The sequence below is a fragment of the Delphinus delphis genome, chromosome 3, assembly GCF_949987515.2.
Source record: "Delphinus delphis chromosome 3, mDelDel1.2, whole genome shotgun sequence".
NCBI classification, from domain to species: domain Eukaryota; kingdom Metazoa; phylum Chordata; class Mammalia; order Artiodactyla; family Delphinidae; genus Delphinus; species Delphinus delphis.
The window spans coordinates 75,554,546-75,698,724 of NC_082685.1; the positions used below are offsets into that span (position 1 = coordinate 75,554,546).

At 36.7% G+C, this 144,179-nt stretch overlaps 1 protein-coding gene across 2 annotated transcripts; it reads left to right on the forward strand.

The window, feature by feature from the left end:
* The first annotated feature begins 2,877 nt into the window (after nt 1–2,877).
* Nucleotides 2,878–93,770, forward strand: DTWD2 (DTW domain containing 2). Of its 2 annotated transcripts, none has more exons than XM_060006974.1 (6): nt 2,878–3,192; nt 30,373–30,463; nt 34,471–34,565; nt 37,332–37,524; nt 87,189–87,317; nt 92,648–93,770. In XM_060006974.1, the coding sequence occupies exons 1-6, from the start codon at nt 2,975–2,977 to the stop codon at nt 92,816–92,818; spliced, it is 897 nt and encodes a 298-aa protein (XP_059862957.1). In that variant the 5' UTR covers nt 2,878–2,974; the 3' UTR covers nt 92,819–93,770. The 2 variants fall into 2 exon arrangements, with proteins under 2 accessions (XP_059862957.1, XP_059862958.1); XM_060006975.1 differs by lacking the exon at nt 92,648–93,770 and adding an exon at nt 91,358–91,685.
* The last annotated feature ends 50,409 nt before the right edge of the window (nt 93,771–144,179 follow it).

Below are 144,179 nucleotides of genomic sequence, written 5' to 3' on the forward strand. Positions count from 1 at the left end.
AGATATCCTCCCTATACCAGAAGGAAGGTACATTCTAATCATCAAGGACAGGAAGTTAAGATCAAGAGAATGCTATCATCCAAACAGACTTTGTTAAAATAATTCCTATCTTCCTTTAGCTTGCCCACATTGTTGAGTCACTTTTCCACGACTGCCTCTTCGTTCAACCTAATATAAAAACAAGTTGGTGTCATAATATCTTTGGATCTTATTCCTTATGAAGGGTCTCGTGTGACAAAAAGCTTGCATTAAAAAAATTTGTATTCTTTTCTCCTTTTGATCTGTCTTATGTCGATTTAAATCTCAGGCCCAGCCAAAAAGAACCAGTTGGGGAGGGGGATATTTCCCCCTCTACCCCTCTTGAATTTTTGTGGCTGGACTAATAATATAATTGACACAGACAGATTAACAGAGAAAAAGAAACAATTTTAATTCATGTGCATGGAGGTCTCAGAGAAATGAGACATGGGAAGTGGCCAAAGCAGGCATTTTTTATACTTGCTAGGTGACTTTGTGAGGAATTGGCAGGACAATGAAGTGTAGGTTTTGAATGCCCTATTAGTGAAGAATCTAAACAGAGTTTTGGCTTGAGGTAGTAAATTAAAGAAGTAACAATGTTTGTTTACACAGGCTTCTAGGCTGGAATTCCTTATCTTTGACAACAAGGGTGTCCTTCTACCTCTAGATGCAGGGGTGCACCTTTCACATGAAACACTGATTTCCTGCCTTCAGGGAGACAGGAAGGTCAGAGTGTCCCTCTTGTGTTGGCTGTTTCTTAAGTAATTTTAATTCAAAATAATCAATATGCCCTTGAGGCACACTTTGCATAACCTACTCTGGGCTCCAACAGTTCCCTCCTCTGAAACTTCCTGGAAGTTTCACATAGTCAAATCTGAGCTGGTGACAGTGGAGAGAGAGAACAGGTTAGCAGAGTCCTCCATTTCATTGAACCAGTTTCTTAGTTCTGAGAACAGGTCATTTAAACAGTTATCTCATTTCAGTAATGCATCTGGGCTCCCAAAGCCAGATCTATGGTGCAAGGAATTGGATATTTAATAAGAGGCACTTCTATGGAAACAAAAGAAAAACATAGGTTAAGAATTGGAGCAGATTATAAACCAGTTTTTTAGCCCAGGGGCAGTCAGTCAAGAGAATTTCTAGATATCAGTGTCCAAGCATCTTTTGCAGTTTGAAACGTCTCTGATGATGTCATTGGGTGTTCAGGTAAACTTTCTGAGTGACATACAGTAACAGGCACAAGGATTATTTAAATATAAGCTGTTGTGGCAACTTCTCTGAAGTTTATATCAAGTCGTTTAGCTTCAGTTTGCAGGGCTTCAGGAAAAGTTTTAGGTCTCAGTGATTCCAAGTCAAATGGATGGGAAGAAATTGGAAAAGTTAGTTTAGAGAGTTGTAGCCAGATATTGGAGAAAACTAAAAAAAAATTCAGTCTAGTTTTTAGGTAAATTACAAAACCTCAAGGAAAGTTAATAGCAAAAAAATCTAATATCTACAAGTATGTATTATAATGTAATTGAAACGTAACTATTCTCTGTAAAATCTCACCCTAATTGTTAACAAAGATAGCCGAATTAAGACTAATTTGTTTGCAAAGTAAGTCTAGATTTAATAAACTTGACCTGATTATTTGTATAAGTCTATCAAGAGTAGTGACTAACCATATAGGATCCTTTAAATCTGTATTGCTTGAACTTTTATAAGGAATCTCTGGTTTGAACTTTTTGTTTTTGTTTGTTTGTTTTTGCGGAACGCGGGCCTCTCACTGTTGTGGCCTCTCCTGTTGTGGAGCACAGGCTCCGGACGCGCAGGCTCAGCGGCCATGGCTCACGGGCTCTATTACTGTTAGTGATAAATCTACTTTGTTTTTTATTTAAACTTTCATAGCTCTAGAATCAAGATAATTATGATTGCAAAACTTAGCTCATATGACTGGTAAAAACTTAATATTTTTGTTTAAAACGATGAATGTTGGTAGAAGTAACAAAGTATTAAATGAAAACAATCAGCACCGATATAGGGCAAGAAGTAGTGCCACTTTCATTCTGACGTAAAGTTCATTCTGGCTTTTAAAAAACTGCGGGCTATATTGCTGTTTTCCAGAGCTGTAAAAAGTTGGGCAAGGTAGTTATCTTTCTGTGGCTTACTTTTCCCCTCATACATGAAATCTCAGCTCTCTTACTTTGATCTTAGTGGCCTCGGACAATTTAAAAACCGCATTTCAACAAATGTTTAGTGTCTAGCGTAAAACAGTATTCTTGATGACGAGTAGAAATACCAAGTACAAGACACAGGACACAGGTCCCTGCCTTCTAGAGCAAGAAAGCCGCTGAAACAGACCAGCCGTGAATTCAACTTTTAATCGGTACAACCTCTCCTTTGTAGGCCTGAAACAAGTACACAAGCTGATCAAGTACATCAGATGCTGAGACTGCTGTGTGCACTCACCCAGCTAATTCTTTTTTAAAATTTTTATTTAAAAAAATTTTACATTAATTAACTAATTAATTTTTGGCTGCATTTGGTCTTTGTTACTGCGCGCGGTCACGGAGCTAATTCTTAAACTGCCATCCTAAGGGGGAAAACGCAGAATTCCATTATATTTTCACTTTTAAAGGGGTGAAAACAAGGAAAGTACATTCAAGTTTGCCACCTGAGGTGTTTTCAGAGGAGATTCCTTTACTTCTCCCCGAGACGCCTTCCTAACCTCGCCTGCTCCCCAGGACGATCCACACTTCCCTTCCGGGTTCTAGGTGAACTAGCCCACGGGGCACAGACCAATGGGTTCATTCCTTGTCCGCTGCGGGGCGGGGTCTCCAGCCTGGGCTTCGGAGACCCGCCCCCCGTACGTGGCGTGCGTGCGTGGCGCCGGGAGGCGGAGGCTGGTTTCTCCAGCTTGTGGCGCCTCCTGGCGGCAGCGGGGCTTCAATGTGACGGTCGGACCTGAGCGCCTGCCATGGAGCTGCAGAAAGAGGCGCGAACACCCAGGGACCCCGTCGCGCGGCTACCCGGGGCCTCTAGGTCTCAGAAACCGGACGAGGAGGAGCGGCGGGAGGGCGGCTCATCCCCGGCGGCGACTGCCTTGGACGCGGAGGCGGACGGGGCTAGTGCGGACGGCCTGTGGGAACTGCCAGTGGAGCCGGCTGAGCGGAGGCCCGAGTGCAGCCGCTGCAGGTGACCGCCGGGCGGGGGCGGGGACTGAGGCCGGCGGCCGACTTGGAGGGGGATGTGTATCGCGGTGGCTGCTGCGCCCTCTGCCGGGGAGGCGGCAGCTGCGGTTCCAGGCCGGGGGAGCGCTAGTTCTGGCCTCTCCGCGCTTGGGGCGGCAGGGTCTACTGGTTGACCTTGGAATCACTGTGAAATACCTGTCACAGCTCTTTCGTAAGAAGCCATTTCTCCAGGTTCAGGATTATTTAGCCTTACTTCTTCCTGCAAGACACTGAGCGGGTCATGGGATGAGCAGACAGAAGTTCCGCTGTCAAGAAGCTTGAGTGTCTGGTAGGGGAAGTAAGGCGTAATGACAGTAATATTTGTAAAAACACGTTTATGCTTATGTGACATAGTCATCTCACAGTAAAAAAAAAGAAAAAATGGATCAGAGGAGACAATCAAGGTGGCTATTCCAGTAGTTGACATTGTATTCAGAATTATGAATTCACTTAGAAATATTTATTGAGCACCTACTGTGTGGCAGGCACTGTTCTAGGTTCCTAGAAACCTAGGCATGGATAAAACATACGTTATCTCTGCGCTCACTGGGTCACTTATAGTCTAATGGGGAGACAATTTATTAAACTAGCAACACCAACAATTAACATTATTTGACCGTTTGAATTATGCTGGTGTACTTTCAGGATTGTGAGGATTGCTTTCCCTGCTTGTTTGAATCTCATGCTATACAGATATACTATTATATTTACCTCCTGGGTGTTCAGGATCATTTCTCTTGGTTACTACCTCTCTGTTGTCCTTCACACTTTTAACAATTAGGTAGTGTCTCTACTTCCTCACCTGGGAATCACTCTGTAATTTGTCCTCAGATCCTAGGTGATCTGAAATGGCTCTCACTAAAGTCACCATTAACCTTAATGAGGTGAAATCTAATGGATCCTTTTCTGTTCACTTTTTACTGGACCTCTTGGCAGAATTCTGCAGTTGAAATACTCACTCCTTGAAACACTGTCTCTTTGGTTTCGCTTTGATTTATCTGACTTCTGTATCCTAGTCTTCTTTGCCTGTTCTATTAAAACTCTAAATGTTGGGCTACCTCAAGGTCTTGGTTCTAGGTTCTCTTCTAACCCGATACACTTCTCACAGGTGATCTTACCAGTTTTCATGGCTAAGTTATCACCTCTACTCCAGTATCTCTAGCTCAGACCTTTCTCCTGAGCACCAGATGTACGCTTTCATTTAATCATTGAGTACTGAGTGCTTTGCTAATTACTGGTAATACGGTGGAGCCTTTGTCCACATAGAGTGTTCAGTTTGTTATTGGATACAGATGATAAACCAGTAAACAAGCAACTAAATATGTAATTACAGATTGGAAAAAAAAGAACAGCAATGAAAGAAGTGGGATTCTGCCATAGAAAATAGCAGGATGGTGTCAGGAAAGATTTGTGAAGAAATAGCGTTTATATTGAGACTTGAAAGATAAGAAGGATTCAGCCAAGAGAGAAGTGTTCCAAGAAGGGGAACAGAAGAACCGGCTGGTTGATTGTCTTTAGCATTTGCATACATGGAGTCTCTTACCAGGGCCATTTTGACCTTTTCCCAGAGCTGAATTCTAAGACCTCAGAGGAAGGATCTTGAGTGTAAGGATCTTTTTATATTTTCTGAATGTACTATGTGCAGTAGATACTCAGTAGACCTTTGACGAGGGTGAATAATTTGTGTCTAAAAGAGACTGTGTGTTGGAACAGACGGGGTGTGTGAATACAATTTATTTAAATAAGTTGTCTAAAGTTGTTAGGAGATAGCACTTAAGAATGCTTCGGGGCTTCCCTGGTGGCGCAGTGGTTGAGAATCTGCCTGCCAATGCAGGGGACACCGGTTCGAGCCCCCGTCCAGGAAGATCCCACATGCTGTGGAGCAACTAAGCCGTGCCCGACAACTACTGAGCCTGCGCTCTAGTGCCCGCGAGCCACAGCTACTGAAGCCCATGCGCCTAGAGCGCGTGCTCCGCAACAAGAGAAGCCACCGCAATGAGAAGCCCGTGCACTGCAATGAAGAGTAGCCCCTGCTCGCGCAACTAGAGAAAGCCTGCGCACAGCGACAAAGACTCAACACAGCCCCCCAAGAAAAAAAAAATGCTTCGAAGGGCTCTCACTAGGAGGTGGAAAGAAAAGTATTTCAAATACAAATCCAGAGCTAAATTATGCTAGCTTTATCATGTAGTTTTTAGTCTACTCAGAACTGCTAGTTATAATAGTTTAAAAATTAGTCTTCTGTGGCTAGCAAAGATTTATAATTTTTCTTATCTCCTCCTCTCTGCCCCATTAATAGACTTTATTTTTTAGAGCACTTTTATTTTATTTTTTAAAAAATTTATTTATTTATTTTTGGCTGCATTGGGTCTTTGTTGCTGTGCCCTACTTTCTCTAGTTGTGGTGTGCAGGCTTCTCATTGTGGTGTCTTCTCTTGTTGCGGAGCATGGGCTCTAGGCGCGCGGGTTTCAGTAGTTGTGGCTCGTGGGCTCTAGAGCGCAGGCTCAGTACTTGTGTCGCACGGGCTTAGTTGCTCCACGGCATGTGGGATCTTCTCGGACCGGGGCTCGAACCCGTGTCCCCTACATTGGCAGGCGGATTCTGAACCACTGTGCCACTAGGGAAGCCCTAGAGCACTTTTAGATTGACAGCAAAATTGAGAGGAAGGTACAGAGATTTCCCATGTACTCTCTGCCCCTACACATACATAGCTTCCCAGTTATCAACATCCCCTACCAGAGTGGTACATTTGTTACAATTGATGGACTCCATTGACACATTATTATCACTTAAAGTCCATGGTTTACATTAGGGTTCACCCTTGGTGTTGTACATATTTTGAGTTTGGACAAATTTGTAATAACATATATCTACTATTATAGTATTGATAGCATACAGAGTGTTTTCACTGCCCTAAAAGTCCTCTTGGCTCTGCCTTTTCATCCCTCTCTACCCTCTAACCTGATCTACTGTTTAAAAAGTAAAAATGACTTGCTGGATTTTAGCTTGTTTTCAGTTTCATTTAGTTAATCCTTTAGCATTATAATTCATTCTGACATTTCTGCACTTTGTTTTTTCTAGTGAAATTTTCTACCTTTTAAAGACTCTTTCCCTTGGCATGCTGTGCATTTTGTTTGTTTTAATTGGTTAGATGCAGTTCTAGAATTATGGAGAATATTTAGGTGTTATCAGTATAATATTTATAGCTCTTTATATTTTATTTTATTAGGCGGTTAGGGTTTTAATTAGTTCCCTGAGTGAACTTGTTTACATTTATGCTTATAATAGTTTTTAAAATTAAAATGCATTCTTAGATTTGAGTGATCAGTAAGTCACAATTATTTGGCCATTTATTTAAAACACTATTCATTTCTCTAAACACATTACTATAATTGTCACAGCCTAAGGAATTCTAGAGATTGGTTTTGTTCAGGAAGTGCAAACTCAATTTAACTTCTCAGCAGCATCTTGCTCGTTAGAAATGCAACATATCTTAAACATTAATGAAATATTCTTTAAAAGATCCCAAACTAATTTGTTATTGCAAGATACAGATTTTATAAAAAGTGTGTCCCTGTTAGAAGGAACAGCATTTACAGGAGTACATTGTATAGAGTACAGTGTATTTGGAGAGCTTGGCAGAAAGGAAGGAGAGACGAGGTTGCAGAGATTAATGGTGGTTGCACTGGGAAGGGCCAAATAAACTGTGTTAGGGAGTTTGAGCCTAAAGCACTAGAACCCAACAAAACAGCCACTGAAGTATTTTTACATTTGAATGGAGGTTACAACTTGACTTCTATAGGTGGCTTTTATCACAATTTGTACTCTGTTTTATATATTAAGAAAAATGCAAACTGAATGGTGATACAATGGTAAAAGGCTTGACTGGGAAGAGTTAGGGCCTTATTCCAGTAAAATGCCAGACATCTTAATTATTTTTTTATATCTTCTGTTTATATTCCTGCCTGAGGACAAGAGTTAGAAACCACTTGAAATTCATTGATCATAAGAATAATGGAATAATGTCTAAATACAGAGTATTTTTTAATTTGTCTGAGGGAGGAAGACAGCAGGGAGAACATGTACACAAACTGACACAGATAGGCCCTGAGACAGAAAATTTTCTCTCTCCAGTGCTTTCTTCTTACAAAAGTACAAAGTTGTAAGGATTATAATAAGCCACATCAACATATTTAGCACCCGTTTATTAAGCACTGGTCATCTGCAGGTTATTCACCAAGCCTAGGTGCTTTATGTATAATATTTTATTTATTTCTCATAACAGCATTCTAGAATTGATGATATCATTAGCTTTTAAATGATAAGAAGGTAGAGGTAACAATCAAGTAGCAGAGTTGGGTCTCCAGCTCCAGTCCACTTGGCTTCTAAGCTCTTGCAAATGCTTGGCTTTGCTCTACGCTCCACGCTTGCTGAAGAAGCCTTATGATTTTGTTTGCCGAGTGGATGTAGTCACTAGTTGAAGTGCAGCCACTAAGGCTGCAGGAGTAGCTCTGATTTTCATACTTTTTAAGCTGAAGTATGTTTACTTCAAGCTTAGTAACAGGATTCCTGAGCTTTGGTATTCTTTAGCTCCTTTTTTTAAAAATAAAAATTAAGATATATTTGTTGTATAATTTGTATAAGTTTAAGGTGTACATCCTGTTGATTTGATACATTTATGTATTGCAGTATGGTTATCATTGGTAGTGGTTAGCTGTTGTCACCTAATTATCATTTCTTTTTTTGTGCTGAGAAGACTTAAGATGTAGCCTCTTAGCAACTTTGAAGTATATTAGACAGTATTGTTGACTATATCACAATGCTGTGCATTAGATCTCCAGCATTTGTTCCCCTTCTAGTTCCAACTTTGTACCCTTTAACAACGTATAGCTTCTTTATTCCGTGTCTTAACCTTTTCCGTATTCTTTAGGCTTGGTTATTCTGGAGAAGAAGGTGCTGGGGATAAAATAATGAGAGAGCGAAGCAGGGAAGGTTGCAGGTGTTTAAGAAGAATACAGGAGCCACAAACTGGCAGCCCCACAGATGTTTTGTTTAAAACTATATTTTTACCAGTTTTAAATTACCAGTTGCTAATAGTTAAAAATGAAGGTGTTTTATATCAAAATCCAGAATTCTGTTTTCTGTGAGAATGGGAAGATCTAGCAGCTTGGAGGCCAACTGCCTGAGCAAAAATAGTTGGCTGAGTGGAGTATTGGTTGTGCCTTTAGATTGGGTGTGATCTGTCCAGGTCATCATTGCTCCCAGTCATTCCTGCTTAATTCAACTATGATTAACTGCCTGCCTCTCATAGGCATTTGCTTTTTGATCTGGGTCTCATGTACGTCATTGTGGGCTGGTCAGCCTGACCAGGAGGGTAAATCAGTCTGCAGGTTTCATAGGTAGAAGTGAAAAATGGTAACTCCCAAAGCAATTAGTTTACAATAATTAAGATTGTTGAACTGGTATCAACACTTAGAATTAGAAAACCAACTGTTTTGGTAAATTTAAAATAAACTAGATTATTGATGGTAATTTTTAGGGTAAAAATTTTGATAGCATGCAAATTTAATTATTTGTGCATTAACTAAGTTAATTTGTTCTTTCTTGTTAATACAGAAAATATGTTTATTCTTTGAACTAGTTCGTTCCTAAGATATGTGGGAAGCTAACTGATTTACAAATTACTGTGCAAGCTAATCATATGTTCAAAGTTGAGCAAAGATGATATATCTCAAGAGGGAATTTTTTTCTTAATTAAGTCTCCAAAGAGGAGTGACCAATTTTAAGAAACCACTTTAGAGCTTTCTAAATGTTTATTTTCCCCAAGAAAAATAAGAACATTATTATTGCCCTCTGACAGATAGAAGTTTTCTTCAAAGAATATCAAAGGACATTAATTTTTTAAGTATGTTTACATTTGCCCCAAATTAATAATTCATAACTCTGTTAATGCTTATGTAGTGAGAGAATATATTCCTTAATAGTCTAGTCTAAAATTTGTCTTTTTCATTTATTTTTAAAATATGTAATATATTTTATTTTTTTCTTCCAGTTTTATTGAGATATAATTGACATACAGCACTGTATAAGATGTACAATATAATGATTTGACTTACATGCACCATGAAATGATTAAGTTTATTGAATATCTATCATCTTATGTAGATAAAAAATAAAAGAAAAAGAAAAAAAAATTTTCCTTGTGATGAGAACTCTTAGGATTTACTTTGTTTATTTATTTAGGCCACTCTGCGTGGCTTGTGGGATCTCAGTTCCCCGACTGGGGATTGAACCTGGGCCACGGCAGTGAAAGTGCTGGATCCTAACCACTAGACTACCAGGGAAGTCCCAAGATTTACTTGATTAACAACTTTCATTTATAATGTACAACAGTGTTAATTATATTATGTTGTACATTATATCCCTGATACTTATTTATCTTACAACTAGAAGTTTGTACCTTTTGACCACCTTCATCCAATTCTCCTGCTCTCACCACTCCTCGCCTCTGGTAACTACAAATCTGATCTTTTTCTTTAAGTTTGTTTCTTGAAGTATAATTGACCTTCAGCACTATGTTAGTTCTTGGTGCACAACATAATGATTCGATACTTCTATACATTAGAAAATGATCACCACGATAAGTCTAGTTACCATTGTCACTATACAAAGATATTACATAATTATCGACTGTATTCCTCACACTGTACATTTCATACAGGTAACATTTATTTTGTAACTGGAAGTGTGTACATCTTGTATTTCCCTCACCTTTTTCACTTATCCTCTCACCCACCTCCCCTCTGGCAACAACCTGTTTGTTCTCTGTATCTAAATAAATTTGGCATTATTTTAAAAGACTTCACAGGTTGCAAAGTGCTTTCTTACATGTATGTTTTTATTTACTATATAAGACAACTTTGTGATTTAAATAGTTATTCTCTTTTATGTATTCTTAAGGTCAGGGGAGTAGCAGAGGCAGAGCTGCTTTAAATTTCATATTTTCATTACTGCATCACGTAATAATGAATTATACTAAAATGAACAGTATGACTTTCTTTCTTTTCCTATTGCATATAATATATACTTCCAGTGAGGTGTTCCTTTGCCTTCTTCTAATCCATAGATTCTTTTCCTTTTCCTTTGTCCATGGCTATTTTTAATTATTTTGGGATGGGCAATTTTAATTATTGTCTTTTTTAAGGTCCACCTTTTACCTCCTGAATCCTTTACCTGCCTATGGTCAGCTCTCATTTCTCTTGGTGGCTCTTCACATTTCAATTAGAAAGGCAAATTTGAAGGTATTATTGATTGATAGGATTTTTTTTTTTTTTTCTCTGCTGAGTTTTTAGTTTGCTTGTTTCTTGTTTTTTGTCTACTGGAAGCCTAGTGGAAAAGTTGTGGGGAAAAAGGGAGCAGTGAAGTGAAGTAAGTAGAAGTGTTCCAGGATTAATCAAGGAAAAAAACAGAAAGGTATGGAATGATTCTCCTGACCTTGCAAAGAGTTAGAGAGATTGACCTGATAGAAATGTGTCTGATCTCACAGGTGTGACCCCTAGGAATAAATAAAAATAAGAATTAAAAAAAGAAAAGAAAACTGAACAGACATACCAGTGACTGCACACTACAAGAGGAGGGAGTCTGCAGGTTAAGTCCAGGCAAGTTTCCAAAGAACAGCATCCAGAAGAATTAAATAGAATCCAGAGTTTCTACACTACCTTGTCTAAAACGTCTAGTTTTTAACCAAAGCTTACTAGACATGCAAAGAAACAGGAAAGTGTGACTCACATACAGGGAAAACAACAGCAAATAGAAACTGTCCTTGAGTGGATCCAGATTTTGGATATAGTAGAAAAATACTTCAAAGCAACGCTTATAATAGGTTCAAAGAATTAAAGGAAAAAAAATGTAATGACCGTGACTCAACAGAGACTCAATAGAGAGTTCAAAATTATTTTTAAAAGTCTATGCAAAATGTCATTGTAGGTTCATCATTTGTAACAAATGTACCACTCTAATGGGAGATATTGATAATGGGGAGGCTATGCATGTCTTTGGGCAGGGGGTATATAGAAAATCTCTGTAGCTTCCCGTCAATTTTGCTGTGAATCTAAAACAGCTGTAAAAAAAAAATCTTAAAAAAAAGAGATATGTATGATCTACTTGTTTATGTAAATCTGTTATTTGGCAGGTCAATTAAAAAAATCAGGTTAATATGTATATAACATATTTATCATTTGAACCATTTATAAGCGTACAATTCAGTGACATTAAATACATTCATAATGTTGTGTAACTATCACTACTATCTATACCCAGAAAATTTTCATCATCCCCAGTATAAACTCTGTACCCATTAAATAATATCTTCTCATCCCCTCCTCCCCCCAGCCCCTGGTAATCTCTATTCTCCTTTCTGTTTCTATGAATTTACCTATTCTAGATACTTTGTATAATCACACAATATTTGTTCTCTGTCTGACATTTCACTAAGAATAATGCTTTCAAGGTCCATCCATGTTATAGCGTATATCAAAATTTCATTTTTATGGCTGAATTGTATGTATATGCCATCTTAATTTATCTGTTATCCATTCTTTTGTTGATGGACACTTGGTTTGTTTCCACTTTTTGGGTATTGTAAATAGTGTTGCCATGAACGTTGGTATACAAATACTTATTCTAGTTCCTGCTTTTAATTCTTTTGGATATATACCTAGGAGTGGAATTGCTGGGTCATATGGTAGTTCTGTGTTTAACTTTTTGAGGAATTGCCAAACTGTTTTCCATAGCAGCTGCAACCATTTTACATTCCCCTCAGCAATGCACAGGAGTTCCAATTTCCACAAAATTGCAGGTACACAGTTATCTGAGTAGTTAACAAAGCATATATATCACCCTTAATGTACTTGAAATTGAATCTTTAATACAACCCTCAAAGAAAGAAATCACTGAAAAAATGCAGCAATTATCATAAGTAAGGATCTTGCTGTGCTATGCGGCTACTTCCCACTAGCTATGTATTTTACGTTTGGTAATGTATATATGTCCATGCCACTCTCTCACTTTGTCACAGCTTACCCTTCCCCCTCCCCATATCCTCAAGTCCATGCTCTAGTAGGTCTGTGACTTTATTCCCGTCTTACCCCTAGGTTCTTCATGACCTTTTTTTTTTTTTTTCTTAGATTCCATTTATATGTGTTAGCATACGGTATTTGTTTTTCTCTTTCTGACTTACTTCACTCTGTATGACAGACTCTAGGTCCATCCACCTCACTTGTAGCGCTCATACATGGCCTTCCTCCTTACTTATGGTCATTCTGTTCAGGTGCCCATCATGACAGCATCAGTGTAGCTGTTTACTGAGGTCGGTTGATGCACACTGGCTGAGTCATTCTGCCTACTTGGTTGAATAGTGCCTCTTCTGTGATAGATACTCTCTGGCATTTACAGGAGATAAAAAGATTTTCAAATATTTTTCTATATATCCATCCACATTGCCTCGACCACAGAACCCTTTCTGCTATCTTAATATTTCTTTCACGCCCCTGATAAATCTAGCATGGCAGCTAAAATTGAACCTACTAATTGAGTTTTTGGTATTGTCATCTCCACTTGGATATACACAGCTCAGACTGATGAGTTAAATATGATGGGCACTGCAAGTAATACATCTCTCTGATCCTCAGGGTAAGTGCACTAACTTTTTCCTTCCATCTCTGACTACAATAATGTTTTTATTATAATAACCTGGGTGACAGCTCCATTTTTCCTTCTCAAGATTGCTTTGGCTATTCGGGGTCTTTTGTGTTTCCATACAAATTGTGAAATTTTTTGTTTTAGTTCTGTGAAAAATGCCAGTGGTAGTTTGATAGGGATTACATTGAATCTGTAGATTGCTTTGGGTAGTAGAGTCATTTTCACAATGTTGATTCTTCCAATCCAAGAACATGGTATATCTCTCCATCTATTTGTATCATCTTTAATTTCTTTCATCAATGTCTTATAATTTTCTGCATACAGGTCTTTTGTCTCCTTAGGTAGGTTTATTCCTAGATATTTTATTCTTTTTGTTGCAGTGGTAAATGGGAGTGTTTTCTTAATTTCGCTTTCAGATTTTTCATCACTACTGTACAAGAATGCCAGAGATTTCTGTGCATTAATTTTGTATCCTGCTACTTTACCAAATTCATTGATTAGCTCTAGTAGTTTTCTCGTAGCATCTTTAGGATTCTCTATGTATAGAATCATATCATGTGCAAACAGTGACAGCTTTACTTCTTCTTTTCTGATTTGGATTCCTTTTATTTCCTTTTCTTCTCTGATTGCTGTGGCTAAACTTCCAAAACTATGTTGAATAAGAGTGGTGAGAGTGGGCAGCCTTGTCTTGTTCCTGATATTAGTGGAAATGCTTTCAGTTTTTCACCATTTAGGACGATGTTGGATGTGGGTTTGTCATATATGGCCTTTATTATGTTGAGGAAAGTTCCCTCTATGCCCACTTTCTGCAGGTTTTTTTTTTATCATAAATGGGTGTTGAACTTTGTCGAAAGCTTTCTCTGCATCTATTGAGATGATCATATGGTTTTTCTCCTTCAATTTGTTAATATGGTGTATCACGTTGATTGATTTGCATATATTGAAGAATCCTTGCATTCCTGGAATAAACCCCACTTGATCATGGTGTATGATCCTTTTAATGTGCTGTTGGATTCTGTTTGCTAGTATTTTGTTGAGGATTTTTGCATCTATGTTCATCAGTGATACTGGCCTGTAGTTTTCTTTCTTTGTGACATCTTTGTCTGGTTTTGGTATCAGTGTAATGGTGGCCTCGTAGAATGAGTTTGGGAGTGTTCCTCCCTCTGCTATATTTTGGAAGAGTTTGAGAAGGATAGGTGTTAGCTCTTCTCTAAATGTTTGATAGAATTTGCCTGTGAAGCCATGTGTTCCTGGGCTTTTGTTTGTTGGAAGATTTTTCATCACAGTCTCAATTTCAGTGCTTGTGATTGGTCTGTTCATATTTTCTATTTCTTCCTGGTTCAGTCTCAGCAGGTTGTGCATTTCTAAGAATTTGTCAATTTCTTCCAGGTTGTCCATTTTATTGGCATAGAGTTGCTTGTAGTAATCTCTCATGATCCTTTGTATTTCTGCAGTATTAGTTGTTACTTCTCCTTTTTCATTTCTAATTCTATTGATTTGAGTCTTCTCCCTTTTTTTCTTGATGAGTCTGGCTAATGGTTTATCAATTTTGTTTATCTTCTCAAAGAAGCAGCTTTTAGTTTTATTGATCTTTGCTGTCGTTTTCCTTCCTTTCTTTTTCATTTATTTCTGATCTGATCTTTATGATTTCTTTCCTTATGCTAACTTTGGGGTTTTTTTGTTCTTCTTTCTCTAATTGCTTTAGGTGCAAGGTTAGGTTGTTTATTTGAGATGTTTCCTGTTTCTTAAGGTAGGATTGTATTGCTATAAACTTCCCTCTTAGAACTGCTTTTGCTGCATCTCATAGGTTTTGGGTCGTGGTGTCTCCATTGCCATTCGTTTCTAGGTATTTTTTGATTTCCCTTTTGATTTCTTCAATGATCACTTCGTTATTAAGTAGTGTATTGTTTAGCCTCCATGTGTTTGTATTTTTTACAGATCTTTTCCTGTAATTGATATCTAGTCTCATAGCGTTGTGGTCTGAAAAGATACTTGATACAATTTCAGTTTTCTTAAATTTACCAAGACTAGATTTGTGACCCCAGATATGATCTATCCTGGAGAATGTTCCATGAGCACTTGAGAAAAATGTGTATTCTTTTGTTTTTGGATAGAATATTCTATAAATATCAATTAAGTCCATCTTGTTTAATGTATCATTTAAAGCTTGTGTTTCGTTATTTATTTTCATTTTGGATGATCTGTCCATGGGTGAAAGTGGGGTGTTAAAGTCCCCTACTATGATTGTGTTACTGTTGATTTCCTCTTTTATGGCTGTTAGTATTTGCCTTATGTATTCAGGTGCTCCTATGTTGGGTGCATAAATATTTACAATTGTTATATCTTCTTCTTGGATTGATTCCTTGATCATTATGTAGTGTCCTTCTTTGTCTCTTGTAATAGTCTTTATTTTAAAGTCTGTTTTGTCTGATATGAGAATTGCTACTCCAGCTTTCTTCTGATTTCCATTTGCGTGGAATATCTTTTGCCATCCCCTCACTTTCAGTCTGTATGTGTCTCTAGGTCTGAAGTGGGTCTCTTGTAGACAGCATATATATGGGTCTTGTTTTTGTATCCATTAAGCCAGTCTGTGTCTTTTGGTGGGAGCATTTAATTCATTTACACTTAAGGTAATTATCGATATGTATGTTCCTATTCCCATTTTCTTAATTGTGTTGGGTTTGTTATTGTAGGTCTTTTCCTCCTCTTGTGTTTCTTGCCTACGGAAGTTCCTTTAGCATTTGTTGTAAAGCTGGTTTGGTGGTGCTGAACTGTCTCAGCTTTTGCTTGTCTGTAAAGGTTTTAATTTCTCCATCAAATCTGAATGAGATCCTTGCTGGGTAGAGTAATCTTGGTTGTAGGTTTTTCTCCTTCATCACTTTAAACATGTCCTGCCACTGGGGACAGATACCAAAAACAACGGGAGCTACGAACCTGCAGCCTGCGAAAAGGAGACCCCAAACACAGTAAGATAAGCAAAATGAAATGCCTCCCTTCTGGCTTGCAGAGTTTCTGCTGAAAGATCAGCCGTTAACCTTATGGGGATTCCCTTGTGTGTTATTTGTTGTTTTTCCCTCGCTGCTTTTAATATGTTTTCTTTGTATTTAAGTTTTGATAGTTTGATTAATATGAGTCTTGGCATGTTTCTCCTTGGATTTATCCTGTATGGGACTCTCTGTGCTTCCTGGACTTGATTAACTATTTCCTTTCCCATATTAGGGAAGTTTTCAACTATAATATCTTCAAATATTTTCTCAGTCCCTTTCTTTTTCTCTTCTTCTTCTGGGACCCTTATAATTCGAATGTTGGTGTGTTTAATGCTGTCCCAGAGGTCTCTGAGACTGTCCTCAGTTCTTTTCATTTTTTTGTCTTTATTCTGCTCTGTGGTAGTTATTTCCACTATTTTATCTTCCAGGTCACTTATCAGTTCTTCTGCCTCAGTTATTCTGCTATTGATCCCTTCTAGAGAATTTTTAATTTCACTTATTGTGTTGTTCATCATTGCTTGTTTCCTCTGTAGTTCTTCTATGTCCTTGTTAAATGTTTCTTGCATTTTCTCTATTCTATTTACAAGATTTTGGATCATCTTTACTATCATTATTCTGAATTTTTTTTCAGGTAGACTGCCTATTTCCTCTTCATTTGTTAGGTCTGGTGGGTTTTTACCTTGCTCCTTCATCTGCTGTGTGTTTTTCTGTCTTTTCATTTTGCTTATCTTACTGTGTTTGGGGTCTCCTTTTCGCAGGCTGCACGTTCGTAGTTCCCATTTTCTTTGGTGTCTGTCCCCAGGGGCTAAGGTTGGTTCAGTGGGTTGTGTAGGTTTCCTGGTGGAGGGGACTAGTGCCTGTGTTCTGGTGGATGAGGCTGGATCTTGTCTTTCTGGTGGGCAGGTCCACGTCTGGTGGTGTGTTTTGGGGTGTCTGGGGCCTTTTTATGGTTTTAGGCAGCCTCTGTGCTAATGGGTGGGGTTGTGTTCCTGTCTTGCTAGTTGTTTGGCATAGGGTGTGCAGCACTGTAGCTTGCTCATCGTTGAGTGAAGCTGGTTGTTGGTGTTGAGATGGAGATCTCTGGGAGATTTTCACCGTTTGATATTACGTGGAGCTGGGAGGTCTCTTGTGGACCAGTGTCCTGAAGCTGGCTGTCCCACCTCATTGGCACAACTCTGATGCCTGGCTGGAGCACCAAGAGACTGTCCTCCACACAGCTCAGGATAAAAGGGAGAATAAATAGAAAGAAAGAAAGAAAGGAAGAAAGGGAGGGAGGGAGGGAGGGAGGGAGATAACAAAATAAAGTAAGATAAAATAAAATAAAGTTATTAAAATAAAAAATAATTATTAAGAAAAAAATTTTGAATAGTGAACAACAAAACAAGCAAAAGAAAACAAAACAAACAAACAAACAAAACGGATGGACAGAACCCTAGGACAAATGGTGAAAGCAAAGCTATACAGGCAAGATCTCACACAGAAGCTTAACCATACACAGTCACAAAAAGAGGAAAAGGGGAAAATATAATCTATCTTGCTCCCAAAGTCCTCCTCCTCAATTTGGGACTATTCGTTGTCTATTCAGGTATTCCACAGATGCAGGGTACATCAAGTTGATTGTGGAGCTTTAATCCGCTGCTTTTGAGGCTTCTGGGAGAAATTTCCCTTTCTCTTCTTTGTTCTCACAGCTCCCAGGGTTCAGCTTTGAATCTGGCCCCGCCTCTATGTGTAGGTCACCAGAGGGCGTCTGTTCTTCGCTCAGACAGAACGGGGTTAAAGGAGCCGCTGATTCGGGGGCTCTGGCTCACTCAGGCCGGGGGGAGGGAGGGGTACGGATGCAGGGCGAGCCTGTGGCAGCAGAGGCCAGCGTGATATTGCAGCAGCCTGAGGTGCACCGTGTGTTCTCCCGGGGAAGTTGTCCCTGGATCCCGGGACCCTGGCAGTGGCGGGCTGCACAGGCTCCCGGGAGAGGAGGTGTGGACAGTGACCTGTGCTTGCACACAGGCTTCTTGGTGGCTGCAGCAGCACCCTTAGTGTCTCATGCCCGTCTCTGGGGTCCGCGCTGATAGCCGCAGCTCGCGCCCATCTCTGGAGCTCCTTTAAGCAGGGCTCTTAATACCCTGTCCTCGCGCACCAGGAAACAAAGAGGCAAGAAAAGGTCTCTTGTCTCTTCGGCAGCTCCAGACTTTTCCCCGGACTCCCTCCCGGCTAGCCGTGGTGCACTAACCCCTTCAGGCTGAGTTCACGCCGCCAACCCCAGTCCTCTCCCTGGGATCTAAACTCCAGAGCCTAAGCCTCAGCTCCCAGCCCCCACCCGTCCTGGCAGGTGAGCAGACAAGCCTCTCGGGCTGGTGAGTGCTGGTCGGCACCGATCCTCTGTGCGGGAATCTCTCAGCTTTGCCCTCTGCACCCCTGTTGCTGTGCTCTCCTCTGTGGCTCTGAAGCTTCCCCCCTCCGCCATCCGCAGTCTTTGCCCGCGAAGGGGCTTCTAGTGTGTGGAAACCTGTCTTCCTTCACACCTCCCTCCCACTAGTGCAGGTCCCGTCCATATTCTTTTGTCTCTGTTTTTTCTTTTCTCTTTTGCCCTACCCAGGTACGTGGGGAGTTTCTTGCGTTTTGGGAGGTCTGAGGTCTTCTGCCAGCATTCAGTGGGTGTTCTGTAGGAGCAGTTCCATGTGTAGATGTATTTCTGATGTATCTGTGGGGAGGAAGGTGATCTCTGCATCCTACTCTTCCACCATCTTCTCCTGAATCTAACTTTGGGTTTTGTTTGTTGTTCTTTTTCTACTTCCTTTAGATGTAAGGCTAGATTGATTTTTTGAGATTTTTCTTATTCCCTGAGGTAGGCTTGTATTGCTATAAACCTTCCTTTTAGAACTGTTTTTACTGTTTCCCATAGATTTTGAATTGTTGAGTTTCCATTTTCATGTCTCCAGATATTTTTGCTTTTCTCTTTGATTTCTTCAGTGACACATTGGTAGCATATTAAGTTTCTATGTGTTTATGTTTTCTGCAATTTTTTTTTTATTGTACTTGATTTTTAGTCTCATACCTTTGTGTTTAGAAAAGATGCTTGATATGGTTTCAGTCATCTTAAATTTGTAGAGACTTGTTTTGTGGCCTAGCATGTGATTTATCCTGGAGGATGTTCCATATGCACTTGAAAAGAATGTGTATTCTCCTGCTTTTGGATGGAATGTTCTTTCTTTGACCTTTCTTTGACTTTGACTTTTTGCTTCTTCCTTGTCTCTTTCAGCCTGTTAGGTTTATTTATCATCAAATATTTTAATTTTAGTGCTAGGCCTTCTGGGACCTAGGGAAGCACTACAGAGTTATGTTAAGACTTTTTATTGACATTAAATGCTTATATGGAATCAATAAAATGTATTGATTAAGGGCATACACTTTGGAATTAGAACTGGGTTCTAGCCCCAGCTCTGTTTTCTCTTGAGACAGTTATTTAACCTTTCATAGCCTTGGTTTCTTCATCTGTAAATTAGGGCAATAATACTACCTTTGTTTGACAGGTTTTGTAAGAATTAAATGAAGGTAAAGTATTTAGCATAGTGCCTATAGCATATGCACATTTGCACAAAATTGTGCAGTTGTTAAATTCTTCCTCTTTCCCTTTCCTCCTTGTTCTCATCTCTTATCTTTTTCTCTTTCCTCCTCTTCCTTCCCCTCTTTTTCTCCCTCCTCCCTCATTCTTTTTCTCCTCCATGAATTATCATTATTATTATTTACGAAATTGGTTTATTTTGTAGTCATCTTCTTCCCTGTTTGGGTAGTTTTTCTAGATTCAGAGATTAAGGGCAAGTAAATAACTTTGCATGTGTTAATGTTGCAGGTCACCATAATTAAATTGCCTCATGATGGAGATTTTATAATCCTAGGGCTTTTAAAATACTCACTTTCCAGCTACAAATAAATATTCCATTGATGAAAAATACTTTTTTTAGGGACATCAAAATCGGTGGCTTATTCATAGCATTCTTGTGTTCTCTTATGTAGTAAAGTAACCCTATCTTAAACCTTATATATTTTTCTCTTATATCAAAGAAAATTCTCAATTCTCTTTTGCTCTTTTGAAGAAATGGACCTTTATATAAATTCAGGAGGAATATTTCCTTAATAAATCAGGTATTCCAAATCTACATTTTAAAATATAGACAGCTTTTAGGCAAGGGAAAGGAGAAGAAAGAATAAAGAAAATGAAGATGTTTTCTAGTAACATGGTCCCTTCATTCTATGCTATTCTTTGTAAAATATCTCTACTGAGGTATAGCTGGTCCTTGGGACAATTTAACCTCTGACTCCTTGCTTGTCAGGATGGCCATTCATGCTGTCCCCTTTAGTTGACCAATGGCTAAGGAGCATAGCATTCTGCTGCACATGGATCTGGAGGCTTAATTTGATGAATCATATGGGTAGTCTTTGTTCATTCAATCATTATTAATTCATTATCCAGTAAAGGCACAGCTTGGGTCATAGAAAAACAATTAAGAAATTGTTTCCTCTAGAATTCATAGTGAATTGAAGGTGAAGGAAAACATGTCTATGTAATAAATATTTAAGACAAATTATGAAAGTATAAAATAAGAGTTTGTAGAGCAGCAAACTTACTTAACTTGCTATTAAGAAAGATGTTTATTTTTTTATATTTGTTTTAGTTCGATATAAGAAGACAAAGTAAATAATAGGATAACTGACTATAGATGATTACTTTATGACAAGATTCTTAGTTGATCTGTCACTTTGTCATTGCAGCTCTAGTAGGGGCTTTATATAGATGCTGTATATAGTCATCTCTCTGGACACAAGGCTTTTGTTTTCCAAGCATCTGGCTCCTCTGAAGGCTTCTTTTTTTTTTTTTTTTTTTTTTTTTGCGGTACGAGGGCCTCTCACTGTTGTGGCCTCTCCCGTTGCGGAGCACAGACTCTGATGCGCAGGCTCAGAGGCCATGGCTCACGGGCCCAGCCGCTCCGGGGCACGTGGGATCTTCCTGGACCGGGGCACGAACCCATGTCCCCTGCGTCGGCAGGCAGACTTCCAACCACTGCGCCACCAGGGAAGCCCTGAAGGCTTCTTTAATATAATAACACTTCCTAAAATTTTTCTTAGTTATAGATCTTATAGTAGGAACAAGCTTATCTCTAGGCCAGTGATCTCTAAATTATTTTGAATACATACCACAGTTGGTTAAAATATTTAGGATGTAATTCTAATAGGTATACATATTTATCTATGATAATATACATTTATCGTATACTAATGTATGACTTGCCTCTTAAACCATAAAAAACATAGATAAAAGGGAAGTGATAATGGTGAAATAAACTATTTAAAAATGTTTTGCTAATTGTGATGGGGTCCTAGTCTTATTATTTAGTATTTTTGAGACATAATATATACTTACAGTAAGGTTTATGATAGTAACTTACTGATAGTAAGATGTGATTTCATAGTTCAAATAATCTTTATAATTTCTACTTTTTAAAGTTATTGTCATCTGATTAGATTTATTAACTCTAATGAAGAGTTTGAAGTAGCAGTAAGAAAGGAACAGCTCTGCCATATACTTATTTATTTGTGATTATGTAATTAGAATTTCTTCAGTATAGACTCTTTGTGGGTATATATAGTTTCTTTGTGGGTGCTGTTGTTAACACTTCATGTTATGAAACTCCTCCTTTTCTATTAGGATACTGCATATCCTGACACATTACCATGTGATATACCATCTCACAGAGGGAGTGTTATTCTATGTACTAAATATTAGTTGTTTAATTATAAATAGAAGTGATAATATTGATACTATCTTTTTGCACCCCATTGGGATATTTTACCTAACTCACTTTGGACACCACTCTTCTAAGCATGCCTAGGTCAATATGTCTCATTTAAAGATATTTATTATCTTTAGAGAGTTACTTCCTCTCCTATAACAGTGATTTTTTTTCTAAGTCTATTGTTCCTCTACTCCTGAAGGCATTTATAAAATAAAATAATGTAGTGATAAAAAACAGATTTAAGGGGTTATGAGAATATCATTTCTTTTACACTTGAAGCAATCAGACATGGTTGAGATTGCTTCTTTTTATGAGATGAAATTTTATTATAATATTATATTAATAACGAAAAGCTGTTTCTTCTTTCATTGATTATATTGGATATAGTTTCAAAAATGTAAAACCTAGAGTTTATTTTACAGATTATTTAAGTTTCTTTAAAGTGACAGTAGAGGGCACTGTGGCATTTCGTTTTTCAAAGTCTGTTTTAAAATTAGAAAGTTGTTGCCATTTTTATGTGTAATGCAGTGTATCTATTCAACTGATCTATTGAAACTCTTTGTTCTTTGCTTTGTCTATGGGACTAAAAATTTTTTGTTGAGTGTTGGAAAACTTGAGGTGCGTTATCTTTCTGGGCTCTACATTTGCTTTTGTTTAGTGAGTAAAAGAAATTCTTTTAAAGATAGTGATTCTTGTAAATCTATTCACTGATCTTTTTTTTTTTTAAGATTTAATTTTATTTATCTTTGGCTATGTTGGGTCTTTGTTGCTGTGTGCGGGCTTTCTCTAGTTGTGGCAAGTGGTGTCTACTCTTTGTTGCATTGTGTGGGTTTATCTTTGCAGTGGCTTCTCTTATTGTGGAGCACGGGCTCTAGACGCGTGGGCTTCAGCAGTTGCAGCACGTGGGCTCAGTAGTTGTGGCATGTGGGCTCTAGAGCACAGGCTCAGTAGTTGTGGCGCATGGGCTTAGTTGCTCCGTGGCATGTGGAATCTTCCCTGACCAGGGATCAAACCCGTGTCTCCTGCATTGGCAGGCGGATTCTTATCTACTGCGCCACCAGGGAAGTCCCGTATTCACTAATCTTTAAAGTATGCCTTATTAGTACTATGAGAAAAATAGCTTTCAGTGAATATTATGTTAGAAATTAATTAAACTTTCAAATATTAATTAAACTTTCGGAAGATGTTTTTGTAGGTTTTAGCATCTCTAGTCATATGTCAGATATAATTTTATTTCCCTACAGGCTGTCAAAGATAGCATACCCAGAGTGACAGATTACCCCTGTTTTACAGCATTCACTTCAGAAGCCAGTCAGTCCTAGTCTGACAGGAAGCCTACGTATTTATTTCTACAACCTTATTGAGAAAAGAAGAAAAAGCTTATTTCATAAAATTTGTTCAGGGAAATTATTTGAAAATTCCATTTATATGTTAAGATATAATGAACATTAATTGGTTGTATAGATTTTAAAGAAGATAAACCCCAGTGATAGAGAACAGTATTTACAATACATTTTCAATGTGTTGTAAGTGTTGAAGAGGGAAAAAAATCTCAGTTAGTTGAAAAATTACATTTTTATTACATTTGCCTGTGATTCAGTAGTTATTCACCAGAACTTTCTTGGTATCTTATTACTAGTTCTATGAAGAAGGAAATTGAAAACCTCTGACACAGTCGGGATCACATAGCAAGACAATGATATTGTCAGTGACATATCTTAATAGTTATTCCCTAAACCTATACCCAATTTACCTGTTGATATTTATTCAGATATTAAATTTTCTTCCTTAGATCTATATAAATTGTAAAAGTAGTTTGATTTTTATTTTAAGATGAATGTTCATTATTTATAAATAATGATAAATAATAAGGTTTGATGTGTAGTTATCTGATCTGTTTTTTTCCTATCATCCATAATAGTTCATAGGAAGCAAGGAACTTTTAAAAAATTTTTTCTGGCACAGTGAAAACATACACATTCAATAAGGGCAGTAATCTTTCTCTCTTTTATTGTCCCAAGTGCTTAATGTCTGGTACATAGTTAAGATGTACAGTAAATGTTTGAATAAAATTTTGTTGAATTTACAAATTATTTAATCCATTATTGACTTGAAATATTTAAGCCTTCAAGGATTAAGTTTGAATGTAGGGAGATTTTTTTTTCTTTGGAAAAATATTTTATTTTTATTTAAAAATTTTACTTACTTTTTTGTTCAATTTTTTTAAACTAAAAAATACAAAAACAGTTCATCCATTTCTCCCCCTTCCATCCCCTGCCTCTGGCAGCCACCAATCTTTTCTCTGTATCTATGAGCTTAGGTTTTTTTGTTTTGTTACGTTTTTTTTTAAAGATTCCATATATAAAGAGAGATCATATGGTATTAATCTTTCTCTGTCTGACTTATTTCACTTAGCATAATGCCCTGGAGGTCCATCCATGTTGTCACAAATGGCAAGATTTCATTCTTTTTTTATGGCTGAATAATATTCCATTGCATATATATCACAATTTCTTTATCCATTCACCTACTGATGGACACTTTGTTTCCATATCTTGGCTATTATAAATAATTCTGCACTCAACATGGTAATGCAGATATCTTTTTGATTTAGTGTTTTCATTTTCTTTAGATAAATATCTAGAAGGGGAATTGCTGGATCATATAGTGGTTCTATTTTTATTTTTTTAAGGAATCTCCATACTGTTTTCCATAGTGGCTGCACCAATTTATATTTGCACCAACAGCGTAGGAGGGTTCCCTTATCTCCACACCTTCTCCAGCATTTATTGCTATTCTCCTTGACAGTAGCCATTCTAACAGATGTGAGGTGATATCTCATTGTGGTTTTGGTTTGCATTTCCCTGATGATTAATGATGTAGAGCATCTTTACATGTACCCGTTGGCCATCTGTATACCTTCTTTAGAAAAATGTCTGTTTAGATTTTATGCCCATTTTTCAATTGGATTGTTTTTTTTTTACTCTTGAGTTGTATGAGTTCTTTATATCCCCTTATGAGATATATGATTTTCAAATATTTTCTCCCAGTGTGTCGGTTGTCGTTTCATTTTGTTGATAGTTTCTGTTTCTGTGCAGAAGCTTTTTAGTTTGATGTAGTCCCACTTGTTTATTTCTGCTTTTGCTTTTGCTTTTGGTGTCAGATTAAAAAAAATCATTACCAAGACCTAAGTCAAGGAGCTTACTGCCTATATTTTCTTCTAGGAGTTCTATGGTTTCCAGCCTTACACTCAAGTCTTTAAACCATTTTGAATTGATTTTTGTGTATGGTATAAGATAGTAGTCCATTTTCATTCATCTGTATGTCCAACCTTCCTAACACCATTTAGAAGAGACTGTCCTTTCCCCATTGTATATTCTTGGCTCCTTTGTTGTTAATTAATTGACCATACATGCATGGGTATATTTCTAGGCTCTGTGTTCTGTCCTGTTGGTCTATGTCTGTTTTTATGTCAGTATAATACTGTTTAAATACTAGGGCTTTGTTAGTATAGTTTGAAATCAAGGCGCACGATGCCTCTAGCTTTATTTGTCTTTCTCAAGATTGCTTTGGCTGTTTGGTTTAATGGTTCCATACAAATTTAAGGAATTTGGGTCCTATTCCTGTGAAAAATGTCATTGGAATTTTGATAGGGTTTGCATTGGATCTGTAGATTGCTTTGGGTAGTATGGACATTTAAAAAATGTTAATTCTTCCAATCCACGAGTACAGAATATCTTTCCATTTATTTGTGTGTTCTGCATTTCCTTTCATTAATGTCTTGTAGTTTTCAATATACAGATCTTTCACCTCCTTAGTTAAGTTTATTCCTAGGTATTTTATTCTTTTGGAAAAAGATTTTAAATTGAGGAGAGCAATTTCTCTGCACTTATTCACTAGTTTGGTAAGAGATGGTTTAACATTTGGATAGCTAGTCACCAGCATAGTACATGCAGACAATTGTGGAGTAGGAAAGTATGAGAAAAATTGCTGTTAATAACAAATAAGCAAAATTCTTAATTAATTAATAAGGGGGTTAATAAAGGGTACATGCTTTAAAATAAATGGATAGTGATATTTTATGAGCATGTTAAAGCATAAACCAAAACAATTAGGTTTAGCTTAAATCACAGTTAACAGTGTTTGTACATAAAGTGCTTAGCTGTTTTTTTTTTAAGTAAATATTTTCTTCAGTAAATATTTTTTCTCCCTATATGGTATTGCTTACCAGAAAGATCACAAATGATAACAAAGGAAGATCTGAGGGAATTCCCTAGTGGTCCAGTGGTTAGGACTTGGAGCTTTCACTGCCAGGGCCCAGGTTTGATCCCTGGTTGGGGGACTAAGGTCCTGCAAGCTGGACGTTGTGGCCAAAAGAAAACAAAACAACAAAAATGTCAAAGGAAGATCTGAGACTCTGAATTTCATTTATAATACAAACTAATTGCTTTAGTACTAGAGAGGAAGTGAAAGAGAGATCAGTATATCATATGTAAGAAAATGAATGGATAGGATAAGAAATTGTGTAGGAGGAGAAAGGAATTTCAAGGTTAAGGTAAGAGGGAATGTAAAGGTATTCCCTCATGTATTCAACAGTATTTATTGATAGCTTACTATGCTAGGTGCTGGAATATAAAAGTGAAGAAAGTAGGTCAAGTCCTTGGCTCTTAGGTAGCTTACATTGTAGAGAAGGAAACCCACCTTAACATAACATGATGTCAAATAGTGGTAAAATGCCTCTTCCTTACTGATTAGGTTGAACGTTCTTTTTTCATTGCATTTTTATATTTTTCAAAAAACCAGCTTTATTAAGATACGATTCACAGACCATGGCATTTATCCTACTAAAGTGTATAATTTAGAGGTTTTCTGTAATATTAGCAAAGTTGTGCAAACACCACCAGTATTACAATGATTTTAGTAGATTATCTTTGAGTATCTCTTTACAACATCTTTCTTTTAAGCTGCCTTCTTCTTTTGGTATTGCATCCTGTCCATTAGGCTCCACTAATTATCAGTTGATCATTTTATCATTTCGATACAGTGCCCTGGAGAATAAATTGCTCAGCAGTCTGATCCAGTTAAATTTGGAGAGGGGTAGTTTTTGAGGCCACTCTGAGTTTTTTTCTGACTGCATGCGTGTTCTTCTTAGCTGTCTCTTTCCATGGTTCTTTCTGATGAACTAGCTGACCTATGATTTAGCTGTTGCTCTTAATTAAGAAGAGTTATTGTTTTTGAGAGCACCCTTAGGCTTGAACTTCTCACACTCCATTTCAAATAAAGTCAGTTACTTTAGGAGAGCTTCAGAGCTCTTTATAGTCTGCCTCTCCTCCAAGGTGGATTCTCTGAGTCACTGTTCTGGGCACAGGGCTAGTCAGTAGCCTCTGACTTGCTGCTTCTGGTGTCGAACTTCTGTCCTACGAGTGAACTGGGGTGAGAACAGTTGGGGTCCCAGCATTTTCAGCCTACTGCACTGTGGTAAAGCTTCTGTTTTTTAAGTGGAGGCCGGGTGGAGGAAGGGAGACTGCTCTGTTGGCCACACTCACCAGGAATTTATTTTCTTCAATTTGGAGTTGGAAGGATGAGAGATGCTGATGGTCTACCTTTCTCTGTGACATATGGTAAGTCTTGATTGAAAGCTGAGAGGAAGCTCTGTTCTCTTGGCCACACTTACCTGGAGTGGAGTTTCTGTCAACCTAAACTGGGGCAAGGTAGTAAATGGGTTATGGCTCAAATGCCACAAACTATCCCAATACCAAGTTTTCATAGATTTTCTTGAATAATGTTTCTTCATTTGAATATGCCCTTAGGACAATTTCCAGAGACTTTATTGTTTTAAGTTTTTTTTAAAAAGATTTATTTATTTGTTTATTTTATTTAGTTTTGGCTGTGTTGGGTCTTAGTTGCAGCACATGGGAACTTCGTTGAGGCACGTGGAATCTTTTGTTTGTGGCGTGCGGGCTCTTTGTCGTGGCGTGCGGGTTTCTCTCTTGTGGTGCGTGGGCTTCTCTCTAGTTGTGGCGTGTGGGTTTACTCTTCTCTAGTTGTGGCACGCGGGTTCCAGAGTGCGTGGGCTCTGTGGTTTGTGGCACACAGGCCCTCTAGTTGAGGCGCATGAGCGCAGTAGTTGTGGCATGTGGGCTTAGTTGCCCCGTGGCATGTGGGATCTTAGTTCCCTGACCAGGGATTGAACCCGCGTCCCCTGCATTGGAAGGCGGCTTCTTTACCACTTGTCCACCAGGGAAGTCCCTCCAGAGACTTTAAATGGTGGTTTTATAAAACAGTATTTGTCAGTTTTGCTTGTTTCACTGGAGTGTGGGTCTCTGAAGCAACTTTCCCTGTTATCCTGGAAGCAGAACTCTCCAAACTATTTAATTCTAAATCTTCCTAAAGATCAAACATGTCCTTCCAGTAAAGAAATTACTACTTAATTCTAAATCTTCCTAAAGATCAAACATGTCCTTCCAGTAAAGAAATTACTATCCCAGGTAACTTTTTTTCCCCCCATGAACAGAGGTTTTGGTCAGACATGAAACCCAGAGCTATCAATAGCTAAAGCAGTTCTTTGCACTATCCTAACTGTCATACTGAGGACCTTTATAATTACTACATATGTCATGAACTAAAGATGTTATTTTAACTGTTTATTTTACCTAGTTTTCTGCTACCCACAGAAATCTACAGCTTTCACTCAGCTTGTTTACTTGTTGGATTTTGCAGTTCTTTGGCCCTGCTGATATATAGATGCTTCCTGCATAAGACATATGACATTTTTGCATTCTTTCATATTCTTAGAATCATATAATTTATAAATATGTAAGTTGATATCCAGTTAAATTCTGATTTTTAAAAAATGGCTTCATCTGATCTTAAATTACATTTTATAAAAGAATTTTACTGACATCTGATCATGCATTGCAGTCATATGCAGAGTTTCATATAAAAATATCAGAAACTTAGGGACTTCCCTGACAGTCCAGTGGTTGAGACTTTGCCTTCCAATGCAGGGGTTGTGGGTTCAATCCCTGGTTGGGGAGCTAAGATCCCACGTGCCTTGGGGCCAAGGGACCAGAACATAAAGCAGAAGCAGTGTTGTAACAAATTCAATAAAGACTTTAAAAAAAATGGTCCACATCAAAAAAATCTTTAAAAAAAATCAGAAACTTAAACTTTTAGAATTCTAATGTATCTCATTCTCTTCCTCCTCCTATTGAATGGGAAATCCTTTCTAATTGCAGCCCTTGATCTGTTTGTCAGTATACGTAGTTCCATCAGTCACTGCTCCGGTGTTTACTTATGTTTAAGTGGTCTTCTTGGGACCGCTGAAAGACTCTCCATTCCTATAAATCTGCTCACATTCCAGAGAAGGAACCCATTGTAGGACTGAGTAGTCACACGGAATCATTTCAGACATCACTGGAAAACAAGTATATTGATTTTCCTTTGGTTAATCATCCACTCTGGGTTCATTGGTGGAGAGGGCAAGTGGGGTCATGTTGTACAATACATTTCTACCTTTGCGTAAGATATTATCTAGATGATTTCTTCAGCAGGAGCAAAGGTTTGACAGTTTCTTGTAGAATGAGGTGGTAGATATAATTGAACCAATTTACTCGCACTGTGTTTTATTAATATAAGTATTTCTTACCTTAGGCTATAACTCAACATAAGTAAAATTGAGGAAACAGTTGATAGTGATCAGTTTTCTAGTAGTAAGTATGCTGTTGGGAATTCCCTTTAATATAACATTCACTTGTGTACTATTGTAATGGCATGTAACATCTGCCTATAATAGTGATCCATTGTGAAAATTTACTTCCATCATATACTGTATCTGGCCATTTGTTGAATTTCATATTATAAACACACATATTAAATATAGGATATAATGGTAAACTATCCATGTATATTCCTTCAATACCTTTGGAAGGACACACAAGAAACTAATCACTGGTTGTCCTTAGGGAAGAGAATGCACCAGGCTGGAGGACTGAGATGGGAAGTATACCCTTTTATTCCATCTGAATTTTGTAATAAGTATTTTTGAAACAATAGTAAAGCACTAAAAAGTAAGTAAAACAAAAACAACAAAGTAAACAATAACAAAAGGGAAAACAAATGGATAGACTGGCGTTCTGTGGATTAATTCTAGCCAAAAATATTTTGGTGGCCCGTTTGGGTTTCTTCTCACAATTGATAAGCTCTCCATGTTGACTGATGGCTAAGTTTGATTAGAACTCTCTTCTAGGTGGTAATTATATTCTAATATTTTATCATCATTTTGTTCTCTCCAACTTCAGATGATTTAGATCAATTGCCAGGTTTCTCTTTGACATGAGATCTGTTCTTGATTTGGAATGCAAATTATTAGAAGTGTTTCTTCATGAATAAAAAGACCATGGTGGTGACTTATGAGTATTCTTCCATTGAAGATAATTAAGGCAAGATTTTTTGAGGTACTTTGATCTATATGGATGGTAAAAAATTTACTTGAGTCTTTTTTCAAATTCTCATATTGAAAATATGATTGATTAAATTCATTCTTGGTATCATTTTAAAGAATGCAGCTTTAGCAAATCTATATAATGAAGTGAGATTATGTTCAAATTTTAGGTTATTGGTATATAATTTTATTTTAAACATACAGGTTTTCATTTTTTTTCTGCCCTTTAGCCGACCTCAGAAAGTGTGTTTGTGTCCGTTTCTACCAGTGCATCCTCTACACATCTCTACCCACTTGTACATAATTCAGCATCCAGCAGAGGTAAGATGTTATAAAATACACAATTTCAGATAGAATATTAGGATACAAGAGGAAGCATACAGATGAACATACTCATCCCTTTCAGCTCTTCAGCATTTTTGAAAATAAATTGATGATAAATGCTCTCTTTGGGAAAAAAATAGTTTCTTTTATATATTATATGATAGTATAATATCATATGCTTTATAGACAGACAAAAAATGTGTTATTTCATAAAATGGTGTTATTTCATAGAAAGTACATTACTGAATTGTATAATGAATATTGAATATATAGAAGTTTAGAACTCCAACAATTTTGTATAGAGGAAAAAAAGATTTTGTGAGTAGAGAGCTAAGAAATTATTGCTTTTTAAATTCTGGTCATAGCTTGTATCCTTTGATGTCTTTTCTTGTTAGGGCAGAGATAATGCTCAGCATTTTAGTGTTATAAAATGAATGCGTAAAATAAATTTTTTACTTCTTTAAGTGACTAGAACAAATATGTATGTTTTACATGTATATATAAAAATAAATATATAAAAATATGTGTACGTGTTGTATAGAAAGACTTTTTAGTTAATAATTTCATATGTTGGTGAGAATTATGCATGTGCTAGTGTGTATGTATGTTAGTAACTCTTGATTAACTGCAGTAATGAAGAGAGGAGTGAAGGAGATCATAGAAAACCAGAAATTATCATCAATACCAAACTAGTTGATGCATGGTACAAAAATGGGTTTACTGTAAACTGAAGTTAAAACTCTTCCAGGCTTTTGAAGGAGGAATAATTTTTTCTTAAATTTCTGAGGTGTATACCACTTGAAGACTTTAACAAAGACATTAAAGTATATTAATCTGTCACTTTCCTTTTCCAAATGATGGAGCAATTATTCTTTTATTGCAAATTGTTAAGTATTTCATTTGTTGGGCAGCCTTTTTTTTTTTCAGTGTTAACAACATGCTTTTGTCAGGATTGTGACACTTTAATCACTAGCATTATTTTACTGCGTTTAAACATACAACACGGTGCAGCTCAAATTTACATAAAATGATAGCTTACTGGCCATAACAGTTGTGGCTAAAACTTGACTTTTGATGTTGAGTGCTGTTTTCATTTTGCCATATGCATAGTATGGGGCCTTTTCATTGTTGTATGGTTCCAGACATAAGATGGCTTTTAAAATGTAGGTGTTTTCATAGATTTGTGGCAGTTTTAATGTTTTCATATCTCTTATTTGTTCCTTTTTTTCTTCATTCCTCTCTTGTCCTCCATACCCCCTCCCCCACTTTCTCCTCCTTCTCTCCCTCCTTCCCTTCCTTCCTTCCTTCATAGTTAATTCACAGTTTAGATGATTCATCCGTAATTGTGTGTGCTATAAATGTATTTTATGTATGTACAAGTACATACATACTGTTTTTCCTTAAAGTTCCAAGGAGCTTTACAATCTTAATCTAAGTCAATCATACTTGGCTGCCTTGTGCTTAATCTCAGCATACTGTTTTCAATAAAAGAATAGGCCAATTTGATGACTTCCCCTAAAAAATGATTGAAAACCATTTGGATAGGCTCTAGGAGGGGGCTTTGAGAAAAGAAGACTTGATGGAGTGGATGAAATGGAGGTGATATGATGGAGCATTTCAAAGAGTAGGTATATGCATATAGAAAATTACTTAAGGATAAAAACAAAACAGTTATCTCAAGAATAACAAAAATACTTTACAAGAAAGAAACGTTGTGTTAAATTGCTTGGCGTTTTGTGAACTACGTATATGTAGGCATTAATGATGTAAATACTGTTTATTGATTTAACTAAAAATATTAGAAGATGTAAGGGTAAGGAGTGTTGTAAGAAAGCTAAATTTTCATTTATTATGAGAGGCTGTAGTTATAGAATGCTGTAGTTAAGAGTAAGGCTCAGGAGTTTAAATCCTTAGCAGCTCTGTAAACTCTGTAACCCTGGGCAAGATAATTAACCTCTCTGTGCTTCAGTTTTGTCATTAGTGAAATGGACATAATAAAAAATATACTTCATTACTTGGTGGTGGTGCGTAGTAAATGAATAATATATAAAATGCACTTAGAATTATATACGTTAAAGTTAGCTATTATGATAATAAATGGTAGTTTTTAGATAATATCTAAAATTGATAAGAAATAGCAAGACATATATAGAAATATGGACATAACTACTGGAAGAAATAGAAGAGTTAAAGTGATTGCCTCTAGGAAGTAGTATTGGGGAGTGTATCTGGGAACATTACAAATCTTTAGGCACCATTTAATTTGACTATTTTACATGTGTTACTTTGACAAAAGTTTGGAAAGTGATTTAATTATGTGTCGAAGTCTCAATAGTGATGGTAAGGAGGGAGGAAAACAGTATGAGACGCTGGAAAATGTCCTGAAACTTCCCTCTCACCTATCTCCTGCTAGTCCCATTCATCATACGAGCTGCTCCAACTTGTTTTCAGGCTTCCTCAGAGTGCCAGCCTGCTACATGTTCTTTTTAGTTAAAATCCCAGCAAATTCTGACTCTTCTGTTTCCTTTTTGAACTTTATATTAGGTAGATCAGTTTAACTACTCTCAGCATCTGCAAATTTACCTTTTACATGCTATTTTAATCAATACTTCCAAGACCCAGGGGTGGAAGAGGTAAACACAAAAATGTCCCTGAGGGTATATCTATGTGTCTGTTTGTGGTTGTTGAATACTGTTACTACAATACTTTTGGTTTCTGTTTAAACGTAAATAATGTAATTATAAATTTATTTTTAATTACTTTTATAAATTCATATATAACTTTATTATTTTGTATATTTACTAAATAACTGATATTCCTAAAGGAAAGTAAGTAATATTTGATATTCCTTTAGTACATTGTCTTTTTTATAGACACAAGTTATTCACTGTGAGGATATGTATATGCAGGATTATATAAACTGGTAAAGCTAACATTGGGCTCTATGTAAGTAAACTGATTAGAGAGGGCCTCTGTCACTTATTTGATCAAGCATGACATTCCGAGATGGGCCAGTGGAGAAGAGCCAGGCAGTGACTGAGCACTATAGACCAAAATAACCAAGAAAAGTATGAGGCTAAAGCAGAATAGCTAAGCACCTGACTTTACTAAGGATTAAGAATGGAATTCTTGTGGCAACCAGAAAGGTGGTTTTTAGTGTTGGAAGTTAGGACGTTGAAAAAAACCCACTGATTTATGGTGAACATTATCTATGATGATAGTTAATGCAATTTACAGAAATGGTCACCAGCTTTTTTCACACTAAAGTTATAATTTTTTTCTTTTTCCATACTTTATTCCTTGGAAGGAAGGCCATAAATCCAGCCCACACTCAAGTAGGAGGGAGAGATTAAACTCCACCTCCTGGAGAGGGGAGAGTTTATGTTTATTACTTGGAATTCTTCTATGAGGAAGATTTGTCACTTCTCTCCCATTTATTTATTCAATCATTTATTTATATCAGTCTAGACTCTGTATTTATTTTATACTTTGGGTTATAATCCAAATACTGTTATTTTGTTGCTCAAGTTGTTCCATTGGGTGCTCTTTAAAATTGGCTTCTGTGTCCCTTTGATATGCCCTATTGTTTTGTTTTTTTTTTGAGCACTTCCTTGCTTTTGGGGCATAAATATCTAGGCAGTTACCTTCAAGTTGACATACTACAAAATGTAATTACTAGTGAAATAAAAAGTTTGTCAGAATAAATGAATTCAATTTAGTTAAACACAAATTTACATTTTTCATAATCTTTATTATTTAGAATAATGTTATCCTTTTTGATCAGTAAACATGTAAATACACCCAAATAGAATAAAAATATACACTTGTATTATATTTAATACTGATAAGTCAGAGAAACTGTACCTCTTTTTATTAAACTGTGGTCTGTAGTAAAAGACTTGTGAAAATTATACATAATGCTGTGAATCAGATGTTCATCAAAAGGTTTTAAAAGCGTGTTTATCTAATTAGAATCTACATTTTAATTAATTATTTAATTACAGGAAAACAAGGTGTTGCGGACAGTTCCTCTGCTAGCAGCATGTCTCCCCCAAGATAAGTGTAAAGTCAAGATTGGTCGTCGCTTCAGTGAGGAAAGGTAAATTAACTTTTAGGGCAATTTAAGTGAATTCTTTTTTTACTTTAAAAATGGTTTCCTTCAAGTTACCTATTAGACCTAGAACGTGGTACATTGGAAATGGTTAAAAAATTTAATTTCTGCCTTCTCTCTCAAAATAATACAAGATAAGCAAAACATAAACATAAACAAAAACAGACCAAAACGGAATAAACAAATTATAGCATTATCTAAATTCCATGGTATGTATGTTGAGCCTAAAAGGCATGTATATTTCCTGTTTATTTCATTTTTGTTAAGATATTTTATTTCAAGATGTTGGTGTACTTGTATTAGATTTAGTTAATGTTTTTCTTTCTTTTTCTTTTACAATTATATATGATATACATTTATATAAACATATATTCATTTCTAGCCCATGAAGGCTTTCCTAAGGTACATTGACTAGAACTATATTTAGTGTTCCAGTTATAGGCACATCCATATTTTAAAAAAATGATAGATTGCCTTCTCTTGTTGTGTTTAAAATATTTTTTTTGATGAGGCCCAGTATGTGCAGCAGTTTGTTAGTTGATATCTTCACAGACAGTTCTGTAATATTCTTGGATCTTATTTTACACTGTATTACAGAACCCATTATTATAAATATATATAATATACTGTATGTATATTGAAATTTTTCTACAAGTTGTTTCTTACCTTTGAAGCATATTTGTTGCTTTTCTACCTATTCAGAGCCTTCACAAATTACTTTGATCCTATCTACACAGTTAAATATATTTTTAGATTTCTTTTTCAGTTCACTTATGAAAATGCTAAGTAAGACTAGTGGCAGCACCAAGCCCAAGGAATTGACCAAACTTTTTCCTTCCTTTATTATTTTAGCTTTGTATTATGAAAACATCATGTTAGAACTTTATAAAATCATTTTTTTCCTTTCTCTGAAACTATTGGTTAGGCATTCTTTTCTCATACAGATTTTTCTTTTGCACAGTTTGCATTGCCTTGTCCCCCAGAGGTGAGCTTTGCTCTGGGCTTGGTGCTGCTGTTGCAGATTCTGCCATTTTGTTGGGAGTGGAAGCACCATCCAGAGCCCTTCACATGGGGAGCAACCACATAATTTACACTGTGACACTTCTTTCACACAGAGGCTCTTTATAATGATAGTTTCTTTATAATTCTTGGATAGATGTGGATATATAATCTGCCAGCTTGGATCTTGGTTATTTTATTGCAAAAATGGTGAGCATCTATGGTGGTAGAAGTGGAAACCATCTGGGTCATCCCTGACATTTGGCTATGTAACCCTTCCACAGATGTGCGTGGGGATGAGAAACTTGATATTTTTCTAAATAGCCTATCCCATTTTGAGCCTATGATATTAAGCTCAGTATTATTATTTTTTTAAATTTTTATTTATTTTTTTGCGGTACTCGGGCCTCTCACTGCTGTGGCCTCTCCCGTTGCGGAGCACAGACTCCCGATGTGCAGGCTCAGTGGCCATGGCTCACGGGCCTAGCCGCTCCACGACATGTGGGATCTTCCCCGACTGGGGCACGAACCCGTGTCCCCTGCATTGGCAGGCGGACTCTCAGCCACTGCGCCACCAGGGAAGCCCTAAGCTCAGTATTTTTGATGGTACCAAATATAGTGCTTACTCAGTAAATTATTATTCACGTATGGATTTTAAACTAAAGCTGACTAAGATTATTGATTTAATATTAATCTGGTAATTGAATGATTTATTTATTTATTTTTATAAATTTATTTTATTTATTTATTTATTTTTGGCTGCATTTGGGTCTTTGTTGCTGCGTGCGGGCTTTCTCTAGTTGTGGCGAGTGGGGGCTACTCTTTGTTGAGGTGCACAGGCTTCTCACTGCAGTGGCTTCTCTTGTTGTGGAGCATAGGCTCTAGGCGTGAGGGCTTCAGTAGTTGTGGCACGTGGACTCAGTAGTTGTGGCTCACGGGCTCTAGAGCGCAGGCTCAGTAGTTGTGGCGCACGGGCTTAGTTCTCCACAGCATGTGGGATCTTCCCTGACCAGGGCTCGAACCCATGTCCCCTGCAGTGGCAGGTGGATTCTTAACCACTGCACCACCAGGGAAGTCCTGAATGATTGATTTAGTTTTTTGTTAGAGTATGTGATGTAACCATGGGGGAATGATTAAGAGACTTATTACTTTTAGTATCCTTTGTAAATGGAATTTAAAAATACTTATTTTCAGTTTTTTGCCACTAGTGTATAAGAAAACAGTTGGGCTTTGTATATTAACCCTGTATACTATGACTTTCTAAATGTATTTGTTAGTTGTAGAAATTGTTTTGTAGATTCCCTAGAACTTTCAATGTAAGTAGGATTATCTGCAGATAGGGTCATTTATATTTCTTCCTTTCTGATGTTTATGCCTTTTATTTCTTTTTCTTGCCTTATTGTAGTAACTGGGACCTTCAGTACAATGTGTATTATGAGTGGCAAAAGCCCCTATCTTTACCTTGATACCAATCTAAAAGGACGTTGTTAGAGCTGGTATTGGCTGTATATTTTTGTAGATGCTACTTATTATTACAGTTTGAAGATTATACCATTTATTGTCTTTAATTGACTTTTAACTTGTCTCCTTCCCCCTCAAGTTTGTTTTGTTGCTTGCAGACAGAGGCTGTGTCATTCTTTATTACATCTCTAGTGACAAAATGCTTTGACATGTATTTTTGAATGAAGTTCAATAAGAATAATAAAACTCCACACCCCCGCCAGGCTAATAAAGACTTTTATTTTAAACTTTTAGAGATCCTGAACTTTCAACTGTTTGTCGGAAGTCTGATACATTAATATTATATCCAGGGGCTGAAGCTGCTAATTTGGAAGAATTTATATTAGATTCTCCTATTTATCCTTCCACAATCATCATCATCGATGGTACATGGAGCCAGGCTAAGGACATTTTCTACAAGAATTCCTTGTTCCGACTGCCTAAACAGGTAAACTAGTATTTTAACATAGAGTAAATACAAATGTATAGTTATACATGTATATATTTTCTGTGAGAGGACACACATATGCGTTTATATATGAATTTGATGGTGTTTAGATATGCAAATGTTATGTACAGAGGTATGTATATGCTTGTGTGTATGTTTTATATGTAAGCAGAAAATTTCAAATTTGTCCTTCTTTGTCAGTTCCTACCATCAGATTTCACCATAGTTTAGGCATTTAGCTGTAATAAAAGTTTCTCAGACATTTAATCAGAGCAGTGTAAGGATTGTTTATTTCTATGTGTATTAATGTTTTTGTTAAGAAGTGTTATGTTTAAATATTTTTGGAATACTAAGGCATGACTGAGTTTTTATGAAATTTATTAGGCATGACTGAGTTTTTATGAAATTTTTTTTTTGTCATTCATGATTATAATCATATGGTTTATCCTTCAATTTGTTGATGTAATTGATGATGATACATTTCCTAATGTGGGACTGTTCTTGTATTATTAGAATGAACTCTACTGGGTCATATTGTACTACCCTTTTGATATATTACAGAAGCTTATATTTTATTTAATGGCTTTAAATTATAATTTGTATATCTTATGTACTTTTATTATAATATTTGGGTACTAAGATAATGGTAACTTCACCAAATAAATAGGAGAGATTTTAATATTTTTCTGTGACTTGGAATAGTTTAAATAATAGTTAACCTAACTTCATTTAGGTGAACTTGAGGTGCTGCCATTTTGTTGTATATGTACAGGACGGTGGGCTGGGAAGCCTTTGTCACGAACCTATAGTACCTATTTCAACTTCCCCCAAATGACTCCGTCCCTGAATTTGTTTTCCTTGGGGGAGGGGGGGATGGATTGTACCATGAATAAGAAGTATTAATTTTTTTAAAGACAAATTGACTTTGAAGATATAAAAAGTTCACTGCAAGAAATAAAAACTGTGAATGAAGAAAAAAAAATAGTTTTGCTCCTTAAAAATTACATGGAGCTCTATGGTGAAGCCACCTGATACTGGTCTCTTTAAAATGGTAACTTTAAAACCCTTCTTTCAAACTCTTTCATGAAAATTATTCAAGCTTTCTACTTCTGTTTGCTTCATTTTTTAATAGTTTATCTTTTCTAGGGAATTATTCCTTTCCCTTGGGTTAACAGATTATTTGCCATATACCTATATATTCTTAAGTACTTATTTTAATTTCTTCTGGATGTTTCCCTTTTTTTTTTCTAATCATAAACACACACACACACACACACACACACACACACACACACACACACACACACACACACACTTTTCTCCCCCATGAACAGACTCAAGAGGGATTTCCTTGTTTATTGAGCTTTTAGAAGTATTAGCCTTTAGATTGTTTTAATGGCTATTAAACTTTATTCTTACTTCATCAATTTGAACTTTTAGCTTGATCAATTTATTTTACCTTTTTCAGCTAAATTATTTTTTCTGATTGTAAGATTTGTGCTATAAGTACTATGTTTCTTTATTAAGATTAGTGAGTTTCTTCTTTAATAATAAAAGGAAAGAAGACTGTAATGTTTCTTCTTAGTATAATTGTCATTGTATCCTATAGTTTTGGATTGATGTGTTTTTGTATCTATACCATTGATATAATTTGTAATTTGTTTTGATTTCTTTCTACCCATGGATTATCAGAGTTCTTAATTCTCAAGTGTTATAACATTTTTGTAGCTATTTTTATTTTTATTTTGTTGGATCATGATAAAATAACATTGCCAACAATATTGTGAATAATTTTATGATTTTTATCAGGGTAAGTACATGGCAAATTTTTGTGCATGTTCTATGAATATAAAAAATTTACCTTCTCTATTTAACAATGAAAGTGTTTTTTTAGTTTGTTATTATGGTTTTACTTTATGCTGTTATTTTTGGCATGCCCGGGCTATTTTATATTGAAAAAGGTATATGGAAAGCTTCTATTTGTGTGCTTTTAATGAAGTTATTCCTACATTTTCTTCTTTTTTTTTTTTTTTTTTTTTTTGTGGTACGTGGGCCTCTCACTGTTGTGGCCTCTCCCGCTGCGGAGCACAGGCTCCGGACGCGCAGGCCCAGCGGCCATGGCTCACGGGCCCAGCCGCTCCGCGGCACGCGGGATCCTCCCGGACCGGGGCACGAACCCGCGTCCCCTGCAGCGGCAGGCGGACTCTCAACCACTGCGCCACCAGGGAAGCCCCATTTTCTTCTTTTTAAATTTATTTTATTTATTTATGTTTGGCTGTGTTGGGTCTTTGTTGCTGCACACAGGCTTTCTCTAATTGTGGTGAGCGGGGGGTACTCTTTGTTGCAGTGTGCAGGCTTCTCATTGCAGTGGCTTCTCTCCGTGGCATGCGGGATCCTCCCGGACCGGGGCACGAACCCGCGTCCCCTGCGTCGGCAGGCGGACTCCCAACCGCTGCGCCAGCAGGGAAGCCCCTTAGAAACATTCTTGCAAGAACGGCCTTTGGCATCTGAGAATGTGAATGGTAAACAGTTTGCTGCACAGATATAAACTTTCCCTAAAGGATGAGTGGCTCACTGTTGTACAAACAATGTGGTGTACAATGAATACTTGCTTTTCTGTAGGAGTCTAAAATTTTGGTGCGTGCCAGGCATAGGGTGCCTATGTAACTAATCGCCAGTAAAGACCTTGGGCCCTGTGTCTCTAATGAGCTTCTCTGGTAGGCAGCACTTAACACAGGTTGTCACAGTGTAATGCTGGAGGATTTAAGTGCATCCTCTTCGACCTCACTGGGAGAGGACTCTTGGAAGCTTGAGCCTGATTTCATTTGGACATGTGTCTTTTCCCTTTGGTAATTTTGCTTTGTGTTCTTTTGCTGTAATAAGTCTTAGTCATACGTTGAACTAGATGCTGAGTTCTGTGAGTCCTAGTGAATCACTAGACCTGTGAGTAGTCTTGGGAACCCATGACAAACTGCGTAACAAAATTCTGCAAAACATAGTATCTTAAAACAGCCATATTATTGTATCTCACGATTTTGTTGGTCAAGAATTCAGTTTGACTTGTTGTCAGAGGTCACTTGGTGATTTTCATCTAATAGTTGGTTTGGTCTGGTGGGTCCAAGAGCTTTCTCCATGAATCTGGCACTTTGGCAGCGATGGATGGAAGGCTGTGCTCAGCTGGGACTGTTGACTGGACTGCCTACATACGGCCTCTCCTGTATTACAGCCCTAAAATGCCAATTAAGAATCAGACTATCCTGAATAGACCGATCATTTATTTATTTTATACTGCTGAAATAGCTTATATTATTATTTTTAGCTGGAATAATTGGAGTTCTGAATTCCCTGTATTACCACATATTTTGTAATGTGTGGTTATTAATTCCTTTTGTTTTCCCCAAACTACCTTCCCTTTGAGTGTTAAGGGATATCTTTTTGTTCTGCTGAATAATTCTGTGTTCATGTTATCTGTACTCTTTGTGATTTTATTAACATGTAACATCTTCTTTTGGCTTTCATATTTCTAAGAAGAGAATGTTTTTATTATATCCTCTTTAGAGAGTGACTATTCTAGTTATTTTTATCTTAACCGTGTCCAGGTTCATTTTTTCATTTGAAAATGAAAAATCTGACCTATATGCAATATGATAGGCTGAGATGCACCATATATATTTTTTTCCTCCAGAAGAACCACGGAGGCATGAGTTCCCTTTGCAGAAAATATTATTACTTTTTATGGCTAGAAATTATTCTTACTTAAGTGGAAAATTTTCAAACCTGTGATTAGAAATATTTCTTTTTTACTCACCAGTTTGTAGTTCCTTGAGAGCCCTTGGAGCCTTTTTTTAAATGAATATCATGAAAAATTCTTGAAATCTTTCAGCGGCTTTTACAAATTTTAGCTCATAGTTTGATAGCTTCACATTTGAGTTCCTTCAGGACTCCTGAGTGAATGTTATTCAATCCTAATTTATTTGTATTCAGCAATCATGTTTATTTTTTGGTATTAACAATAAATGACATCTCTGTTGGATAATATTGCATGTTAGAAAATTTTAGCATGCATTATATAATTTCATTCTTTAAGCAAATTGTTAGATGGTTTGAATAAGTATTTTTTAAAAATTGAATCATAATGTTTTATAGTAGCAGTTAATTTGGCATTCTGTATATGCTATGGATTGTAATAGTTCATATTTGTGAATATTATGTGGCTCTCATTTTAAGAAGTTGTCTCTTTTCATAGCTTACTCCAATTACTTACAATACTATTTTTTTCTGTTTTTGAGATTTAAATAAAAATAATCTCTAAATTAGAATGATAGACTTAGAAGGAAGCTCAAAACTCTGGGTACTAGGGACACAAGAGGTTTTTCATTATCCTCCTTGTAATTATTTTGAAAATTTTCTACATTGAGCAGGAAATTTCAAAGAGGAAAATAAAAATTGCTTGAAATCCTACTATCCATAAATAATCATAGTTAGCATTTTGGTCATTTCCTTTCTTCTGCATCTTCCTGTGGATTTGAATAGTATTGTTAATTATCTCACTTCATAGATGAGAAACCTGAGGCTTAGAGTGATTTTTTAAGTTTGAAAATAGAAGAAATAGAGTGAGAATGGAGATCTTAACGACTCCAAATCCCACTGCTCATGGGCATCTGTTCAGTTTTAGGGGCACCACACTACCATCCTGAGTCCTGGTGTTTAGATGATTGTTGTTGTTGTTAATGTTGATCAAGGCAGGCAGGATATTATGCAGTCCACTTGCATCAGGGATGTTCTGAGATTGATATTTGGATACCTGAGGTGAACCCTGGACACTCATGATCACAGTGAGTCTCCCCTCTGCTTTAGTGCACTTAGAGTGCTCAGTTAGGTGATTGAATTTCAGCCTTGATTTCTGACTTATCATTCCATTTCCCCCAGTGGGACTGAACTCTGCCTTAAATCCCCACCTCCCTAGTTCTTGCTCCTAGAAACTGGACCACAGAAGCTCCACCCACTGACTGGAATCTTGTTCCAAAGATAGGATCATGGTGGTACCATCCACCTGACTCTTCTGACCTTGTCTCACTCACAAGTTAGAGTGCTTTTGGCTATTTGACCACCATTTCAGTGTCACTAAAGATATGGATGTTTGCACTGTTGGTCACTCTCTTTAGGGGGGCAGCCCTACAGTGTGGACTCACTCATATCTACTTTCTTCCTTTTTCTCACTAGCATATATATATTGAAGTTGAAATAGTAGGGACTTTCAGGTTTTTTCCATCAGGGTATACTACTTCCTTAGGATAATCCTAAACTATTAATTAGATATTGAATCTCTGCACTTACCATGTTTTCGTGTATATATATATATATATATATATATATATATATATCTTCTGAACTATTCCCAGTAAAATGAACTTGAGAATTTAGAATCCCTTTAAAGTAATAATTTTCAATCTAAAGTTTACGGGAGTGGTTAAAGACTGAGGTATATACATTTGTGAGTCATTTCCACTTAGGTGGCAAGTGAAACCAGGTTATGGATGATATTATCTAGAATGAGAATATGGAGTTAAAAACAAGTATTTAAGATTGGACCTTGAGAAACTTGAGTATTTAATAACCAGGAGAGAAGGTTGAAACCACAAAGGAGACAAAGAATGTGTAGCCAGATGGGTAGAAAGAAAACTAAAGGAATGTGGTGTCTTGAGAACAAAGGAAGAAGAGTGTTAGCAAAGTTGAATGCTCCTGAGAGATCAGTTAAGTGAGTACTGAGAAGTATCCATTAGTTTTAGTGACATGACGGTTATTGTTTATTTTAGTCAGAGTGTTACAGTGGAGTGATAGGATGGAAACCAGGCAGTCAGGCTTAAGTGGCAAGTAGAGGTGAAGAAATGGATCCAGTTGGTATAGAAAACTATCTTAAGTAGTTTGGTAAGAAGAGAAGTGAGGTAGAAACAAGGGAATTGTGAAGTTGGTGGAAGATGTTTTCATTTATTATATATTTCAAGTAGGGGAGACTTAAGTATAATTAAAAAACAGTGGGAAGGATTTAGTTGAGAGGGAGAGGTCAAGTGTGTCACAGAAAGAAAGGATGTTTGATAGTATATTATGTTTCTGAGGAAGCAAAAAGGCTGCATAAAGCTGCTTTGAATGATCTTTTACAAGTCTTTTTGTGTTGCATGCTTTTATTTCTCTTCAGTAAATACCTAGGAGTGGAATTCCTGTGTCTTTTGTTTAACTTTATAAGGAATGGCCAGTTATCCATTTTACTTCCTCATCAGCATTGTATGAGAGTTTCAGTTGTTCCACATTCTTGCCAACGCTTGTTAGTGTTTTCAATTTTAGCTAATCTAAGGGCAGAGTAGTGGTATCTCATTGTGGTTTTGATTTGCATTTTCCTGGTGATTAATGATGTTGAGCATCTTTGCATGTTTTTAGTTGATCATCATATTTTTTATTTAGTGAAGTGTCCTTTCCTATTTTGGGGGGATTGATTGTTTTATTATTGAATTACAGGAGTTTTAAATATATTCTGCAGAATAGTTCTTTCTCAGACATATGTGTAGCAGATATTTTGTTCTGATCTATGTTTTGCCTTTGCATTTCTTAATGTTGATTTTGAAGAGCAGAAGCTTTTAATTTCAATCAAGTCCAGTTTATCAGTTTTTAAAAAATGGTTTGTATATTTCATATCCTAAGAAATATTTGTCTACCCACAGGTTACAAAGATTTTCTCCTACTTTTTCTTTTAGAAGTCATATATTTTTATTTGAGTGATACATTTTTAGCTGATATTTTTGATTTAAGTTAATTTTTTGTGTGTGGTGTGAAGAAAGTAAAATTTCATTAAAAAGATATGGCTATGTAGTTGTTCCAGTACCTTTTGTGGGTAAGATTTGTCATTCCTCTAATGAATTACTGTGATTCATTTGTTGAAAATACCTTGACCATCTATGGTTCTGTTTCTGTTCCACTTATGTATGTGTTTATCTTTAATGTCAATACCATTCTGCCTTGATTATTGTAGCTTTGTGGTAAGTCTTAAAATCACATAGTGTAAGCCAACCAACTCTATTCTTTTCCTTTTTTAAATTTTTTTTGTGAAAATTGTTTTGGATTTCCTTTGCATTTCTGTATACCTTTTAGCATCTGTTTTTTATTTTCCAATATAAAATAAGTGGGAGTGGGATTGTATTGAATCCCAAGTGAGGATGGGTAGAAAAAGTGAAATGACCTTTTCCAATCAGATTTACATTTTAGAAAGGTCACTCTTCTGACAGAGTGCAGGAGTGCATTAAAAGAGAGTAGGATTGGAGACAGAACAACTTATAGTCCAGGTGATAGATGAAGACTAGAAGAAAGACATTGGTGCAAGTACATACTTTTGAAACCTCTATCAGTTTTCTATTGCTGCCCTAACAAATTACCATGAATTTAGTGGCTTACAACAACACAAATTTATTATTTTATAGTTCTGAAGATCAGAAGTCTGGTACAGTTCCTGGACTAAAATCAAGGTGTTGATCTCCTATGTTTTTTTCTCCTGTGTTGCTTTCTGGAGGACCTTGGGGAAAATCTGTTTCCTGCTCCTTTGGGTTGTTGGAAGGATTCCATTCCTGTGCTTGTATGTCTGAGATCCCTGATTTTTTGATGGCTGTTGACCAAACGCTGTTCCTAGCTTCTGGAGGCTGTCCACCTTCCTTGGTTAGTGGTACTCATCATCCATGTTCAAATCCAGCAATAGCAGGTTGAGATCCTCTCATGCATCCTTTTTTTCTTCTTCTTCTTCTTTTTTTCCCTTCAGTCCTATCTCTCTGACCAGCTGGGAAAGGTTCTCTGATTTTAGAGGCTCATGTGATTAGATTGGACCCACCCATATAATTCAAGAGAGTCTTCCTATATCAAGATCTGTAATTTAGTTACATCTACAAAAATGAAAACTGTATAAAAACTATACTCAGAAGTCTCACTCTTTTTCATATCCCTTCTTCCTCGTTTCCACATATTCTCCATGGGTAATAACTTTTACTAACTTCTTGTTTATTCTTATAGCATTTTTCAAGAAGCAAGCAGATATATACATATATTCATAGTCTCATTTCTATGTTTTTTACACAAAACTCTCTTACTATACATATTCTTTTGCATGTTTTTTAACTTAACACCATTATCGTTGAAATCACTCCATATCAGTTTATAGAGATCTTCCTTATTCTTTTGCTTATAGTACCTGTACTATAGTACCTGTACTCCTTATATCCTTTAAATAGATGAACTATGCTTTATTCATCCAGTTTCCATAGAAAGGCATAGCTTATTTCCAGTGTTTACTCTGACAAATAATGTTGTATATATGTTGTTTCATGATTGTGTAGGTGCTTCTTTGGGGTAAATTCCTCGACATGGGATTGGTAGATCAGAGGGTAAATACTTATGTAGTTTTATAAATATTATCAAATTCCTTTCCAACTATTTTCTCTCATTTTACGTACCTATCAGTAATGTTTGAGAGTGCCTGCTTCCAAACAGCCTTTTCAACAAATTTGTTGTCAGGCTTTTGAATTTTGTCAATTGGATAGGTGAGAAATGGTATCTCATTATAGTTTTAAAAAACTAACTTTACTGAGGTATAATTTATAGGAAGTAAAATGAATTTATTTAAAATATACAGTTGATGATTTTTGACAAATGCATAATCATGTAACCACCACAACAATCAAGATGTAGAATGTTTCCATCATCCCTTAGAGGTTCCTTGTCCTTTTTGTGCTCAATTTCTCCATCCTTCATCCCAGCCCCAGACAATCACTGATATGAATTCTGTCTCAATAGATTCCCCGCCCCCTGCCTTTTGGAATTTTAAATAAATGTAATCGTATAGTATGTACTGTTTTATGTCTGATGTCTTTTGATTAGCAAAATGCTCTTGAGAGTCATCCATGTAAGCATGTGCATAATTTATTCATTTTTTTTACTCAGTGGTATTTCATTGTATGGGTAATTGTTTATCTGTTTACTTATTGATAGATATTTGGGTCCTTTCCAGTCTTTACTATTATTAATAAAACTGCTGTGAAAATTCTTATACAGGTTTTTGTGTGGACATATATTTTCATTTCTCTTGGGTAGATACCTGGGAGTGAAATTGCCAGTAAGTGTATGTTTTACATTATAGGAAGCTATCAAACTGTTTTCTAAATATATATCATTTTATATTCCCACCAATAGTGTTTGAGAGCCAGTTGCTTCACATCCTTTATAACATTTGGTATAGCCTATGTTTTTAGTTTTAGCCACTCTAATGGATGACTAGTGGTATGTAACTATGGTTTTAGTTTGACTGTTGACCATTTATGTATCTTCTTATTATTAAGTTATCTTTTTAATGAATGAGTTGTAAATATTCTGGATATCAGTATATTGTCAGATATATGCAGTGGATTTTCTTCCACATTGTGGTTTATCTCTTCATTTTCTAAATAATGCCTTTCACAGAGCAGAAGTTTATAATTTTGATGAAGTCCAACTTATAATTTTTTTCTTCTATGTTTCATGTTTTTCATATCCTAAGAAATTACCTCCCTCCAAATCACAACTATTTCTTTTATGCTTTCTTCTAGAACATTTGTAGCTTTTTTAAAAAAATTATTTATTTTATTTTTTATTTTATTTTTGGCTGCAATGGATCTTTGTTGCTGTGTGTGGGTTTTCTCTAGTTGCAGTGAGCGGGGGCTACTCTTCGTTGTGGTGTGCGGGCTTCTTAACTGTGGTGGCCTCTCTTGTTGCGGAGCATGGGCTCTAGGCACACAGGCTTCAGTAGTTGTGGCTCGTGAGCTCTAGAGCACAGGCTCAGTAGTTGTGGCGCACGGGCTTAGTTGCTCTGCGGCATGTGGGATCTTCCTGGACCAGGGCTCGAACCTGTGTGCCCTGCTTTGGCAGGCAGATTCTTAACCACTGAGCCACTAGGGAAGCCCCATTTGTAGTTTTGCTTTTATGGTGGTCAATTTTGAGTTAATTTTGGTAAGTGTGACTTAAGGGTTGAGGTTTATTTTTTTCCCAGTGACTATCCACCATTTATTGAAAAAATTATCTTTTTTTTTCATTGAATTACTTTAACATCTTTAAAAACATCAATTGAATATGTATGGGTAGATCAATTTCTGGATGCTATATTCAGTTCCATTGATCTGTGCCTTTCCTTATAGTGATAATACTCTGTCCTGAATACTGTAGCTTTCTTTATAGACCACCTTGAAGTCTGGTATTATAAAGTCATTCAATTTTGTTCTTTTTAAAAATTGATTTGGCTAATTCTCAGTCATTTGCATTTTCATGTAAATTTTAGAATCTTCTTGTCAGTTTCTGCCAAAATGCCTGCTGTAATTTTGGTTTGGATTACCTTAAATCTTTAGATCAGTTTTGAGAAAATTGACATCTTAACACAATTGAGTCTGTCAGTCCATAAACGTGAACATGGTATATCTTTCTATTAATTTTTCTTCCTTAATTTGTTTTAACAAATTTGTGGCTTTCAGCATTTAGGTCTAGCACATATTTTGTTAAATCTATCTCTAAGTGTTTCATGTTTTTTGATGCTATTATATTGACATTATATTTTGTTGATTTAATTTTCTAATTGTTTGTTGTAATATATTGGAATACAGTTCAGTTTTGTATATTGACCTTGTTTTTCGAGACCTTTTAAAATTTGCTTATTATTGGCAGTAGGTTTTTAATAGATTTCTTAGGTTTTTAAAAACTTACGTGATCACATGTAAGTCATTTTTAGATGGTGAGGTGGTAAAAAAGATGATTATGTTGTGGAAATTTTGTTAAAAACTTAGGAGAATACAAAAAATATAAGATTTTCACTTAAGGCACTGTACAGTAGCTCATAGGATGTAAGATCTTTCCCACAATAGCAAAGATCAGTTGATTCAAAATTTGAAAACTTGCATGTACTTTTATTTAGTTTATATGAGTCGTGTGATAAAAGAGACACAGTCCAATTAATACTTTGGGTAAAAAATAATTTGGTAAGCTCAAATGTAGGAAGAAGGTGGCTTTGGGTAAGCCACTGCCAGGGTCTCATGATCCAGGGACAACCTCTCCAGGAGAACACACGGCATGCCTCAGGCTGTTGCAATGTCACACGGGTCTCTGCCACCACAGACACACTCCACAATCCAGTTATAGCTACCTGTACTCCTCCCTCCCCCTGGCATAGGTGAGCCAGAGCCCCCTAATCAGCCGCTGCTTTAACCCCATCCTGTCTGGGTGGGAATAGATGCCTGAGGGCGACCTACACCCAGCAGTGGGGCCAAAACCAAAGCTGAAGCCCAGGAGCTTCATGCAGCCTCAGGAGCAGCGGATTAAATCCCCACAATCAACTTGATGTACCCTGCATCTGTGGAATACCTGAATAGAAAATGAATCATCCCAAAATTGAGGCAGTGGACTTTGGGAGCAACTGTAGACTTGGGGTTTGTTGTCTGTGACTGATTTGTTTCTGATTTTGAAGTTTTTCTTAGTATAGTTTTTAGTGCCTGTTATCATTGGTGGATTTGTTTATTGGTTTAGTTGCTCTCCTATTTTTTTATTATTAATTTTTTTAAATTTTAATAATTTTTAAAAAATTTATTTTTTTTAAATTTTATTTATTTTCTTCTTTTCTCCCTTTTCATCTGAGCCGTTTAGATGACAGGCTCTTGGTGCTCTGGCCTGGTGTCAGGCTTGAGCCTCTGAGGTGGGAGAGGCGAGTTCAGGACATTGGACCACCAGCGACCTCCTGGCCCCACGTAATATCAGTTGGTGAGAGCTCTCCCAGAGATCTCTGTCTCAACACTAAGACCCAGCTCCACCCAATGACCAGCAGACTCCAGTGCTGGATGCCCCATGCCAAACAACTAGCAAGACAGGAACACAAACCCACCCATTAGCAGAGAGGCTGCCTAAAATCATACTAAGTTTACAGAAACCCCAAAACACACCACCAGATGTGGCCCTGCCCACCAGAAAGACAAGATTCAGCCCCACCCACCAGAACACAGGCACCAGTCCCCTCCACCAGGAAGCCTGCACAACCCACTGAACCAACCTTAGCCACTGGGGGCAGATACCAAAAATAATGCGAACTACGAACCAAACACAGTAAGTTAAGCAAAATGAGAGGACAGAGAAACACACAGCAGATGAAGGAGCAAGGCAAAAACCCACCAGACCTAACAAATGAAGAGGAAATAGGCAATCTACCTGAAAAATAATTCAGAATAATGATAGTAAAGATGATACAAAATATTGGAAATAGAATGGAGAAAATACAAGAAACATTTAAAAGGACCTAGAAGAACTAAAGAGCAAACAAACTGATGAACAACAGAATAAATGAAATTAAAAATTCTCTAGAAGGGATCAATAGCAGAATAACTGAGGCGGAAGAAAGGATAAGTGACCTGGAAGATAAAATAGTGGAAATAACTACCACAGAGCAGAACAAAGAAAAAAGAATGGAAAGAACTGAGGACAGTCTCAAGACCTCTGGGACAATATTAAATGCACGAACATTGGAACTATATTGGTCCCAGAAGAAGAAGAGAGAAAGAAAGGGACTGAGAAAATATTTGAAGAGATTATAGTTGAAAACTTCCCTAATATGGGAAAAAATAATCAATCAATTCCAGGAAGTGCAGAGAGTCCCATGTAGGATAAATCCAAGGAGAAACATGCCAAGACACATATTAATCAAACTATCAAAAATGAAAGAAAACATATTAAAAGCAGCAAGGGAAAAACAACAAATAACACACAAGGGAATCCCCATAAGGTTAACAGCTGATCTTTCAGCAGAAACTCTGCAAGCCAGAAGGGAGTGGCAGGACATATTTAAAGTTATGAAAGGGAAAAACCTACAACCAAGATTACTCTACCCAGCAAGGATCTCATTCAGATATGACAAAGAAATTAAAACCTTTACAGACAAGCAAAAGCTAAGAGAATTCAGCACCACCAAACCAGCTTTACAACAAATGCTAAAGGAACTTCTCTAGGCAGGAAACACAAAGGAAGGAGAGACCTACAATAAAAAGCCCCAGACAATTAAGAAAATGGTAATAGGAACATACATATCAATGATTACCTTAAATGTAAATGGATTAAATGCTCCAACCAAAAAACATGGACTGGCTGAATGGATACAAAAACAAGATATGTATATGTGCCATCTACAAGAGACCCACTTCAGACCTAGGGACACATACAGACTGAAAGTGAGAATGGAAAGAGATATTCCATGTAAATGGAAATCAAAAGAAAGCTGGAGTAGCAGCCAACATCGTTCTCAGTGGTGAAATACTGAAGCATTTCCGCTAAGATCAGGAACAAGACAAGGTTGCCCACTCTCACCACTATTATTCAACATAGTTTTGGAAGTTTTAGCCGCAGCAATCAGAGACGAAAAAGAAATAAAAGAAATCCAAATCGAAAAAGAAGTGAAGCTGTCACTGTTTGCAGGTGACATGATACTATACATAGAGGATCCTAAAGATTCTACCAGAAAACCAGTAGTTTTCTACCAGAAAACTGCTATAGCTACTACTATAGCTAACTACTATAGCTAATACATGAATTTGGTAAAGTAGCAGGATACAAAATTAATGCACAGAAATCCCTTGCATTTGTAGACGCTAATGAAAAATCAGAAAGAGAAATTAAGTACACATTCCCATTTACCACTGCAACAAAAAGAATAAAATACCTAGGAATCAGCCTACCTAAGGAGACAAAGACCTGTATGCAGAAATCTATAAGACACTGATGAAAGAAATTAAAGATGATACAAATAGATGGAGAGATATACCATGTTCTTGGATTGGAAGAATCAACATTGTGAAAATGACTCTACTACCCAAAGCAATCTACAGATTCAGTGCAATCCCTATCAAACTACCAATGGCATTTTTCACAGAACTATAACAAAAAATTTCACAATTTGTATGGAAACACAAAGACCCTGAATAGCCAAAACAATCTTGAGAAAGAAAAATGGAGCTGGAGGAATCAGGCTCCCTGACTTCAGACTATACTACAAAGCTACAGTAATCAAGATAGTATGGTACTGGCACAAAAATAGAAATATAGATTATTGGAACAGGATAGAAAGCCCAGAGATAAACCCACACACATATGGTCACTTTATCTTTGATAAAGGAGGCAAGAATATACAGTGGAGAAAAGACAGCCTCTTCAATAAGTGGTGCTGGGAAAACTGGACAGCTACTAAAAGAATAAAATTAGAACACTCCTTAACACCATACACAAAAATCAACTCCAAATGGATTAAAGACCTAAATGTAAGGCCAGACACTATAAAACTCTTAGAGGAAAACATAGGCAGAACACTGTATGACGTACATCACAGCAAGATCATTTTTGACCCACCTCCTAGAAAAATGAAAATAAAAACAAAAATAAACAAATGGGACCTAATGAAACTTAAAAGCTTTTGCATAGGAAAGGAAACCATATAGAAGACGAAAAGCAGCCCTCAGAATGGGAGAAAATATTTGCAAACGAAGCAACTGACACAGGATTAATCTCCAAAATTTACAAGGAGCTCATGCAGCTCAATATCAAAAAAACAAACAACCCAATCCAAAAATGGGCAGAAGAATAAATAGACATTTCTCCAAAGAGGATATACAGATTGCCAACAAACGCATGAAAGGGTGCTCGGCATCACTAATTATTAGAGAAATGCAAATCAAAACTACAATGAGGTATCACCTCACTCCAGTCAGAATAGCCGTCATGAAAAAATCTACAAACAATAAATACTGGAGAGGGTGTGGAGGAAAGGGAACTCTCTTGCACTGTTGGTGGGAATTTAAATTAATACAACCACTATGGAGAACAATATGGAGGTTCCTTAAAAAAACTAAAATTAGAACTACCGTATGACCCAGCAATCCCACTACTGGCCATATACTCTGAGAAACCATAATTCAAAAAGAGACATTTACCACAACGTTCACTGAAGCACTATTTACAATAGCCAGGACATGGAAGAAACCTAAATGTCCATAGACAGATGAGTGGATAAAGATGTGGCACATATATACAATGGAATATTAATCAGCAATACAAAGGAACAAAACTGAGTTATTTGTAAGGAGGTAAATGGACCCAGAGTCTGTCATACAGAGTGAAGTAAGTCAGAAAGAGAAACAAATACCATATGCTAATGCACATATATGGAATCTAAAAAAGCGGTACTGATGAACCTAGTGGCAGGAGCAGAATAAAGACGTAGACATAGAAAACGGACTTGAGGACACGGTGGGGGTGAAACGGAAGCTGGGGCGAAGTGAGAGAGTAGCATTGATATATATACACTACCAAATGTAAAATGCATGGGTAGTGTGAAGCTGCTGCATAGCACAGGGAGATCAGCTAGGTGCTTTGTGGTGACCTAGAGAGGTGGGATAGGGAGGGTAGGAGGGAGGCTCAAGAGGGAGGGGATATGGGGATATATGTATACATATAACTGATTCACTTTGTTGTACAGCAGAAACTAACACAACATTGTAACACAATTATACTCCAATAAAGATATAAAAAATTAAAAAAAGATGAACCAATTTTGTCAATGTGTATGAAAATATTGAAGGCATGTGTTTATGTGGTACATGAATGTGTTATTGGAAAACTAAGTATATTTCGAACAACTTAGATACATGAACTACTTTTTAAACTCTGATGAAATCTAAATACAGATTAAAAAATTTATGTTTGATATTTAGCCCCTTAATTAAGATGTTATGTATATATAAAATATACAATGGATTTCAAGGACTTGGTTTTAAGAAAAGAATATAAAATCTCTTAATAACTTTTATAGTGATTATATGTTAAAATATTTTATTTTTGATCTTTTTGGTTAAATAAAATATATTATTAGAATTAATTTCACCTTTTCCCTTTCGTTCTAAAAATTCAGCTAGTAGAAAATTTAAAATTACGTATGTTGCAATATGTTTTTATTAGACAACATTGAGCTAGATTATTTTATTGTCTTGCTTTCATAACAGTTTGTGAGTGTCTTCTGGATGCTTGAGGTTAAGAGAAGTTTAAGATAAGAGCTGTTTGGTCTTAATTCAATCAGTAGTAATTCCTTGGTTATCCTGGTCACTTCAATGACTGTTATAAGGTTTGTAATGCATTTTATTTATTAAATATTAATGGTTTGATCCAATGGATCTTACTGGGTTGTGATATGTGAAAGTAGTAATGTGAAATGAATTTGTGTTTGTATATATTAATTACTGTAACTTCTTGTGAGCCATATTATGATACTGACGGCGTTTAAGCCTCTAATTGACTGCATTCTTTCAGAGGAGTACATTATTCAGAGATGTTTTGCACCCAGTTTAGGGTGGGATGTGAGTGGCAGTGGATGCACTGTAGACTTTCTTGCAACAGCTGTCACAGTTGGCAGAGGGAATGCTGGAGAAGCACGGCATTAAATTGGCCCAGTGGACACAATTATTTCAGAGAAAGAAGAGCTGTTTGCATAGCAGGCATGCTTGGACTAGTTGGGCAGCTGGTATGATTATGTGCCTCACTTACAGGGCATGGTCGATAAAACTGCCTCTGTTTATGAAGTGATGTGGATGCTGTAGTTGGAACAGATGGCTAAAAAATACTTGACCTTCTAATACTTTGATATACTAATAATGAAAATAATTTTTTAAAAAAGAATCAGGAGAATTCTTATAGATTCGGGAAACAACCTGAATACAAATGGAAAAATGTAGCCAAATTTAGTCAGAAAAAAGAAGACATACTAAAATATCTCTTTTATTGCATCTAGAGGTTACTAATGAAATCTCATTTTTGATAAAATTGTTATATAAATATGTTAGAATGTCACCCTGCAAAATTTCACACTTAGCCCTCCATGTATTTTTGTTCTGTTCTTTTACCTGATTAATAATAATGCACTATATACATTTTAAAAAACACTTTCTGCCTCTGCCTTCACTAGACATCTGAATTAAAGAAGGTAATTCATGTAATTAAAGCACAAAACTTGTGAAACTAGGATTTTGCCTTTTGGTGACTTGCTGTAATTTATATCCTAAGTATTGCATTCTATCTAAAAAGTAAGGTCCACCAGTTTTCAAAGATACATAGATCCCAGAGAAATGGAAATAAAAACAAAAATAAGCAAATGGGAGCTAATGAAACTTAAAAGCTTTTGCACAGCAAAGGAAACCTAAACAAGACCAAAAGACAACCCTCAGAATGGGATAAAATATTTGCAAATGAAGCAACTGACAAAGGATTAATCTCAAAAATTTACAAGCAGCTCATGCAGCTCAATATCAGAAAACCAAAAAACCCAATCAGAAAATGGGCAGAAGACCTAGACATTTCTCCAAAGAAGATATACAGATTGCCAACAAACACATGAAAGGATGCTCAACATCATTAATCATTAGAGAAATGCAAATCAAAACTACAATGAGATATCATCTCACACTGGTCAGAATGGCCACCATCAAAAAATCTACAAACAATAAATGCTGGAGAGGGTGTGGAGAAAAGGGAACCCTCTTGCACTGTTGGTGGGAATGTAAATTGATACAGCCACTATGGAGAACAGTATGGAGGTTCCTTAAAAAACTAAAAATAGAACTACCATACGACCCAGCAATCCCACTACTGGGCATATACCCTGAGAAAACCATAATTCAAAAAGAGTCATGTACCAAAATGTTCATTGCAGCTCTATTTACAATAGCCCAGAGATGGAAACAACCTAAGTGTCCATCATCGGATGAATGGATAAAGAAGATGTGGCACATATATACAAAGGAATATTACTCAGCCATATTACTCAGCCATAAAAAGAAATGAAATTGAGTTATTTGTAGTGAGGTGGATGGACCTAGAGTCTGTCATACAGAGTGAAGTAAGTCAGAAAGAGAAAAATAAATACCATATGCTAACACATATATATGGAGTCTAAGAAAAAAAAAGAAAGAAAAGGTCATGAAGAACCTAGGGGCAACATGGGAATAAAGACACAGACCTACTAGAGCATGGACTTGAGGATATGGGGAGGGGGAAGGGTAAGCTGGGACAAAGTGAGAGAGTGGCATGGACATATATACACTACCAAACGTAAAATAGATAGCTAGTGGGAAGCAGCCACATAGCACAGGGGGATCAGCTCGGTGCTTTGTGACCACCTAGAGGGGTGGGATAGGGAGAGTGGGAGAGAAGGAGACACAAGAGGGAAGAGATGTGGGCACATATGTATATGTATAACTGATTCAATTTATTATAAAGCAGAAACTAACACACCATTGTAAAGCAATTATACTCTAATAAAGATGTTAAAAAAAGATACATAGAAAAAATTTTTTAATTAATTTATTTTTGGCTTCGGTGGGTCTTCTTTGCTGTGCATGAGCTTTCTCTAGTTGAGGCGAGTGGGGGCTGCTCTTCGTTGGGTTGTGCAGGCTTCTCATTGCGGTGGCTTTTCTTGTTGTGGAGCTTGGGCTCTAGGCGTGTGGGCTCAGCAGTTGTGGTGCACGGGCTTAGTTGCTTTGCAGCATCTTCCCGGACCAGGGCTCGAACCCATGTCCCCTGAATTGGCAGGCAGATTCTTAACCACTGCGCCACCAGTGAAGTCCAATACACAGAAATTTAAATGAATTAATTCAAAATCTAAGAACTTCAGAGTTTATAAAATATGAATTACTGAAGAGTCTATACAAGATTATCTGCCTAGAACTTTACTGTACCTTATTTAATGGAATGTGTAGGACAGACCTCATGGCCTAATGAGTATCAGCGCAGGCCCTGATGTCAGACTGCCTCGCTTTATACCTGGCTCCACAACTTACTTGCTGTTTGACATGGCAAGTTACCTCTGCTCTTAGATTCTTCATTTGGAAAATAGAAATAATGATAGCATTTACTTAATAGATTATTGTGACATTCAAATGTGATGATACAGGCAAAGTATTTAGCATAGCTCCTGGCTCATAGTGTGTACCTACTAAGTATTATTTACTTCTAATGTATATAATGTCGTTGGCTAACTGAGGCTTGCCTAATTCATTTACTTTTTTCTTAGTTAATAAATTGTACTTTACTTCATATTACCAAATAGTAACAGAATGTAGTATATATTTCTGAAGCTAGAGGGTCTTGAGTTTCAATAGAAAACTGAGTAAAGTTCTTCATTCTTTCCTGAAAAACTGTATTTTTTAAGGGATACATTTTAGTCTCAGAAAGCAATGACTTAATCTTTTTCTTGCATCACAATAATTAAATAATTGTTGAAAAGACCATAAGTATCATTCAGTTTTTTTGAATTTAATTTTTAATAAAAGTGAGATATTCACATGGCTGAAAATTTAAAAGATATGAAAGAGTATAGAGTGAAAAGTCTTCTCGCCTCTATACCCCATGTACCCATTTCCCGTTCCCAGATGTAACCAATATGTCAAGTTCTTATGTATTTTTCCAGATTATTTTATTTATATACAGTTAAATCCCCCCTTTCCTAGATATGTGGTAGATACCTGCTCCTCTGTTCCTTGCCTTTTTCATTTAACAATTTATTTTAGGACCTGTCTGTATCTGTATGTAAAGAGGTTCCTTATTTTTAGGTTCCTTATTTTTAGCTGCCTTGTATCTCATGTATGGATGTACTGTAATTTATTGCTTGATGTTAAATTATTCTTCCTTTGTCATTTGTTTTTCCTATTCATTTTTCTCCTTAATTTTCTGGTAATAGCTTTGTATGGATCCTGTGTTTGTTTCTTTTTTCTTTTTTTGCTTACTCATTTTTATTTGAGGCCTGTTAATGCAAGGAGGTACCTGTGAGAGAAGGACCAGGGCCCCGGGAGGAGTTTTCTTTGTTATCTTAGGTTTGTTCAAGATTTCACCCAAAGCACCATCTGTAAGAGAACAAATTGACTTGGACTTTCATCAGAATAAAAACTTCTGCTTTTCAAAAGTCACTGTTAAGAGAATGAAAAGAAAAGCCACAGACTGAGATAAATTATTTGTAAAGAATAGGTTGAAGAAAAGACTTGTATTCATAATATGTAAAGAATTTCCAGTTTTCAGTAATAGGAAAACAAACATCTCATTAAAAAAATGGATGGGCTAAAGTTTTGAACACTTTTACCAAAGAAGATAGATGAATGGCAAATATGCACATGAACAGATGCTTAATATCGTTAGTCATTAGAGAAATACGAATAAAACCACGATGAGATACTATTACACACCTATTAAAATGGCTAAAATTAAAAAAGACTGTTCACACCATGTATTGGCAGAGGTGTAGAGTAACTGAAACTCTCATACACTCCTAGTGGCATTGTAAAATGATGCAGCCACTTTAGACAATAGTTTGTCAGTTTCTTAAAAAATTAAACATGCGCATAACATATGGTCCAGTCATTCCACTCCTGGGTATTTATGCAAGAGAAATGAAAGTAAGTGTCCATGCAAAAACTTCTTCATGGAGTGAGAAGTGTACATTTCTCTTAAATTTTAGTGCTTCTGGAAAATTTTTATTAGCAATATTCTATATATGGTTCAACAGAGATGGGGAATGTTCATTATAGTTTCCATGTTTCTCTTTGCCTGTTCGTTTCTCATTTGATAGCTGCAAAGTTGTATCTACAGAAGAAGAACCCTTGTAAATTTACAAAAACCTGATGTCTATCTTGAACTATACTATTCTGTCTCTTCTACTCATTAGGTACAAAAATATAAATATTTGTCGAACTCATAGCACCACCATTTTCAAGTGTCATTTTTGCCAGCTGTTTATTTTTTGAAGTAATTTTACCCTCTAAGATGAGTAGTGTTTGATTTTCCTCTATTTTTTGAGAGAATTGTTGATGTTCTAGAAAAATGAGTTTCAAATAATGTTGGTAGTCATTAGAAGGAAATGATATTTTCAATTGATAATACTCTTATAAACCATGTTATTTCTTAGGTTCATGAACTTTCAAAATCTCAAATCTCATTTTTTCAAGTAAGCAATGGAGGTTTAAAAAAAAATCTTAGATCATGGTATTTAGAGTCATAGGAATCTGGTAAAAAAGAAAGCAGAGATAGCATTTGGATCATGTTCTTGTAAGATTCATGTCACTTAATAGATATGTTAAAGATTGGTATTTAGACCTTCACTGCTTTTTCTGTGTGAATTTGAACATAAGATAAATACAAGGTAGTGTTCTTGTTAAATGTTTTGTTGGAGAAATAAAATGTATATTCCAAAATAGATGTATATTAGAATGCATTCAAAATCTGATATAAAACATTAAAACTGTGAGATTAATTCTGTTGTACAAAGTTACTAATCAGGATGATCAGATCATTTGCATGTAATGTTTTGCTGATAGCATCAGAATTTTAAGGTGATTGAAATGATTTTCAGTGTGCTTCAGTAAGCCATATGAAAATACCAAAAAGCATACTTACCTTAGTTGTTAAGGAAAATCCCAAAGCAAAATACTTACTTAAATTAGAGAGTTTAGGTCTTGGTTCATATATAAGTTTGAATGCATTTTAGTACTTGATATTTGCCAGTAGTGTGAGTTTATAGAGGTCTCAAAGCCTAACAAATATATGAGAATTGAAATAATATGGGAATGGAAAAAAAACTGAGATGTATTTTTAAAAAAGAAACAAGGAAAAATAATAACAAGTTAGTTGTGTCTGGAACCTAATGAAAAAACCCATTTCAGTTGAAAATTAGGCAGTGTGTTTTTAAAGAGATTTTTAAAAAGTCAGAAGAGAATCCCAACTGTTACCACTTGATGATGATGAGTGTTTTTGAGTTAATGAACTTTTAAAACAGTTTGTTTCTGAAGTTTAGGAACCTAAAATTCTATTATAAGACATATTCTAATTTTAGAGATGTTGAAATGTGGAGAGAAAATGCGTGTCTAAGAATCAGTAAAATACAAGGTTATTGTTTACAAGCACAACAAGGTAGAAGAACTTGTCTAAAGTTATAAAAAGTGGTTAACAGTCTAGATGTGAATCGAGTTCTAGTCTGGCTTTAGAATTCTTTCAGCCACTAAAATACAGTGCCTCACCTATAGAAATCTTTGTCAATACCTAAGATATACAAAAAAAAAACCCAAACCAAAAAACTGTACTTCATGGCATTCCATTGAATAGATGTGCTGTAGTTTATATAACCATTTCCCTACTGCTGTATATTTAGTTTGTGTCCAGCTCTTTGCTGTTATATAAGCAGTGCTACAGTAAACATCCTAATACATGTGTATACATATGTATTTATCTGGTGGATAACAGGAAGTAAAATGGCTGTGTCAAAGAGTATTCATGTTTCAAATTTTGATAGAAACTATAAAGCTGCCATATCGGCTTTGGCCATTGGGAGTTCTTTCAGATTGGTTCCTGTGTCCTTCTGACATGCTTCAGCCTTTTTTCCCCTCTCTCTCAAGTACTTCCTTACCTTCTGTCACTATAATGTACTCCAGGCTCATCTTCTATTTTTCCTGCCCCAGTCCTAAAATTTCTCCAGCTCAGCCATTTCTCCAGTGATCCCTGGTTCCTTCCATTGACAAATTATATTTAGAGGGCTTCCCTGGTGGCGCAGTGGTTGAGAGTCCTCCTGCCGATGCAGGGGACACGGGTTCGTGCCCTGGTCCGGGAGGATCCCACGTGCCGCGGAGCAGCTGGGCTCGTGAGCCATGGCCGCTGAGCCTGCGCGTCCGGAGCCTGTGCTCCGCAATGGGAGAGGCCACAGCAGTGAGAGGCCCGCGTACCGCAAAAAAAAAAAAAAAAAAAATTATATTTAGAAACTAAACTGTGGGCTATAGGTATGCTTGCTGCTACTGGGGTGTCACTTTGATAGGGCCTCTCAGTTGACAGCCCTAGAAAATGTATGTGTACATACATCTCTAATTATTTCCGCATCTAGCTAGTCTGTATCTGCATACATATTAAAGCAAATGAGTTTGTACTGGTGTCTCCAGCTGTAATCCAGCACCACAGGGTTCATTCCAGCCTTTCTCCCTTGCTTATTTGTAAATTTGTTCTCTGACCTTGAGGAACCTCCTTTCCATTACTACAGTTTGTCTATTTCTTCAACCTGAATTCAGTGCATGTAAACTAGTTTCAGAGTTATTAACTTCCGTCCCCATAAGAAAACACACCAACAAGACTACTATGTTTATGTACAGTTCTTTTCATCTTCAGCTCAATAGTAGCAAGTTAAAATACCGTTTTCCAAAGTTACTTAGGTCAGTTTTGTTTTTTCTCATCATCTTCAGGGATATTATTTTATATCACTTTTAATCATTTTTTAATTAATTTTTTAAACATCTTTATTGAGGTATAATTGCTTTACATTGTTGTGTTAGTTGCTCTTGTATAACAAAGTGAATCAGCTATACATATACATGTATCCCCATATCTCCTCACTCTTCCATCTCCCTCCCACCCTCCCTATCCCACCTGTCTAGGTGGTCACAAAGCACCGAGCTGATCTCCCTGTGCTATGCGGCTGCTTCCCACTAGCTATCTCTTTTACATTTGGTAGTGTATATATGTCAATGCCACTCTCTCACTTTGTCCCAGCTTACCCTTCCCCCTCCCCGTGTCCTCAAGTCCATTCTCTACATCTGCCTGTTTATTCCTGTCCTGCCTCTAGGTTCTTCAGAACCATTTTTTTTTTTTTTTTAGATTCCATATATATGTGTTAGCATACAGTATTTGTTTTGTCTCTTTCTGACTTCACTCTGTATGACAGACTCTAGGTCCATCCACTTCACTACAGATAACTCAATTTAGTTTCTTTTTATGGCTGAGAAATATTCCATTGTATATATGTGACGCATTTTCTTTATCCATTCATCTGTTGATGGACACTTAGGTTGTTTCCATGTCTTGGCTATTGTAAATAGAGCTGCAGTGAACATTGTGGTACGTGACTCTTTTTGAATTATGGTTTTCTCAGGGTATATGCCTAGTAGTGGGATTGCTGGGTCATATGGTAGTTCTGTTTTTAGTTGTTTTTTTTTTTTTGCGGTATGCGGGCCTCTCACTGTTGTGGCCTCTTCCGTTGCGGAGCACAGGCTCCGGATGCGCAGGCTCAGCGGCCATGGCTCACGGGCCCAGCCGCTCCGCGGCATGTGGGATCCTCCCGGACCGGGGCACGAACCCGTGTCCACTGCATCGGCAGGCGGACCCTCAACCAGTGCGCCACCAGGGAAGCCCCTGTTTTTAGTTTTTTAAGGACCCTCCATACTTTTCTCCATAGTGGCTGTATCAATTTACATTCCCACCAACAGTGCAAGAGGGTTCCCTTTTCTCCACACCCTCTCCAGCATTTATTGTTTGTAGATTTTTTGATGATGGCCATTCTGACCAGTGTGAAGTGATACCTCACTGTAGTATTTATGTGAATTTCTCTAAGGATTAGTAATATTGAGCATTCTTTCATGTGTTTGTTGGCAATCTGTATATCCTCTTTGGAGAAATGTCTATTTAGGTTTTCTGCTCATTTTTGGATTGGTGTTTTTGTTTTTTTGATATTAAGCTGCATGAGCTGCTTGTATATTTTAGAGATTAATCCTTTGTCAGTTGCTTCATTTGCAAATATTTTCTCCCATTCTGAGGTTGTCTTTTGGTCCTGTTTATGGTTTCCTTTGCTGTGCAAAAGCTTTTAAATTTCATTAGGTTCCATTTGTTTATTTTTGTTTTTATTTCCATATCTCTAGGAGGTGGGCCCAAAAGGATCTTGCTGTGATTTATGTCATAGAGTGTTCTGCCTATTTTTTCCTCTAAGAGCTTTATAGTGTCTGGCCTTACATTTAGGTCTTTAACCCATTTTGAGTTTTTTTTGAGTATGGTGTTAGGGAGTTTTCTAATTTCACTCTTTTACATGTAGCTGTCCAGTTTTCCCAGCACCACTTATTGAAGAGGCTGTCTTTTTACCATTGTATATTCTTGCCTGCTTTGTCAAAGCTAAGGTGAACATATGTGCATGGGTTTATCTCTGAGCTTTCTATCCTGTTCCATTGATCTATATTTCTGTTTTAGTGCCAGTAGCATACTGTCTTGATTACTGTAGCTTTGTAGTATAGTCTGAAGTCAGGGAGCCTGATTCCTCCAGCTCCATTTTTCTTTCTCAAGATTGCTTTGGCTATTCGGAGTCTTTTGTGTTTCCATACAAATTGTGAAATATTTTGTTATACTTCTGTGAAAAATGCCATTGGTAGTTTGATAGGGATTGCACTGAATCTGTAGATTGCTTTGGGTAGTAGAGTCATTTTCACAATGTTGATTCTTCCAAGCCAAGAACATGGTATATCTCTCCATCTGTTTGTATCATCTATAATTTCTTTCATCAGTGTCTTACAGTTTTCTGCATACAGGTCTTTTGTCTCCTTAGGTAGGTTTATTCCTAGGATTTTATTCTTTTTTTTGCAATTGTAAGTGGGAGTGTTTCCTTAATTTCTCTTTTAGATTTTTCATCGTTAGTGTATAGGAATGCAAGAGATTTCTGTGCATTAACTTTGTATCACTTTTAATCATTGATTATTAAAATTATGGGGGGTGCATAAAATAATGATATATTGTATGGTAACCTGACATATTGGCAGAAAAATAAATAGATAAGAAACCTTTTGTAGCTTTTATTTCAAATAACATTTTAACATAGATCCATGATAAAAAAGATTTCAAGGAAATATGGATATTCATTTTGTTTTTCCGAGTAGTTCTCTTTAAAACGGAATTATTTTCTCATACATATTATCTTTAATACATTTAAAAGTTCAGATACACCAATTGTAATAATTTTTTTTCTAAGATAGGAAAATAATGTAATTAGATAAGATTATTATTTCATTGGTTTATAGAACTATAAGGATGAAGGAATCTATTCTGTTTATTTATTTGTTCATTTTACCTTATTTAATCTTTGCTAGCCTTTCATGAATGAGGGAATATTATTAGTAAAAGCGAAGGGTAAGAAAAACAAGTTAGAAGAATAATGAAGTTACACAGTGTTCTGTTTGTTCATATTTTTAATTAATGGGAAGTCATTTCCTAATCCAGCTAGGGAATTTTGTTTAGCTTCATTGTTCTATAGTTTTGAAAATCTCATAGTGTTCCTGCTAAAGGTTTATTAAAAAGTGAGCCAAATCTAAATAAGTCACAGTAGTTCATTCATCAATCTCTTAACCAAAATCTAATTTTTTTACTTTATATATATTTCTGTTTATTTAAAGTGGTATTTTCAACAGCAAATAAAAATTTGCGTATGAAATATAAACTCTGGAATATCATTGAATATCAGTGTGGGAAACAGGTTTGTCCTTTCTTTTACTTGTTTAGTAGTTTTACTTAAAAAATTCTATTGCTGTCATGCTAACTCATTTTTAAGCGAATCTCCTTCCTGAAGTTGCATTTTAATATTTACTGAACTATTGTTAGGGGACCAGATTCCTTATCCTTTTCTTACTTTTAAAAGTAGCTCCCGTAATAGAGACAGGAAACATATTTAGAGCTGTGCAGTATTTTGTGATTCAGAGTACTTACAGAGAGCTGTGCTACTGTATAAAATTTTTCTTTTTTCATAACTATCACTAAGTATCTGAGTACAGAAACTGCTTTTCTATTTGCTGTCTTCTTCATAAATCTTAGGTACTTTTCTTTCAGTTAATGAGATCCTATTCCAGGGTACTTTCCTTAGTGGTGAGGAAAAAGAGAAGGAATTAGAAGGTAAAGCTCCTCCTTTCTGCCCTGGGAGGGGAGTGTGACTGGTTGGATTGTCTGCTTGTTTACTTGCATATGTATTTATAAAGCAAAATTATATTCAGCACCTCTTATGTGCCAGGCCCTTTCTTAGGTACCATAAAGACAAGTATGAGGAAAAAGCAAGGTTTCTTTTCTCTAGTTGCACAGTCGAATTGGAGGAGACAAATACATAAATATAATTACAGTACAGTGTGTCAAGAACTTGATAGTAGGTATTTTGGAAGAAGAGAAATATCATGTGTCCTGGCAGGGGAAGTTATGGAATGTTTCCTGTAGAAGAGGTGTTAACCCACCTAAGGAATGTGTTGAGTCACCCAGAGAGAGCAGGAAAGAGAAGGAAGGACGCTTCTGTAAAGGGGAAAGTGGGAGCACAGTCTCAAGAGAAAAAGCATCATGTATGTAAGGATGATCAGGATCCTTAGAAAATAAGGTGCAAGTAGTAAAAGGGCAAGAAAGTGAGTAAGATAGGGCCTAGATTGGGGATGAGTATTTAATGCCATCCTTGGTATTAATGCCTGGCATTATATAATGGAAAGATCCTTTCCATTTTTTACTGTGGTAAAATACATATGACATAATATTTACCATTATAACCATTTTAAGTGTACATTTTCAAGTGTTCAACTATCTTATTATTTTATTTTATTTTATTATTTATTTATTTTTTTGTGGTACACGGCCCTCTCACTGTTATGGCCTCTCCCCTTGCAGAGCACAGGCTCCGGATGCACAGGCTCAGTGGCCATGGCTCATGGGCCCAAGCCGCTCCGTGGCATGTGGGATCTTCCCGGACCGGGGCACGAACCCGTGTCCCCTGCATCAGCAGGCGGACTGTCAACCACTGCGCCACCAGGGAAGCCCATATCTTATTATTTTAGATGGCAGAAGAAGATCTCATTTTGAAATATACAAAGCTCTGTGATTCCCTTAAGATCAAAGTGAAAGTTTACACAGTGTTTCCGTTACATGTTGCCACAATAATTCTGTGTAACAACCAACCAGAAGCATTTTAGTAGCACATAATCTTAGTAGTATAAAGTAAGTTTATTGCTTACAGAGTCAGGTGGGTGTTGGCTAGGCAGCTCTGCTGGTCTTGACTGGGCTCACTCTTATAACTGGTGTAGACTGGCTCTTGGATGGTCACCGACATGATTAGGCTCTTCCACTTCTCATTATCCTGTAGGTTATCCCAGTCATACTCTCATGATGATGGCAGATGTGCAAAAGGAAGCAAGCGAGTATAATTGTATGAGCACTTTTCAAGTGCTCAATCTAGGGCTGCATATTCCCCACTATAGAGGAAAGACCTTTCTGTGTACTCTACTCAATAACCTATGAATCATGAGATTTTCTAGTCTGGCTGCTGGGAACAGGCCCATACCCAACCCTGTGTCTGCAGGTACCATTGTCACTTTTCTTTTTAGATGACTTTGGTGTCTAATATTCCTTAAACATAGTATAAAAAGCAATAACCATAAAGTAAAAGGTTGATAAATTATATTTCATTGATTTTAAGAACGTCTAGTCATTAAAAGACATTAGTAGAGTTAAAAATGTACTTTACTGTTAGAAGATGTTTGTAATACATAATATAAAAAATAGTACAAATTACTAAGAAAGAGGCAGAAAACCCAATATTATAAAAATTGGAGCCAACACATATACATAGGTTTTACTTAAGTGAAAAAAAAAAAAAGCTTAAAGCTCACACACACACACCAATTGGAAAAGTCACTCACCTAGTTAGGGTCAGAGTAGAGACTACTATTGAGGTAACTTAAATTTTTAAAAACTTTTGTTTTACTTGTAGCTTAGTCAACTTTCTGGCTTTTGAAATTACAAATTGCACAGCATAGATGTGCAAGTTTGAACGTTATCAGCATTAAAAATGTTATTAACTCTATATTTGTAAAGCATTTTACAGTTTACAGAGTGATTTACCATACTCATGTTCATTTGATCTTTCTCATATCTGTACCAAGCCACAACAGATATTATAGAAAACTAAGACTCACAGAAGTTATGTGGCTTGGCCAGAGTCATAAAGATGTATTTGGTGGCCCTAGCGTTAGAACTCTTACCTTCTCGTGCCCAATCTAATGCCTTTTCTACTTCACATGGATATCTTTCCAAAAACATTCATAAACCTCTTATGTTCAAGATAATGTCAGATTCTTAGGATGTCGAGATACAAGTCAGCCCACCTTCAATGGTGTGACAGGCGAGTAGTAGAAATTACTAAACCAAGATTCCTGCAGAATCCTAGGCTGTTGTTGAAATTGAGGTCATTCATAGTAGCAATCACTTTTGTTTCACTGGTTCCTGCTCCTGCCTCATAGGGTCTGACCATGGTCACCAGTAAATCCTCCACCATTGGCGATTGCTGAAAATACTCAAATGGTGTTCTACGTGAGCTCTGGAAACAGTGTAATCAGCTACCCAGATTTAATTCTTCCTTACAACTCTGAAGTTCTGTTTCTGGACCAAGCTTGTGTCTATTTTCTTTCCTTTTGGGTAGTTTATTGTTTTTTCTTCAGAGGTCTCTAAGCTTCTTATATACACGTATTTCTTTTGGGTCTTTTAAAGATGTCCCATTTAAGATACGCATCCACATTTCTTCTTTTGTAAGTAGATGAAAGGAAAAATACAAAATATCCACAATGAGAAACGCTTTATTCCCATCAGATTAACAAACATTTAAAAATGTCTGATGATATCAAACATTGGAGATGAAATGGAACAAGTGGAACTCTTATTCGCTGCTGAAGGGTGTATAAAATATTACTACTTTGGAACACAGTTTGCCATTATTTCATGAGGAAAGCATAACCCAATACTTTGATATCAGTTTTACTCCTAGATACGTACTCTGGTGAAACACCTGCACTTCTGTACTAGGACACACAAATTTTTATTAGTTTGCCTATAATAGCAAACAACTCTAAACAGCTCAGATGTTTCAGTGAATATGTAAATTGTGGCAAATTCACATACAGGGATACTGTAAGACAGAAATGAAAATGAATGAACTGCAGCTATAGGAATAAATATGGATGGATGAATCCTGAAATATAATGTTGTTAAAAAGACAAGTCACAGAAGAATATAAACCTTTTTTATAAAGTTCAAAAAGGCAAAATTGAACAATGTGTTATTTAGGATACCCAAAACTAAGAGAATAATAAAAAATTAAGACTAGTGGTTTTCTTGGAGGAGGTCAAGTTTATTAGGAGAGCTTTCACTGTTTTACTAAGGATATTCTTTTTGTTTCATTTTTTAAACTGAGGTATAGTTGATTTACAGTATTATGTAATTTCAGGTATATATCATAGTCATAATTTTAAAAGGTCATACTCCATATATAGTTATTATAAAATATTGACTATATTCTCTTTGTTGTACAATATATCCTTGTAGCTTATTTATTTTATACATAGTAGTTTGTATCTTTTACCATACCCCTATCTTGTCCCTCTCTCCTTCCTGCTTCCCACTGGTAACCACTAGTTTGTTCTCTTTATCTGTGAGTCTGTTTCTTTTTCTTTGTATTCACTAGTTTGTTTTATTTTTTAGATTCCACATATAAGTAATATCCCACAGTATTTGTCTCTCTCTGTTTGACTTAACTTCACTAAGCATAATACCTTCCAAGTCCATCCATGTTATTGCAAATGGCAAAATTTCCTTCTTTTTTATGGCTGAGTAGTATTCCGTGTGTGTGTGTGTGTGTGTGTGTGTGTGTGTATACCATATATATATAATCTCACATCTTCTTTATCCATTCACCTGTTGATGGGCACTTAGGTTGCATTCATATCTAGACTATTGTAAATAGTGCTGCTATGAACATCGGAGTGCATGTATCTTTTTGAACTAATGTTTTTGTTCTCTTCGGCTGTATACCCAGGAGTAGAATTGCCGGATCATACAGTAATTCTGTTTTTAGTTTTTTGAGGAACCTCCATACCATTTTCCACAGTGGCTGCACTAAGGACATTCTTAAATGAAATTAGATGTGTAGATGGATCTATCTGTCTATCTATCTATCTGTCTGTCTATTTCTCTGTATTTCTGTGAGTGTGTGGAGCATACTGGGAAGGGTATCCTGAGAGTGTCAATCATTTTGGTTATTTCTATTGTATTTCTTAAATAGTTACTAAAAGATTCAGGGATGCCAGTTTTAGTCATTCTTCATGACTCAAATATTGCATATTTTCTTTTGTAGATATTAAAAATTTTATAATTATGTATTAAAAACTAAGGTGTTAGAAGAAATAATACTGTATGGTAGTCATTTTTTCTTGGTGGTGACATTACAGGGTACTCTCACTTTTTATATTATGCATTTCTAAATCTTACAGGTCTTTTATAATTGACATGAAATTTTAATATCTAGAAAAGACATAGATGACTATTGAAAGTAAAAGCACAAATTCAAAGTTTTTTCTAATATTTTGCTAATGAGATGTTAACCTTGAGTTATATGCTAGTCTAGAAAGCTGTCATGTTGGACTTAATACTAAGGATATTTGTTTTTGAAAACCACCAAGCCCAGCATTTACTCTCACTTGAGACTTTCAGATAAGCATATTTATCTTTCACCAGAATTTTAATAAGTCCAAATTTCGGTCAGTGTTTTCTGCACTGATATAAAGTATATCTAAATTTAAAACTAAAGCTGATGTTTGAGTGGTCAAAAGACCACTAATATATGTTACATTGTTACAGATACAGTACTTAAGTATCCACTTGTATGCAATACTATTAAACAATTCCAAAACCATTCATTATAAATAAAAGTTTATTTTATAAGTTTTTCAACAAATATCCTCTGCATGGTACTTCATCTTTTTATAATTTCTTTTAGCACCTGTAACTAAATGTAAATATGTTATTATGAGAAGTTGGGGCAAAAGATTATAAACATTTTTATTTTAAGGGAAGAAAATAGAAATGATGTGGTTACTAAAAGTGAGACTCTGTGATTATTTGAAAATCTTTAAAAAAATTCTAACTTTATACAGAATGTTAAATGTCTTAGAAACATATAAATGATATAATGTAATTGACCATGAAACACTGGCTTCCCATGGTATCAAGTTTATACATATTCTTGAGTTGACAATTTAGAAGCTTTCGGTGTCTCCATTTTTATGGTAGAATAATTATGCATGTGTTTATGTACATATATATGTGATTAGACAAATATAATTATAGAAAAGGTTTTTGTGACTTACTTTCCTTATATGATTTTATAATTTAAAAAATTGCATGACATTTATTCCCTTTAGAATTTTTTCTCCAAATAGGTGCTCTAAAAATGTCACTTTGAATTAAAGCATAGTGTTTGGAAAAGATAACTTATTTATGTTCTTGATGTAGATTTCAATAACATGCTGAGTTTTGCTCTGGTTGAATTTTTCCAGTATCTCAAAAGAAATTGCTGAAAATATTTAGATGTAAAGTTTTCAGATTTTGCATTATAGAAAACAATGTTAGAATTGCATAGAATAAAAGAAGGTAATCCCTTTAAAATTCCTACAAGAGGATTTGATATGTACCTTATATATATATATATATATTTTCATTAAACAGTTCATATTTGCTTCACAAAGTCCAATTTTTTTTACAAATTTCTCAGATTAAAAGGAACTGCATTTCTTTTCCTGTAATATGAACAACTGGCTAAATTTCTAGTTCTTAAAGGATTTGTGTGATGTCAGTGGGCTCTCCCTGCTTAATAAACTGACTAGGCCTCTCACCTTCTGAGATGGCCCGAACTCTGTCTGTGGAGGGTGTTTCTCCCTTGGCTGCTCTCACTTTCCAAGGTGACCCCATGCCCTGGGGCCACTCTTGCCTTTTGAGACGGTCTGCATTCTGTCTATGGAATGTGTATTTCTAAATAAATCCACGTCTTACCTAAAAAACAAAAAACAAAAAATTAAAACACAACTTACTGAAGTCCCTCAAAAGAGATAAATTATGACTAATAATATTTGTTTCCCATTTCCACCTTTTCTATATAAAATTTAATAATTGACTAAAGCAGTTGTTTATCAACTTTGTAAGTTTATTTTACTTATTTATTTTTTTGGCCTATGCTGTGCAGCTTGCGGGTTTTTAGTTCCTCGACCAGGGATCGAACGCAGGCCCTGGCAGTGAAAGCACCAAGTCCTAACCACTGGACCACCCAGGGAATTCTCTCAACTTCATAAGTTTAAATTCAGACAGAGAACCCTAATGTCTTTATATAATTCCTTTCTCCACCTCTCATTTCCATGTCTTCTTGCCCAGCAAAGTTACCAAAAAACCATAAATTTAGGTATTTAACTGCTGGGTTTGAATTCATAGCTATAGGTTTTTTCTTTTCTAATGATTATCATCAGCGTTCATTCATTCAACCAGTATTTATTGAATACCAGCCACTATGGGGCACTGTTATTGACACTAGAATACAGTAAGTTGTAAGTAAAATAATCCATGCCTTAGTGGAGCTTACTTTGTGTGGAAATAGCCACTTAGGTCAGTATATAATTACAAATTAAATTCTGTGAGTGGCATATTGGGGATGCTTTAAAATGGCAATTTGATTGAAGTTGGGAATTCATGAAAACCTCTTTAGCATTTGAGAACTGAAGGATAGTAATAGTTAGCCAGGCAAAGAAAAGGTAAATACTTTTTTATACTTAGTCTGGCTATGTAGTGAGGTAAGGATTTTGCCTAGTGGCAAGCTAAGGATTTTAATATGAGTAATAATGTGATCAGTTTGTTTTTTAGAAATTCACTTGGCTGATACATATAGAAGGATTTATAAGAAGATGGAAGTGGAAGCAAGATGTCCAGATAGGCATTTGCAGAGATTCAGTCTAGAAAGGATATTGACTTGGAATTGAGTACTGTTGTTGGAAAGAATGTTATTAAAAAATAAAAGTCATGCTAATAGTTACAAAGACTTATGTGTTTGTGTCTCTGGCTGAGACTGCTAACCTTGTCTAGTAGAAAAAGAACTAATTAATACAGATAGATGGAATTAGGCTGTAGATATTGCCCATAAATTAAATACATGCAAATAGCTTTTATATGGATTAAGGAATTGATGGGAATTTTAATAAAATAATAGTAAGCTAAAGTACAGAACCTTTCATTAAGCAGATGGTGAAAAGCAACATAAGAGTAAACTACAATTTGTTAAATATTGTATATCATCATAGTGATACTTTTATTGTAATTAATGCTTTCCATAAGAAGCGTGGAATTAACATGCCAATGTTTTATCTGTTTATTTATTTATGAGGATGATCTGTCTTTTATTTATTTTTAAACTTTTAAAAATGTACAGAGGTATTGAATTTATTTATTTATTTATTTATTTTTGCGGTACGCGGGACTCTCACTGTTGTGGCCTCTCCCGTTGCGGAGCACAGGCTCCGGACACGCAGGCTCGGCAGCCATGGCTCACGGGCCCAGCCGCTCCGCGGCATATGGGATCTTCCCGGACCGGGGCACGAACCCGTGTCCCCTGCATCGGCAGGCGGACTCCCAACCACCACGCCACCAGGGAAGCCCTGAATTTTTTTTTTATACATCTTTATTGGAGTATAATTGCTTTACAATGGTGTGTTAGTTTCTGCTGTATAACAAAGTGAATCAGCTATACATATACATATATCCCCATTTCTCCTCCCTCTTGCGTTTCCCTCCCACCCTCCCTATCCCACCCCTCTAGGTGACCACAAAGCACCGAGCTGATCTCCCTGTGCCACGTGGCTGCTTCCCACTAGCTATCTGTTTTACATTTGGTAGTGTGTATATGTCCATGCCACTCTCTCACTTTGTTCCAGCTTACCCTTCCCCCTCCTCCTATCCTCAAGTCCATTCTCTACATCTGCCTCTTTATTCCTGTCCTGCCTCTAGGTTCTTCAGAACCTATTTTTTAGATTCCATATATATGTGTTAGCATACAGTATTTGTCTTTCTCTTTCTGACTTACGTCATTCTGTATGACAGACACTAGATCTATCCACCTCATTACAAATAGCTCAATTTCGTTTCTTTTTATGGCTGAGTAATATTCCATTGTATATATGTGCCACATCTTCTTTATCCATTCATCCAATGATGGACACTTAGGTTGTTTCCATCTCCGGGCTATTGTAAATAGAGCTGCAATGAACATTTTGGTACATGACTCTTTTTGAATTATGGTTTTCTCAGGGTATATGCCCAGTAGTGGGATTGCTGGGTCATATGGTAGTTCTACTTTTAGTTTTTTAAGGAACCTCTATAATGTTCCCCATAGTGGCTGTATCACTTTACACCAAAGTGCAAGAGGGTTCCCTTTTCTCCACACCCTCATCAGCATTTATTGTTTGTAGATTTTTTGATGATGGCCATTCTGACTGGTGTGAGGTGATACCTCATTGTAGTTTGGATTTGCATTTCTCTAATGATTAGTGATGTTGAGCATCCTTTCATGTGTTTGTTGGCAATTTGTATATCTTCTTGGAGAAATGTCTATTTAGGTCTTCTGCCCTTTTTTGGATTGGGTTTTTTGTTTTTTTGATATGAGCTGCATGAGCTGCTTGTATATTTTGGAGATTAATCCTTTGTCAGTTGCTTCATTTGCAAATATTTTCTCCCATTCTGAGGTTGTCTTTTCGTCTTGTTTATGGTTTCCTTTGCTGTGCAAACTTTTAAGTTTCATTAGGTCCCATTTGTTTACTTTTGTTTTTATTTCTGTATCTCTAGGAGGTGGGTCTAAAAGGATCTTGCTGTTATTTTTGTCATAGAGCATTCTGCCTATGTCTTCCTCTAAGAGTTTTATAGTGTCTGGCCTTACATTTAGGTCTTTAATCCATTTTGAGTTTATTTTTCTGTATGGTGTTATGGAATGTTCTAATTTCATTCTTTTACATGTAGCTGTCTAGTTTTCCCAGCACCACTTATTGAAGAGGCTGTCTCTTCTCCATTGTATATTCTTGCCTCCTTTGTCAAAGATAAGGTGACCATATGTGCATGGGTTTACACCTGGGCTTTCTATCCTGTTCCATTGATCTATATTTCTGTTTTTGTGCCACATACTGTCTTGATTACTGTAGCTTTGTAGTATACTCTGAAGTCAGGGATCCTGATTCCTCCAGCTCCATTTTTCTTTCTCAAGATTGCTTTGGCACTTTGGGGTCTTTTGTGTTTCCGTACAAATTGTGAAATTTTTTGTTCTAGTTCTGTGAAAAATGCTATTGGTAGTTTGATAGGGATTGCACTGAATCTGTAGATTGCTTTGGGTAGTAGAGTCATTTTCACAATGCTGATTCTTCTAATCTAAGAACATGGTATATCTCTTCATCTGTTTGTATCATCTTTAATTTCTTTCATCAGCGTCTTATAGTTTTCTGCATACAGGTCTTTTGTCTCCTTAGGTAGGTTTATTCCTAGGTATTTTATTCTTTTCGTTGCAATGGTAAATGGGAGTGTTTCCTAAATTTCTCTTTCAGCTTTTTCATCATTAGTGTACAGGAATGCCAGAGATTTCTGTGCATTAATTTTGTATCCTGCTACTTTACCAAATTCATTGATTAGCTCTAGTAGTTTTCTGGTAGCATCTTTAGGATTCTCTGTATATAGTATCATGTCATATGCAAACAGTGACAGCTTTACTTGTTTTCCTATTTGGATTCCATTATTTCTTTTTTGTCTCTGACTGCTGTGGCTAACACTTCCAAAACTATGTTGAATAATAGTGGTGAGAGTGGGCAACCTTGTCTTGTTCCTGATCTTAGTGAAAATGGTTTCAGTTTTTCAACATTGAGGACGATGTTGACTGGGGGTTTGCCATATATGGCCTTTATTATATTGAAGTAAGTTCCCTCTGTGCCTACTTTTGGGAGGGTTTTTATCATAAATGGGTGTTGAGTTTTCTCAAAAGCTTTTTCTGCATTTATTGAGATTCTCATATGGTTTTTACCCTTCAGATGGTTAATTGGGTGTATCACATTGATAGATTTGCGTATATTGAAGAATCCTTGTATTCCTGGGATAAACCCCACTTTATCATGGTGTATGATCCTTTTAATGTGCTGTTGGATTCTGTTTGCTTGTATTTTGTTGAGGATTTTTGATTCTATGTTTATCAGTGATATTGGCCTGTAGTTTTCTTTCTTTGTGATATCTTTGGTTTTGGTATCAGGGTGATGGTGGCCTCATAGAATGAGTTTGGGAGTGTTCCTCCCTCTGCTATACTTTGGAAGAGTTTGAGAAGGATGGGTGTTAGCTCTTCTCTAAATGTTGGATAGAATTCTCCTGTGAAGCCATCTGGTCCTGGGCTTTTGTTTGTTGGAAGACTTTTAATCACAGTTTCAATTTCTCTGCTTGTGATTGGTCTGTTTCTATTTTCTGTTTTTTCTTGGTTCAGTCTCAGAAGCTTGTGCTTTTCTAAGCCTTTGTCCATTTCTTCCAGGTTGTCCATTTTATTGGCATATAGTTGCTTCTAATAATCTCTCATGATCCTTTCTATTTCTGCAGTGTCACTTGTTACTTCTCCTTTTTCATTTCTAATTCTATTGGTTTGAGTCTTCTCCCTTTTTTTCTTGATGAGTCTGGCTAATGGTTTATCAATTTTGTTTATCTTCTCAAAGAACCAGCTTTTAGTTTTATTGATCTTTGCTTCAATAAGCAGTCATTTCCTTCATTTCTTTTTCATTTATTTCTGATCTGATCTTTATGATTTCTCCCCTTCTGCTAACTTTGGGGTTTTTTTGTTCTTCATTCTCTAATTGCTTTAGATATAACGGTTGTTTATTTGACATGGTTCTTGTTTCTTGAGGTAGGATTGTATTTCTATAAACTTCCCTCTTAGATCTGCTTTTGCTGCATCCCATAGGTTTTGGGTCATCGTGTTTTCCTTGTCATTTGTTTCTAGGTACTTTTTGATTTCCTCTTTGATTTCTTCAGTGTTCTCTTGGCTATTTAGACATGTATTGTTTAGCCTTCATGTGTTTGTATTGTTCATACATTTTTTCCTGTAATTGATATCTAGTCTCATAGTGTTGTGGTTGGAAAAGAAACTTGATACAGTTTCAATTTTCTTAAGTTTACCAAGGCTTGATTTGTGACCCAACATGTGATCTGTCCTGGAGAATGTTCCATGAGCACTTGAGAAGAAAGTGTAGTCTGTTGTTTTTGGATGGCATGTCCTATAAATATCAATTAAGTCCATCTTGTTTAATGTATCATTTAAAGCTTGTGTTTCCTTATTTATTTTCATTTTCGATGATCTGTCCATTGGATGAAAGTGGGGTGTTAAAGTCCCCTACTATGATTGTGTTATTGTTGATTTCCCCTTTTATGGCTGTTAGCATTTACCTTATGTATTGAGGTGCTCCTATGTTGGGTACATAAATATTTACACTTGTTATATCTTCTTCTTAGATTGATCCCTTGATCATTATATAGTGTCCTTCTTTGTCTCTTGTAATAGTCTTTATTTTAAAGTCTATTTTGTTTGATATGAGAATTGCTCCTCCAGCTTTCTTCTGATTTCCATTTGCATGGAATATCTTTATCCATACCCTCACTTTCAGTCTGTATGTGTCCCTAGATCTGAAGTGGGTCTCTTGTAGACAGCATATATACGGGTCTTGTTTTTATATCCATTCAGCCAGTCTGTGTCTTTTGGTTGTAGTGTTAATCCATTTACATTTAAGGTAGTTATCAATATATATGTTCCTGTTACCATTTTCTTAATTGTTTTGGGTTTGTTGTTGTAGGTCTTTTCCTTCTCTTGTGTTTCCTGCCTAGAGAAGTTCCGTTAGCATTGGTTGTAGAGCTGGTTTGGTGGTGCTGAATTCTCTTAGCTTTTGCTTGTCTGTAAAGGTTTTAATTTCTTCGTCGAATCTGAATGAGATCCTTGCTGGGTAGAGTAATCTTGGTTGTAGGTTTTCCCTTTCATAACTGTAAATATGTCCTGCCACTCCCTTCTGGCTTGCAGAATTTCTGCTGAAAGTTCAGCTGTTAACTTTATGGGGATTCCCTTGTACGTTATTTGTTGTTTTCCCCATGCTGCTTTTAATATTTTTTCTTTGCATTTAATTTTTGATAGTTTGATTAATATGTGTCTTGGCATGTTCCTCCTTGGATTTATCCTGTATGGGACTCTCTGTGCTTCTTGGTCTTGATTGACTATTTCTCTTCCCATATTAGGGAAGTTTTCAACTATAATCTCTTCATATATTTTATCAGTCCCTTTTTCTTTCTCTTTTTCTTCTGGGACCTTTATAGTTCGAATGTTGGTGCCTTTAATGTTGTCCCAGAGGTCTCTGAGACTGTCCTCAATTCTTTTCATTCTTTTTTCTTTATTCTGCTCTGCAGTATTTATTTCCAGTATTTTATCTTCCAGGTCACTTATCCATTCTTCTGCCTCAGTTATTCTGCTACTGATTCCTTCTAGAGAATTTTAAATTTCATTTATTGTGCTGTTCATCATTGGTTTTTTTCCCTTTAGTTCTTCTAGATCGTTTTTAAGCATTTCTCCATTGTATTTTGAAGATTTTGGATCATTTTTACTGTCATTACTCTGAATTATTTTTCAGATCGACTGCCTATTTCCTCTTCATTTGTTTGGTCTGGTGCATTTTTACCTTGATCTTTCATCTGCTGTGTGTTTCCCTGTCTTCTCACTTTGCTTAACTTACTGTGTTTGGGTCTCCTTTACGCAGACTGCAAGTTCGTAGTTCCCGTTGTTTTTGGTGTCTGCCTCCAATGGGTAAGGTTGGTTCAGTGGTTTGTTTAGGCTTCCTGGTAGAGAGGAGTGGTGCCTGTGTTCTGGCGGATGAGGCTGGATCTTCTCTTTCTGATGGGCAGGTCCACATCTGGTGGTGTGTTTTGGGGTGTCTGTCACCTCATAATGATTTTAGGCAGCCTCTCTGCTAATCGGTGGGATTGTGTTCCTCTCTTGCTAGTTGTTTGCATAGGGTGTCCAGCACTGTAGCTTGCTGGTTGTTGAGTGGAGCTGGTCTTAGCATTGAGATGGAGATCTCTGGGAGAGCTTTCGCCGTTTGATGTTACATCGGCCCCAGAGGTCTCTGGTTGACCAATGTCCCGAACTCAGCTCTCCCACCTCAGAGGCTCAGGCCTGACACCCATCCAGAGCACCAAGACCCTGTCAGCCACTCGCCTGCTAGTGTTGGAGGGTCTCTTGTGTAGGCAGGCAGTGGCTGTGGCTCACCGTGGAGACTAGGACACTGGCAGCAGAAGTTCTGCAAAGTACTCCTTGACATGAGCCCTCCCAGTGTCCACCATTAGCCCTACCGAAGAGCCCATGCCAGTGTTTTGATTAACCATCTAATAGAATTTTCATTTAAATCATTTGAAAAGTGAATGATAAGCTTTGGGGAAATTAAGTTTTAATTTGAAATCAGAATCTTTTCCTACTGAATAGAAAAGAAATTCCTGTAATTTTTAAAGAATTCTTTACCTTGTATTCTTTTCCCATATTATTTTTAAATTCACTTGTCAAATTCAGTATCTGACATTTATGCACATATTCTTCGTGCTACAAAGTTGACAGAATTATGTTATATTTCTGAGGGGAATATATTATATCATTAATGGCTATTATGCAGGGTACTTTATGTTGTCCAAATTGTGTTTGAATGGATTTATTTAAGAAACGCCAGTTCACTTTTTGGATTTCACTAGCTCTATTAAATAGTCTAAGAAAATAATTAACAGACATGGAGGCATCATGCACTCTGATTTCAAACTGTACTACAAAGCTGTAGTAATCAAAATAATACCGTGCTGGCACAAAAACAGACACATAGATCAAAGGAACAGAATAGACAAACCAGAAATAAACCCACACTTATATGGTCAATTAATCTATGACAAAGGGAGCAAAAATATACAATGGGGGTAAAGACAAACTCTTCAGTAAGTGATGTTGGCAAAACTGGACAGCTATGTGCAAAAGAACGAAACTTAAGCCACTGTCTTACACCATCTATAAAAAATAAAGTCAAGTGGATTAAAGTCTAAATGTAGGACCTGAAAGCATAAAACTCCTAAAAGAAAGCATAGGCAGTATGCTCTTTGACATAGGTCTCAACAATATTTTTTTGGATCTGTCTCCTTAAGCAAGAGCAACAAAAGCAAAAGTAAACAAGTGGGACTACATCAAACTGAAAACCTTTTGCATAGTGAAGGTAACTATCAACTGAATGAAAAAGCCCCTTACTGAATGGGAGAAGACATTTTCAAATGACAAGTTCAATAAGGGGTTAATACACAAAATAGGTTAAAAAAAACTCATACAACTCAATATCAAAAAACCCAAACAATTTAATTTAAAAATGGGCAGAAGACATAAATAGATATTTTTTCAAAGAAGACGTACAAATAGCTAACAGGCACATGAAAAGATGCTCAACTCCTCTAGTCATCAGGGAAATGCAATCCAAACCAAAATGAAATCATTACCTCACACCTTTCAGAGTGGCTGTTACCAAGAAGACAAGTAATAAAAAGCGTTGGCAAGCATGTGGAGAAAAGGGAACCCTGGTACAATGTTGATAGGAATGTACATTGGTACGGATGCTATGGAAAACAAAAAATTAAAAAATGGAACTGCCGTATGGCTCAGCAGTTTCACTTCTGGGTATTTAACTGAAAATAACAGAAGCATTAATTAAAGAAGATATATGCATACCAGTGTTCATTGTAACATTATTTACAATAGCCAAGATATGGAAGCAACCTAATTGTCTGTGAAAAGATGAATGGATAAAGAATATGTGGTATATATACACAATGGAATATTACTTAACCATAAAAAGAACAAAATCTTGCCATTTGTGACAAAATGGATGGTCCTAGAGGGTATTATGCTAAGTGAAATAAGACAGAGAAAGACCAATACTGTGTGATATCACTTTTTTATTTTTATTTTCGGCCACTCTGTGTGGCTAGCGGGATCTTAGTTCCCCAAGCAGGGATTGAACCTGGGCCATGGCAGTGAAAGTGCTGAGTCCTAACCACTGGACCACCAGGGAATTCCCCTGTGTGAATCTAAAAAACAAAACAAACATAATAAAATAGAAACAGACTCATAGATACAGAGAACTTACTGGTGATTGCCAGAGGGGAGGTGGGTAAAGGGATGGGCAAAATAAGTGAAGAAGATTAAGAGGTACAAACTTCCAGCTATGAAATAACAAAGTTATGGAGATATAATGTACAACATAGGGAATATTGTCAATAATATTGTAATAACTTTGTATGGTGACAGATGTTAACTATCCTTATCCTGGTGATCATTTTGGTGTAAAATGATCAAAGGTAATAAAAGGTATAAAAATATCAAATCACTATGTTGTACACCTGAAACTATTTAACATTGTAAGTTAATTATACTTCAGTTAAAAAAATTGTGATATTCTGCAACTCATAATTTCTTATCATTTAAGTATTCTGTACTCTGTATTCTTCAAAGGAACATAGCACCCTATTGTTAACCAATTCTTTTTTATGTCCGTCTGCCAGTTTTACTGTCATAAAATCAATTAAACATTACAGATAAGTTACACATGTGCAGAGGTAGAAGAAGATGAGAAAATATATTGAAAATATTAGGCAGATAAAAGAGTCATGCAAGGTCATTCAAGAAATGGAAAAATTTCATTTTAAAAGTATTTTCAAAAATCATTATAAATTCTTGGTCTGTCTCTTCTGTTACATAGTGTTGTTTGGGAATGTTTTAAAGAAATATCAAAGATTTAGATACAAGATTCAGTACTTTGGGAATTATTGCACATTTTAATGATGCTTAGATCATGTACTTAAAGGGCAAAAGAGTAAAATATGAATATTTTCCTTGTATATAAATTATATCTTTAATGAAAATATTTCTGCCTTTTTCAGGATTCTTACCATTAGGAATATTTTATTTATCTGGCAATGTAACTTGTTCTCTGTTATTCAGTGAAACTCCTTTCTGGTTCTTTCTCCTGCTTCTAAGACTGCTTTTGCTCTACCTGTTCAATAGCTTTTCTTCTTCCATCCTGTAAAATTTGACATTCTTCTAGCTCTAAGTTTTATCTTATCCCACACTCTTGGTCAGGCTACTCATCTGGCTTTATTGCGATAAAGCTGAGTTGCTTCACACTTATTCATTAGATTGTGAAGAAAGCATTGTAAATCATCACTAGCACTATCCTGGTTAACATCAGTAGCATCAGTACCACCCTCATCAACATCTTTGCCTGTATTGCCTGCTTACTGTATGGCAGGCATTGCTGAGCACTTCACATATATTAGCATCTTAAAGCACAATCATTCTTTTTTTTTGCGGTACGAGGGCCTCTCACTGTTGTGGCCTCTCCCGTTGCGGAGCACAGGCTCTGGACGCGCAGGCTCAGCGGCCATGACTCACGAGCCCAGCCGCTCCGCGGCATGTGGGATCCTCCCTGACCGGGGCACGAACCCGCGCCCCCTGCATCGGCAGGCGGACACTCAACCACTGCGCCCCCAGGGAAGCCCGAGCACAATCATTCTTTAAGGTTGTTAATGTTTTAGGCTCTGAGAGTTTAAATCTTGTTTGAGGTCATACTACTATTATGTAGGGTTAATAATTTCCTTTCTTATGCTTTTAGTTACTGTGCTTTTCTGTCTCCCAATTCATGCACATTATTTTAATTCAAGGTTATAGAAAAGTGTTGTTAATAAAGTAAAAGAGTGTACAATTTAACTCAGTAAATTTTAAAATAAAAATTTTATGTGACAAATTGAACTTATGAAGTAATTGTTTAATGTGTGCTTTATTTCACACCTAGGCTAATTTATGATTTATTTTCCAATAGCTGTTTATAAAGCCATGACAGCTTTTGAAATGAGTAGAAATGATAATTGTTAAATGAAATTTATCTTTGGTGAGAAAATGTTTCACTAGCAAGACATTATAAAATTGGTTATTACTTAGGTGAGACTAGTAAATCAATTTCTAATATCCTAAGTCAGTTTCTGTTCTAAGTTTCCTAATAAAGGATATAAATTGATGTAAGCCCAGTATGAATAAATGCATACATGTAGACATGCTTAGTTTGGACAATTTCAATTTCAGGAGATATCACAAAAGTTAGTTTCTATAGCATTATTCAACAGAGACTCGTCTCCATTAAGTATTGCTGAGAAAAATAGCAGCAGAAAGTAATGCCAAGACGTGTAATCTATAGTCACATTCTTCTTTCTGGCTTGTTTAATGGTGTAATGTTTTGTTAATTTACTGAAATCACTCTGAAGTTATTGTAGGCACAATGTTTTTTTTGTTTTTTAAACTTTTTTGGCTGCGTTGGGTCTTCGTTGCTGCGTGCGGTCTTTCTCTAGTTGCAGCGAGTGGGGGCTACTCTGTTGCGGTGCGCGGGCTTCTCATTGCGGTGGCTTCTCTTGTTGTGCAGCACGGGCTCTAGGTGCGTGGGCTTCAGTAGTTGTGGCACGTGGGCTCAGTAGTTGTGGTTCGCGGCTCCAGAGCACAGGCTCAGTAGTTGTGGCACATGGATTTAGTTGCTCCACGGCATGTGGGATCTTCCCGGACCAGGGCTCGAACCCGTGTCCTCTGCATTGGCAGGCAGATTCTTAACCACTGCGCCACCAGGGGTGGTAGCCAATAATCTTAAGGAATTTTTGTTTTCATGTCTCTATTCTTTTTTTTTTAAAGAAGAAGCTTAAAAACTCAGATAAAACTTTTTTTATTTAAGAGAAATTATTATATTTCAATATTATTTTAAACTTTAATTCTGTCATTCTAAACTTTTTAAAAGAATAATTATGCCTGGGAACGTGGAGATTACTATTTGACTTATAAAGATAACTTCCAATTCTGTGATCTCATGAATCTATGTGTTTTTACTTTCCTTCTCTAGATATTTCCATACCCATAGTTCTCAGTGACTTCAGATATGCACTACTTGGAGTTATGTGGTAGATTAAATATTTTTATTAGTAGGAAAAAACACTAGTCAAGATATTTGATTAAATATGTCACTCAACAGAATTTTAATTTTGTATCATTATTTAGATTTGCTTAAATTTGAAATTTGTAAGTGCATAATTTTTAGGCTTCTGAATTGTATGTTTGCATTTTTAACATCAAAGTTTTTATGTGGTGGAAAAGCAATGTGTAACTTTAATTATCATTTTAATGTGTAAGAAAGTACTAAATTTTAAACCCAATGTGTTCATTCTACAAGTTCTTTGGTAATTTTGGAATTGTGCTTTACCATAGAAACTGTTATGAAATGAAGTTTCTCAGGTCAACTCAGAAAAAAAAATTTAAACAATAATGTGTTTTGGAAGTAGCAGAATATTATCATTTTATCTATAACTAATGCCCCCTTTAACCTTATTTTTATCAGATTTTCTGAGTTTCAACATTAATCCTGGAATCTTAACTTTCTATAAAAACTTTACAGACTTCATAGTGTGGGAAGATGGGAGCAAGACATAGATATTGATATGTGTGAGAAACTTTCATTCTTGAGAAGACTCCTCCCCCTTTATCATTTTTTTTTTACACTGTGTTCATAAGACCCCTAAAATTATTCAGGAGTCCCTCAGCCTTGCTTTCCAGCAGAATAGCTTTGTTTTATTTGTTTAATATGTTGGGATTTGCTTAAGACTTCATTTAACTATTAGCCTAGTTATGAAGAGCTCAAGCTCTCAAAGAAGACTATAAATTCATTTATCTGCTTTACCATGATTGATTTTGGAACGTTGGGTAAGTTACTTCACCTCTCTGTACTTTGGTTTCCTCATCTGTAAAATGGAGATAATAGTACTTCATAGGTTCTTTGCGAGAATTAAATGAGACAATATATGTACATTTTCTAGAATAGCACTTACTGTCCAAGTGCATGAGACTTTGCATATAAGTGGTTAAGTCTCTGTTCAAACTGGCAACTGTCTGATACCAAAGCTGGACTCTTATCACTATTAGATCATAGTGTTGAACTAAACTGAGGAAATTAAAGGAATGAAGTGGATTGAGGGATTGGGGCTAGAAGAAAAGATTTAGTACCTCTCCTTCAAAGGGCAGCTCATAAGCTCAGATACTGATTCTTGTTTGTGAAAGATCATAGAAAAAAGGGTGCTTCAGAAAGGAGGGTTTTTATTTGTGTCTTCCACTGGTAAGGAATTCAGAATGTTAGTAAAAAGAATTTTTTTAGCTTGTTCTAGACTAGGGTTGTTTCAGAAAGCCTGCAAAATAGATTGATTTTCCTAGAAACCTTTAAGGAAGCTGATCAACTGATTAGAATGTCTTGTGACTCTTAATAATTAAGTGAGGAGCACAATAGTTTTATGTAATAATGCAACTTGTCTTAAAAGAGCCTGAGAACAGATAACACATAATCACCATCAAATTATAAAAATACAGCTTTGTTGGGGGTGTGTGTGTGTGGAGATGATTAAAATTTTAGTTTTGAGGTCTTTTTTAGTTTATTTTTCTTGACAAAAGAATTAACTATATTATAGTAAATTATTTTAAAGACATATGTTATGCAGACATAAGCCATGGCATGTTAATCCTTTGGATATTTTTTTGAGTCCTAAAGGTCATTACTAAACCACCGAACATGCTATGACTTCCACACTATTAATGACACAAATCACAAAAATAGCTAAAGGTCTATCTAGGAAGGAGACATTTGGAAAAACCCTTTTAAAAAGCATCTGAACAGTGATCATAGCTGTCAAACTGTTATCTGGTATACTTATATATTAAATATATATTTAATGGAAGAAAATAAAGGAAGGCATTAACAACAAAAGAATTTTAAGGAATTCAAATTTTAGCCAATCCAGAGAATCAGTGGAAAAGTTCTGAAGCTCAGTCTAGAAGTCAAATTTGGATGAGTTGCCTCTTTCTAAAATGGGAGTTATATTATATATTATAGGCTTACAACCTATACCAGTAGAATTCTGAACCAACCAATGATACTCCTGTTCCTAAAGAAGTCACATTAAGAGCCCTCAGACAACTTCTACCCATGGAGAACCAGCTTCCAAGAAGATCAAAATTATTGAAGCATTCTTTGCATCAGCATGGCTTCCAAAAATTGGAAATGAAGATTGTATATAATAATTATACATAATATATTAACAATAATGATATATAATTAATGTAGCATTAAAATTACATATACATTATATGATCTTGGGATTGATCACTAAAAAATAGGTTTTAATACCATCAGGTCCAGCTATCTGATTTTTATCAAGTGAGCAGAAACTGAGAAACTAAATGACTGAAATTAAGTGATTAATTATTGTCAACTTTGATATAATAATATTGGTCTTTCAGTAGTTCCTCTTTCTACATACCATACTTTCATCATATGTTAATTTTTTTCATTTCTTATAATAGTTAATTTTGCCTTGGATTTTCTTGAACACTTATTCATGAAGATGAGGCAGTTTCTGAAAAATTATTATGATGCTTGTGACTTCTCAAGAAGATGGATCAACAGGGTTTCTTTTTAGTCTTGCTCATTTACTCACTGAATTAAGTGTGTGATGAAGGTGATATAGCACGTAAGCGTAAAAGGAGGTGCTGTGAGATCACATTAGCATGCTGTAATAACATGTATCCTAATAATATGACAGATCTTAGTTATATATACTCTTTTAATATATCCAGTTACTAGGTAACTCCCAGAGAGATGATTTGTGAAGGATATTCTGAAGTCTTTTAACAAATGATATATTTCAAATTCTGTTTTCATACAGCCGTGTGAGCCACAGTAAGAAATAAAACACCCTCCCAAAATAACAAATTTCTTTTAAAAATCAGATTAATTCCAATAAACAAAATCCACTGTGAATTTTGCATGTTTTCCAAAGGTTTTGTTTTAATCAGATGCTTGTTATAAATTCCTCCAGTGATGACTTGGAATTAAGTATTGAAAGCAGTAGTTGTCTGTACTCTGTTTTACTAGTTGGCCTGATGAAATATCAAAGCTTTTAGTAATTACAATTAATCAACATCATGAATTATTCTTACAGTTATTTAAACATAGGCTTTCTTTTATCATTATACATGTTTCTCAACCGTTTTCTTCCATCTCTTTCTCTCCCTGCATCTATTTTTCATCTTGTCCATTGGTAGAAATGCAGAGTAATTTAAATATGATATCTAAAATATAATTAGTCAACTATGCTTTAAAGAATATATTCCAAAATCATATATAGGGCAATACATTCTATAGTGAATCTTTTATGATGCCCACTTTGTTTCCCTCTCTCTCTCCCTCCCCCTTCTCCCCTCATCTCTTTTTGAGGAAGGAAAGGAAACAAGTTGTAGAGGATAATTTTTTGAACAAAAAGCAATCAGTGGAAAAACCATATTTCCCATCACATATCCTTAAATGTGATTTTGGTCAGAGTGTGGGCTTATGAGTGTAAGATTACTTGAGTTTCATTTAATTAAAGTAGGAATCAAAGGACCAAAATGCTGACATTCAGTTTTCTATTGCCTTTCTCATGTCTGACTCTATCTCAGCTAAAATATTATCTCGATGGAGAAAAGTATCTGTAGTATGCTACTTTTATCTAAAGAGAGGGTATATATATATGTGTGTGTGTGTGTGTGTGTGTGTGTGTTGGTATGTGTGTGTATCTCTGTGTGTTTATATAGATTTACACCCACACAGACATATGCTTATCAGTTTAAGAAATAATGGAGGAATAAACCAGAAAATAAAATATCCCAATCGTCAGTTCTCCAAAGTGATTAAACCATTTTCACTTCCACTTCAATGTATGAGAGTTTCATTTACTCTATCCTCATTTGGTGGTGGTAGTCTTTTCGATGTTAACTGTTCTAATGAGTGAAATGTTATCTCCTTATGATTTTATTTTATTTTATTTTTATTTATTTATTTTTGATTGTGTTGGGTCTTTGTTGCTGCACACGGACTTTCTCTAGTTGCGGTGAGCGGGGGCTAGTCTTCATTGCGGTGTGAGGGCTTCTCATTGCGGTGGCTTCTCTTGTTGCAGAGCATGGGCTCTAGGTGCACGGGCTTCAGTAGCTGTGGCTCACGGACTCTAGAGCGCAGGCTCAGTAGTTGTGGCACACGGGCTTAGTAGCTCCGTGGCATGTGGGATCTTCCCAGACCAGGGCTCGAACCCATGTCCCCTGCATTGGCAGGTGGATTTTCAACCACTGCGCCACCAGGGAAGCCCCTCATTGTGATTTTAATTTACATTAAATCATGTTGAGCCCTTTTACATGTACCTATTTGCTACTTGTATATCTTCTTTTGTGAAGTGTCTGTTCACTCTTTTTGCCCACTGGGAGGGGGTTATTAGTCTTTTTATTTTTGATTTGTAGGAATTTGTATATATTTTGAATACATTTTCTTTGTCGGATGTGTAACTATCCTCTTGCTTCTATTTAACAAAACAATAATAAAAGGATATTATGTATAGAAGATATTGATACATTTAATATCTATAAACTGGCAATTTTGGAAGGAAATTAGAGTAATTAGTATTTAAAATACAGACCTTAGGGGCTTCCCTGGTGGCACAGTGGTTGAGAGTCCGCCTGCCGTTGGAGGGGACATGGGTTCATGCCCTGGTCCAGGAAGATCCCACATGCCGCGAAGCGGCTGGGCCTGTGAGCCATGGCCACTGAGCCTGCGCGTCCAGAGCCTGTGCTCCGCAACGGGAGAGGCCACAACAGTGAGAGGCCCCCGTACTGCAAAAATAAAATAAAATAAAAAACAGACCTTATAGTTTTAAACTTAAAAAAAAATTACATTCTATTCTGTTTTTGATTTCAGGTGCAATTAAAAACCAGCATTTCTAGTCAATATGTAATTCGGGCGCAACCAACTAATAGGTGCCTTTCTACACTGGAGTGTGCAGCTGTTGCTCTTTCTATCTTGGAGAAAAATAATTACATACAAGAGGTATGTCTTTGAAAAGTTATATAGTTTTTGAAAGTAGGAGTTTGGTTAGATTTTTGTCTAGAAAATTTAAAAATGCATAACTTGTTAAATTTGTAACTTAAGTGACAAGTAGACTGTATCTGTGATAGAAATTTGTGCACTTTTATAACCTTCCTTTCCCCTCTGGTGTTTCTCTGTTAGTTTAACGTTCCAGATTGCATTATTTAAATATTCATTCTAAGCTGTGCAAACAGCATTTGTAATATGCTAAATCGTTTTTAAGTAGCATAACATTAAATATAGTTTTTTGGGGCTAGATATGTCTTTCAGTAGTCTGTATTTCTGTTTTAGTCTTTTGTGTTCTCTTGTACTAGACTTTTTTCTTTTTATTTAAAAGAACACTTTACAGCAAGATTTTTTCCATTGGTGCTTTTATTCAAGGAGATATACCAACTTCCTATTTATCTTATTAACCTTGCTTAGGGTATAAAAAGATACAATTTTTCTTGAGAAAAAAGCCTACAGAATGTGAAAAGGTTATAACCTGCAATCAACATTTTATTTAATTTCCATGAAAGCCTGATGATTTCATATATAATTCATAATCATTAGTAAATAATAATGTTTCAGTGAGCTCACCAACATCTCAACCTTTTAGAACATGTAAAAAACTTTCCATTTATGACAAGAGAAAAAAATAGCAAACTAAATGGAGTTTTATAACTCCCTCCTCTAACACACACACACACACACACACACACACACACGCACGCACAAAGTATGCTCTTTCCTGCCTTCTTTCTGTCTTTCTCATTATACACCATGATTTCTATTATAAAAGTGTGCCTTAGCCATGAGGGAAATTCCAATAATGGATAAAAGCTTAGGTCAGAGTAACTGGATAAGTGGATTAGTTACCAAGAAAAAGAACAAAAGACCTCCAAAGCAAGGGGAGTTAAAGAATGCCAGAAGAAGCATTGAATTGCCCTTTTCCTCTCCCCTACCCTAAGCCATGGTATGTGTCAGAGTTGGAGACTTTCTTCTTTTGAAAGAAGTAGGCTTTCATGAGTAGGCTATTTTTGTGTGTATCTGTGTGAGTAGACTTAGTTTTGGGTCTAGGCAATTTCTCTTTCTCTCTTTTGAGGGAAAAAATGCGTGAGGGATCCTAAATCCTTCCTCCAAATAACCAGGGAGTGTTCTCAGACTTTTTTCCTCCCCTCTGACTTTAGCACCTACTCCCATGTACCTTCCATCAATATAACACTTAATATACCCCTATACTTGTCTCTCTGTTTTATTAACCATCATCTGTGTATGTTCTTCAGCAGAAAACAACATTATTTTTAGGTGTCTTAAAGGAAAGATGGAACCCAAGGCTGTTGTTTAAGCTTGCTTTCTGTACAGTCTCTGTATTTTCCTTTTTGTTGATGTAAAATCCTAGGATCAGCCAACATCAGACATAGGCCTCATTAAAAGTTTAAATCTTGAGGGAAAAATATAATGGTCTTTGGCTATAAATTTAAAATTTCTTTCCTCTTCTTTTGGTTTATAAAAAGAATCTTCTATGGATTTATATTTATTATTCCCACAATTGGAATTGGATCTTTACTGCATTCCTAAACAGAAGCTTTAATGTTGGTAACGGTGGTGTTTCAGTAGTAGTAGTTATAGTATAATAGGGCTAGGGTTTGGCATAGGGTTTGTACTACTACTACTACTACAAATGCTGCTACTGCTCCCCCCTTTCCAGCTTTATAAGATATATTATTCTGATATTAATTAATGTACTGTCATAGCAGGAAACCTGTCTTATGTTTTTAGTATAATATCTTACAACAGGCAGAGTTTAAGAGACAGAAGGGTATAAGGATCTATCATCTCTTCAGCTTTTGGAGCTTTTATTTTTTTCTGTGGATCAAGTTGAACATAAAATCCCAAAGCAAAAGTGGGGTCCTGGAGTTCTCATACTTTTTGCTTTGGTCACCAGGAGTGGTTATACTATAGTGACCAGGAGTAGAAGAAGGATGTTTGATAAGCAGACATGTGATTTGGGAGGTGCTGTTAAGATGGTCGCAGGAACATGAGCAGAAAAAAAGCATATGAAACATCCCAAGTTGCTTATTATTACATCTGGCAAACAATTGGCTTTCTTAGTGGGGGAACACCAAGTCCAGCTTGTTTAAATCTAGCTACAATAAAAAAATTAGTACATTCTTCTGAACATCTGCTCTGAAATAGGTGTTTTCTTTCCTTCCTGGGGAGGAAAGCTATAACATGCCTTTTCTCCCCAATAACCTTTTATTAGGGGCATCCTAATAAAACCTTAAGAGGATGGGGAGAGTAGTAATTTTTCAGCTGGCTTCATTCTGTAGAGGTAGGGCTCCTCAAAATAAAGAACTTGGCATAGAATGGCCTTCTTAGTCTGTTGATTCATTCTCTTCCTTTATTCTTGAGCAGTTTTCAGTCACTTGGAGATAGCATGATACGAGTTTTGAAGCAAGTTTGAGTTAAAACTTTATCACTTATCATCAGCAGTTTTTGCCAAAAGACAATTCATGTAATCTCTTTGTTTTTGTTTTCTTATCTGCAATATACAAAAAATAGTTACCTCATAATATTGTTATGAGAATCGAATGGGATAATGTATGTTAATTGCCTGACACCGGGCTCTCAAGAAGAGTTCACCTTTTTGCCTTTCCTCGCCTCTGATTCTTGTCTATAGATTGACAGAAAAATTGAACTGAAAGTTGGTGATTTTCATTTTGCCATTATAATATGTACCAGGGTTACTCATACCTTGGAAGCCTTATGAACTTTTGTAACTAGAAGTGGCAAAGCTTTGTGCTGTAACCTAAATGTCTTAGCTCTACTCATCACCAGTAGTTGTTAATAACGGTCTTTTGAAACTGTCATGTTGCATCTATAGACAGAGGATATACAGAACACTGATTTTCCCCCAAATAAACTTTTAGAAACTAATTATGTAAGTAGAGGATTTTCTTTGTTCTTCTGAACCAGTAAACCTCTCATATAGTTTCACATTGCCCCAGATATAATGTTATGAATGTAGAGAGAAACATTATCATTTATTATCAATCAAGTTATATGCTAAGCACTTTAAATGTATCATATGAGTGCACCATAATAATAACCTTATAAGATGGACATAATATTCCTCACTTTGCAGATGAAGAAAACGAGGCAAAGAGAGGTTATTTAACTTATCTGGGAACACATAGCTAGTAAGTGATTGCATCAGTCACTTAAAACCCCAAAATCAGAATGGCATAACACACTGTCTGTACAGTGGGATTGCCAGGGGGACCGCTGCTAATTATAGTCACTTGGATCCAGGCTGATGGATGCACCATCTAGACACATCACTTTAAGGAAGGAATAAACAGAGGTGGGGAATCATACACCACTTTTAAAGCATCTGCCCAGAGGTGACACACATTATTTGTGCTCACATTTCATTAACCAAGTCAAGTTATATGGCCATGCCTAACTTCAGAGGGGGCTAGAAAATGCAGTCTGATCATGTATCATGAAAGAGGACTGATGTATTTGTGAACAACCCTAGTGACTACCACAGATCTATCTCCAAAATTCATTGTCTTAATTACTCAGAAAATTGATAGAATCTTATCTTCAGGAAGTAAAAGTTGGAGGCCCTTAATCAGAGGAGTATTAATACTCTTCTATCTATGAAGAATCTAATAAATGTCATAAAATAGCAATTGTCTCAGTCTGTATATGGTCCAAGGTATGTTTCCTAGGTATGATGTTTCAGGATTCAATCACTTCCTTATGTTGACTCTGTAAAGTAATTATAGTCATTTCTATATTTCTTCTCTTGTTTGAAGAATTGAAGATACGAAAAGAAATTATGAGAACATACCTAAGAGACTCTCTACAATAATGTCAGGCAGAGCTTTTCCAAGACGTTTGTCTTTTTCTTACTGGTGTGTCTCAGTTAGGAGTTACATTTAGTTGCATGTAACAGAGCCCTTACTGCAGTGGTTGAGCCATATATGAGTTTATTTTTCTCCTGTATTAAGAAATGCTGAAGTTAGTGTTCTGTGGCTGGGGATGCAGCTGAAGAGGACATCAGAGACCCAGATTTCTTCTGTCTTTCTGTCGATCACTGTATGTATTTGGCTTTAATCTTCATGTTTATTGTTCTGTAGTCACATAGTGGTCATCCCACATGTGGCAATCACGTTCCAGGCAAGAAGAAAAGGCAAAAGCCTATGCCTGCCAGGTCTGTCCCAACCCAAGGCCTTCCACTTACATCTTGTTGGATAAACTGTCATTAGTCAATGTAGTATTACTAGCTGGACACATTGCCACCTTGAATAAAATTTTAGATTTTTTTTAATAAGGAAGAAAAGAATGGATATGGAGAAGCAACTACCAGTGACTGCCACATATTTGTAAGAGTTCATTGTAAATTAAAGCTGTTAAGCCCTTTGCTGCCACTTTTGTTGTATATGTGGGGGAATACATTTTCACATAGACATTGTGAAATTTTTGTAGTTAAATCTATCTTTGTTCCTTTTATTTTCTTTTTAAACAATCTGCACCATCAAGTTTGTTATTTAAAAGTGTTATATCAGGGATCTCAGGCCCAGGGAAAGACTGACTCAAATATGTTTAAAACACTAGCTTAATGTTTTGGGTTTTTTTCCCTAATTTTTGAATTTGAATAACTTTAAGAAGGACATATGCTCAGTTGTTTGACAACCTCCACCATTCTCTGTTACCTTATAGGTCCACCTAGGTCACATGTTTATGTTATATGTCTGGCCCTATAGGTATTTGAGTTCAGACAGGTATGTATACAGTTACAGTTATTTCGAATGCACCCACACCTGGTTATCTAACTTGTATGTGGGCCATGGAGTAGTGTGAGAGAATTAGTAAACTTATCCATTGCTGCCATCATCCGTTTGTTAGCAAGTAGAGGGACGCTTGTGTTAGTCTGTGATTGAACTGAATTAACTAATTTGTACCTAAATGTCTCTTTTAGTCTGCTGTTACAGATTAGTTATTATAATGGCCACAATTTTTGTAGTGTTTGAATATATTAAAGTATAAAACTAAATTTAGACTTTATCACCTATATGGAAAATTAGTATTTGTGTCTTACTGGAATTCCTTAGTGGTATGTAAGGTATGAATTTAAATGAATTATTTATTTAGAAGTTATCATATATTTGATTGCCCATTGCTTTTCATAGTTAAAAGCTAATAATAAAATAATAACCCCTGTTTCTAAAGAAAAAATTTAGATAGAATATCATAATTTGTCACACTTTTTTTAGTATCTTTTTTTTTTATCTTAACAGACTTTGCTTCGCCCTCTTCAAGCTTTATGCTCTTTCCAGCTTCAGCATGGTGCTCAAATTCGCCTCAGCAAGGAACACCTTCTGAAAAATGGATTATATCCTAAGCCGATGCCAAAGAACAAACGCAAACTCAGGAAAATGGAACTATTAATGAACAGCATTAAAATTTAGTGCAGTTGTTCTTATGGTGCTAGTTTTGTTGTCTTCAGCTGACAATAATGAGTTAACTTTTTATACATTTTAAGTCTGTGGGTTTTTGTCTAAAGAATGAGAGTTACATACTAAACTTACCCAGAAGAAGAAAGTAATCCAAATAGCCAAAAAACAAACAAACAAAATTCAGTGATTCAGTGAAAAGCAAGATTTCGTACTGTATTCGTTTTTAAAATGTGCCTCTAATACATTTTTTCAAGTCAGTAATTTGAAATGTGATTAGTTGTTGAGCTGGGTTAGAAGTACTTATTAATAAAAGGGAATGGAAGGAAATTGATGTGCCTGACTGGTTCAGTATTGTTTCTGTTAGTATTTATAGATAATTAGGTGTAGACCTATAATAGAGGATAATCTTGCACATGAACATTATAGTTTGAAATAAGTAACAAAAGAAAATAATAATCAAGTAATCTAGGTTGAATTTATTTATTTCATAAATAAATATTCTTTAGGGACTAAAATTGAATTCAGCCAATGTGATTTAAGTGTGCGATTAATTGCCCATATTTTTAAAGTTAAAGTTTAATTAGAAAAAGTATATTCACTGTCTAACATTATTTTCAGGTGTACAACATAATGATTTGGTATTTGTATACGTTGCAAAATGATCACTACAATAAGTCTAGTTAAAATCTGTCATCTTACATAACTAGAACAAATTTTTTTCTTGTGATGAGAAGTTTTAAGATATACTCCCTTAGCAACTTTAAAATATACAATACAGTATTACTAACTATAGTCACCATGCTGTATATTACATTCCCATGACTTACTTGTTTAAAAACGGCCCTTTTGACCCTCTTCACCCATTTCACTCCCACCCTCACCTCCACCCCTGCCTCTGGTAAACACCAGTCTATTTTCTTTATCTTAGAGCTTGTCTGTCTATAAGCTGTTTTTTTTTTTTTTTTCCAGATTCCACATTTAAGTGATACCATTTCTTTGTCCGACTTACTTCACTTAGCATAATGCCCTAAAGGTCCATCCATGTTGTTGCAAATGGCAAGATTTCATTATTTTTTTATGGATGAATAATACTCCTTTATATATATATATATGCGTGTGCGTGCATGTGTGTATCACATTTTCTTTATCCATTCATCCATTGATGGGATGCTTAGGTTGTTTCCATATCTTGGCTGTTGTAAATAATGCTGTAATGAACATGGTGGTGCAGATATCTTTTCGAGTTAGTGTTTTCTTTGGATAAATACCCAGAAGTGGAGTCACTGGATCATATAGTAATTCTGTTTTCAATTTTTGAGGAACCTCCATGCTGCCTTCCATAGTGGCTGCATCAATTTATATTCCCACCAGCAGTGCACAAGGGTTCCCTTTTCTCCACATCCTTGCCAGCATTTGTTATTTATTGTCTTTTTGATGACAGCCATTCTGACATGTGTGAGGTGGTGACTCATTTTGGTTTTGATTTGCATTTCCCTGATGATTAGGGATGCTGAGCATCTTCTCATGTACCTGTTGGCCATCTATATGTCTTCTTTGGAAAGATGTCTATTCAGATCCTCTGCCCATTTTTAAATTGAATTGTTTGTTTTTTTGATATTTAATTGTAATAGTTCTTTATATATTTTGGATAGTAACCCCTTATTAGATATATGATTTGCAAATATTTTCTCTCATTAATTAGGGTGCTTTTTCATTTTGTTGATGGTTTCCTTTGCTGTGCAGAAGTTCTTCAGTTTGATGTACTCCCATTTGTTTATTTTTGCATTTATTGCCTGCCTTTGCTTCTGGTGTCAGATTCAAAAAAGCATTGCCAAGACCTATGTCATAGAGCTTACTGCTTATGTTTTCTTCTGGGAGTTTTATGGTTTTAGGTCTTACATTTTAGTTCTTAAATCCATTTTGAGTTGATCTTTGTGTATGGTGTAAGATAGTGGTCCAGTTTCCTTCTTTTGCATGTGGCTACATGTGGCTGTTCAGTTTTCCCAACATCATTTATTGAAGAGACTGTCTTTTCTCCATTGTGTATTCTTGCCTCCTTTGTGGTAGATTAGTTGACCATATAAGTGTGGGTTTGTTTCTTGGCTCTCTGTTTGTTTCATTGATCTATGTGTCTGTTTTTGTGCTAGTACCATACTGTTTGATTACTGTAGCTTTGCAATATAGTTTGAAATCAGGACGCATGATAACCTCCAGCTTTGTTCTTCTTTCTCAAGATTGCTTTGGCTATTCATGGTCTTCTTTGGTTTCATACACATTTTAGGATTATTTGTTCTATTTCTGTGAAAAATGCTATTGGAATTTTGATAGATATAGCATTAAATCTGTAGATTGCCTTTGATAGAGCCCTAATTTTTAAAGAGGTGCATGTAATTTTGAAATAGCACACATTTTCATTTGTATGCAATCTGGATAAGTTTAGATTTCTCAGTATTCATTGAACAAGTTTATTCACTGTGATAAACTACTTATATTGAAATTTTCACATGGAAATAACTGTAGAATATAAGACAGCTATAATTTTGAGAACAAATATAAATATTTTTAGTGGACAAAAACTTTCAATTTGAGAGAATAAATTTTTCCCACTCCCTTGGGAAAATATTTAAGGAGATTTCTATATAGAATAAGAGACATACATGTAGTATATATTTATATCTAACTTACATCTACTGCAGTTATGTACACATTTCAGCAAGAAGAGGGGACTTTGTTTTTTCTTTATTTATGACTTCTAGAGTTTCCTGTATGTAGTTTTAAATTGTAAGGAAAAACTAAACATTAGATTTAAAAGTAAGCTTTATACACACACACACACACACACACACACACACACACACACACACACACATACACACACACATTTAATTTTTTCTAGTATACAGAGCTTTTTTAGTCACTTATTCTCTTTAAGCATTTTTAAATACATTTTAAAAACTATTATTAATATTTTTAGTTACTAAAATTTTTCAAAATGTGTAGTATTATGTGAGGATTTAACTTAATCTGGTTTTTAAAAGTCATTACTTCTTTATTATATTAGTTGACTTTTAACTTCAGTTGCTTTGTATCTGGTTGAGTTGCCTGGATTAATTCTAGGTTTTGTGGATTTGTAGCTGTAGAGTATACATATAGGCTTTACATGTATACTCTACACTTTGATGTGGGGTAGATTGTTTTGTGAATTGTTATTTAAACTATGTAACTCAGAGAGTATTCCTTTATATATAAGGTGGCCATGTGTTTAGTCAGCCTTTTTGTGGTGCGTTAAAAAATCACTGTGTAGTGAGTGATGGTATTTTGAGAATTTTATGCACATGTGAGTATAAAGGGTTGAGAACTACAGTATATGAAACAAGTCACAGTGCTTGGAAACTTTCTATAGCTTGGATTATAAGATTTGTCATGTGGAACATGAGAATTACATTAAGAAAAATTATTTTCCTCCACTTTAAGACTCCAAACCAACTTTTCTTAGCTGTGACCATTACAGTGTTACGGTCTTCTCCCTAAGATTTTGGAAGGAGCAAGTTCCTCACCACCACCACTGTTAGTGAATTATGTAGAAGAGCACTTCTGTATAGCTTTCTTCATCACATATCCCCATTTATTGCCCTAAATTGCCTGTTTAAAAATGTGGTCATGCTAATAGAGAATCCTTTCCGTTGAATGATACTGAATTTCAGGAAGGTAAGTTGTTGATCATGGATACAACTTCATTGGTGTAGAAGTAAATGTTATTGATGCTCTAAGTAAAAAATTAGCTTTGACTTAGTGAACTCAAAAGTTTTATATAACTGGATTTTTGCTATGTAGATTTATTCCTTAAAAATAGGTATGAGTGGATATTTTTATAGATAAGTAGACTGTGTTTTAGATGTAATGAAACTTTGCATCTAATTCTGTCCTGTAGCATAGAATAAATCACTGCCCCTTAATTTTTCTGACTAAATTTTTATTTACTGGCTTTACTTAGCATATTCTCCCTCCTTTCTCTTTTTTTCAGCTTTATGGAGGTATCATTGACAAATAAAATGTTAAGATATTTAAAGTGTACAACATGATGATTTGATATACATTGTGAAAGGTTTCTTCCCTATGAAGTAATTAACACATCCATCACCTCACATATTTACTTCTTTTTTGGTGATAACATTTAAGTTCTCTTAGCAAATTTCAGTTATACAATTCAGTGTTAATGAACAATAGTCACCATATCCTCTCTCCTTTCTTTTCATACTTGCTTCTTCTTTCCTAGGCTCTTCCTCTCCCTCTCTCATTCCCCTCATTGTCCTCTATCCTTTTCTACTATCCTTAGCCTGTGTGCTAGTTTGTAGAAAAATTTTTTACAAATTGTTCATGTATTCTTACATAAGTATTTTTCTTTACAAAAGATCCTGTAGTGGTCTTAATAGATTATAATTTTATGTTTAAAATTTGTGCAGGAAATCAGTGCTCCATGACTTACTCTGTGCAGATGACTTGGCTCCTTTAGTCTATTTAAAAAAACATATTAGACAAACAAGTAATTGTTTATTAGTCTTTAATAATTGTTCACTTGAACTAACAACATAAGAATTATTTTTCAAAGAAATTTTTTAGTGTAAGGAATTAAAAAAACTGAAATAGATGGCCTTTGAATAAGAAATTATAATTTACTGTTATTGTTATTTAAAAGTATTAAGGAATTAAGTCATTAAAACATTTTAGAAAGTACAACTGCCTCAGGATTATTTTCACAGATGTACTCTTCATTGATTTTGTATGCTAAAAGCATTTATCCATTTCTGTCTCTAAATATGTTATTTACAAGGTAAAAAATCTCTTATATTTTTGGAATATATTTAATTTTATGGGAAACATAATTGATATGAAAAAGGCAGTAATTTACAATGTGAAAAAATCATCAGATTTTATAAATCTGAGTTTTTTTTGGCTTTATTAAATAATTCTATATCTAAAGTTGCTTCTTTCTTAATAGAATCAATGAAGAAACAGTTAAAAATGTATATAAAAAACCTTGATTTTGGATCTAAAATGTAAGCTTGCCTTTTCACGTCTCTGGATTATCTACAATTATAGAAATGAAACCAACGTTTTAACATCACATTTAATAGTTATTGTTTAGTAACTCTCAGAACTCTTGCAAATTAAAATTCTATGGAGCAGACAATGACAGATACTTTTACCCATGGCATATAGTTTTCTATAAAAGAAAAATATCCATTTAGTGAATAAGGGAAAAGTAAAGATTAGTAGAAATAATGAGTATCTTTCAGGCAAAATACATTAACAAATTGGCTCTTCCTTTAATTCATAAAGTGTTCATTCAGTAGGTTATAGTAGGGAAAACGGATTATGATGTCACTTTTTCTTTTTAATTTAATTGGAGTATAGTTGATTTACAATGTATTAGTTTCAGATGTACAGCAAAGTGATTCAGTTACACATATACATCTATTTATTCTTTTTCGGATTCTTTCCTCATATAGGTTATCACACAATATTGAGTAGAGTTCCCTGTGCTATACAGTAGATCCTTGTTGGTTATCTATCTTATATATAGTAGTGTGTGACATGTTCATCCCAAGCTCCTGATTTATCCCTCTCCACCTGATGCATTTCCCCTTTGGTAACTATAAGTTTGTTTTTGATATCTGTAAGTCTGTTTCTGTTTTGTAAATAAGTTCATTTGTATCAGTTTTTAATTTAGATTCCACATACGAGTGATATCATATGATATTTGTCTTTCTCTGACTTACTTCACTTAGTATGATAATCTCTAGGTCCATCCATGTTGCTGCAGACGACATTATTTCATTCTTTTTTATGGCTGGGTAATATTCCATTGTATATATGTACAACATCTTTATCCATTCCTCTGTTGATGGACATTTAGGTAGCTTCCATGTCTTTGCTATTGTAAATAGTGCTGCAGTGAACATTGGGGTGCATGTATCTTTTCAAATTATGGTTTTCTGCAGATATATGCCCAGGAGTGGGATTGCTGAATCATATGGTAGTTCTATTTTTAATTTTTTAAGGAACATCTATACTGTTCTTCATAGTGGTTGTACCATTTTACATTCCCTCCAACAGTGTAGGATGGTTCCCTTTTCTCCACACCTTCTCCAGCATTTATTGTTTGTAGATTTTTTGATCATGGCTATTCTGACCAGTATGAGGTGAAACCTCATTGTAGTTTTGATTTGTATTTCTCTAATAATTAGTGATGTTGAGCATCTTTTCATGTGCCTTTCGGCCATCTGTATGTCTTCTTTGGAGAAATTGGACTTCTTTCTCATCTTTGCAAGATCTTACTGTGATTCTGTCCAGGAAACAAAATTATGTCCCTTCCTTTCTTCTAATATCTATGAGCAGATTCAACATATAAAACAAGGCTTCTGATTTCTTGATCTGAAAGGTACCTTTTTGATAAAGGACTCCTGCATTCTGGCAATTAGATAGTTAACTTATTCATATCTTTGGATGGTTTTATTTGCTCATAAAGGTCCTGGAAACTTCTGTATGGAAAAGAATTTGGTAAATTCAATAATATCAGTATACCAATGTAAATGATCTCCTTCATTTTCAGATCATTGGTGATGAGAAGTATAGATTAAATGGGGATTGTAGGCCTGGGATTAGGCCATTGAATTTTTTTTTTTTTTTTGGCCACACCGTGTGGCTTGTGGGATCTTAGTTCCCCGACCAGGGATTGAACCTGGGCCCTTGGCAGTGAGAGCGCGGAGTCCTAACCACTGGACTGCCAGGGAATTTATGATGTCACTTTTTGATTTTTAATTTATGGGAATTGATTTCATTGCTTTTAAGAGTACCGGTCTTCTTTTTAGCTTAAAATTTACTAATGTCTATGTTTATGGGGTATAGTAATAGTTTTTACTTAGAACTAAACATTTGTGATTTGTAATATCTAATATTCAGTAAATTATTAATACAATATTAAACTTAATTTCCATCTTAAAAGAAATAGTTAAATTACTAATGACTTAATATTTACTTTGTATAATGCTTCTACTAATTTTTGTTGTAAGTTATTTGAATTATTTAAAAAAATAGAATTGTTTATGTTTTGTGGTGATTCTCTATAACATTATTATTAAAATATCATAAATATTTAATTTGAAATATATGAATGATTCCTAGTATTTAGCATCAAAGTCTGTTAGGTAATATATCTCTCCATGCATCTACCATTATTTTGGATAATTGGACATGATGTTACTAGTGAAATAGGCTTGGGTATCCATAAAATACCAGGTTTCAGTATATAGTAAAAGTGTCTGTGAGGTCTGTCTTTTATGTCTATTAGTAGATAGATCTTGGTCTACTTAGTGTTTCTCAGTAATCATTCCAATAAACCATTTATTTGGTAGATATTTTTATTTAGCTCTTAGTATGTGTCAGGCACTATTTTAGGTACTAGAGAATACAGTGATGTTGAAGACAGAATCCCTGTGTCCAAGAACTTGAAGTTTGGTGGTTGGAGACAGATGTAATAAAATAATTTCAGGTATTGATAACTGTTATGGGAAAGGGTCCTGTAGCAGAGTATGAGAGTCCAATCATAGTAGTTGGGAAAGGCTTTGTTGGAAGAGGTGACTTTTCAGTTTTGTGCTAAATGATGAGAAGGATGCAGCACGTAAATAATCTTAAGGAATTTTTCAGAGAAATAGTAGTTCAGAGGGATCAAAGGACAGGAATTTTTTTTTTGAGATACGTGATATTAAGGATAGCTGTCTGGGTAGATTGGTAGACTTGCTGAAGAAAAAATTTGACATGTTTTTTATCTGATTGTATTTTTTCAGTGAAGAAAGTGGTAAAGTTATCAACTAAGTATGAAGGGGGATATTGAGATATGTTTATGGAGAGAGAGGACATGAAGTATTTATCTGGAGAGTGGGTTTACTGGGGCAAGGACTAGGATTGTTTGGCATTGTTGTGTGCCCCTTTCAGATATATGAGTATAAATTTGAAGCAGATCTGTTTAGCATGCTTATGTGAGTTGTGTATGTGGGCATGCTCCACATTCTGTTGTGGTGCCTAGTCGTAGAGTAAGCAGATAATTGGATTGGGGTGCTGTTCAGTGAGCACAAGAGAAGGAGAGAGGGTAAGGGATTGGGGTACTGTGTAATAATACTAGACCGTAGAATCTGGACTTACAAGGAGAGAAGGGCATCTGGACCATGGATAGTGAAAAATTGGTATGGTCATTGGTTGAGAATCTTAGTGTGGTCATAGAATTATTGGAATGGGTATTCTAGATAAATAAGCTGGAAGGTGAGGGTCAGAGAACAGGAAGTTTGAAATTGAGATATCAAAGGTGGTGCAGTTATTACTGGTAACAGTTTCCAATGTGTGACGTTAGAAATGATGCTAAAGTTTGGTAGAGGACTAGATGTTTAGAGCTAGGTAAAGAATTAAGAGGCTGTGGAATTGGATGGCCAAGTTTTGGGGTGTGGAAGTCCCCAAGAATATTAAGAGTAATGGTGGAAAGTAGGTGCTGAATTCATCAGTGAATGAGGGGAAGCGACCAGGAGTTAATAGATAATGCCAACAAGGAGGGTAAGGGGTAATAGAGTCTGGTAATGCATTTCAGAGGTGCTAGAGGTTTTTAATGAAGAAGGAGGAAAGACCAAGTGAGTTTGATGGAAAGTGACAATGGCCATCAAAGAGAACTATACTGTCTCCAGGCTCTGAGGTATGAGGGATATGAGAGGAAAAGCAGCCTCTGCTTGGGAGAGCCACAGGGGAAGCAATGTTCTCATTTATATAATAAATGGCTCACAAAACTTGGAGAAACATTTTACTTACTAGATTACCAGTTTATTATTAAAGGCTGGAACTCAAGAATAGCCAGATGGAAGAGATTGCATAGGGCAAGGTATGTGGGAAGGGTCTTGGAGCTTCCATGTCCTCTCTAGGCTCGTCACTGTCCCTGAATCTCCATGTTTTCACCAACCTGGAAGCTCTCTGAACCCTGTCCTTTTGGATTTTTATGGAAGCTTCATTATATAGGTATGATTGATTAAATCAATGACCATTGGCTATTGATTCAGCCTCCAGCCCTCTGCTCTCCATGGTCTTTCTAATTATGGCTTATTTCACTTAGAGTTATGACCTCCAGAATCATCCATGTTGTTGCAAATGGCAGAATTTCCTTTTTTAAAACCACTGAATAATATTCCATTTTATGTACACCACATTTTCTTTATCCATTCATCCATTGAAGGACATTTAGGTTATTGCCATATTTTGGCTATTGTGAATAATCCTGCAGTAACATGGGGGGACTGAAATTTCCAACCCTCCAGTCATGTGGTTGGTTCTCCTGGCAACAAGCCCCCATCCTCAGGTGCTTTCCAAAAGTCACCTTGTTAACATAAACTCAGGTGTGTTTGAAAGGGGGTTGTTATGAACGTCAAGACACCTTTATTGCTCTTATCACTTAGGAAATTCCAAGGGGTTTAGGAGCTCTGTGCCAGAAATGGGGAAGAAGAAATATATATTTCTTGTTATAAATCACAGTATCACAGTTTGTAAGGATGGGAAGAGTAGAAAATGGGATTATTAGAGATGCCTAGTGGTGAGTCTATAGGATGATAGATAATCTGGGAAGTTTGTATTTCTTTTTTTAAAATTTTTAAATTAAAAAAATTTTTTTTATTCAAACAGGGGAAGTTTGTATTTCTAATTGAAATGACTGGACATGTAAAGTATGATGGGATTCATCCTGAGGTCAGAACATGCAGTAAATCTTTAAATCCTAAAAATGATTTTTTATCATTATAGAGGAATAATTGACAAATATAATTGTATATATTTAAAGTGTACAGTACAATGTGATGAGTTGATATACATATACATTGTAAAATGATTACCAAGATCGAGATAATTAACATATCCATCACCTCACATAGTTTACGTCGGTAACTCTTTTGTGTGTGTATGTGGTGAGAATGCTTAGGATCTAATGTACAACATAGTGACTTGATATTTGCGTATACTGCAAAATTATCACCACAGTAAGTCTAGTTAATAGCCGTAACCATACATAGTTACAATTTTTTTGCTTGTTATGAGAACTTTTAAGATTTACTTTCTTAGTGACTTTCAAATATACAAATATTATTAACCATAGTCACCATGCTATATATTAGACCCTCAGAACTTATTCTTCTTATAACTGAAAATGTGTACCCATTGCCCTATATCACCTTATTTCCCCCTATCCCTAGCCCCTGGCAACCACCATTCTATGTTCCAATGAAGTCAGCTTTTTTTTTTTTTTTTTTTTTAAGACTCCACACGTAAGTGATACTATTTAGTATTTGTCTTTCTCTTTCTGGCTTATTTTACTTAGCATAGTGCCCTCCAGATACATCCATGTTGTTGCAAATGGCAGGATTTACTTCTTTTTTACGGCTGAATAATACTCCATTGTGATGTGTGTGTGTAACATTTTCTTTTATCTGTTGATCCATTGAAGTACTTTTAGGTGGTTTTCATATCTTGGCTATTGTGAAAGATGCTGCAACAACATGGGGGTGCAGATTTCTCTTAAAGATTCTGATCTCACTTCCTTCAGATAAATACCCAGAAGTGGGATTGCTGGATCATATGGTGGTTCTATTTTTTATTTTTTGAGGAAACTCCATAATGTTTTCCATAGTGGCTGTACCATTTTACATTCTTACCTGCAGTGTATAAGGGTTCCCTTTTCTCAACATTCTCGACAACATTTGTTACCTCTCATGTTCTTGATGATAGCTATTCTAATAGGTATGAGGTGCTATCTCATTGTGGTTTTTAAAATTTTTTATTTTTTTATTGAAGTATAATTGATTTACCATGTTGTGTTAATTTCAGGTGTACAGCACAGTGATTCAATTATATATATGTATGCGTGTATATATATGTATATTCTTTTTCAGATTCTTTTCCATTATAGGTTATTACAAAATACTGAGTATAGCTCACCATGCTACATAGTAGGTCTTTATTGGTGATCTGTTTTATATATAGTAGTGTGTATATGTTAATTCCAACCTCCTAATTTATCCCTCCCCCCACTTTCCCCTTTGGTAACCATAAGTTTGTTTTCTATGTCTGTGAGTCTGTTTATGTTTTGTAAATAAGTTCATTTGTATTTTTTTTTTTTTTAGATTCTACATATAAGCGATATCATATGATACTTGTCTTCCTCTGTCTGGCTTACTTCACTCAGTATGACAATCTCTAGGTCCATCCATGTTGCTGCAAATGGCATTATTTCATTCTTTTTTATTTCTGAGTAATATTCCATTTTATATATACACTACATCTTCTATATCCATTTATCTATTGATGGACATTTAGGTTGCTTCCATGTCTTGGCTTTTGTAAATAGTGCTGCAGTAAACATTGGGGAGCATGTATCTTTTCAAATTATAGTTTTCTCTGGATATATGCCCAGGAGTGGGATTGCAGGATCATATGTTAATTCTATTTTTAGTTTTTGAAGGAACTTCCATACTGTTCTCCATAGTGACTGCATAATTATGGGTTTGACTTTCATTTCTCTGATGATTAGTGATGATTAGTGGAGTAAGACCCAACTGTAAACATTTTATAAGATGCACCAGACACTTTAAATGTAAAGATAAGGTTAAAGACAAAAGAATGGAAAGAGATATACCATGCAGACCTTGACTTTTTTCATTTTCTAATCCATTTTATTTATCATTCATTCAACATGTATATGTTTATCATCTAGTAGGTGTCAGGCACTGTCTTTAGTACAATATTGTATGTAAAAAAATCTAGGTATTTGGACTTTCCATTATTTTGAAGTTTAGATAGGAAAATTTGAAAATGGTAGGGCACTTTCATATAAATGTTCGTTCCTAAAAATGTCTTGTTCTTAAAAGAAAAAAGCCAACTCGCTCAACCCGACTGTCCAGTTAATTCTTTTTGCGGTTATAAATGTCTACCAGAAAAAAAAATAGAATACTTTTAACCACAGTGGTAGGCATCAGTAGTCTTTAGTAAATACTTTAATCCTGTCTGGATCTTTATAAGGAAGGCTGTAACAACAGTAATATTTTATATATACTTGTTTGATTCAAATAGTTGTTTCAATCCTTGTGATCTAGTCATTAATTCTTTAATTTATTACTTTAGAAACCATGTTGCATCTACTTCCTTTTTGAATGGGGAGTGGAATCTGATTTTTCCTCTTGAGCCCGGGATGTTATTCTCAACATGTGGTGAATCCCTGTCAGAAATGAATAAAAGCTTCATTAGATGTTTCTTATAAAGAAAATTAATTTTCTTTTCTTAACCTACTTCACTTTATTATCATCAGAATATAATGCAGAAAAACTATTGTAATATATGTTGACAGGGCCTTCCTGCAGAGAGGATGTTCTAGTTGACTTGCTGATTTCTACAAGAAAATGCCTTGCCTAGTGCATAATTCAGGTAAGATAGTAGCAAGGGATTGGACTGACCAACAATTTCAGTGAGGAAATCATGTTGAAAGCAAAATATTCCATGTAAAATGTATGATATTCTTAATGCTCATATTTAATATTTAATGAATCCAGCCCTGAAGGATAGTCTTTGAAACACAAGTTCAGCTACCTGACTGGTATTTCTGTATGCCACAATTAGAGCTGTCAAAACAATCTTTTTAAAAATAGAACCAGAAAGAGCTTGAGTGCTTGTTGTCTGGAGTTGTACTAGCATTACTTGATGTGAATACAGAGTTCCACAAAAGATGAGGCTAAAAAAATACTTTCTGATTATAAGTACAGCACTACCCATAACATGCACCAAAGGAAGAAATGTATTTTTCAAGGGTATGGTGAGATATTTTAATTTAATTATTTAGATATATATGAATAAGCAAAAAAAATCTATGAAGAAACATGTAGGTAAACATTTCTGAAATTAACTTATGGAACAAAGAGGCCTCAAATATGCTGTTATAATATGGAATAGAAAATAGGGCAGTGTATGAAGAATCCTAAAATAATTGTTCATTAATGGACATCATACATCTGTTAGAACTGCTTTTAATTTATTATCTTAGGACTGCATAGAGCAAATGAAGTAAGGTAATAAAAGGCTCATCAATCCCTAATCTTTACTTTTGCAAAACTTTTTTTAAATGATCAAAATCTGAAATGTTTCCTAATTCACAAATAAAATTCTCATTATGTATTGCTAGAAATCCACCAATCAGCCATACAGAATTGCATTATTTTACAAGATACAGTTCTTGCATCAACTTTTTGCTCCTCTTTCAACTTATTTGCCCATATATTAAAAAAAAATTCTAGAAAACTTCTCTCTCTTTGTATTCTTAGAGTGACTTAGCCTGATATTATTATAAGCCAGGTTCCTGATTGTCAGATTTAAAAATTCTGATAGAAATTCTGTGACAGACTCTGCAGCAGCATCTCAAATATAATGTCAGTGGTGGATCTTCCCACTCATTTTAAGTAGGAAATGGATGATAAAGTCTATACCATAGTATCAGGTGTTCTGCTCTCAAACTGCCTGACTTGCTCAAAAGTCAGGAAGAGCAAAGAGAAACATTGGTCCCTACAGTATGTGAAATTTAAAAATGTGTATGCTGCCTTTTGAAGGAAAGGCTAAATTTGTTGTTTAAGGGTTTTATGCTTAAAGCCTTACTGTTCACTCCCCAGTTAAGTCCCCCTAGACTTTGTATTGTGGTTATCTCCAGCTGAGTGCTCAAGGTGGGCCAGCTATGGTTCGTCATTGCATTAGAGTGCAGGGAGTCAGCTGTACTGAGGAGAACTGTTAGAGTGAAACTCTCAGGACTGGCAGAAGAAGAGCCCTTAAGGGCACTTGGCAGTTCCATTATAAACTAGAAGTAGCAGGAAGAGAAGAGGGACACAAGGTTAGTTCAGAGGAGGGGGAGTTCAAGCTCCCTAAATGCTATAGCTGTAGCCGTCAGTCTTTTTTTTTTTTTTTTTAAATTATCTGAACGCAAAAATAGAGATTAAAAAAAATTTTTTTTAATTTTATTTTTTTATACAGCAGGTTCTTATTAGTCATCCATTTTATACACATCAGTGTATACACGTCAATCCAATCTCCCAATTCATCACACAACCACCACCCTCACACACCCTCTACTTGCCCCCCTTGGTGCCCATACATTTGTTCTCTACATCTGTGTCTCAATTTCTGCCCTGCAAACCGGTACATCTCTACCATTTTTCTAGGTTCCACATATACGCGTTAATATGCGATATTTGTTTTTCTCTTTCTGACTTATTTCACTCTGTATGAGTGAAATCTCTAGATTCACAGTCTCTAGATTCATCCACGTCTCTACAAATGACCCAATTTCGTTCCTTTTTATGGCTAATAATTCCACTGTATATATGTACCACATCTCCTTTATCCATTCGTCTGCTGATGGGCAATTAGGTTGCTTTCATGACCTACCTATGGTAAATAGTGCTGCAGTGAACAATGGGGGTTACTGTGTCTTTTTTTTTTTTTTTTTACATCTTTATTGGAGTATAATTGCTTTACAATGGTGTGTTAGTTTCTGCTTTATAACAAAGTGAATCAGTTATGCATATACATATATCCCCATATCTCTTCCCTATTGCACCTCCTTCCCTCCCGCCCTCCATATCCCACCCCTCTAGGTGGTCAAAAAGCACCAAGCTGATCTCCCTGTGCTATGCGGCTGCTTCCCAGTAGCTATCTATTTTACATTTGGTAATGTATTTGTGTCCACGCCAGTCTGTCACTTTGTCCCAGCTTACCCTTCCCCCTCCTCTTATCCTCAAGTCCATGCTCTAGTAGGTCTGCGACTTTATTCCCATCTTGCTCCTACGCTCTTCATGACCATTTTTTGTTTGTTTCTTAGATTCCATATATATGTGTTAGCATACGGTATTTGTTTTTCTCTTTCTGAACTTGCTTCACTCTGTATGACACACTCCAGGTCCATCCACCTCGCTACAAATAACTCAATTTCGTTTCTTTTTATGGCTGAGTAACATTCCATTGTATATATGTGCCACATCTTCTTTATCCATTCATCCCATGATGGACACTTTGGTTGCTTCCATCTCCTGTCTATTGTAAATAGAGCTGCAATGAACATTCTGGTACATGACTCTTTGAATTGTGGTTTTCTCAGGGTATATGCCCAGTAGTAGGATTTCTGGGTCATATGGTAGTTCTATTTTTAGTTTTTGAAGGAACCTCCATACTGTTCTCCATAGTGGCTGTATCATTTTACATTCCCACAAACAGTGCAAGAGGGTTCCCTTTTCTCCCCACCCTGTCAAGCATTTATTGTTTCTAGAGTTTTTGATGATGGCAATTCTGACTGGTGTGAGATGATATCTCATTGTAGTTTTGATTTGCATTTCTCTAATGATTAATGTAGTTGAGCATTCTTTCATGTGTTTGTTGGCAATCTGTATATCTTCTTTGCAGAAATTTCTATTTAGTTCTTCTGCCCTTTTTTGTATTGGGATGTTTGGTTTTTTTGATATGAGCTGCATGAACTACTTGTAAAATTTGGAAATTAATCCTTTGTCAGTTGCTTCATCTGCAAATATTTTCTCCCATTCTGAGGGTTGTCTTTTCATCTTGTTTATGGTTTCCTTTGCTGTGCAAAAGCTTTTAAGTTTCATTAGGTTCCATTTGTTTATTTTTGTTTTTGTTTCCATTTCTCTAGGAGGTGGGTCAAAAAGGATCTTCCTGTGATTTATGTCATAGAGTGTTCTGCCTATGTTTTCCTCTAAGAGTTTGATAGTCTCTGGCCTTACATTTAGGTGTTTAATCCATTTGGAGTTGATTTTTGTGTATGGTGTTAGGGAATGTTCTAATTTCATTCTTTTACATGTACCTGTCCAGTTTTCCCAGCACCACTTATTGAAGAGGCTGTCTTTTCTCCATTGTATATTCTTGCCTCCTTTATCAAAGATAAGGTAACCATATGTGTGTGGGTTTATCTCTGGGCTTTCTATCCTGTTCCATTGATCTATATTTCTGTTTTTGTGCCAGTACCATACTGTCTTAATTACTGTAGCTTTGTAGTATAGTCTGAAGTCAGGGAGCCTGATTCCTCCAGCTCCATTTTTCTTTCTCAAGATTGCTTTGGCACTTCGGGGTCTTTTGTGTTTCCATACAAATTGTGAAATTTTTTGTTATACTTCTGTGAAAAATGCCATTGGTAGTTTGATAGGTATTGCATTAAATTTGTAGATTGCTTTGGGTAGAATAGTCATTTTCACAATGTTGATTCTTCCAATCCAAGAACATGGTGTATCTCTCCATCTATTTGTATCATCTTTAATTCTTTTCATCAGTGTCTTACAGATTTCTGCATACAGGTCTTTTGTCTCCTTAAGTAGGTTTATTCCTAGGTATTTTATTCTTTCTGTTGCAATGGTAAATGGGAGTGTTATCTTAATTTCACTTTCAGTTTTTTCATCATTCGTTTATAGGAATGCAAGAGATTTCTGTGCATTAATTTTGTATCCTGCTACTTTAGCAAACTCACTGACTAGCTCTAGTAGTTTTCTGGTAGCATCTTTAGGATCCTCTATGTATAGTATCATGTCATCTGTAAACAGTGACAGTTTTACTTCTTCTTTTCTGATTTGGATTTCTTTTATTTCTTTTTCGTCTCTGACTGCTGTGGCTAACACTTCCAAAACTATGTTGAATAATAGTGGTGAGAGTGGGCAACCTTGTCTTGTCCTGATCTTAGTGGAAATGGTTTCAGTTTTTTACCATTGAGGATGATGTTGGCTGTGGGTTTGTCATATATGGCCTTCATTATGTTGAGGTAAGTTCCCTCTATGCCTACTTTCTGAAGCGTTCTTATCATAAATGGGTGTTGAATTTTGTCAGAAGCTTTCTCTGCATCTATTGAGATGATCATATGGTTTTTCTCCTTCAATTTGTTAATATGGTGTATCACATTGATTGATTTGCATATATAGAAGAATCCTTGCATTCCTGGGGTAAACCCCACTTGATCATGGTGTATGATCCTTTTAATATGCTGTTGGATTCTGTTTGCTAGTATTTTGTTGAGGATTTTTGCATCTACGTTCATCAGTGATATTGTCCTGTAGTTTTCTTTCTTTGTGACATCCTTGTCTGGTTTTGGTGTCAGGGTGATGGTGGCCTTGTAGAATGAGTTTGGGAGTGTTCCTCCCTCTGCTATAATTTGGAAGAGTTTGAGAAGGATAGGTGTTAGCCCCTCTCTAAATGTTTGATAGAATTCGCCTGTGAAGCCATCTGGTCCTGGGCTTTTGTTTGTTGGAAGATTTTTAATCACAGTTTCAATTTCAGTACTTGTGATTGGTCTGTTCATATTTTATATTCCTTCCTGCTTCAGTCTCGGAAGGTTGTGAATTTCTAAGAATTTGTCCATTTCTTCCAGGTTGTCCATTTTATTGGCATAGAGTTACTTGTAGTAATCTCTCATGATCCTTTGTATTTCTGCAGTGTCAGTTGTTACTTCTCCTTTTTCATTTCTAATTCTGTTAATTTCAGTCTTCTCCCTTTTTTCTTGATGAGTCTGGCTAATGGTTTATCAATTTTGTTTATCTTCTCAAAGAACCAGCTTTTAGTTTTATTGATCTTTGCTTCAATAAGCAATCATTTCATTCATTTATTTTTCATTTTTTTCTGATCTGGTCTTTATGATTTCTTTCCTTCTGCTAACTTTGGGGTTTTTTTGTTCTTCTTTCTCTAATTGCTTTAGGTGTAAGGTTAGGTTGTTTATTTCAGATGTTTCTTGTTTTTTTTTTTTTTTTTTTTGCAGTAAACGGGCCACTGTTATGGCCTCTCCCGTTGCAGAGCACAGGCTCCGGACGCGCAGGCTCAGTGGCCATGGCTCACGCCCTAGCCGCTCCGTGGTATGTGGGATCTTCCCGGACCGGGGCATGAACCTGTGTCCCCTGCATCGGCAGGCGGACTCTCAACCACTGCGCCACCAGGGAAGCCCCAGTTTCTTGTTTCTTAAGGTCGGATTTTGTTGCTGTAAACTTCCCTCTTAGAACTGCTTTTGCTGCACCTGATAGGTTTTGGGTCGTTGTGTTTTCATTGTCATTTGTTTCTAGGTAATTTTTGATTTCCTCAGTGATCTCTTGGTTGTTAAGTAGTGTATTGTTTAGCCTCTATGTGTTGGTATTTTTTACAGATTTTTTCCCTGTAATTGATATTTAGTCTCATAGCATTGTGGTTGGAAAAGATACTTGATACAATTTCAATTTTCTTAAATTTACCAAGGCTTGATTTGTGACCCGAGGTATGATCTATCATGGAGATTGTTCCATGAGCACTTGAGAAGAAAGTGTATTCTGTTATTTTTTGATGGAATGTCCTATAAATATCAGTTATGTCCATCTTGTTTAATGTATCATTTAAAGCTTATGTTTCCTTATTTATTATCATGTTGGATGATCTGTTCATTGGTGAAAGTGGGGTGTTAAAGTCCCCTACTCTGATTATATTACTGTTGATTTCCCCATTTATGGCTGTTAACATTTGCCTTATGTATTGCGGTGCTCCTATGTTGGGTGCATAAATATTTACAATTGTTGTATCTTCTTGGATTGATCCCTTGATCATTATGTACTGTCCTTCTTTGTCCCTTGTAATAGTCTTTATTTTAAAGTCTATTTTGTCTGATATGAGAATTGCTACTCCAGCTTTCTTCTGATTTCCATTTGCATGGAATATCTTTTTCCATCCCCTCACTTTCAGTCTGTATGTGTCCCTAGGTCTGAAGTGGGTCTCTTGTAGACAGCATATATACGGGTCTTGTTTTTGTATCCATTCATCCAGTGTATGTCTTTTGGTTGGAGCATTTAATCCATTTAAATTTAAGGTAATTATCGATACATATGTTCCTATGGCCATTTTCTTAATTGTTTTGGGTTTGTTATTGTAGGTCTTTTCCTTCTCTTGTTTTTCCTGCCTACAGAAGTTCCTTTAGCATTTGTTTTAAGGCTGGTATAGTGGTGCTGAATTCTCTCAGCGTTTGCTTGCCTGCAAAGGTTTTAATTTCTCCATCAAATCTGAATGAGATCCTTGCTGGGTAGAGTAATCTTGGTTGTAGGTTTTTCCCCTTCCTCACTTTAAATATGTCCTGCCCCTCTTTTCTGGCTTTCAGAATTTCTGCTGAAAGGTCAGCTGTTAACCTTATGGGGATTCCATTGTATGTTATTTGTTCTTTTTCCCTTGCTGCTTTTAATACTTTTTCTTTGTATTTAAGTTTTGATAGTTTGATAAGTATTTGTCTTGGCATGTTTCTCCTTGGATTTATCCTGTATGGGACTCTCTGTGCTTCCTGGACTTGATTAACTATTTCCTTTCCCATATTAGGGAAGTTTTCAACTATACTCTCTTCAAATATTTTCTCAGTCCCTTTCTTTTTCTCTTCTTCTCCTGCAACCCCTATAATTCGAATGTTGGTGCATTTAGTGTTGTCCCAGAGGTCTCTGAGACAGTCCTCAATTCTTTTCATTCTTTTTTCTTTATTCTGCTCTGCAGTAGTTATTTCCACTCTTTTATCTTCCAGGTCACTTATCCGTTCCTCTGCCTCAGTTATTCTGCTATTGATCCCTTCTAGAGAATTTTTAATTTCATTTATTGTGGTGTTCATCTCTTTGTTTGCTCTTTAGTTCTCCTAGGTCCTTGTTAAACGTTTCTTGTATTTTCTCCATTCTATTTCCAAGCTTTTATATCATCTTTACTATCATTATTCTGAATTCTTTTTCAGGTAGACTGCCTATTTCCTCCTCATTTGCTAAGTCTGGTGGGTTTTTATCTTGCTCCTTCATCTGCTGTGTGTTTCTCTGTCTTCTCATTTTGCTTAACTTACTGTGTTTGGGGTCTCCTTTTTGTAGGCTGCAGGTTCATAGTTTCCATTATTTTTGGTATCTGTCCGCAGTGGCTAAGGTTGGTTCAGTGGGTTGTGTAGGCTTCCTGGTGGAAGGGACTAGTGCCTGTGTTCTGGTGGATGAGGCTGGATCTTGTCTTTCTGGTGGGCAGGTCCACGTCTGGTGGTGTGTTTTGTTCTGTCTGTGGCCTTCTTATGATTTAAGCAGCCTCTGTGCTAATGGGTGGGCTGTGTTCTTGTCTTGCTAGTTGTTTGGCATAGGGTGTCCTGCACTGTAGATTGCTGGTCATTGAGTGGAACTGGGTCTTGGCTTTGAGAGGGCGATATCTGGGATATTTTCTCCATTTGATATTACGTGGAGTTGGGAGGTCTCTTGTGTACCAGTGTCCTGAACTTGGCTCTCCCAGCTCAGAGGCACAGCCCTGATGCCTGGGTGGAGCTGCAAGAGCCTGCCATCCACATGGGTCAGAATAAAAGGGAGAAAGAAAGAAGGAAAGAAAGAAAGAAAGAAAGAAAGAAAGAAAGAAAGAAAGAAAGGGGAAGGAAGAGAGGAGGGAGGGAGGGAGGGAGGGAGGGAGGGAGGAAGGAAATAAAAAGTTACTAAAATAATTATCAAAAAAATTTTAAGTAAAAAAGAAAGGAAAAAAGAAGGAAAGAAAGAAAAGGAAAGGAGAGAGCAACCAAACCAAAAAACAAATGCGGCAATGATAACAAGAGCTAAAAACTATACTTAAAAAAAAAAAAAATGGACAGCCTGAACCCTAGGTCAAATGGTAAGAGCAAAGCTATACACAGAAAATCACACACAGAAGCATACACATACACTCTCACAAAAAGAGAAAAAGGGAAAAAAAAAATATATCATTGCTCCCAAAGTCCACCTCCTCAATTTGGGATGATTCATTGTCTTTTCAGGTATTCCACAGATGCAGGGTACATCAAGTTGACTGTGGAGATTTAATCTGCTGCTCCTGAGGCTGCTGGGAGAGATTTCCCTTTCTCTTCTTTGTTCGCACATCTCCTGTGTTTCAGCTTTAGATTTGGCCCCGCCTTTGCATGTAGGTCGCCTGAGGGCGTCTGTTCCTGCTCAGACAGGACAGGGTTAGAAAGCAGCTGATTCGGGGGCTCTGGCTCACTCAGGCTAGGGGGAGGAAATGGTACGGAGTGCGGAGCGATCCTGCCGTGGCAGAGCCTGGCATGACGTTGCACCAGCCTGAGGCGCGCTGTTCGTTCTCCCGGGGAAGTTGTCCCTGGATCACGGGACCCTGGCAGTGACGGGCTGCACAGGCTCCCGGGAGGGGAGGTGTGGATAGTGACCTGTGCTCACACATAGGCTTCTTGGTGGGTGCAGGAGCAGCCTTAGCGTCTCATGCCTGTCTCTGGGGTCTGCACTGATAGCCACAGCTTGCGCCCGTCTCTGGAGCTCCATTAAGCGGCACTCTTAATCCCTCTCCTCGCGCACCAGGATGGAAAGAGGCAAGAAAAAATCTCTTGCCTCTTCGGCAGCTCCGGACTTTTTCCTGGACATCCTCCCAGCTAGCTGTGGTGCACTAGCCCCCTTCAGGCTGTGTTCACGCAGCCAACCCCAGTCCTCTCCCTGCCATCCGATCTAGGAAGCCGGAGCCTCAGCTCCCATCCCCCACACGTCCCTGCGGGTGAGCAGAAAAGCCTCTCTGCTGGTGAGTGCTGTTGGGTACGGATCCTCTGTGCGGGAATCTCTCCGCTGTGCCCTCTGCACCCCTGTTGCTGCGCTCTCCTCCATAGCTCCGAAGCTTCCCCCGCTCCGCCACGTGCCGTCTCCGCCCGCGAAGGGGCTTCCTAGTGTGTGGAAACCTTTCCTCCTTCACAGCTCCCTCCCACTGGTGCAGGTCCCTTTCCTATTCTTTTGTCTCTGTTTTTTCTTTTTTCTTTTGGCCTACCCAGGTATGTGGGGAGTTTCTTGCCTTTTGGGAAGTCTGAGGTCTTCTGCCAGCCTTCGGTAGGTTTTCTGTAGGGGTTGTTCCACATGTAGATGTATTTCTGATGTATCTGTGGGGAGAAAGGTGATCTCCATGCCTTGCTCTTCCGCCATCTTGAAGCTTGCCTCGCATGTGTCTTTTTTTTTTTTTTTTTGAGGTACGTGGGCCTCTCACTGTCATGACCTCTCCCGTTGCGGAGCACAGGCTCCGGACGCGCAGGCTCAGTGGCCATGGCTCACGGGCCCAGCCACTCCGCGGCATGTGGGATCTTCCCGGACCAGGGCACGAACCTGTGTCCCCTGCATCGGTAGGCAGACGCTCAACCACTGCGCCACCAGGGAAGCCCGCATATGTCTTTTTGAATTATGGTTTTCTTTGGGTATAAGCCCAGTAGTGGGGTTGCTGGGTCATGTGGTAATTCTATTTTTAGTTTTTTAAGGAACCTCCATACTGTTCTCCATGGTAGCTGTATCAATTTACATTCCCACCAACAGTGCAAGATGGTTCCCTTTTCTCCACACCCTTTCCAGCATTTGTTTTTTGTAGATTTTGTGATAATGGCCATTCTGACTGGTGTGAGGTGATACCTCATTGTAGTTTTGATTTGCATTTCTCTAATAATTAGTGGTGTTGAGCAACTTTTCATGTACTTCTTGGCCATCTGTCCATCCTCTTTGGAGAAATGTCTATTTAGGTCTTCTGCCTATTTTTGGATTGGGTTGTTTGTTTTCTTAATATTGAGCAGCATGGGCTCTTTATATATTTTGGAGGTTAATCCTTTGTCTGTTGATTCGTTTGCAGATATTTTCTCCCATTCTGAGGGTTGTATTTTGGTCTTGTTTGTAGTTTCCTTGGCTTTGCAAAAGCTTTTAAGTTTCATTAGGTCCCATTTGTTTGTTTGTTTTTCCATTACTCTAGGAGGTGGATCAAAAAATATCTTGCTGTGATTTATATCAAAGAGTGTTCTTCCTATGTTTTCCTCTAAGAGTTTTATAGTTTCCGGTCTTACATTTAGGTCTCTGATCCATTTTGAGTTTATTTTTGTATATGGTGTTGGGGGTGTTCTAATTTCATTCTTTTACATGTAGCGGTACAGTTTTCCCAGCACCACTTATTGAAGAGACTATCTTTTCTCCATTGTATATCCTTGCCTCCTTTGTCATAGATTAGTTGACCATAGGTGCATGGGTTTATCTTTGGGCTTTCTACCCAGTTCCATTGATCTGTATTTCTGTTTTTGTGCCAGTACCATATTGTCTTGATTACTGTAGCTTTGTGGTATAGGCTGAAGTCAGGGTGTCTGATTCCTCCAGCTCCGTTTTCTTCTCTCAGGGTCTTTTGTGTCTCCATACATTCTTTAAGATTTTTTCTTCTCGTTCTGTAATATGATAGGGATTGCACTGAATCTGTAGATTGCTTTCGGTAGTAGAGTCATTTTCACAATACTGATTCTTTCCATCTGAGAAATAGTATATCTCTCCATCTGTTGGTATCGTATTTAATTTCTTTTAACAGTGTCTTATACTTTTCTGCATTCAGGTCTTTTGTCTCCCTAGGTAGGTTTTTTCCTAGGTATTTTATTCTTTGTTTGGCAATTGTAAATGTGAGTGTTTCCTTAATTTCTCTTTCAGATTTTTCATAATTAGTGTATAGGAATGGAAGAGATTTCTGTGCATTAATTTTGTATCCTGCAACTTTACCAGATTCATTGATTGGCTCTAGTAGTTTTCTAGTGGCATCTTTAGGATTCTCTATGTATTGTATCAAGTCATCTGCAAACAGTGACAGCTTTACTTCTTCTTTTCCAATTTGTATTCCTTTTATTTCTTTATCGTCTCTGATTGCCATGGCTAGGACTTCCACAACTATGTTGAATAATAGTGGTGAGAGTGGACATCCTTGTCTTGTTCCTGATCTTAGAGGAAATGCTTTCAGTTTTTCACCATTGAGAATGATGTTTGCTGTGCGTTTGTCATATATGGCCTTTATTATGTTGAGGTAGGTTCCCTCTATGCCCACTTTCTGGAGAGTTTTTATCATAAATGGTATTGAATTTTGTGAAAAGCATTTTCGGCATCTATTGAGATGATCATACGGTTTTTATTCTTCAATTTGTTCATATGGTGTATCACATTTATTGATTTGCATATATTGAAGAATCCTTGCATCCCTGGGATAAGTCCCACTTGATCGTGATGTTTGATCCATTTAATGTGTTGTTAGATTCTGTTTGCTAGTATTTTGTTGAGGATTTTTGCATCTATATTAATCAGTGATACTGGTTTGTAATTTTTTTTTTTTTTGGTAGTATCTTTGTCTGGTTTTGGTAGCAGGGTGATGGTGGCCTCATAGAAAGAGTTATGGAGTGTTCCTTCCTCTGCAATTTTTGGAAGAGTTTGAGAAGGATGGGTGTTAGCTCTTTAAATGTTTGGTAGCATTCACCTGTGAAGCAATCTGGTCCTGGACTTTTGTTTGTTGGAAATTTTAAATCACAATTTCAATTTCATTACTTGTGATTGATCTGTTCATATTTTGTATGTCTTCCTGGTTCATTCTTGGAAGGTTATACCTTTCTGAGAATTTGTCCATTTCTTCCAGGTTGTCCATTTTATTGGCATAGAGTTGCTTGTAGTAGTCTCTTAGGATCCCTTGTATTTCTGCAGTGTCTTTTGTAACTTCTCCTTTTTCATTTCTAATTTTATTGATTTGAGTCCTCTCACTCTTTTTCTTGATGAGTCTGCCTAATGCTTTATCAATTTTGTTTATCGTCTCAAAGAACCACGTTTTAATTTCATTGATCTTTGCTATTGTTTTCTTTGTTTCCTTTTCATTTATTTCTGCTCTGGTCTTAATGATTTCTTTCCTTCTGCTAACTTTGGGTTTTGTTTGCTCTTATTTCTCTGGTTCCTTTAGGTGTAAGGTTAGATTGTTTATTTGAGATTTTTCTTGTTTCTTGAGGTAGGCTTGTATAGCTATAAACTTCCCTCTTAGAACTGCTTTTGCTGCATTCCATAGGTTTTGGATCGACATGTTTTCATCTTCATTCTTCTCTAGGTATTTTTTGATTTCCTCTTTGATTTCTTCAGTGATCTCTTGGTTATTTAGTAACGTATTGTTTAGCCTCCATGTATTTGTGTTTCTTACATTTTTTTCCCTGTTACTTGCTTTCTAATCTCATAGTGTTGTGGTCAGAAAAGATGCTTGATATGATTTCAATTTCTTAAATTTACTGAGGATTGATTTGTGACCCAAGATGTGATCTATCCTGGAGAATGTTCCGTACACACTTGAGAAGAAAGTGTAATCTGCTGTTTTGGGATGGAATGTCCTGTAAATATGAAGTAAATATATCTGGTCTGTTGTGTCATTTAAAGCTTGTGTTTCCTTATTAATTTTCTGTTTGGATGATCTGTCCATTAGCGTAAGTGAGGTGTTAAAATCCCCCACTATTATTGTGTTACTGTCAGTTTCCTCTTTTACAGCTGTTAGCAGTTGCCTTATATATTGAGGTGCTCCTGTGTTGGGTGCATATATATTTATAATTGTTATATCTTCTTCTTGGATTGATCCCTTGATCATTAAGTAGTGTCCTTCCTTGTCTCTTGTAACATTATTTTAAAATCTATTTTATCTGATATGAATAATGCTACTGCAGCTTTCTTTTGATTTCCATTTGCATGGAATATCTTTTTCCATTCCCTTACTTTCAGTCTGTATGTGTCCCTAGGTCTGAAGTGGGTCTCTTGTAGACAGCTTATATATGGGTCTTGTGTTTTTATCCATTCAGCAAGCCTCTGTCTTTTGGTTGGAGCATTTAATCCATTCACGTTTAAGGTAATTATCGATATGTATGTTCCTATGACCATTTTCTTAATTGTTTTGGGTTTGTTTTTTTTAGGTCCTTTTCTTCTCTTGTGTTTCCCACTTAGAGAAGTTCCTTTAGCATTTGTTGTAGAGCTGGTTTGGTGGTGCTGAATTCTCTTAGCTTTTGCTGGTCTGTAAAGCTTTTGATTTCTTCATCGAATCTGAATGAGATCCTTGCCAGGTAGAGTAATCTTGGTTGTAGGTTCTTCCCTTTCATTAAGTATATCATGCCACTCCCTTCTGACTTGTAGAGTTTCTGCTGAGAAATCAGCTGTTAACCTTATGGGAGTTCCCTTGTATGTTATTTGTCGTTTTTTTCCTTGCTGCTTTCAATAATTTTTCTTTGTCTTTAATTTTTGCCAGTTTGATTACTGTGTGTCTTGGCGTGTTTCTCCTTGGGTTTATCCTGTATGGGACTCCCTGCACTTCCTGGACTAGGGTGGCTATTTCCTTTCCCATATTAGGGAAATTTTCTACTATAACCTCTTCAAATATTTTCTTGGGTCCTTTCTCTCTCTCTTCTTGTTCTGGGACCCCTATAATGTGAATGTTGTTGTGTTTAATGTTGTCCCAGAGGTCTCTTAGGCTGTCTTCATTTCTTTTCATTCTTTTTTCTTTATTCTGTTCTGCAGCAGTGAATTCCACCATTCTGTCTTCCAGGTCACTTATCCGTTCTTTTGCCTCAGTTATTTTCCTATTGATTCCTTCTAGTGTATTTTTCATATCAGTTATTTTGTTGTTCATCTGTTTGTTATTTAATTCTTCTGGATGTTTGTTAAACATTTCTTGCATCTTCTCCATCATTGCCTCCATTCTTTTTCCGATGTCCTGGATCATCTTCACTATCATTATTGTGAATTCTTTTTCTGGAAGGTTGCCTATCTCCACTTCATTTAGTTGTTTTTCTGGGATTTTACCTTCTTCCTTCATCTGATACATAGCCCCCTGCCTTTTCATCTTGTCTCTCTTTCTGTGAATGTGGTTTTTGTTCCACAGCCTGCAGAATTGTAGTTCTTCTTTCTTCTGCTGTCTGCCCTCTGGTGGATGAGGCTATCTAAGAGGCTTGTGTAGCCATCAGTCTTGAGAACAGTAAGTCCCTCCCCTGGTCACAAAGATTCCTTTATGAAATACAGTAGAAAATTTTTATAAAATTATTGAAGTTATTTCTTTAAAAATATACCTGCATATATATATCCCAAGGAGCACTATCCCCATCAGAATAATTGGGTCAGGATGTTATACATATATTCCACAATATTTTAGGAATCTATCTGGAATTGCATCCACAACATGGATCAATTCTTTTCATATTCTTAAAGGTAAGAAAATTATCTCTTGATTGTTTATTTATTATTCAAATACTTCAGTGCAGAATATGAAAGTGGAAATCGACCTAGTTTTACTGTGAAAATATGGTGAAGAAATTGTAGTTTGTTCCTTTTGAGTTGAAAAGAAAACCCAAACACTTCACCATTTTTGTACATCAAGCCTAATTGCTCTTGTAGTATAAAGCCTTCATGAAGGTGTCCATTGATTTGAAAGAAAGTCAACATTTATATTACTTTTTCATCGGACACTTGGACATTGTAAGGCTTCAGAGTGTTGGGGATCTCTTCTGATTTGTTTAATTACTGATTAATATTTTCTGTAATATTAAATTTTTTGGCCCCCCAAAAATCATCTTAATTTTTTATTCAAAGTCTATGACAAAATAATTGCTAACGTTTTTTCATGTTAATTTTATTTTACAGTCATCTTTCTTTCATCTAAATTTGACTTCCAATAATCCAATCTACCTTAATGAACATTTTCATTTGAAATTTTCGTGGATCTTACAGGTAATTAGGTAACATTTCTTCATATAGAATTGTGGATATCTTTTCTTTTACTTTAAAACTTTTGGGGAGCCCAAACCTTTGTACCTTAACATAACTTCATCTGTATAAGCTTTTAACAGGTCAAAATATCTTTCAACAAAAACTTATTTTTTGATCAGTATTATAACCAGTCACTTTTATGCTGACCTGAAACAGCAGGAATGTACAAGAGCAATATCAAGACTTTACTAGCTGATCTTGACTGATATCGAATATGTAGCTGCAAGTTGTAATGTTACAGTATTTTCTGCTTTTATCAGTCTTCTTTTCTATAACAACAATAATTAACTTCCCATTGTTGGTTGTGAATCCCAGCTTGCTTGCTTTCACTGGACCCTGTTCTGTTACTGATTACTGAGAGTTCTGATGAAGGGGAATTGTTATTAATTGCATTTGTGGCAAGATTTCTGTCCTGCCTAAACCCCCATTTTACTTTCAACCCCAGGGAGTTGGGCTTGATCATATTTAAACCTCAAAGACTTTCTTTTCATCTTTCTCACCTAAAGTCTAGACCTTGCTTTCTCCCTAAAACCTCATCTAGGTCCATTTAAAGTCATCGAAAGAGTGGGTGACTGGACAGTACACTCTGGCCTGTAACAGCATCTATTGAAAAAAACCTAGAGTGGGGAGGAGCAATAGGAGAATTCAGTTCCTCATTGACCTTCACCTTCTGGAGCACAGCACAAAAATGTGACAGTGCTGAATGAAGGCTCTGGACAAGGGCCCCAGCCCTTGGAATGTAGGATTTTGAAGATGAATTATTGGAGGATGTATCAGCCCTTCCCCTGGCATCGTCAGGAGCTGGGATCCAAGCCTTAGGGTTACAGCTGTGTAACACAGTAGAATCTGGACTTGTTCTGTCCCCTCGGTATTTGCTAAATCATCTCTCTACAGAAGGCTAGCTACTGTTCTGTGGAGCTTCCCTGCATTCTCAACCTAGTTCACCTTTATCTCACACACTAAGGTGGCCATTGATAGAAGAGAGCAAACATTGCCTTAGTCCGCTTCTAATCATGACCTTGTGTTCCTCTTACCAAAGCATCCAGTCACTAGTCCTAAGGAAGATGGTGAGTGGGACATCATTCCGTGGTACTTCTTGCCTCAGGTTTGTCACAGACTCATTCAAGAGAGTTGCTCCCTGATGGTAGAGTTGGAGATGCTGTGATGAACAATTTGTTTTAGATATATAGATATGACAGACTGGTCGCCTGTGAAATAAAATGTTTCTACAACCTGCACATTGTTTAATTTAAAAGAAATAGTTGCTGGCATTTCATATTGGAAATTTCACTTAAGAATTCAGATTTCTGTTTTCTTTCAAAAAATTAAAAGATTTTGCCTCCTTGAGCTTATATTCCTCCGTGGCAACAGTCAGATGGAGGTCAGTGTTGCCTGACCTCCATACCTTTGGACAGGTATTCTTCAGTTTCCACTTTTCCCTGGCCTAGCACAGTCACATGTGTTACTTGCCTGGCTCCTGTGGTCATTTGAGCCTCTACCTTTTGTTTTCGAATCCCACTGTAGGTATAGCTGCTGATATATTGCTCCCATCATGTCTGTCTAATCTAAAGATACAAAAATGGAACAGATTAACAGTGACAAGAATATTGTTTCTAAGATTTTTCAGTTTTTACTGTGGACATGGACATTTGCCAGAAGCGTTAGTGTAAGCTTTCTGGTGGAAAACAATCATATTTCTATATGAACTGAGTTGCTTGTTCAAAATCTTTGTTCCTTGGGGTGGAGGCAGGGTTAGTGAGGACATATTCTGCTGCTTCTGTCTGCACTTGAAACATTTTACACAATTTTGATTCCAACTAGAGTACTTGAGTAAAAATTTCATTGTATAGGAATAATGAGCAAATTGTTTTGAAGGAATAGTGTCTGTCTTGAACATAAGTGACAAGCACGAGACAGTGGGTTAATGGAGCCCTACAAAGCATTGGATCTAACTGATCACAGATTCAGAGGCTGCTCACCTTCCACTGTTCTCTACACCTTCCTAGAATGTTTATATCTGGCGGGGGGGGGGGGGTGGTGGTGAGTAGGGCATATTGAAGATGCATACCAGAGACTAAAGCAAAAGTGTTTATGTTTCTGTTGCTTTCATGTAAATCTAGAGTTTTTATGTAAGATCTTGATGCTCTGCTTTATTTTAATTTTTACTCCTAAGTTGAGACAAGGTGTTAAAAGCATATGTTATAGAATGTGCACCTGAGGAAGTATTTTAATTTTGTTAGGTGAATGTAAAACTGTTGAAGTGGCTAGCTTTTCTGGAGAGCATCAAGAGTAGGGTGGGTGTGGAGCAGTAAATGAAGAAGAGAGAAAATGGGGAGGGGGAGGGAGGGAAAGAGAAAGAAGGGGAGAGAATGCCCATGTGTGTATGTAATATGTAGTACTGTAGGATTTCAGGGAAGAAGTTACACTGAATTGGAAACAGTTCTGGGCACCTCTGAGATGAAACTGAATATAGAGTTGAAATGCCAGTGCCTTCTCTTGCTTACTTTTCTACACATCTGCTCTCCTGGCTGGTACTGACATTAGCATTTTTCGAGTCTTAAGGAATTTTAAGGTAGAGTAATTGATCAAATCAGTAAGAATTACTCAAAAGATGGGGCAAATCAGTTTCATTGACTTTTAGAAAACTCTTGATCTGAATGTGAAGTGGCATCTAAGAGGCAAATGGGGCAGAGCTGCTAGCAGATTGTAGACAGTTCATTTCCAAGGCCATGCGATTATTTCAGTATCGACCAAGGCCTGCAAACACTGCGCAGAAGTATCCGTTTCCTTTTTATTTTCAACTTATAACAAACCAAACAAAAATTGCACTACGTTTTGGAATCATCAGTTGCCTCTCATGATGAAATCAAAGATGTAATTTGAGATCTTAATATGCAAATTTTATTTATGAAAAGTTTAAATGATTATATTCCTGCAAAACACTCTGATTTATAACTTGAAGATATAAACATATACTAATAAGCTTATTTAGTCAGTCAAAAAAAATCTAAAATAACAATACATTAATGATAAACAGTGTAATGCTATATATGTCAGCATGGTCTGTGTATTTTTATACTAAACATTAAGGGCGGGAACCTTAAATCAGATGTTTCCAAGCTAGTCTTTAATTGAAATTGTTGTTAATTTAAATGTGGGTGCTTGAAAGGAAAAAAATGTGAGACAGAGAAAGCCTCACAGGTGCCAGATCATCTTAGTGGAAGCTGGAACCTGAGAGAAGAATCATTTAATGTTTTGGTCAAAAAAATGCTTCTGAAACCCTATAAACTGATGTAGAATTTATCAGGGTTATAAACCCATAATGAATTTTAGGGACCAATTTCTGTAAGCCACCTCCTAGTTTAATGATATAATCTTATTAACTTGTGCATCCTATATTGTCACACAATAAATATTAAGTTAATAACAAGATGAATGATTTATTTAGATGCTAAGATCCTTGTTCAGTATTATGGTAGCTGGTTATTCAGAGAACTTTAAAATTTAAGCATATTATTGGATGCCCAAAACTCTGATTTGCTTAGATAACCTAAAAATTCATATGGTTAAACTAAGAAGACAGTGTAAAATCCCTCTGAAAGCCTGATTCTTGAAGGGAGTCCTAATCATGGAAGAAGAAAGGACTTTGAGGAAATCACTCTGTGTGCTTACCTTTCCCACCTAGTATTTTTTATTTGGGTGAAATCAGATTAATATAATCATCAAAGAATGCTTCTGGAAGAATGGGGTAAGACTGCAGGAAGTGGGAGGAAGTCATAAATTATTCTCCCTAATAGGATACATGTGGAGGGGAGGAAGCACCAATTTTGCTGTTTGCTTTGTTTGTATTAGAGGTTTTATGGTTGATTTATGTCAAATAACAGATCTTTTCTGACTCTGGTTTCTGGAGCTTCCTTCCTCACATGGACTCCTCTTGGTGTTACTGCTCATTTAGTGGTTGTGGAGTGCCCTGAAGCTGGGGTCAGGGAACTACTGTTTGAGGGCCAAATGAGGTCTTCCACTTGTTTTTGTAAGGCCCTGGAATTGAGAATGGCTTTTACATTTTTAAGTGGTTGAGAAAAAGCAGAGGAAGCATAATATTTAGTAACAGGTCAAAATTGTATAAAATCCAAATTTTGGTGTCCACAACTACATTGTTATTGGCACATAGCCACATTCATTTGTTTACATATTGTCTATGGCTGCTGTCACACGACAACAGTGGAGATGAGTACTTGCAGTAGAACTGTATGGTTGGTTAAGCCTAAAATATGAACTCTCTGGTCCCTTACAGAAGTTTGCCAATCCCTACCCTTAAAATACGGAATTTAGGAAGAACACCTTGATGTTCTTTCTTAAGATCTGGGCATCAGTGACATAAAATCACCTGTGGCAATTGTAAAAATTCAGATTCCTGGGTTCCAGTGCTATACTTTCTACTAAATAAAAACCCATGGAGCCATGTAGACTGTGGAGTTTGCATTTTAAACTAGTGTTCCATCAGGTGGTTTTTCCAATCAATATGGAACCAGAATCATTGCTTTGTACAGGGAAAGGGAACTGGGCTTCTGGATGTCTAGAACTGACTTAGTCTAGATAGGCTACCTGATTTTACATGACATGTTGTTTATAGATTATTTGAGATAGGCTAGAGCCTTCTCTCTGAATTTTATATTTTTCTGTGATCTCTTGTCATTTGCAGAGCTCCTAGGAAGACTTGCTATATTGAAATAAGGTCTTATTTGTTTTATTGTATGAAATGATGGTCTCCAAAGTGGAATGTGCATACTCAGAGTCTGTAATCCTCTCACTTCCAGGAAGAATATATTAGAATTATTAATTTTCCTTTGTAACTTAATTTTTTGTGAATGAAATACATGTACAAAGCTTAAACATTAAAGAGTTTATAACAGAAAAATAGTGTTTCCCAGTTACACCCATTGCTACCCTTATTCCTTTTCCCCAGAGGCTCTTTCCTTTGCCACTTAAATAGTACATCCATACTACTATTTCTTGATTTTTCTATTGTAGACATTACCTGTTGACTTTTGTTGTGAAAGATGAGGATTTTGTTCTCCTATATTCTGCTTACTCATACTCTTGCCTTACTGCCATTGTCTCAGTATGATTATGTAAAATTTTTCTTTAACATTCAGTATTTACATTATTGCAATGGATTGATTGCTTTCTAGATCTACTACATAGCTATCATCCTTTGACTTTTCTTCACTATCTTGGAATTCCTTTGCCTCTTTTCTTTGTTGATTTCTTAGTTTGTTTTGTCTCATGTTTTCCTTTTTGTTGCTTTTCTCCCTGATTTTGATGGATCCCATTCTCCAGTGACTTCCTGGTAGAAGGCATGTGGGAGATAAACTTTTCAAGAATTTGCATGTCTGAACTGCCTTGATTGATAGTTTTGATGAAGATAGTGTTGTAGTTTAAAAATATTTTTTTTTCTTCATAAGGCATTATTTCCTCTACTTCCAAGTTCCAAAGTTGCTATCAAGAAATTCAATGTCATGTTGATTTCTGATGCTTTGTTTTTCTCTGGGAACTTTTATAAAAGTTCCTTTCTCATCCAGTGATCTGGAATTTCACAATTATATGTCTTATTGTAGATATTTCTTCATTTATTGTGCAGTGTACTTGGTTCCTTTCAATCTAGACACTCATATCCTTTAGTTCTGAAAACCTTTTCTTGTATTATTTTTGTTTTAGTTACTTCCTTTTTCTCTTTTTAGAACTCCTATTAATTAGATATGGGAACTTCTATGTTGATTTTAATTTTCTTATTTCTTTCCTGTTTTCCATCTGTTTTGTGGTCCTACTTTCTGGTATATTTTGTCATTCTTATCTCCCAATCCTTATATTGAACTATTTTTTGGCTAACATTTTTATCTCCAAGAGGTCTTTCTTTTTCTATGTTTATTCTTTGACTATAACACATTATTCTTGTTTCAGAGTTATGATAGCTTCTCTTAGAGCTCTGACTATAGTTTGTTGTTTTTAACCTGTGCTCTATTTCTTCTGAGTGCCTATTTTTCTCTATTAGTTTTGATCTCTATTTTTCATGCTAGAGACCTTTCTCAAATTTCTGGTGATCTTTGGCTCTTTGTTCATATTAATGAATGAGACACTAAAAAGCTTAATGAAATTTCTGTATGTACAATTGAGGCTTATCAATTGGGGAGCTTCATAATAGGGTAGAAAGGCAATGAGCAGGTTTTTTCGCTTTGGAATGGCCAAATAGTGTAGCTGTTCGTTTACCAGTTCCATTTCCTCAGAGGAATCTCTAGTTTCATGCATGGATAGAATAAACTTGACTTCTAGCATTCTGGTAGCTGAATAAAGGAAGGGGACTGGAGGTCTCATCTTTCTGTGTGTAGAATTTAACTTAATCATTCTCAGTACAGTGCCTCACTCAACCATGCAAAGCTTTCTAGAAAGTAAACTTACTGTCTTTTGCTGGAATGTGTAGGTTGCGGTGAGGTGTGAGGGGAGTCATTTAGCTATGTAAAGTGGAGATGGGATCTTCCAACCAGTCCTCATGTTCCAACCAAAACTTCTACACAGTGCCTCTAGTTTCTAAGTGCTTCTAGAAGAAATCTGTATTGTGAATTGAACTTTCTAGTCACTTTACTTCTCTCAGGCCCCCACCCCTGCCCCCATTACTTGCAAGATTTCAGGTTTCTGTCATCTCTAAATCTTTTACTGTCACTTTTGTGGGGTTGGGACAAAGTAGTGATAAATGTGCATGTATAATCTTCTATGTTTAATGGGTCATACAGAACTCTTTATTTTTCTAAATGATTTAATTAAAAATTCATATTGATGTATGTATTTTACTGATTTAATAGTAAAGAAACACATGTATGTAATTTATACATATATATTTGGAAATGTGCTCAAAATATTAACTGCTGGAGATATTGGATAAGAACCACATTTAGAAACTACTTATTTTAAAGATATATAGTTAAATTTTTGAAAAATATTTGAATATAAAGATAGGAGTTGATCTGAGGATTTCTTAAATCGAAATACTAAAAATTTTGCAAGAGAAAAACATAATAAAGTTCAGTTGTATAGCTTTCCAGAGATATTGTACATGAGGTTTTTCTTTTTGGTGATTTATTAGGCTAGAAAAGTTCTAAAGTTCCTCCTAAGTCTAATATTCTATGATTTATAACAATCAGATTTAAAGTGGTAAAATACTATATTAGGGTCAGTTTTGAATAAGCAAAACAGAATGCAGAGTAATAGTTACATGTATAATGTGTTTCGTAGTTGTAACTTCATCTTTACTATTTATAGCTAAAGATTTATCTGATTGGCATGACTTACAGAAGATGTTCCTCAGTAGGGCTTATGCACAGCTCCCTGACACTTTGAAAGAAAGGTCTTGTCTTGGTGGGAAAAACATCCATCCATTTCACTGGGCTATCTTTCATGTGGAATGAAAGTAATTAGATGTCTGGCTTTAGTAGTATAGTATTAAGTCTTATCTTGAGGACACCTAAGGTTTATGTAATACCCAGGCATCAGTCAATTAGACCGAGAAAAAAACAAGTCAATTTTATGAGTCTGCATGAGTCAGGCATTTGATTATCCTGAGAAAACAGAGGTCTGGCTCCTTTCAGTGAAGCTTTCCTTCTGCAATCGATTAACTGCTGACTCTTATTATATTGACCCTCACTAATTTTGTTGCCTGGTCTGTCATGCCTTATCTGGAGTGAGAGGGAGGCTCCTCTGTACATATCAACAACTGATGAGGTTAGGGGGGCACTATCTATTCTGGGATGGATCTTCATAGTGTGTGTCTGTGTGGAGGGCCGTTCTTGAGCTTGTACCTAACACATTTTCTTAGACCAGGTCGCGAGTTATAGCTCTCTGTTTTACACATAAAACAGTTATTGGACAACCAGCCCCAGTATAGATATTTACAAATTAGAATTTGACTTTGTCTTTACTTTATTCTTTTGGTTCTTATGTTATATTCTTACTAATATAAAATCCTGCCTTTACGTGGAAATGGAGTTTAGAGACTCAATAAATTAATTCTTCCCAGCTAAGGATTAGCTCATGCTATTTCATTTTACTCTCAGCTTCTTTGTATCAAAAATTTTAGTGGCTTGTTGAAAACAACAAACTTGACCTAATTCTTTAATTAGTGTAGACAATTAGTATACTCAAAGTCTAATGCTGCTGGTTTCATGTTATTTGTTGGATATCATTTGGGTCTCTATATCCATTCCCTAAATTGTCTAAAATTTGTTTGTTGGGTGAAGTCATATCAGATTTCTATAATTTTAAGACAAAATTTCTAAAATCAAGCTGAATTATATGTTAGATATTGGACATAGAATGAGGAATTCACTGGAATAACCTTATTGCTGAATGAGCTATCCAGAGTGGGATATGATCCATCACTGCGGAATACTTCTCCCCAACTTGATACCTTATCACCTAAGCTCAAACTGAAACGCGACATTTATAAAGAGTGATGCATTTAGATCCAAACAAGCGGACATTCTAGAAAGGCAGGTTAGTGTAGGCTTAAGAGTACAAACTTACTCCTATTTTGACTGTCTCACGTAATATTTGTAAAATGGAGCTACTAAGAATTTATTTAGTTCTCATCTGAGCCTGAAGACCTTCATCTTTTTCTTCTCTCCAACACGTACCTGTACTCTTACTAGATGAAGTAATGTGCAGGTTCCTGAACATCCTGTTTTATTTTTCATCTCTACACTGTCATTTCCCCTACCCATGATTATCTTTTTCTTCTGAGTCTGCATGGTCATTTTTCAAGACAAAGGTGATGTCTTTTTCTTTTTTCCTGTGAAACTGCTGACTAACCAAAGTAGGGTAGAGAACTCCTTCCTTTATTATCCTTTGTAATACCTATCAAGTATTACAGCCTTTGTCACACTGTGTAGTTATTTTATTAACATGCAAGTCTCTCTTTTAGGACTGTGCACTCCAGGTGCTCAATACATGTTGAATGAATGCTATTTATTATGCCTAGAATGTGTTGGATCAGTTGTCAATTGCTGCATAAATCCCTAGATGTATGGATGAAAGCAACTCTGATTTGTTTGCACATTTTTTCTTTGGTCTCACTTGAGCTCACTCATGTGGCTGCAGTTAGCTGGCAGCTTGACTGGGGATAAGAGGATCTCATATGGCCTTCCTCATGTGTCTGGTGCCTCAGTTGGAATAGTTGGGATGACTGATCCTCTCTCTCTTTGTGATCTTTCATCTGGGCTTCTTCACATGATGGCGGGCTAGTCCTAATGAATGGGTGCTTATAAAGCCTCCATGGTGTCATATTTGCTGATATTCCCTTGACCAAAGCAGGTCATGTGGCTGAGTTCAGAGTCAGTGTGGGAAAGGACTCTACAAGGACCTGGATGCCAGGACACATGGTTCACTGGGGGCCACTAATGTAACAATTCAGGATGTGCACTTACCTCCATGGTCTAGCTGTTAAAGAGCTTTTGTTCAAAACTCCCTTTGATCATTTTTCTCCTCTAAAAAGCCTTCAATGACCCCCTAAAGCTTTTCTTACATGTTTCTATTGCTCATAGTCCCCAGTTATCTTGCCTGGGAGCAGCAGTGAGGTGCTCAACCAGAACTTAGAGAATGTTATTCATTTATACTTCACCTTGTTCCAGAAAAATTTAAGGCAGCAACTTGGAAATAGAGGACGTAGGGTCACCTTGGAAACTTTAACTGTGTAATATATAAGATTTAATACATATCGACTCCAAGTTCAAGTCAGTCTTTACTGAAGGTATCAATATATCTAAAAGAAATATATTGTTTTCCAAATTTCAGTTTTGAAAAGATAAAGGCAAAAAAACCCAGTACTCTGTGCTGATAAGGGTTCAGGGAGAAGGGCACTCTTATGTACTGTGGGATTGGAATTGCAACTGTTCTGTAAAACCATTTGGCAGTCTGTATTGAGACCTTAAGAAGTTCATATTGAGTCAAGTCCAGTGATTCCACTTCTAGAAAATCATTCTAAGGGAATAATCAGAGACAGTTTTGTGCAAAGATGTTTAGTGAGGCATTATTTATACAGAGAAAAGGGAAAAAAATCCAAATTGGGAAATGATGACATTATGGAACAGTTATGTAATGGAATATTATGCAACTGATAAGAAGTCTATAGGAAGAAATTGTTATGACTTTGGAAATTGCTCACAATGTAAAATGTAAGTGATTCAAAGGTATATAGAGGATTAATTCAATTCTGTAAAACCCTGTGTGTGTGAGTGTGTATGGGTGTGTGTGTGTGTGTGTGTGTGTGTATTGTCAGTGATCACAAACGTATTAACACACTCTGTTTGGCACTAGGGCTTATCTGGAAAAAGAAAGACATGTTTACTTCCCTTACTCTGCTTACAGATTAGTGGGGAAAATTGTTGCTGAATGGCATTGATGCTGATGGGGTAATAGCCATATTTACACTGGAAATGGAAAGACCAAGAAGAAAAAGGAGCAAGCAAGAAAGCTTGTTGGTTTGAAAAGACTGAGTGAATTTTGAAGGGGTTAAATATATTTTGGGGGTGGGAGAGAATTGAGAGAGAATAAATCAAATGAGGTAAAAGGGTTTTTAAGAATTTCTGCTAGATATATTCCTGCTTTTTCTTTTATTTAGCGAGGGACTTTTGCAAATACTTAAGTTACTCTTCAGTTATTTTAGATGCTGAACTGAAATACCCTTGGGTATGACACCATGCTGACATGAAACATTCCAGAGCCCCCAGCTTACCATGGGATACATATACATATGTATGTATATGTATGTGCATATATACATACATTCATCATCTATCTGTCTATGCAAATGTAATGAAGATTGGGGGGAAATGCATTCCAATATCTAGGAGGTGATTACAGCTAATTTAAATTTTGTTCTCAGTTTTTCTGTAGTCATAAAAATATGTACATACATTAAAATTAAGTATATTAAAAAAATGAGTTAATGAGGAAGTAGGTTGGTCATCAGGGAAAGCATGCTGTTGCCTTGGCCAGGGGTAGGGTGACTGTCGTCTTGACTGTTCAGGTATTCTCAGCAGGTCTCACTAGTGTGGAGTTGGATTCTTCATGGTGTCATAGCCTGAAGTCATCAAATGTGTGTTGCCTTCAAGTAATTTCCCTAGTTTTGACTCTGTAATTATCTAGGTATTTTTCTGCATATAAGTGAGGTTGAGAATGTGTAGGTAGATCTGTCTTCAGAAGCAGAATGAACATGCTGTGTCATCACAAGCCCTCTGTCCCTAATCCTCGTGACAGTGCAAGTTTCATTATAAACTAGTTAGTTAGAATTCTGGGTTATGCATTAGTATTGTTAAGCTCAGTTAATATAAGTTAATGTTACAGAGACAGATTCATGCTTGGTGTGCTGACAAAATCAGATTTCTGAGCTTTCCAGGGAGGAGGCCAGGCCACGTACATGCAAACTTAGCAAGGTAAGTCCATCCTGAGAAGCTTCTTGGCAGTTTGCCGCCTGTTCTGTTAACACTTGCACCTGAATGTGTGTTCATTTCCCTTAATACTCTACATTATTTACTTAAACTTTATAGAATCTCGTCCATTTTCTTGTTTTCCTTACCACAGGGAAGAACCTTTGAAAGCAGATATTTCTTTTTCATTTTTTAGCACTTAGCACAGTACCTGGCATAAAGTATGTATTTAATTAACATTTAACATTTAAGAAAACAAATATATTAATTGAGGTTAATTACCAGACATAGTTAACCATATATACAAGGGCAAATATAGACAGATTTTGGAATATCCACTCTTTTGGATTATTTATACTTTTCTTTACATATGTTAACCTAATAATCAAGTAACTGTACTTATAAACTATTATTCTGTCTTCTTCTCATCCCCTGTACAATTCTCTGTGTGAGCATTGTTGCAGTGTTATTAGAGGTGGGTGATGTTTAAGTGTGTGTTCGGCCATAAATGCAATCACTATTCTGTTCTGACATAGTATCGCTTGTAAGAAATGACAGGACTGGTGGATGTAATCCAGTGTAGCTAAGGTAAGAAATCAGTGTATCTGTAGATAAAGCTTAAGTTTGTTCCAATGACATTTTCTTGTTTTAAAAGTCTACTCTTCCATAAGAAATCTGCAAAATGAATGCACTGAGGGCTCAAGAATGAGGAGAGTATTGGCATTTTCGCTCCTTCTCTGTAAAACTGATTGAAACAGACGGGGAAGAAAGGTAAATACCTGTGACCTCCTTTCAGTGGGCCTCTGCAGAAGTCGTTTGGCATGAAATGAGGCCTGCAGTGAAGGGTCCTTCGGGGGGCCCCTCAGGTTTCCCCTCATCCAGTGGGATTTCTTTTCTACTCTCAGTAACGCTTTTGTGCTCCCAGGAGGAAAACAGCTAACAAGCTTAGATATGAACAATGGGCTCCACATGTATCGTGCAAATTTCTCAAATTTCATTTGCACAAAACTGCTGAATGACATTTCCTCAGCTCTAACTACTGTCCATACCTCTGGGGAATGTGAGCAGCATGGCGAGGTCAGCCCCACAATGAGGCGGCTTTCTGGGCTTCAATAGGCACTTTATGCCTGTTCAAAAAGAAACACTTTGAAGGCTCGCTCTCTCCATCACAGGGCATGTGAACACTGCTGTGCAGAGAGAGAGCTAGCTCAGGCTGAGCCAAGAGGAATTAGGCTAACCTTGCTGAGGGATCCCAGAACTGGCTCTGAGGTTGGTGGGAGGGTGACTTGGGTTTGAAGCTGGCAACCTAATATGTGGTCGGTTTAGAGTAACCCTTTGTGCTGGACTCATGTCTGAAATACATTTGACTCTTTTACTCATAGGCAGGGTTTTTTTGTTTTTGTTTTCTTGCTTGTTTTAGATTAGGGCCCTACTTCCCTTTTAAACTGTTTCTATATATTTTACATACTACTTAATATTATATAGGCCAAATGTAATAATTATCTTTGAGAATAATACGTAAAAGGAATTTTTGAATTATCTACCATTTCAAACCCATTGTTCTCTGTCATTGCAGTTTTCAGGGAAAACTTTTATTCTAGAGGAAATGTTTTGTAGTAGATTTCAGTGAAAAAAAGTTAAGAAAAGTTTAAGAAAAAATTAAGAAAACTTTAGTGAGAAAAAGATTAAGGAAAATTCAGTGAAAATAAATAATTCTGATTTTGGGGTTATAAAAAAGCGAGAAGAAATATTCCATTGTGTGTTAGATTATAGCTGCAAAAGCTGAGAGGCCTATGATCTGGAAGAATTTGTAATTCCTGAGGTTTAGCATAAGAGGAAAACAGAATCTAGAGAAAGAGGGAAAAGTATTAACTGATGCACAGTCATATTGGCAATACACATTTCCATAGGGTAGCATCTCATTTATATGAAATCATTACAGCCAGTGATTTTAGTGGTTATTAACAGAAAACCAACACAAATGGGCTTAAGCAAAAGGGGAATTAAATGGCTGTCAAAAGTGAAAGGTATTAAGTAAGGGCTGTTCGATGAAGGGGCTCAGATTACATCACCAGGACTCCATTTCTCTCCATCTCTCCATTTCTGCTTCTTCCAGATTGTCTTCCCTGCATGGGCAGCAGCATTGCTGCACCTGTTCCAGCCTCAGAGCTTCACTACCCTCTGCCTCTTTTCCAGGTGATCCTGGAAAACCTCTGGGATTCACTCTGATTGAACTGATTTAGATCACATGCCCACCCCCTCGTCAACCATCAATATAATGTAGGGAAATACTATGCACTGGTTGCCTTAGGCCTGGGTCTCTGACTTCCTCTGGGGCCTGAGGAGCCCTGAACAGTCCAGTGGATTGAAAGAGAACAAGGGGTAAATTCTGAAAATTAAGGATATAAGAAGGTGTAATGGAAGCTGGAAAGGCAACGGTAAGTGTCTATCACATCTAACAAAATGTAACTTGTTTAAAAACGTATAATTTTCTTGTCTAGTTAAATAGTTTATTTTTAAAAACAGTATTTTGTGAAAGTGCTACCTGGTGAATAAAATTTCCTGTTTTTAGTAATTGATAGATTTTCGAATTTCTATGCTGACTTGTGTGAGGCTAATCATATTTAATATCTTCCTCATATAGGCTTTCCTAAAAATGTTTATTGAGAAGGTGTGGACTAAATAGGAATTTATATCCTTTATATCCTATGTCCTCCCCATCTCAGTCCTAGAAATACCAGTGAATCTCTCACAAATTGCACTCCATGAGCTAGTGTGTATTTTTGATGCAACCCCCCTGGGTGGGGTGGAGTGAACTCTTTTCAGATAGACTATAGATTATTCTCTATAGGAGTAATACCTATGGAAATGTAACTAAGTCAGGGTCAGATCTAGGTAGGTGAGTTGGAATGAGAAGACCCTATCCAGTGGCCCCTGCCCCTGATGTATTCAGGAGCCTCCAGGCTCTCACACTCCACCCCTTGGTGTTAGAAGTGAGGGGCCGTCTCAGATAGGTTGGCTTGCTGAATCTCTAATCTGTTCTCTCTGGAGTCTTTTTGTATCATGTTATTTCTGCAAGTCTCTGTCTTTCTTCGTGTTTGTTGCAAGATACTTGAGTCCCATTCACGTCTGATCTTATGTAACACATTAACCCTTTCCACATTTTTTTTCCCGACCACAACCCCATATGTGTGATTACTTGCCTCTCATCAGTCCAAGACTTGAGAATTCAGTGGCTGTTTGATCTTTATTAACTCTTCTATGCCTAGGGATGCATTTAAGATATTAAATAATTTCAATTATTAGAAGGACACCAATATAGAATGCAGATAATAAAGGTTGTGACGCTTAGCTGAAGGCAGGTATTCCTAAAATAATTTAATCCTATTCTATCTTTTCTTAATAACCTTGCTTTAATCGTAAACTTTAACATTCCAGTGTCCTCATGGAAAGAACTAGAGTTATTTCTGTGCAGATGACTCCAGGTTGTTGAGCTTTCTTAGTTTGGGTGTTTCTCTGTTTCTGATAGCTGTCTCTTCAGAGAACTATCGATATAGCTGATTTTAGGAGACCGCTGGGCTTCCCTCTTATTTTCTAAGATGAGGAGAACTGAAATGGCTTGCATGTAGCATGTAATTGAAATGCATGCTTTTAATGCACTTATTTTGGAGCATTTAGTTTGGCTTCCTCGGTGTCTCCTTTCTCTCTCTTCTAGTATTTTCTGGGTTCTGGGAGTGAAAAAAAAGGTAAGGAGAAACTGAGTCTTTGCATTTTGCAAAAGACAAATGTCTAATTTTTGCTTTGAAGGACATCGATAAAACCATCTAATCTTAGTGACTTCATGCTTTATAAATGAACAAATGGTTTTATTTCAGTTATTCTATTAATAATATTTTCAAATAATGGAAGAAACTCACTGAGTGAGTGCATGTTCATTTTGCTGTTGGCAAAAAGATGTGAAATAAAGCAGCAATAGGTAGGCATGGCCCTTAGCTGGACCATGATGTGGGTGAGGTTTGACTCAGGAACCCTCACACATCCCCTCTGTTGTCCTTCTCCTGTTTCCTGGACCTCATTCTCCAACTGTCCTTGCTTCTAGATATGCAGGGCTCTCAGGCTGCTCTGCCTGCCAAGACCCTCCAACTCCAGGCAACGCATCATGCCCTCGTCTGGTCTTCCAACCAGTTATCTAAACTAGACAAAGCAGATTCCTAAACTTGCCGTCTGGATCCCAGTTTGCTGCCACTACTGGAGATGAGTGTCACTACTGGAACTAAGCCTCATTAAGGTCTTAATGCACTGTAATGCTTAATATATTATTTCTCCCAAGGTTACTGGCATTTTGATAAGAAACTCTTAAGGCGCATTTACATTTAAGGCAAGGGAATGATCATCCTAAAGAGGAATTTCAGGCAAGTCTATGGTCCGGTTGGTCTAGAAAGGGGGCAGCTTTCTCTGTCTCCTCTGGGACAGACAAATCCCCTTCTTCCTGGACTTTCTTCACATCTCTCTCCTTCAGGAGAGTTTTTGAGAAATCCTCCCTTATAGCCAGAGTGGCAAGGGATTACTTTCTAGCTCTTTTCTCACCAGGTGCACATCCAGGTTTGGCCCATTTGTAATCATTCCCACCAATTCTTAGAAGGACCTCCCTTGGATACAGCCCTATTCCAGATTTGGTCCTCCTACCATTTCCACCCCACTTGACCATTCTGAAGCCATATTCCCTCTGCTTTGTGATAGAGCCCTGTTGCCTTCCATCTGGAATTGTTCCAGAAATGCCATGTCTATAATATGAACTTACTTTGTGAATATTAATATCTCCTTGGGGCTGTGGATTCTTCTCCCAGGTTTTCTCATTTTTTTACCCCCTTCTCTCTAGCTCTGGCTCTCTGTCTCCCACTGTCCTGCATTGCCCACTCTGCCCTGCAGACATTGTTGCAAACGGTGGAGTTACAATACAGAGCATGGTAAGTGCATGTGGATGACACAAAGCATTTTGTAGTAAAGGAAGATTCATGATTTGAACCTCGGTTGCCTTGCAGAGTATACTCATTCCATTCCATCACAGATGCGTACCCCTTCCCGCTTCCCCCAGAGTCTTCATTTTTCAAAGATAAAACATTTCATCCCTCCTAGGATAGGATTACCAGATTTTTCATCATTCTGACCATTTTCTTACAGGAAAATCCACTTTGTCAATGTCTCACTGAAAATTTGGTGTCCAAAAAGGAACAAATATAGGCAGCATGAGAATTCACATAAGCGTATTATCATCCAGCCCACATTTCTCCATCTTGTTCACAAAGATATCATAGGAGACTTTATAAAAATGCCTTACTGAAATCTTTGCATGGATTTACCATGTCAAAAAGGAAATTGGATTATTTGATATAAAACATAACACAAACACACAAGCACATGTGGGACAACATTTACACATTACAACTGAAGTGTGCAAAACAAGTAGTATTCTTTATTTTCCATAAGTGATCTCACCTTGTCCTCAATCCTATATTCCATTTGGGAGCAGGAAAAATAAATCTAAAACTTACTTGGTAATTGAGTTTCTTCTGTTTTTAAATAGTCTGTTAGGTGAGCTCAGTGTCTTTTGGATAAATATTTATTCAAATTCAGAATTCAAACTTCTGCCAGAAAAGGATATTCCCCTCCTTTCAAAGATTTGCCCCTCTGCTTCCTGCTCCCTAGGGTGCTATATGGGTATCAGTGAGGGGGGCCTCAAGGAAACCATTGTAGGGTAGTTAGTCCTTTTCAGGGTCTCTGTGCTGTCTTTGGGATCTTCTCTAGTCATTGTGGAGATGTTCCTTATCTCTCGATCATTGAGGGTCCTGCTGGCGTCTGCTGCTGGAGTCTTTGGCAAAGCTCAGTGTAAAATGTCTACCTGTAAGTTGTAGCCCATTTTCTCGCCCTGAAGAGTCCAGGTAAAAAGTGCAGGAGACAGAAAAGATGACAGTGAGATGATGACTGTGTGGGGTTAAGAATGGGCCATGCATTTCAGGCTTTTTTTTTCCTTTTTTAAAAAAAATACTTTCTGATATATTTTTTTGCTGTTGTTTTAAATTTATTTATTTATTTTTGGCTGCGTTGGGTCTTCGTTGCTGTGTGCGGGCTTTCTCTAGTTGTGGCGAACAGGGGCTACTCTTTGTTGCAGTGTGTGGGCTTCTCATTGCGGTGGCTTCTCTTGTTGCGGAGCATGGGCTGTAGGCACACGGGCCTCAGTAGTTGTGGTGCACGGGCTCAGTAGCTGTGGTGCAAAGGTTTAGTTTTTCCATGGTATGTGGGATCTTCCCGGACCAGGGCTCCAACCCGTGTCCCCTGCGTTGGCAGGCGGGTTCTTAACCACTGCGCCACTAGGGAAGCCCATCATTTCAGGCTGTTGACTTGGCAAGAGTTGGCATAGCTACCATGGCTCAGGCTGCAGGTCGAGCTGTTGCTCAAGTCAGCCTCGGGCCCCCTGGTCCATCTCAGCTGGGAGTTTGGGGGTGGGGAGAGAGCTGTAGAGGAGCGCTTCGGCAGGTCTGTGATCTCAACGTGGAAATCTGTGTTTCAGGTATTCAGTTTCAGAAATGTGAGGATTTCAATACAAGTGCTCATGTGCAGGCTTTATTTGCGAGAGCAAACCAACCTCTATCATCATGGAAACAGGGGGCAGAGTGGACAGAGCATAGGCTTGGAGACAGAACTGGGGTTATTCCTACTGACTCCCTATTGACCCTGGAAAAGTTACTGAACTTTCCTGAACCTCAGTTTCATCGTCTGTACAACAGGGGTAATAGATGCCTGTATGATTAAAGAAAAACAGTGTTCATCAATAAATGACAGCTATACATGTAAATCATAACAATATCTTCTCAGCACAAACACTGTTTTTCTAACATTCCGAGGAGGTTACAGCTTGCTTCTTTTACCATTGGTTGGCTTCATTAAGTATGACATTTCCCCCCCAATGCAACCATTTTTCTTTGAGACAAATGCCTTTTTTTTTTCCTCAGAGGGATGCATTTCTCCCTCTTCCTGACAGAGCCCAGGATACCTGTGAACATCCTTCCGCTCCCTCCCCTTGGGGATCCTGGGCCACACTGGCCCTGCATCACTGCTATCATTACTCTGCCCAGGCAGTACTGGTAGAAGCTCCCTTTGTGGCTTGTTGATGTCAATTCTGAGGACGTACAAGATGGATTAAGAAAAGTCCTCTAATCGTTTTTACTTTTCAGGAAGCCAAATGTTTTTCAAATCAGAAGCAAAAGATTTAGCACAGGTAGGCCAGGCCCACATCTTTGTCAAGAAAGAGCCAATGAAACTCTCGTTTTCCCCATAGGCCCTGATATATTTCCCACTGGGCCTCATCTCCCTGTCATGCTTTAAACCTTCCCTTCCTGATCTTCCTTCTTGAGACCTCTTGGCCAAGCCCTACTCTGTTCTGTATCCAGAGTGTGATTGAGGATGGAGGCAGGAAAGGCAGAGACATCCTGTGTGTGAAGAGCGAGACCAGTTCTATTCTTGTGGTTGTGTAGGTGGGCTTTTTTTCCCAGCAGGTGCTGGGTACTCCCTCTATTTACTTAATCTAATTTCTGCAGCAAGAGTTACAAAACACAAGGACAACTACTTTTCCAACCAGTATTTGACCCCTAATGCCATGGGGAGCATGGCAGTCTTGTCCCAAACCTGAGTTCCTTTCCTCTTTAACAGGGGAAAGTGGTTCCAAATAGTAATGTACGTCTTGTGTTCTCTAATGACTGCCCTTTGCCTGTCTGTCTTTTGGGTGGGGGGAGAACTGCAAGTGAGTGGGATATTAGTAGTACAGTCATCTCTCTCTCTTGCTGACAGAGAAGTCTCAAGCTTTTGAAGCCAAGAAGTGGAGTTAGATGCAATCCTGGTCTTTCCAGTGTGGCTAATCTGGTCTCAAAGAAGCATTTGCAGTATTAAAAGTTAGTTCAAAGGCAACTTGGTCTGGGATCTCTGTAACCTGTGAAGAGCTCTAGAGATCTTTGGAGGTCTTTTTCTAGGAGTCCAGGAGTCCATGATTCTATTGTACAATACACATTATTCACTGGCTTGGGGAAAATGAGGCCAACATGTGACTAGGGGCATGCAATAGTACCAGATGACCATAAGGTGGCACTAGTAGTACTTATAAGGTTGCCACTGGAGAAACATGAGGTAACTGATGGAGCGCTTGCTTCCTTCCAACTGGCTAAAAGTGACACAACTGTGTTTTGTTAACACCATGTTACACAGAGCTTTTTTGGTGGGTTTCTGCTTTTACCCAAACCGTTGCAGCCTACTTTCCTGCTGTGTTAGGAGTGTTACTTACAATGAATTCAAAGACCGGAAGGTTTTGTTTGTGGAAATTTGCTCTATGTATTTATGATGCTTTCTATTCTTTGAAATTTTGACAAAAACAGCCCCCAGTTCTCTGGGAAATGAGAGAACCCATTTGTTTAGCAACTGTTCGTCCACTTTGGAAATGTTCCAGAGGTCTAGCTGCAAGGTTGTTATTGTCTGTCCTGTCAAGCTTTTTGCTGTCAAGGCTTTTAATATTCTTTGTGTGAGTTTAATGTAAAATGGCACCAAGTTAATGCTGCCTTTAACATGACTGGTAGACTGCCTCATGAATAAGTAACTCTGTCTATATATTTTTAATAGGAAAAGAACTTACTTAAAAGGAACTTGAAAGCCACCAAGAAAGTTGGGAGAAACTCAGCAAGAAGCCTCCCTGACTATTCTACTTTGTTTAGCAAAGGAAGGTTTTTCAGAGAAAATAATTGGCAGCCATCCTAGTAATGGCAACATAGAAACCCATCCTCTTCTCCATTTGCTCGGAGCATTCTGGAACAAGGAGCTGCCAGTTATGACAGGAACTACAGCAGAGATTCCAATTTTTCTGTAAGGATCTAAATAGTGAATATTTTAGGCTTTGTGGGCCGTTAGGTCTCAGTTGCTGCTGCTCTGCTCTGACACTGTAGCTCAAAAGCAGCCTAGTATGTAATTGAGTGGGCATGGCTTTGTTCCAATAAAACTTTATTTACTAAAACAGATGGCAAGGGACTTCCCTGGTGGCACAGGTGGATGGGAGTCCGCCTTCCAACATGAGGGACATGGGCTCGATCTCTGGTCTGGGAGGATCCCGCGTGCCGCGGAGCAACTAAGCCCGTGTGCCACGGCTGCTGAGCCTGAGCTCTGGAGCCCGCGAGCCACAGCTACTGAGCCCGAGAGCCACAACTGCTGAGGCCCGTGCACCTAGAGCCCGTGCTCCGCAACAAAGGAAGCCACCGCGATGAGAGGCCCGTGCACTGCAATGAGGAGTGACCCCTGCTTGCCACAACTAGAGAAAGCCCATGTGCAGCAACAAAGACCCAACGCAGACAAAATAAAAAAAACAAAAGAACAAGAACCAGATGGCAAGCTGGATTTGGCAGATGACATTCATCAATGGCTATAGTTTGTAGACCCCTGAACAGGGGAATGGAGACTTAACTTTTCCTTCTCTGCTGCGGATGTTTCCTTTTTTTTTTTTTTTTGCGGTACGCGGGCCTCTCACTGCTGTGGCCTCTCCCGTTGCGGAGCACAGGCTCCGGACGCGCGGGCTCAGCGGCCATGGCCCACGGGCCCAGCCGTTCCGCGGCATGTGGGATCTTCCTGGACCGGGGCACGAACCCGCGTCACCTGCATCGGCAGGCAGACTCTCAACCACTGCGCCACCAGGGAAGCCCGGATGTTTCCTTTTTGATCCTCTTGTTTTGCTAGGGTAGCAGCTGAGGGTTGTCCAGATGTATTTGGCCTTGTCCTCATGGATTTCCCACTATTATAGGAACAAAAGGGGAAGGGCGAGTTCTGTTTCTGTGGCCACTGCAAGTAGGGTAAATCCCTATTATAAGTAATGGGCAGTGGCCATTTGTGTCATCACCTCCTCAGTTTTTAAAAGTGAGGGTTGTATTGTGTCAAGTGGATTCAGCATAATCTTCTGGTGGCATCATATTTGGCCAATAGTCATCCTTTAGAATAGGAGTTGGCACAGGATATAGCCTGTTGGCCCAATCTTCCTTCCACCTGTTTTGGTAAATAAAGTTTTATTGGAACACAGCCATGCTCATTTGCTAACGCATCATCCATTGCTGCTTTTGCTTTAAAATGACAATTAAGTAGTTGCTACAGAGACTTTATAACCTACAGAGCTTGAGATATTAACTATCTGGCCCTCTATAGAAAAAGTTTGCCGACCTTTTTCAGACTCTGTGACAAAGAACTAGTTTTTCTTTCTTAAAATTCATCATGATGATGTTGTCATCTTCTGTCCATGACTGGTAGCAGCTTGTGCCACATGCAACTCACCACACAAATGCTGAAACCCTACACTGGCTCATTCCTTTTGAAGGACATGAGTCCACTGCTCCTTGGATGTGGCCACATGTCAGTGTCAATGTCGCATGACTATGAAAGTTTTAAATCCTTGCATCTAATTCTTGTACTTACCTAGTAGTGGACTAGGAACAGGCAGCTTGCAGAGCAGTGGCTTGGTTCTAGGGCAGTGCATCAACCATCAACTTCACTTGAATATCTTGTTAAAATGCAGATTCTGATACATTCAGTGAATCTAGGGTAGAGCTTGTCATTCAGAATTTCTAACAAATTCTGGATGATGTATATTGATGCTACTGCTTCGTGGACTGTTCTTAGAGTGGCACTGCTCTAGAGGTATTTCTAAAGCAGTCAAATTAGACACCAGTATAGCCTCTACTCACAGAATGGTGCTGATTCCGTTTGACTGATGAGGACAATGTTTCTTAGAGAAGTGAAGCAATTTGCATTGGCAACCAAGAATGAAATGCAGATGCCATTAATCAAGGGATGCCTAAGAAATGTGGACACCCTTATCCTACCCCATGTATAATATTTTAACCCAGAACAAATTGCTCTTAATCTCCCTCTCCCCTCCCTACCCCACTTCCTTAGTTTGCTTCTTCCTCTCATGTGATTATATGAAGAGTCTCCAGATCTTCATTTGGCCCTGCAAGAAACTGGGAAAAAAATGTATCAGGCAGGAAATGGAATCCTTTGTACATTCTTGTAACATTAGTGTTCAAAAAATATACTCAAGGGATTGGGCAAATGCTTTTCTGTGTCATTTGCGGCACTGTTGCTACCACATATGCCAGTCTTTGGATTTTCATCAAGATCTGTGTCAGCATAGTTGAATTTTGCTACTTTCTTGCCCTCCCTTAGCTGCTGTTTATCAGGAGCTTTTTGTGTAGTTCAGCTGCTGTTTATCAGTTTAAATGATCTGGGCCACTGAGAAGAACAGGAAAAGAGGATAATAAAGTCTCACTTCCTGGGTTGCTTACCATGAAAAGTTTATTTAGGAGCTGAATCTCCTTTTAAAAGATTCACTCCATATAGTACATTAAAAATGCTGATGAGGGGCTTCCCTGGTGGCGCAGTGGTTGAGAGTCCGCCTGCCGATGCAGGGGACACGGGTTTGTGCCCGATCTGGGAGGATCCCACATGCCGCGGAGCGGCTGGGCCCGTGAGCCATGGCCGCTGATCCTGCGCGTCCGGAGCCTGTGCTGCGCAACGGGAGAGGCCACAGCAGTGAGAGGCCTGCGTACCGCAAAAAAAAAAAAAAATGCTGATGATGTTTGCTCATCAGTTCTACAACAAACATTGCTTTGTATTTGTGTACTGTTGCTGCATAGTTTTTCAGAAATGTTTCCGTTGGAGTTAATTCATAATGCATCAAAGCTAAGTTGTAGCCATGTTCTCTTCTAAAACAAAGTATCAACCTGGGACAAAGTCATTTGTATCAAATTCTTTGTTAGGCCCTTTCTTCTTCTTCTTCTAGTACATTTGCCTCTCTAAAGTTTTCCAGAGACAATATCAAAACCATGATAACTTTTTGCTGATGATTTGGCCAATGTTGGAGTAATGTCACAATGGCATTTGAAAATGAAGGATTCTAAACTATTGTCAAAGCACGACTGTGTTGTCTGTGATGCTTCACGTGTTGAACGAGTTACCTAAGGTGGTAAGAATCAAAATATAACATCCTTGTTGCTTGAAATCAGAACATTTCATCCTTGGAAAATCCATAAAACTGTCAAGATGAAATAGATTTCCATAGGCTAAGATCTTAAATTTACCAGCAAGAGGAGAAAGAAGGCACCCACAACTCAACACATGCACGTTTGTTTTCCTCCTTCCCAGCCATGGAATGTGATCACCCATCCTTCTGTATGCTCTTGT

Coding starts and splice junctions, on each gene's coding strand:
- DTWD2 (XM_060006974.1), top strand. CDS start 2,975: ATGGAGCTGCAGAAAGAGGCGCGAACACCCAGGGACCCCGTCGCGCGG. Junction 34,566..37,331: donor CGTCGCTTCAGTGAGGAAAG/GTAAATTAACTT, acceptor TTAAACTTTTAG/AGATCCTGAACTTTCAACTG. Junction 87,318..92,647: donor AAAATAATTACATACAAGAG/GTATGTCTTTGA, acceptor TTATCTTAACAG/ACTTTGCTTCGCCCTCTTCA.